Source organism: Amyelois transitella, chromosome 21, assembly GCF_032362555.1.
Source record: "Amyelois transitella isolate CPQ chromosome 21, ilAmyTran1.1, whole genome shotgun sequence".
Classification (NCBI taxonomy): Eukaryota; Metazoa; Arthropoda; class Insecta; order Lepidoptera; family Pyralidae; genus Amyelois; species Amyelois transitella.
In genome coordinates, this window is record NC_083524.1 from 7,082,093 (window position 1) to 7,187,966 (window position 105,874).

The 105,874-nt window shown below is 35.9% G+C and overlaps 7 protein-coding genes and 1 pseudogene across 9 annotated transcripts; 5 read left to right on the top strand and 3 right to left on the bottom strand.

The window, feature by feature from the left end:
* Positions 1-10,671: 10,671 nt before the first annotated feature.
* On the bottom strand, positions 10,672-18,143 carry LOC106138742 (uncharacterized). Of its 2 annotated transcripts, XM_013340011.2 has the most exons (8): positions 17,917-18,143; positions 17,710-17,821; positions 17,438-17,526; positions 17,318-17,350; positions 16,944-17,067; positions 16,044-16,811; positions 15,809-15,955; positions 10,672-14,782 (listed from the first exon to the last, which is right to left on the bottom strand). In XM_013340011.2, the coding sequence occupies exons 1-6, from the start codon at positions 17,972-17,974 to the stop codon at positions 16,664-16,666; spliced, it is 564 nt and encodes a 187-aa protein (XP_013195465.1). In that variant the 5' UTR covers positions 17,975-18,143; the 3' UTR covers positions 10,672-14,782; positions 15,809-15,955; positions 16,044-16,663. The 2 variants fall into 2 exon arrangements, with proteins under 2 accessions (XP_013195465.1, XP_060806208.1); XM_060950225.1 differs by lacking the exons at positions 10,672-14,782; positions 15,809-15,955 and having other exon boundaries at positions 16,682-16,811; positions 17,442-17,526.
* Positions 18,144-20,853: 2,710 nt separating this feature from the next.
* LOC106138752 (uncharacterized) lies at positions 20,854-61,931 on the top strand. 2 transcript variants are annotated; one of them, XM_060950336.1, is made up of 8 exons: positions 20,854-21,046; positions 22,142-22,177; positions 37,474-37,584; positions 56,559-56,723; positions 57,307-57,398; positions 58,656-58,806; positions 60,434-60,619; positions 61,672-61,931. In XM_060950336.1, the coding sequence occupies exons 1-8, from the start codon at positions 20,935-20,937 to the stop codon at positions 61,743-61,745; spliced, it is 927 nt and encodes a 308-aa protein (XP_060806319.1). In that variant the 5' UTR covers positions 20,854-20,934; the 3' UTR covers positions 61,746-61,931. The 2 variants fall into 2 exon arrangements, with proteins under 2 accessions (XP_060806319.1, XP_060806320.1); XM_060950337.1 differs by lacking the exon at positions 22,142-22,177.
* A 5,009-nt stretch (positions 61,932-66,940) lies between these two features.
* Positions 66,941-67,757, bottom strand: LOC132903107 (uncharacterized). Its single transcript, XM_060950464.1, has 2 exons — positions 67,257-67,757; positions 66,941-66,949 (listed from the first exon to the last, which is right to left on the bottom strand). Exons 1-2 carry the CDS (start codon positions 67,755-67,757, stop codon positions 66,941-66,943), a joined length of 510 nt encoding a protein of 169 aa, XP_060806447.1.
* An 8,807-nt stretch (positions 67,758-76,564) lies between these two features.
* Positions 76,565-77,350, bottom strand: LOC132903128 (tigger transposable element-derived protein 1-like). The gene has a single exon (XM_060950499.1). The coding sequence runs from the start codon at positions 77,348-77,350 to the stop codon at positions 76,565-76,567; it is 786 nt and encodes a 261-aa protein (XP_060806482.1).
* Positions 77,351-87,741: 10,391 nt separating this feature from the next.
* Positions 87,742-91,978, top strand: LOC132903129 (uncharacterized; annotated as a pseudogene).
* A 1,846-nt stretch (positions 91,979-93,824) lies between these two features.
* LOC132903130 (uncharacterized) lies at positions 93,825-94,556 on the top strand. Its single transcript, XM_060950500.1, has one exon. The coding sequence runs from the start codon at positions 93,825-93,827 to the stop codon at positions 94,554-94,556; it is 732 nt and encodes a 243-aa protein (XP_060806483.1).
* Positions 94,557-98,067: 3,511 nt separating this feature from the next.
* LOC132903054 (uncharacterized) lies at positions 98,068-105,500 on the top strand. Its single transcript, XM_060950313.1, has 2 exons — positions 98,068-98,836; positions 104,914-105,500. The coding sequence occupies exons 1-2, from the start codon at positions 98,428-98,430 to the stop codon at positions 105,309-105,311; spliced, it is 807 nt and encodes a 268-aa protein (XP_060806296.1). The 5' UTR covers positions 98,068-98,427; the 3' UTR covers positions 105,312-105,500.
* On the top strand, positions 99,298-101,079 carry LOC132903055 (uncharacterized). The gene is made up of 2 exons (XM_060950314.1): positions 99,298-99,909; positions 100,502-101,079. Exons 1-2 carry the CDS (start codon positions 99,801-99,803, stop codon positions 100,876-100,878), a joined length of 486 nt encoding a protein of 161 aa, XP_060806297.1. The 5' UTR covers positions 99,298-99,800; the 3' UTR covers positions 100,879-101,079.
* Positions 105,501-105,874: the final 374 nt, after the last annotated feature.

Here is a 105,874-nt window from a genome sequence, read left to right on the forward strand (position 1 = left end):
TTAATCTTTGACTAAGCTTTCCGTATCTTCTTCACATTTTTTATACTTAGTTCTGGCGCAGTTGCCCCTTTTAGCTAATTACTCGTCAGAAGTCTACCTACATGAATTACAAAATGCATAGGATGTTGACAATCTGGACTCTTCGATGTAATAAGAGGCGATTAAAGAAAACAGTACTTACGTCTAATGCTATAATCACGACCACCGCATATAAGAATACCAACTACTAACATCCATACCATGCTTTTCGATTTGAATTTGTTTTTTAATTAAGAAATTTTGGAATAGACTTAATATAGTTTACTTTGTGCCGTGTGATTCCCGGCACCAATACAAAAAGAATAGGACCACTCCATCTCTTTCCCATGGCTTTCGTAAAAGGCGACTAAAGGATAGGCTTACAAACTTGAGATTCTTTTTTAGGCGATGGGCTAACAACCTGTCACTATTTGAATCTCAATTCTATCATTAAGCCAAATAGCTGAACTTTGCTATTCAGACTTTTCAAGACTGTTTACTCTGTCTACCCCACAAGGGATATAGACGTGACTATATGTATGTCTGTATGTATGTATGAGTTGACTTTATGGAGAAACATCGGCTACATTTTTTCACTGACATTTCACCGGCACGAAGATTTTTCTCTCAAATTCCCATAACATCCATTGTGTCGCGCGCGATTACTGAACTGAAATTTAATCCCTTAACCCTTCGGCCGCCTTTGTCTTTCAAATTTAATTACAGCTTCACATCGTCAGTATCAGATTATTTTGTAATTAACAAGGTGCTAGTTAGACCCCGTTTGTGTTTCGGGTTAAGTCTCGATATTCTGAAATATTGCGCATCGTTAGTATAAAAGGTGGCGTAGCTATGGTAAGAGATAGTGGAACTACCAAAATTATTTAGATTTTTTTAAACCACATTTATTCAGAAAAGCATGTAGTGTGAAAACTTGGGATCCCAGATACGTATTTATCACTTTGGGGTAGGTAGTAAGGGGTAGACAGAGTCAGTTCTCATCGTTGCAACTTAGAATGCCTGGAATTTCATTTATCTTCATGCATCTAATAAGGCCACTGCTATTATCTTGTAATTCGGTTGCATAAAAGATAGTTTAAAAATAATTCCTTCGGAATATTGTGACAGCGAATTTACAATCTTCTTGATTTTTACCAAAACTTTCACCTAACTTCTTTCTTTTGTTAAAGCGAACATTTTCTGATATGTCCATTCTGTATGATAAGTATTTTTTTTAAATCAGTGGAATTCCTACGTCAAATATAAAATCATGATGAAATCTCAATATTTATGGAATTTCTTTTATTTTAAGCATTGACTATTTATAATTAAGATTTTAAGCAAGTATATTGATGTCAAAACGACATCCACCCTTGATCCTCTAAATGCCAAAATAAATTAGATACGCCACAAGGTTATTGCCACAAGGGTAAGTAAATAATTATCTTTGAGTTTAATTTGAAGCAGTTTGGAAAGAGGATTAATGATGGTTATAATTATCTGTTATTGTGAAGGAAGGCGTTTACTTTATGACTAGAACGTTGTTTGTTCGAATCCCAGCTGGAAAAAAAATAAGTAGGTATTTTGTTTAAGTAGTCTGTATGATGATAATAATTAAGGATGTCCTGGCAAAGGGTCAGGTCAAGAGTAAAACCGCCGAGCTTGCATGAAGAGAGTTATCAATGTAGATGAAGCGAAGGAATTATGAATTATATACCCCTCCGGGAAAAAGGCGTGATTTTATGTATGTAGTCAGTATAAATATATTTTTACGTTTGGGTACCACCAAGGGTATATATTTAAACAAAAGTTTACAAGTAATTTGTCTTTTTCCCTCTCTTTCTGTCTTTTCAGTTACGCTCAGAGTTAGAGTGAGAGGAAATGTAATATGTTATATCTTTGTGAATAACCCTGGTGAATGTCCGTTTGTTTTTTAGCAGCAACCCGGGGCGGGTCGCTAGTAACCACTTTTGCGAATCTTTCAACGAACGAAAACTTTTCTTAATATTTCTGTAGGTACATAACTTTCACTTAAATATATAGATGCGTATTTTATTTTTTCATTTTCTACCTGAGAATAACATGATAATCTTAAATTATTTATACATACATACATACATATGGTCACGTCTATGTCCCTTGCGGGGTAGACAGAGCCAACAGTCTTGAAAAGACTGAATGGCCACGTTCAGCTATTTGGCTTAATGATAGAATTGAGATTCAAATAGTGGCAGGTTGCTAGCCCATCGCCTTAAAAAGAATCCCAAGTTTGTAAGCCTATCCCTTAGTCGCCTTATACGACATCCATGGGAAAGAGATGGAGTGGACCTATACTTTTTTGTATTGATGCCGGGAACCACACGACACTAATATTTTTTATACCTACGTTCAAACCAACTAGAGTAACATTTTATCACACGCATAAAAAATGTAAAGATACCACGTTAAATAACTTATTCACTGCCTTCCGCCCACTGTCGCACGGACCTTAATAGATATGTGAATTGTTTATACAATTGCCGATCGTGCTGCCGTCCAATTAGGCTGTCCTGGTCTAATGATGATATATATGAGGGAGAAAGAAATATTGTTTACTTTGGCAGTCTTGAAATTCGTATCGTGGTGGTTATAAACGGGTGGTGAAGCTTTTTGATGAGTGAATCAATACAACACATCACGTCTTCCAGTACGGGATAGACAGAGCTAGTGGTCCCGAAAAGAATTGAGGGAAACGTTCAGCTGGGTTTGAGATTCGAATAGTCACTGATTGAAAGCCTATCCCCTTAAATATTCCCAAATGTTATAAGTTTAAAATGGCCCTCGCATAATAATAATAATTCTCATTTCTACATTAACTGGTTTTTACAACTTTTACCATCATTACCTCCAGACATAAACCTTTTACTATTTCACTATACAGAATAGCTTTTGTAACACCAGCCAAATTATTAAAACCGAAATTTGAAATTAAAATTAAAGAACAAAATCCTTACGAAAATACTGCAGAGATAGGTAAGTCATGAAATTATTATAACACAATGCCCATCTTAAAAGGCTATTGAAACTGGGAAAAATTCGCGTAACTGCAATAAAAAATATTTTATAGCTACTAAATCTACTAAATGGTCTAAATACATGGCTTGTACGAATTACGAATTGCTTTTTTTTCATGATTTGAAGCTAAATGGAGTGACACGTTTTATTCGAAACTAAATCTGCCATTTATCTCACTCGTTTTTAAGATAAGTCTCAGATAAAACATAGGGTATGTTTTCATTCATATTCTGCCACACATTATGATCAAAGATCCATACCATACTCACTTCTCTTGGTTGGATAAGACAGATTTTTACACGAAACTGCTTCCCTCTTCATAAAAGGTTATTTACATAGCTGGACATAGAAAGCATCTCCCAGATCAAGTAAAATTACCGTTCATCGTTTTGATAGCAAAAAAGAGACTATTGACAACAACGTTACAATTAGACAAATATATGTATATACAAAAACCAGAGACTTTGACAATTATGAAATTTTATCAAATTAGTTCAACTATTCACCCGTGAAAACGTAACAGACAAACGAACCGTAAGAAAAAGTTTTGCATTTAGAAGTATACATTTGACCTCATTAAGACACCCAAAGCTCAACCACCACCAAAACTAATATTTTCATCATATCCTCATGGTTTCACTGAAGCCGTCACATAACTCAGGACATCTCATATCGGCCGGTTAAAGCCAACGCCCTGACAAGGCCAGGGGATTTATCGCCGTAAGCCCAGTTCACAATGTGCTAGTTCCGTTTTGCATTGTACTAACTACCACTATACAAAATGACCGAGTACTCTTTTTCTCTTTAATCTGTGGCTTGCCAGCTTCAACATAGGGAAGTTGAAATTAAACTCAATATAAATATAATCACGTCTTTATCAGTAAAAAATCTTGAAAAGACTGTAAGACTACTTTCTGTGTGGCTTAATGATGAGATTCAAATAGTGACTTGTGTCGTTGGTTGCTCATCCATCGCCTACAAAAAGAATTTCAAGTTTATTGGCATTTGTCTTAGTCGTCTTTCACGACATCCGTGGGAAAGATATATGGAATGATCCAATTTTAAAGTACCGGGAATCACATGGCACATGTTGGCTTTGTCTAGCCCGCAAGGGATATGTGTAACACAATAATTAAAATGATTTTTTCTTAACGCAAATCGAGCTTGTCATAATCTAGAACCATAATGAAGAGAGCAACTATTTTAGTCCTTACAGCACTCGCCAAACAACTCGACCAATCTGACTTACGTTAGAAATATGCCTAATGGTAGGATATCCCACGCAAATTTCAAATAGCTGTTTCAATACGTGCGGCCATTTGTAACCGCCCATACAATTTTTCAAACGAATGAAAGCCATTTTCCGAAATTCAATTGTCCGAATCATGCACGGTGGTATTATTCGACGATTTTTCAACGCGATATGCTTCATCCACGGAATAACAGTTGTGGGGAGACTAATGCTCATAATCTGGGCGTTGGTACGGTGGGATACATACATATGATCACGTCTATATCCCTTGCGGGGTAGACAGAGCCAACAGTCTTGAAAAGACTGAATGGCCACGTTCAGCTATTTGGCTTTATGATAGAATTGAGATTCAAATAGTGACAGGTTGCTAGCCCATCGCCTAAAGAAGAATCCCAAGTTTGTTAGCCTATCCCTTAGTCGTCTTTTACGACATCCATGGGAAAGAGATGGAGTGGTCCTATTCTTTTTTTCTTTGGTGCCGGGAACCACACGGCATCAATTTCATATCATTCAAAACATACTTTTATTTTCGCAAACTGTACAAGAAAAATAAAACAAAAGCTCCCCCTTCCTTGGCTAATACCGGATTTACTTACAATTCCTCTTTATCATCAAACAAGTCCAAGACATGGCAGTTTTAATAAACATCATCATTTTTCTCTTTTAACCGAAACAAAAAGTTGAACATCCATCGTGCTAATGGCCAATTTATGTTAACGTCACGCCGACACCCGTCAACGAAAATCCCTTAGAAATATGGAATTTAATAAGACGCAAAAATGGGTGACAAGTCAATATTCGCGTAATCTCTTACTTAGCAACTGCTTTGAATTATATTTGCAATTTTTTGGCAACTTGACAACTCTTGTTTTAATTTAAAATTCGCCTTGGTAAAAAGCACAGAATCATCAATTCCAGCTAAGGGTGCTTTTCCACCAGAAATGAGTTATGCAGCTGGGAAGACGTGAAATCTACACATAAACTTAAAACCACGTCCAAATCCCTTGCGGGACAGACAGAGCCAACAGTCTTGAAAAGACTAAAAAGCCATATTCAGCTGTATGGCCTAGTGATGTCACTATTTGAATCTTAATTCTATCATTAAGCCAAACAGCTGAATGTGGCTTATTGGTCTTTTCGAGACTGTTGGATCTGTCTAACCCGCAAGGGATTATATTTTTGTATGCAAGTGATAATATGTACCTATCTATGTTCTTTTTTTTGTCCCGCTGAATATCACGCTGTATTTGTACGAAACCAATAAACGACCTGACAAAACTAATCATTACAACCTAAATCAACAGAATACTACTACAAAAGATGGAGAGTACAAACGTTGACCTACTTCTTTCTAATAACTGATTTTAAAATTTCGCGTTACATTATACCTACTATTTATAAATAATACAGATAAAGGCGCACGTATGTAACGCACCTTTATTTTATCTCGGACATTTCGAATCATGTTACAATGTGCCTAGGTCACCGAGCGACTGAAAACCAGCCATTGAAAATCTCTTTTTTATATTTCCGTGTTTCTTGTAGCAACTATATATATAGCAACTATGCTCTGGGTTCCGCATTCCCGTACATAACTCCGATTTTTTTAAGGTTTTTCAGTATTTAATTTTTACTTTATCCGTTCTAAAATAGGCATTATTTGAAATTGACGTCAAACTATACTTCTGTACCGTTAACAATGTGTTGAATACACAACATGCTTTACACGTCTTGAAATTGCCTACAGAATATTCTACCCTGAGACTTCACCTTCAGGCCTACCACTGGCACGTACGCCGTAACATAATCGATAAGATGCTTACACGTCGCTGACGTGTGTGTGAGTGCCGTGTGGTTCCCGGCACCAATACAAAAAAGAACAGGACCACTCCATCTCTTTCCCATGGATGTCGTAAAAGGAGACTAAGGGATAGGCTTACAAACTTGGGATTCTTTTTAGGTGATGGGTTAGCAACCTGTCACTATTTGAATCTCAATTCTATCATTAAGCCAAATAGCTGAACGTGGCCAGTCAGTCTTTTCAAGACTGTTGGCTCTGTCTACCCCGCAAGGGATATAGACGTGACCATATGTATGTATGTATGTATGTACGTCGCTGACATGACCAATATACTTAGTGATTTCAGTGAGGTTAAATCTTAGATCTGTTTCAGTTTGCTTAGTAAGCTCCGCGTGACCGTGTCTAATTGAATAAACATGCTTAAATCACATTTTTGTCCCCACCTGGATGAAGAGGGTCAGACTCGAAAAGCCACGTTCAGCTGCAGGCTTATGAAAAAGAGATTCAGATAGTCACAAGTTGCTGTGCAATTGTCCGACGAAAAAGAAAATTTTCAAGTTAAATCTACTCGGGGAAAAAGCAACAAGTAAACAATGTTTTTTCTTCGTCGTCAGACCAGTAAGTATGGAGTGATTAAACTAGTCGAACACTCTTGTCAGAGTGGTCGTGGTTGCGCAGTTGAGGTACATGGAGAGGTGTTCGGCGGGTCGTATTCTTTCTCGAGGATTGTTCTCTCAGTGATGTGCTTCCAATGTTGTTAAACCATACGTTTTGACAATTATTAAGCGATATATAGTATCCTATAATAATGAATAAAAATTTTGAATTTGTATTTGAATCCATTTCTGCCGATTACAGACGTTGCGAGTACACTTGACCATGATCATGACTCAGTAGCTTTTTTGATCAGGTCAGTCCAGCGAGTTGGTGATCAGTCGCGTGTTCACCTGGCCCTGAATAACCAGTCTCTCCATTAAGTTCTCATTTCGGAAAATAGAGATCTACAATAATAGAGAAACATTATTATTGTATCGACCAAATTTACAAGTATTTTTATAAAAACTGATATACTTAGATGATTGCGTCTGTTTGTTTTATGCTTAAAGTGTCAGCATTAGGACACGGAGCTTGTCAACAGAACTGAAACATAGATTTAGCCCCGTTGAAACCACTAAGTATATAACTCTCTAAAACAGCTCAACTTTAGTTCAGTTATAGATCACGGAAAAAAGAAGATACATTTCACAAAACCAATAGATAAATTTAAATACCTATTTAAATTCTCAACTAAGTGCAAAAATTTAAATCAGAAAAGATGAAGCGAGAAATTAAATGGGTGATCATACTAATATTGTAAAGACGAAAGTTTGTGAGTATTGTAGTTAGTGATCAAAAACTGCGATTGGATTCGAATGTAAATTTAAAAAAGTACCCTTACGCAACGTTTGCAAGCTATTGCAAGGGAACCTCACGATATTTCTGTCACCTTAAGAGCATCGGTTATCACTGAAACTAGTGTACATTACTCATAAAAAGTCATTGATATATTAAACGAGCTAAGATAGGGATTCAAACTTGTGCCTCCATATCCATACGCATAACGAAATGTAATCGGGCACCTTAATGGTTTCACCACAGACGCTCTTTTGTTTCGCTTCTAACTCCCTAACGTTTTTATGTATCTACGTATATCTGTTATCTAAAACCTGTAATTCTAAGTTCCACGTAACATGTATTGAGTTTAGTGCAGAAAGACCAAGTTGAAGATTGTGATGTTACAGAGTTTGTGAGCTTAAACTTGAAGACGTAGTGTCCCATTACCCTCCGTCTATATAGCATATCATCAATGAAATGTTTACAAATGCAATTAATAGACAAGTGGTCAATTATGATGATGGTTATGATACAAAGGTTAGGTTCTTCTGAAAAGGTTGCAGTTCAAAGGGGAATAGCTTAGTATGAAAATCAGACTTACGTCAAACTGGGTGTGGGGTGCTACCGGGAGGTGAGGATGTAACCCAGACTTTCTCCAGGAAGAAGAACAGCATTTATACCTACCACGATAGGCAACGCAGACCCCAAAGCCACCTCAGTCGGGCTCAGACCGACTCTTCAAGATTTTTAGCTCTGTCTACCCCGTAAGGGACACAGACGTGGTAATATGTATGTATAAGATTATTCTACTACTCTGTCAAGAAAGTAGCGGGAAAAGATCAATAATACACAAACTGTTTGTTATTCATCCAAATTTATTTTATCACCTTCAAAATATGCTCCTTTAGAAACGATACACTTACGCCAACGAATAATCCAATCATTAAAACATTTTTTAAACGCTGTTTCCGGAATTGAGGTCAGTTCTCGCCGCGAATTCTCTTTTATGTCTTCTACCGATTGAAAACGGGTGCCACGAAGTGGTAATTTGAGTTTAGGAAAAAGAAAAAAGTCGGCTGGAGCCATATCTGGTGAATATGGTGGTTGCTCGATGGTATTTGTTGAGTGTTTGGTTAAAAATTCGTTCACAATGATGGCCTTGTGCGAAGGTGCATTATCATGGTGCAAAATCCAAGAATTTTCTTTCCACAAATCTGGCCTTTTTCGTCGGATTTGCTCTCTTAAACGCCGCATAACACTCAAATAATATTCCTTATTTACCGTTTGACCTTCCGGCAAGAATTCCGAGTGCACAACACCGCGATAGTCAAAGAAAACAGTCAACATGACTTTGACTTTTGAACGACTTTGGCGTGGTTTTTTCGGTTTCGGTTCAGTTGGAAGGCGCCACTCCGAAGCTTGTTGACTAGTTTGCATGTCAAACTCGTAAACCCACGTCTCGTCACCAGTAACAATGCGTTTCATGAATGTTGGGTCGGAATTGACTCGTTCTAGCATGTCCTCAGCGACTCTCATGCGATTGAGTTTTTGAAAAAAATTCAGGTCTTTTGGGACTAGCCGAGCGGCAACATGTTTCATACCCAAATTATTAGTTAAAATGGTACGGATCGACTCGTGAGATACAGAAAGTTCGGTGGCTATCTCTCTCAAAGTTGAATGAGGATTTTCAGTCACTATTTCCTTCACTTTTGCGATGTTAACTTCAGTTGCAGACGTTGATGGCCTACCAGAGCGAGGCAAATCTTCCATCACATCTCGAGCGCTTTTGAACGCTTTGTACCACTCATAAGCACGAGTTTTTGATAAAGTCGATTCACCGTAAGCCTTCTGTAACATTTTCAGTGATTCCGAACACGATATTCCATTGGCAATGCAAAATTTAAGACAAACTCTTTGTTCGATGTTTTTATCCATTATGAAATTAGCAATACACACTAGATATGATATAACTAAAAATAGCACTGTATTTAATGTAAACAACAGATGCAACTCAAACTCCGCGCCAAAATGGAAAACAGTTGTGCCAATCTAACAACAACAAAAAAACAAAAATTTGAATTTGGAACCATAAATAAATAATCCATTCCCGATACTTTTCTGACTGAATGTATTTCTTATTTATTAAAATTGTACGTATAACTTAGAGTTATAAGCTATCAAGGTACTCTTTAATGAGTTTATAGAAAAAAAAAAGAAAATAATTAACTCCCCATAGATACATCGCTGAAACAAGAACATAATATCCAACATGGCGTCCAGTAGAGCCGTGAATGTTTGAGTTTCTCTATTACTGGGCGAGATTTCCAATTTCCGACGTTACTCCCGTTTTCAATCCCCAATCAAAACGCCCCAAGCAAGAACAGCCGGGTAATTAATAAAACACTCGAGAAAAGATAGTTTCTTTTTTTTTCCTAGTAATGCGTCGTAATTTTTTTTAAACCATGGAACGGACATTTCATCGTACCTACATACAGCCCAAACAAATTTAAATTATTATTTTTTATTAATAATTAGCTATATTTCAAACATCACTTAATAATTGTCATATCCTTTGTTTATAAGAGTCTTGAAATTCCACATATTGCTTCTTTATGAGTCTAGGGGCTACAAGACAGAATTACCCGTAATTCCCGTGGAAACTTATATTCAGGGGAAAAGTAGGTATTCTTATACTTTATCTATCATATCGTTATTCGCAGCGGAATCAACCTTTCTTCTTCCTGGATTTAGTCCCGGTTGCATCCTCACCACTCCGAAGAGGAGCTAGGGGTAAGCCTTTGACCAATGATCCTGGATTGGGTGTCAGGTTTATGCACGAAGCGACTCCCGTCTGACCTCCGCAACCTTTTCAGGGGAATGTGCAGGTTTCCTCACGATGTTTTCACCTTACACATACATACATATCTTCGAAAGTATCGAATCTTCGAAAATATTCATTGGTATCTTTATGCGCAACACATGTTTTAATCGGGCACCTTACCCATTCCATCACTGACACTTCAGCGGAATCAACTTTTACATACATATGGTCACGTCACGTCTATATCCCTTACGGGGTAGACTGAATGAATCAACTTTTGATGACAGATAAAGAAATAATAAAACACAGAGTCAAATATTATACTTTATTTGAATTAGAAGATTTCGTTAGTACTATAAAATATTTACTATAAATATTAATAATTCTTTCAGTCACACAATTGGCATATTGGCAGTACCCGTTCTAAGGCGATCTACACACGAACGACTGGCTAGCTTCTTCATAGACTTTAAAAAAAAAGCAATTTTAGATTAATAATTCTTTATGTATCTCCCATAAACTTTATTTCAGTTTAATTTTAGCTTTTATTACTCCGAGCTCACTTTTTATTACACCATAGGGTTTATACATTTTCGATAAATAAAAAAAATATATAAAAATGAAATAGCTAAAAGATAATGAATCTTTAAACATATCTTTGGATTTGTATATAAGTAGTAACTTAATTACTTTAGAGCATATCCCACGGATTCCTATTACATGTTTTTTTTTTATCTCCTGGGAAAAATATGTTTCCATTTCACGTACTCATCGGTTAAATTTTAGACCCATAGCAGTTTTATTGATACTATCGAGTTAAAAATCGTTCGTATTTAGAACCGCCGAACATTGGTTTAAAAATGAGCATACACAGATGTGCGCTACTCTATATTTTATTTTAAAAAAAATACTATTTTTCTAGAAGATTCTATCCATTCGTTACTAAAAACGACGACATTATTCAGCCGCATAATTTTTCTCGTTACTAATATTTTTTTTTATAAAAGTTTATACGTTTAAATTCTAAACATTTCTATTGCATAGAAAACCTGTAAAATTAAAACAAAAAAAACGAATATTTTAAAATTATTAACGCGTTTTTATATACTTTTATTATTTCTTTGTTACTTTTTATAAAGAATATAGGTACTTACGTACACCTAGTAGTACAGCAATTTAGAAATTATCTTAACTACTGCCGTAAAATTAAATTTAAAATAAATTCAATAGCAAATAATAAAAGAAGAATAGGAAAAACCTGCTTTTAAATATACTTAATACATCAAAATGGTAACCTTAAAACAAAGATCACAGCAAAAGAAATACACAAAAATACCATATGAAATTCGAAGGCGACATCAGACTATCATGTTCTAAATATCATAGATTTATAGAATTCTACCATTCCTTATAATTAAAGACTAACAATATTTCAGGCATAAATATTCTAAAACTAAGAAATATTAAATTTACGAATTGAACACTAGGTCTAAAAGTCTTATATTAATTACGAAATCGGAAATTCTGGTCCATTACATATTCTCTCTGCTACAATTGCTAGTTATTATGTACAATAGGAAGGTAGGTGTAATCTCAGATTGGCCTACATTAATTGCTAAATTGGTAACTTCTGTCTGCTTAAAAGTTGGCACATGAGATCATTTTATTCATATTGTTCTATCGTACAGATACGTATACTTGGTATTGCTTAGTATGCCAAGTGATATACATACGTACATTGTAAAAAACAAATCGTAAATTTATATATAAAATTAAACAAAGATAAATATTATTATGGTCGCTTATCTATCTGTACACAAGAATACCAAATTAATCCCTTGGTTGACGCTGTTTTTCGCTACCAGAAAAAACCTTGCACTAGGTGCAGTTATTCCTTAAGTTCCTTAAGTTGCCTTACTGCAATACGAATTAAGTTTAATATACATACTCGTAAATTGTTTTTTCATAAGTACAAAATATAAGTAACGTACTGTCAATTGCACTGCCTGTCTGATGATAATCATCCTTATTACTGTTCCCAGTAATTCAATGGATCGCTTATGAGCGAGATGAAATAATGATTTTATCTTGGTCAAGCAATACAGTAATTAGTCAAACGTACGCACCTGACGTTCCTTTATTTTATCTCGGACTTTACGCGCGCGTTTTTAATACCTGTATTTTTTATAAATAGTATAAAGCGAAAGTTTAAAATCACGTTATATCATGTATTTACTTAATTAATATTTTTCTACATCATATAAGTAATTGTTTTTAAGATGATCATTATATATATATATATATATATATATACAAGCGCATCTAATAAGGTACTATGAGATTGCTTATATTTCTGTCTAGTACGGTCAAAGGCATATTGACCTGCCCAAATTCACAGCAAATTCGCTTCTATTGCCGTGTCATAGGGTAACTTGATAAGCGGTTGACTGTACGTTGATACTCAACTTCAGATGTACGGGATGGCTTAATAAAAAGCTCAAATTTTCAAATTGAAGTTCATTAATATGATTAAATTATAAAAGAAATATGGAGCGAAAAATTCAATAAAAATTTTGTCATCCCATACATATTGAGCGTTCTGCTGATGTCACTTTTATAAAAAGTTGGAACCATAAGTTCATATAAATTAAAAAAAAAACTATCGGAAGTTTCTCCCATAAACGCCGATAAACGTAGAACACAGATTACTATGTTCATCACCACTATACTCTTTTATTATTAGCACTTTAACGTTGTATAAAAAGTAAATAAATTTGATGTATACGGTTTCCTGAAGTGTAGAATAGGAATTGTTGCAGATTTGTCCCTCAGTCGCCTTCTACAACTAGTGCCCTATTCTACACTGCCGATAACCATATAGTTAGTTATCTTTTTTCACTCTGTAATGTACGCTGCTTGCAAAAATTCTTTAAGCATATTTTAACATAATTTTTCAATGTATTGAAATCATTTATTTCGTCAACAATAACAGCATTCTAATTTTCATCAAATTGCTTTGCTAAGGCCGCCTTTTTTACATTTCTTAATTTTACCATGATAATACACATGTATATAATCACGCAGCTTTCGACGTTTATACGATAGATAGCTTTATAATGGAATTACCACTATCGCTACTAATAGTATTAAATGCGAAAATAAATCTGTCACTGAACCGATTTTGATGACATTTTGTACGAAGATGAGGGAGAACATAGGCTATTATTGCGAAAATTTCTATTTTATATATGTATATTTATTACTTACATATAATTTAAGAAATACCCATACGGATAAAGATGGGACAAGTGGATCAAATTTTCTACCAAAATTCACAGATATTATTTAAAAGCAATGATGATTAAGATGTTATAATGTAGAGATAAAATATGCCACAGTATTCTTAATTTATGAAAATCTATAAATACTTAGGAACTTTGTCGTAATACTTCTTAAAACTACACACTTAACAATAATAATTTGGGAAAAACATTACATATTTTTACAAAAAGCTTTCGATTAGAAAATAATGCCATTTCACATGGTATAAGAGTAAAGAGAGTATATAGTTTTTTATCAGTTACTTGATACTAAGGCCTAGTACTAGTGTACTGAACTAAAAATTGAAAAATACTATTTAAGTATTGTGTAGTAAAAGTCCCAACTGTAACTTTTAAAAGTAATAAATAAATAAATTAAAAAAAATTACATTTTATTAGTCTATACTATGGCTACTGCACTAAAAACCTTTTGACTAGAAATAACCCCATTTCACATGGTATAACAACAAAGTTTTTTTATTTAAGGTAATAAAGTTGAGGTCATATTAAATATATTTTGACTACAAAGCTACTAGAAAACTATTTGTGCATACATTTCTTAATTTTGGACCAGGGATATAAGATTGACCACATTTTGGATGTTTAAAGCTCACGTCGCTGGCAACACACACTGGTGGACAAAACCATATTATTGACCACACTCATATTACAAGCAAGAGTGAAAAAATACTGGTCAACATTTGAGATAAGTACTCATAAAATTATTTTACTATATACTACCATTTCCCACAAAACATGTTTTCGAGTCTTTATTGACGTCACCGAAAACAAAGAGAAGGCGAACCCCGGGCCCCAAAGCACTGCAGTTGAGTGCAACCGAAAAAAGCAGAGCTGAGAAAGATGGTTTTTGAAGTTTCATTCTTTAAATGTCTTTCAAAACTTTTTATAGTGCCATTAACCCATAATCGTAGCCAATGGCTTTTAACAGGATCAAACCGGAAATTTTACATTACCATTTCTTTACGAGCTAAAGGATTATTCCAACATCTGGCACCATTATGGTACAGTTTTCGTTGGCCAGGGGGGAGCGACAGTTGCGCTTGGGGTCTAGTTTGTCCGGATCCACTTTGATGCCACGCTTCTTCGCTGTTTCAATGATGTAACACTTCATTCTGAGGTCACTGGAATTGATTGAAAATATATTGGTAACAGATAAATTGTGTGCGCATTTAATACTTGTATTTTTTTTATATTAAAGAGAAAGGAATGAAAGTGAACGTAAGTAAAACTAAAACACTGGTTTTTGAAATGGAGAAAGAAATGACAGCATGTAATATTTTGATTGGAGGAGAAAAAGTGGAGCAAGTGAAAGAGTTTGTATATCTAGGATCAAAGTTTACATCAGATGGCAAGTATGATAGTGATATTGAAAGGAGAGTGAACGCGGGGAACATGGTGAATGGAGCTTTGCATGCCTTTATGAGCAGTCAGAAACTATCCAAAAAGGCTCGACTGGCTGTGCACAGGGGCGTGTTGGTCCCGACATTAATGTATGGGAGTGAAAGTTGGGTATGGCAAAAGAAGCATGAAAGCAGAATAAATGCAGTGGAAATGAGAGCGTTAAGGAGTATGATGGGTGTGAAATTGAGTGACAGGATAAGGAACAGCGTGATAAGGGAATGTTGTGATGTGAAAGAAGATGTAGTTACAGGAATAGAAAAGGGTATGTTAAGATGGTTCGGTCATGTGGAGAGGATGAATGAAAGCAGGTTGACTAAGCAGATATACAAGGAGAGTGTGGAGGGAAAGGTCGGAGTGGGAAGACCTAGACGAACGTATCTTGATCAAATTAAGGACGTCCTGGTAAAGGGTCAGGTCAAAAGTACCCGAAACCGCCGAGCTTGTATGAAGAGAGTTATGAATGTGGACGAAGCGAAAGAAGTATGCAGAGATCGTGGCAAGTGGAAAGAGGTAGTCTCTGCCTACCCCTCCGGGAAAGAGGCGTGATTGTATGTATGTATGTATGTATGTATTTTTTTTATAAATAGTACAAATCCAGTCGCCTAGATGTGCAAGGCTTTCTTATGTTTTAAGTTAATATTTGCTTTGGTTAACAATAAAGTGATAATTTTCTATTGGTACCGGGAACTACACCACCTATACGGCTGTAATCACTTGTCTAAAATATAAATATGTTCAATAGTTACCTGAATTTCATTGATAAACAGCACAAACAGCATATAAGAGCCATTGTGACCAGGACTCCCATAGTAGCCAAAACTAAGTCCATCAGAGTAAATTCCATCATTTACTCCGTTGAATATCGATTGTTAAAAGTTTTAAATATCTGAGACCTGAAAATTTTAATGTACAAGCGCGTTAATTAAACACAAATAAAAACAAATGAACGTCATTTTATTTTAATCAAGAAATTTCACTTACTTATTTGAGATTTTAGGATTATTTGATGGGCAGAAAATAAGAGAATCTGCGAAAGAAGATACCGTCGCAAAATTTATTCATCAATCCAATTTTATTTACAACACAAACAATCTTTCACAATTTTAATTAATGGAGAAAAATAATTTTACTGATTGACATTGACAGTGTTTACAAAGTATCAGACGCATGTCAGTCAGTGCCACAGAATAAAACTTCACTGCCAATATCTTAATGTCAAAGCCATCCTAAGAAGGAAAAGGAACGAAATGGGTTTATTCACGAACGTAAAAAGCAATATAGTCATAAATTCTCTCACTGTCCAGCTTTCAGGCTTGCCAAAGTGGTAGAAAGACAATACAATTTGCATTCAATGTTCATGAATAACAGAACAAGAATTAATTAAACAATCTGCAATTCAAAATATTGAATATAAACAAAATGAAGCTTACTACATTTATTACGTTTGTATTTAAAGATTTTTTTCTAATGTAGACCAGACTTATGCATTCCAGGACCGTAGTATGTGAAAGGTCAAACACCATGAGGAGAAAGGTAATACAAAGATACAAGGTTTTCAGCTGTCTCAATCTGTATTTCTCTCTATACATTTGTCTTATTATTTAACACACGAAAACACCAGCATCTTCTACGACAACATTACAACTTTCTGCTTCAGCTTTACGTGGAACTTTGGCCGGCTTTTGAATTTTATGATCCCTCTGCAGCTTTTTGGACAAAGCTTTCACGTCACCTTTCAAACTCCGATCTCTGTTAAAATTAAATTTACTTTAAACTACAACCGTAGAATAAAAATTTGCGACAATTTTAGAACTGTCATTTTAAATAAATATAACTTTATCTTTACAGAGGTTTGTATAAAAAATCGTAACTATAACTTACGTGTAATTTATTCGACAACAGTAAGTGCACGCAGAAATAACGCATACCAATGCACATGCTCCGAAAAGTGCAACAGCGACACTTATTCCTCTAAAAACCTTATCGGCGTATCTTCGAATGTGTGCTGAAAAAGACATGTAAGTAATAAAACTGATTCACAAATTATTCGGATTCCAAGGCAATCTTCGAGGCAAACATTCACTGCAAGATCTATCCTTCACATAAAAACATTCGGTGTCTGAATGTTCGCGATATCTAAAATATTAACTGATTGATGGATCGTCTTTTTAGAAAATGTATTTAGTGATTAATAAAATACAAGCATTATTAATAATTGTAAGTATTTTTACTAATAAATTATATTTCAAACAAACCTGCCATACTATTGTCGTTGGCGGCACTTGGGTCTACAAAAAAGAAAATAGTTTTTGTATAGATATATAATGAACAATTGCGTATAACAGCAAATGAACTTAGTAACTGCTATTTAGTACCTACGGGATCGTAAATTGTTATTTCTGCCTTCATCAAGTGTTTAACATTCAAAACGCATTGTTTAATTGTTTCATTGTAATAATAAGCTCTGAAAAAAAAATCTTTTATTAAGTATCCGCTGATGACGTACATATGTTCTTATTTTTAAATATATTTAAAAAAATATTAATGTGTAAAATCTGTGAATTACTATTTATATTAAATTCCACTTTTTTATTTAGGCTTTGATGTGGGTAAATTTGAAAGTAAAATATAATAATTTAAGTCATACTCATCACAACCGCATTTGGAACTGCAATTGACAGAAGTAGATAAACAATCTCCATCTAAACCGCATTCAGTAGTCTTTGTTTCCAAATCAACATCAAAATTCTCTGCACTGGCTATAAATAATATATAAAAAAACATAAACATCAAGTCTATACCAATGTCCATACATATTTATCTAGCGATGATAAAAATGAACAAACTTACTTACCGATAGTTAAAAAAACGTGTACGAAAATTATCAACATTATTCTATTTTCGGTAACCATTGTAGACAGTTGTCTAGTGGCCAGTGATAGTTTTCAAATAGCGCGCTTATAAAAATGAAATATTTTGATAACAACACTTTTTTTGAATGATATTAATTACGAAAAAATATAGAAAAATTAGGTTAGTAGTAAACTAACGAAATAGAACAGTTTAACGTCACATTTGCAATGTGATTGAACTAGTTTTGCTCTGCTAAAACGTTATACCGAAATAGATTGACCTCGTTGGCCACAGTCGCACAGAAGTTTGTGTTCTCAATGTTATTTCTAATCATAGAATTTAACCGTGAGAAGCCTTTTTACTAAGTGCTAAAATAGTTAAATCAGTCAAAAGTGGAACTGAAGTACCTATCTATACCTCCGAGGCATACTGAATGGCTGAGGATCCGATAATTAAGGCGAAAGAAACAGAGTATGTGCCATTTGCTTCTCCTCTGATATATATTGTAAAAGTCAAAGGCTTATGAATTGACAGGTCTTTATTAAAGTGGAGCGTCGGTGGTCGAACGGTCAAGGTACCCGGCTAAATTGCCCAACAATAAAGTGTGGTTCAAATTTTACGTCGACCATGTACCAGGGATTGTTTTCTGAGTGATGTACCTACATTTGTTTGAGTGCTAACACGGTGATGGAAAACATTCTAAGGAAAACTGCACATTCAGAATGAATGTGTTACCATGATCCAATATGTGAAAGTAAGGTTAGGAAGGAAGGTAAGGCGGAGGTCAGATGGGAGTCGTGTGACGTGACTCCTTCAGGCGCACCCCGGTCTCCTCTCTAGAAAGGAGATAATGTAACCGGTCGAGGATTTAAGTGATGTACGTATGGAAGGAGCAACCTGTCAGTAACTTTAAATATCAATTAATAATAATATGCCACTCAACTAAATAGTGCCTTCAAGTCTTGTGAATATTAGCTTTGACTACCACGTAAGGGACATACTGAACATACATACACATAATCACGTATTTTTTCATTACGGAGTAGACATAGCCGACGCTCTCAAAAAGATCGAAGGGCCACGTTCAGGATTGTAAAGGACAAAGGCTAGATACGTGTGGATTTTAACCAGTACATTACTACAATACAAGACTAATATAATTTTCATGGGTAATCGTTAACATTTTAAACAACACACATTAAGGTATAGAATAAAGCAAAGAGTACCTATGTAATCACTACCTTTGTGTAGAGTGCATATTTTCTGCAGGGACAAATATACGTCTTAACTTATCTCTCTTTAGATTTTTTAAAGATAGAGAGAGTGGGAGGAAAGATAAGACATATGTTTAATTAACGTTCATAAATATGCCATCTGATACTGATAATGATAAAAAACTTAACTAGGTACCTAACTATTGTTTATCTATTTACTGAGATAATCCAAGATTTAGTATAGCATCAATTAAAGCTGATTTAATAATTTTGAGCAGGCAATACTGTCTTCGTAAATGTCGCGCAAGATGTCATGTCAATGTCATGTGTCTTAAGGTTACGAAATTTATTTTTACTCGCTCATACTATGGCACGTCAACTCATAAAAGAGCAAGATAGATATAGCATGTTCATCACAAAGATACACCAACCAACCGCTGCGGCGCCTCGCCTCACTGCATCGTTTCGTGTCGTGCCCGCTCAACTCGAATCAACAGAAATTGAAGTCAAAAAACCAGTTTATTTACCGAACGCGTACGTGTCGCTCGCCGCTTAACATAACTTTGGTTGGCTTTTTTGTAATTTTGGTAGTGTTCTACTACAGTGAATGTGATCTTTTAAACTTCCTGTATGAATTCCTTAACTTTTTCTGGTTAATATTTATAACTTAAAAAACATTCCAATACACACTATTTCCATAAAGTGTACCGAGCCGAAATATAAATTTCGTATCGCGAGTGAACTTTTGTGCATTCACGTGAACAAAAGTATTTTCTTTCATTGTGTCAATGTGAAAAAAGAGATGTTGTTTTATTGCAATTGCACATTTCATGATATCGATTGTCTCTGTCCGTCTCAAATTGCATTGCACAGTTGAGTGATCACCGTGTGATTTCTTCAAGACGACTTTGCAAGGCGAGTGTAAAACTTAACTACGTTATACTTAACTGTTTCTTTCATGTATCTGCAGTATTTTCTTTAATTGCTACGACAACCTTTACATTGGCGATTCTAGTGAGAATTCTATTAGAATCATGTGTACTAGTTTCCAATAGGAATATTTTGAAAACAAAGTTCTTGCTTGATCAATGCAAGTGTTTTGTTTTGGCATTCCACGGCGGTTTCAACATATATCGTGTTGACCTGGGACCGGTTTTGAACGTTTAAATAACAATATAATGAACTCGTAGTCGTTTTGATTTGCAACATTAGCACAATCGCCGAAAAACAAGATATTATCGAAAGCACGCGATGATTGTGTACCTGTTCGCATTTTGTTAGGTACCTTTGGGGCGCCTAAAAAATTTTTTTTTAGTTGTTTGAATTCATAATGTATTCATCCATAAATGTTTAAACTTTAAACATCCAGGAAAAGTCATAATCGTATGCAAGCTTGAAAGCATCTTTATGTATGTTAAGCCAAAATACTCAACTCAGTCATTCATTAAACACAAAAATGTAATTTAACAAAACTGATTGGCCCACGTTTAAAGTTGAAATAGGTCTGACCGATACAAATTTTAATCAAAATTAATTTTCAAGATGAGTTACTGAACTATTCAATCTCTGAAGCTCATGTATCAGTCAGGATTCAAACAATATATTGTAGTTATGAATCTCTCGCTTCTGTAAATCTCACAGTCAACTTATACATCAAAGATATTTCTGGTTATATAATATACCTATCTCTCTTACCAATAACTGAAATCTTTTTCTACAGATGTCACAATCAAGTCTCCAAAGTGCCGTAACCCGTTCCTGATGTCGTGTAGTAGATCCCACGAAGTCGGCTGAGTCATGCAGCGATGGCTAACAATAAAGCGCTGTATTCCATAGCTGTGGTCGTCCTCGGTTTTGTGTGCTTCATAGTGGGAGCGATAGCCGTAGGCTTGCCAAACTGGGGCTACTTCTATAGTTGTAAGTATTTCAATTCAATTCAGTCCCAACTATATCGTTACTAATATTATAAAAGCGAAAATTAATTAATATTATAAAAGCGAAAATTAATTTGTTTGTTAGTTACCTTGTTATCCGCTAAACCAATCTTCTAGAAACTGCATTACTTAAAATTTTGAGAAGGATATAGGGTTATACCTTGCATCCAAGTGAAAACAATACCTACTTGGGATTTGCGAAAAATTTAGTTGTTAGTAGTCATGCATTCTATTGTAGGGGGCTCAAATTTTGCATAGGCGAAACTGGGGGTAAAAGCTAGTAACTGATAAGTTTGAATTAGGACCTTAAAATATTACTTTGTTGTATACAGTCTGAAGTATACAGTTGTATGTTTGTCTGCTATTCTGTCTATCAGAAATAACAATAATTAAAAAAAGGGGTTTATTTAAGAGATTGATGCTAAAGATTTTTCAGTCTGGGAAAGCCAGGTTGCTAGTATTAAAAAGTCAATAGCTTTATTCAAAGCTTGGGAATGGTTCAAAATAACAATTTTTTTTTGGTCTATGGTTTAATTAAGTTATATTGAAAACATGCTTGCTCAAAGTGGTTTATTTTACTAAGACTCAACATAGTCTGTACATAAAAAATAAGTTTTTTATTAACAAGTCACAAAATTAACAGTTTTTTTTTTTAAATATTTTTTTAAATAATCATAGGAATGTAGCATGGATTTTGAGTTTTGACTTATAAGTAAATGTTTAACAAAAATTAAGAATAGGGCAACATTCATAATTAAAAAAAAAAATGCTTTGAATTACCAATTTCTATCCTAAATGCCTTACCAGTTAATTCTTTAAATTGTTCTTTTTTCAGCCAGTAATTTAATTATGATTATACTGGCCATTGTTACAATGTATTTTTTTTGACACACAAGTGATACACATGACACTAGTGGAGCCATTGCCTTACCTTTTTGTTTTTTACTGGCTACAAACTATTAAAAAGTTTTTATAAGAGTGGCCAGCATTAATTTCTTTTTGTAGGCAGTTGATTCGGCCATTTGGCTTGCTTGTGCACATATTAAGTAGTGTCAATACCTTGCACAAATTCTTTCAGATAACTCTGACCTACAACTGCCGACATCCTACTTTTGTAAGTACTTTCCTAATTAAAAAGAATGCATGTAGGTACCTAATTGGTGGTGGTGACAAAATGTTCTAATTGGCAATTTTTTTTTAATTTGCATACAAAATAAACTAACAAATTGTACACTAATTTTCGTAAGTTTATTTAATATTCACTCCGTCTCCACTTACGTGAATTTCGCATCTTATTTATGTTCTTCCATAAGCTTTATTAACTATCAAATTCATAATTAGGTATCGTTTATCAATCACTCCTTGAGAATCTTGTACATACACATTTGTAAAAAAAGGAGAATTACTCCTTTTTTATGAAGTGGTTAAAGCAAGATATATAATCCATGACAGCATTGCAGAATTCATAGTCCACCTGAACGTAATTGGCTATTGTTGTCCCATAGAACCTATAATGATGCTATTGATGTTAATATTGCTGTCCTTGGAACGACAAACATGCTATGTTTTTTTTCTGTACATTATGTTGATATTTCAATAGTATATCGGAATGAATCGAAAAGCTTATATTGAGGGAAAGGTTGATTCTTGACTGAATCATATGTATAACCAAATAACAGGGATTATTCTTTTAGGAGATAGACTAGCAACCTGTTACTAGTTACATCTCTATTCCACCATTAAATAATGTACAGCTGAATGTGGTTTTAAGTGTATTCAAGATTGTTGGCTCTGTCTACCCCATAAGGAATAAGACCCCGATTATATGAATGTATTGTAATAGTAAGCAAAATTCGTTAACATCTATGAAAAAATAAAGTTGGGATGCTGTTTATCAATCGACACCAATTTTTCCAATTGCAAATATATTCATGACCATTTTAAATTTAATTTGCTCCTATTTATATCAAAATAACTCACAGTTACATCCTCTAATTAAACAATTTATAAAAAACCGGACCTTATCTCCAGCGAGAGGGCAGAACCCTAAAGTGGGGCAAACCGCGCAACAAAGTATACTGTTACCTTTGCCTTTCTAAGTCCAATATCTCAAATTTAGATCGTGTTTTTCCCGGCTAACTAAATTGTTCGAGGGATCGCTTTTGTATTAGAAAGTAAGTAATTTAATACAGTTCTTGAGTCTAAGGAATTATATAATAAAGGCTTCGGCAAACGAGAAGGCGCGGAGCATTTCCATACATACATACATATAATCACGTCTATATCCCTTGCGGGGTAGACAGAGCCAACAGTCTTATAAAGACTGATAGGTCACGTTCAGCTATTTGGCTTTAAGATAGAATTGAGATTCAAATAGTGACAGGTTGCTAGCCCATCGCCTAAAAAAGAATCCCAAGTATGTCAGCCTATCCCTTAGTCGCCTTTTACGACATCCATGGGAAAGAGATGGAGTGGTCCCATTCTTTTTTGTATTGGTGCCGGGAACCACACGGCGGAGCATTTCGAACGCGGAAAAATTTGGTGTGACGTAGTTTAAAGAGTTTCTTATATTACAACTTTCGGGGGCTAACATTAAAAATCAGTGCTCCTTCTGCCCCGCGTTATGGTGTCACAATTATCAGACGCGATGTCTGTCACATCCAGCAGTAGGTACTAACACTTCCACACCTATTACATACATACACATCATCAGCTACAGTCTTGAAAAGACCAAAGGGCCACGTTCAGTTGTATGGCTTAACGATGGAATTGAGATTCAAATAATGACAGGTTGCCAGCCCATCGCTCCAAATCCAAAGTTTATTTATTTAGCCTTTCCCTTATTCAACACAACATCCCCATGGATCTTTCCCATGAAAGATACGAGTATACAAGTGATTTTATTTTAAAGCGCTGGCAGCCACACGGCTTTTACCTATTACGACTTATAACTTATAGAATAGATTTATTTTCAAAATGGATAAGTCAACATAACTTAGGTCTCATTATATCTACTTCCGTTTCCAAAGCGCATGTGTAGAAGAAGCGGCGGGGGAAACTTCACTGCAGCATTTTCACCAATGAATGAAATACAAATATTAAGATATTGTGTTGTTCATGCCTGCGGCGCCTAGCTGTTTTCTTCTGTGGTTGCTCGAAATGAAAGAGAAGTCAGATTTACGATGCTAATAGGTATAAATTACGTAGTCCTTGGCCAATTAGCTGGCGTTAAAGTTATTAGCGCTTCTGTACCTGTGTACATTCTTATTTCTATGAAATTCCACATCTCAACCACGAGATTAATTACTGCTAGCAAGTTATCGCTTGTTGGCAGTTAAAACGAACTGACAAAGTGGTATGTTAATGACATATAAACTCGGTAAAAACATGATTTGATGATCCTTTATTTTACGTAATACATATATGTATATCCCTTGCCGGGTAGACAGAGCCCAACAGTCTTGAAAAAACTGAAAGGCCACTTCAAGGCTTCTTCAAATTCAGCTGTATTGAGATATTGCTAAACAAAGAGGCTTAAATTGTAACCTAAGCGTTTTTTTTTTTCACTAAATAATATGCACTTGATTGTTTAACTAATTACTTTTCTGTGAAAATTTCTTCTGGGGATTACGGGAATCTTTTGAAGGAAGGATTAGTTTTGAAAGAACCTCCCTGAGCATTTTTTTAAATTCAAATACAAATACCTTTTAGATTCATCAGAAATATCGTATTTATCTCACACACATACAACGTATGTACTAGCTATGTCATGAACTCGCAGTCACGTACCACTATAAAACCACGTAAAACCTTGCAATAAAAATTCTAATGTTACATTGCATTACAAGAATTTTTGCCTGCGCCCGAATCAGATGCATTTAAAAATGTGACACGCCCGCCAAACGGGTCATTGACCCGGGACCTTTGTCACAAAACTTGTGGGAGATGTGCCCGCACTCGATTACAAACTTTTTTTTAAATCACTCGAGCATTCAACTCGTTCTTTAGAATAATGCAAATTCTTTTTTTGAACCCTGTTAGACAAGTTCTTATCAATATTCTAGAAACGAAGTCTTGACTTGCAATGTTTTTTTAAAAATAAATTATGCATATTACATTTTTATGCAGAGGAAAACAGTACGTACATAATTACTTGCATGTTTAGTTACGTTACAACCAGTTAATTTGCTAATTGTATTAGTGTAATAAAAACTTCATTCATAATAAATTGTGTTTAACCAATGCGAAGTTTAATTTTAATAAAAGATTCTTCTGGTAAATTGCTTACATGTTTTAGGTTTAAAGTTAAAGGCTATCCTTTTGGACGCTCGTTACTAATTCGCGGTAAAAATATAAAATTAAGAGAAAAGCACTTGTTAGAACTATGGCTCCTTCTTCCGTCTGGAGTTAATCCCGTATATTACACACCTTACTAAAGAGAAACTGTCCGGGAACATTCAAAAGAAGAAAAAATGGGTATCTTTTTGACAGGCATGTATTATAACATCTTAGTCTTCATCGTCACTTACCATCAGATGAGATTGAATACAAATGCCTAATGCAATATTGAATAAAATAAAACCGGTAAGCATTTTATCGACTCCTGTCTGATCTCATCAAAGGTTAAAAGAAAACCAAAAACTGGAATTTTGCTGTGTCTCAAAGCAAGTATTAGAGAGAATAAGTTAGCCTTGTTATTTAATAAAACTCAATATTGAGGAAAAGACATGCATAAAAGCCAGAGACTTACATCTTTCCACTTTGCAGGGAGGGCATTCGATTCTTTATTTTTGCGTGAATGTGGTTACAAAGGTTTTTTATGACATTAATGGTACAGCACCTTAGCCTGATCAAGGCATGCAAAACTTGTTAATATATAATAGTTAACATCTAATTATCTATAAGGTTTATTCTATTCCAAGTTATTAATCCAGCACTTCAAAAAAATTATCGTAAACAACTTCTTTGTATGCATGCAAGCTCGTCGATTTGGGTACTCTTGACCTGGAAAGATCTAAAGAAATAAGAAACCATAGTTTTCGCTGTACTGTATTTATAGCATTGTACTGTACCATCTACAGTGGACTCCCACAGAACTAACGGTACACAACAAATTCATAATAAATGGTTCTTTCATTATATTTTCAATCGATTTATTATCTCGCCGCGTGACTAGGTTGCTGATGTAGACCATAATGATACTAATGATGCTATATTGATTGTAGATATGGTAGAAATAAATGTGAATGCACGCGGCCTACAAATAAAACGTTTGGATCAAACTGTCTAAAAATTACCTGTCTACGTAAGCGATATCTTATAAATTAATAAAATCTGTTTGTCTACTATATTTACCATGTGTGTAACCTCGACCTTTGCTTTTTTGAGCCTTTTTGTATCGTTAGTTTTTTCATTCACCTTTATAATTATATAAATTTTTGACGCAAGTCTTATATTATTACTTTGTTTACTCTCTTGACTCTCCTGTAACGCAATATTATAATAGTTATTACATCCGTTAAAGTATTCAACGGCCTGCTCTATTTTTAAATCGATTTAAGTTAATTTCTTTTTCCCAAAGTTTTTTATCCCAAAGTTTTCAATTAAACTAATCAAAATCGTAGTCCCGTGTGATCCGCACAACAGTACCATAACCCGTACGAAATTCCTCAACAAAATTGTAACATGGTACTCACAAAAGCGTAACTGTTTTTGAGGTTTGCCTATTCGTATCGTCCCATCAATGGTGCGGCCTGCTCATGACAATGCCGTTTTTTTTTCACTGAACAACGACCTCGCCTGAGCCGGCAGACATGCGCTAGCGATTCTGTTTAGTCGCAGAATTACTGGTACGCAACATGTCTTACAGACTGTACTGCAACTGGAGTGCCAGTCGCCGGATTATTTTGATTTGAATATGTTCGTCAAGGTTAGGTAGTCTCTGCCTACCCCTCCGGGAAAGAGGCGTGATTTTATGTATGTATGTATGTTCGTCAAGCGACTGAGACCGCTCATATATCTTACTGGCTAAACGATTACGGTTTTATATGTAGTGAACATCATCATCAATAAGTATATCTGCAACAGATGTAATGAAAGCATAGGAGTTTTTTTGTTGTCTATCGAAGCCATTATCTTAATTCTGGAGCATAATACCATGCGATTCGTCAATCTTGAGGTCATCAATGTCAAAAGTATCATGTCTGCTTACTTCTACGTCTAAAGGTTTAAAGGAATGCCTTTGTTTTGTCTTTTTTTGTTTGTATCTTCATTGTCCATGAAATCAATGCTAAATGAAGTGTCTGCTTAAGCGATTTATTAACAGTTAATTCGGTTTCGCTATTGGGTCTATTGAAGCCATCCGAGAAACTGATATTTTTACTGTTTGCCAATTAATAATCCGAACATATTCAGAAAAAGTGGAGTATTAGAGTTGACTTTTATATCGGACTGTGAAATCACTGATAATGCAATGCTTCCTTAATTAAAAAAGATCTCTAGCACAAAATAAATTCAAGGATTTACATACTATAAATATCGAGAGTATCTAGTAAAGAGAGAAGAGTCTAGTAAATCATAATTCCGCTGCTAAATAATGTCAACTCACACACCTGTAGGTACATTTTAAAAAACCCATCATTTAAAAGTAAAACCTGAAAAAAGCACTTTTAAAAAAAGGTTTTGATAGAAATCAAGACAAACCACAAACCATTGTATACAATTGAACCACTGAAATGCATTCAAAATACGGTATTTCCAGACTTTACAAATTTAAAACACTTTAACCTGAAAGGGAGGTTAAATCATTTTTGATTTGTTATCAAAATCGTGGGCTCGTGATCAAAGATAAAATGGAAGACCTACTTTCTTTGCCTCCAACATGACAGGTGTCAAGAAAACCTTCTACTTTGCTTTTACCGGCTTTAATGCCTGGTCCAAATAATAAGTAATGGTATACATATTTTTATTTCATTTGTACGCGATAAGATTAATAATGAAAATAAGCCCAGGTAGATTATATGGAAAATAAATGTTAATGTTTGTAATCTAAGCCGCTGGGCATATATACCTAAATGATTTTATTTCAAATCTGAAAATTGTTCTTTTTGAAAGAAGCCGGAGATGTAGTTATGTAGATTTCATTAGAAGTAGAAGTAAATACCTAAGAAACTCCTGGGAACTCAATTATAAAGTAAAAACCGTGGAATCAAATAACTAGTATTTCTTTGATACATACATACATACATACATATGGTCACGTCTATATCCCTCGCGGGGTAGACAGAGCCAATAGTCTTGAAAAGACTGAATGGCCACGTTCAGCTATTTGGCTTAATGATAGAATTGAGATTCAAATAGTGACAGGTTGCTAGCCCATCGCCTAAAAAGAATCCCAAGTTTGTAAGCCTATTCCTTACGAGTAACTCATTCATCCTTAAATAGGATACAACTATCCATAAATAGGTTGAACAGCCACGGTGACGCAACACATCCTTGCCTAACGCCTTTCTCAATCTTAAACCACTCAGTGTGCGCTCCGTTTATCATGATACAAGCACTCGAATCCTCATAATAAGGATTTCAGTGCTCGTATTAAGAAACTGCTCACCCCATTCATAGAAAGTGCTGACCACAATTCATTCCTCTCAACTCTGTCATAGACCTTTTCCATATCTACGAATGTGCAATAGACTTTTTGACTCTTGGCCAAAAACTTTTCGGCTATGCACCGCAAGGAAAAGACCTGATCAGTACATCCTATTCCCTTTCGAAATCCCGCTTGAGCATCCTATATTTTGTCATCCGTTTCTTTGATTACTAATTTAACATACCTGCCTTCATAGAAACAGTGCCCTACATCTAGGCTATCGCTTTAAAGGCGTTCGCTTGCAATCGTAAAAATTATCGTCACCTTTTATGACTGATTGTTCTTTCCAGTTGCACTGACTTGGCCATTGGGAATTGCATAGCCTTTTAATATTCCAACTGTCCGTCAACCGCGCAATTGTTTGGCTGAATCGTTTTTCGCTTTTACATTTGAACTGTTGCTCAATTTGTTTGGTATTTTCGTTAGGTCGTATCGAGTGTAGGTTTATTCGTTCGCTTCTATTTTCATATCATTCACAAGCGTCAGTTTTAGATTGCTTTACACTAATTTATTTTCTATTTTAAGTGCCTATAGGGTAACTACAACCGCAATTTTTATTATTAGAAGAGCGATTTGGAATTTTTTTGGCACTTAAGAAATAAAGCGGCGCTATCTTCCGTCGTGAAATTCGGCCATCCACAGATCAAAAAATGTGACCTCTGTACCTACTTATAGGTGCATATAATTACGTCTAGGTGAAATTACGTCGACGGTCATGCAGTCAATTGACTCGTGCCACGTGAGTCATTACTCGTAGTATAGTCATTAATGGTGTGCAGATGTCGAACGGAATAGCTTGACGCCTTGATTGTTGCATCATTGCTCTAACTGACGATTTGTTCCCATATTATTGATTTACTTGACTTGATAGGTTACATGACCAGTTAAATGAAGAACCTAGGTTTACCGATTGACTTTAGGTAAGTATTCCAGGAAATGTAATACCTTAGGATTAGGAGTTCTCGTCTTAAATTTAGATCTTAATCTTGTCTAACTGTTCAAAGTGTTGTGTTCATTAAATTCATTCATATGATCATCTTCTTACTTTGTTATGTACAGAACCTCATTTATTTACATAAGTAATACAAGAGATCTACGTTTACCTGTCCATTGAGATACATACATACATACATACATAAACTCACGCCTCTTTCCCGGAGGGGTAGGCAGAGACTACCATATCCATTGAGATCTTATAGCTATTTCAGAAAATGAAAATTCTGTACAGATATATATGTTTGTGTGCTTAAATTTTTACTCCTATCTGAATGTCTGTCTAAAGTAACAGTACCTCTAGCAGGATACGGATGATGTGCAACATTCTTTTTATCATATGACCAAACTATTAAAAAATGTAATTGTTCCTTGTCTTCAACTTGTTATAATCGATTGTATCTATAACTAATCGTGTCTTGCCATACACTACTCCTACACAGAATAAGCATATACCATTCGTTCCATCTTAAAACCGGTCTAATGTCGGCGAATCTTAAGCCATTGGATTGATTATATGTATCTCAACAAAAGACATTGTCTTGTCTATAATACTGGCGCCATGTTTTCTGAAGACATAATTCGCAGACGGTATAAAAGATTTTCAATAATTGCTTTAGAAATATCATCATCCAGATGAGAGGTAATTTCTCTAGATCCCGTGTGGTAACTTTACTGCTTATAAAGAGTCCAGATCTAGAATAGTCTTTAATTGATATTGATTAAGATTATTTGATTATGTTTAAGAATCTAAGCTTTATTCAAAAGTTCAGGTTTAGAGACACAAACAAAATCATAATGACACCAAGATTATGACCCAAGTTTATATTCTGATTCTGACAATTTACCGTTTATCCTTGTTGGCTCGTGTGGGTTTTCTACAGCCTTAAAAACGTCATTTGTCCGAGTTTGATAACCTTGCATGACGTCACGCGTCACCACCAGATTAAGTTAATGTATTCGAATGCTTAACTGATATCAGAGGAATTTTAAAATATGGGTGACAAGAAGGATCAGGCTTAAGCATGTCTTTTGTCGGTTTAACTATGCTATGAAATCTAATTATCTTGATACTTTGATTCTAAGGTTTATTTCATACATACATATAGTCACGTCAATATCCCTTGTGCGGTAGACAGAGACAACAGTCTTGAAAAGTAAGCTGTATCATCAGGAAGAAAAAAGGTTCTTGATTAGACAATTTTGATCTATCTTTTTTGACTTTATCAGCTTAGGAAATCAAAACACGAACTTAAATCCAAGAAAATAACAATAATGTTTATCCAACTAAGTAACTTAGTATATTCGTTATGTACATAAGTCACGAAATATGGTGATCTAAATAGATTTTACTGTCACGACACTCAAATCTTGTTATTTTCTGGGTTCTTTTATAATACTTTACAAAAAGCAGAATAGTACATTCTACGTACACATACATATAATTACGTCTTTATCCCTTACAGGAGACAAAGCCAACAGTAAGACCGAAAGGCCACGTTAAGCTGTATGGCTCAATGATGGAATTGAGATTCAAATAGTAACAAATTGCTAGACCATCGCCTAAGAGGACCCTAGGACATTCTTAACCCGTATTTTATAAACTCTTAGTAATAATTCTATGCTGGAAACTGGTTGACAAGTTGATTATGTCATAAAAACCCTAGATGTAGGGCGCACATCCGAGCGAGAGCTGTCGTTAGAAAATCAGTACATCGTGCCTTCTGCAATTAGTGGTATAATTCACGACTTAGTGCTAATTAACTTGACATGCATATGAACGTCGGGATGTTTGAAAGAGTTAGCAGCTATTATACAACCAACTTGTGAGGTATGCCCTTAAAACTCACTTAATTTCGTAAGTAGTGAAAGTTTAAAGAGTCGGGTGGTTCCAGGCACTTTAAGGACCACTCCATCCCTTTAACATGGATGTCGTAAAAAGCGAGTTAAGGATAAGCTTATGAACTTGGGATTCTTCTTTTATGCAACGAGCTAGCAAACTGACACCATTTTAATTTCAATTAAAATTTTAAGCCTACCGTTACCTACAGCTGAACCGTTACTAATACATACATATATACTTGTACATATGTATGTATAGCAACATCCTTAAAATGCATAGCCCTGAGTTCGCGCCTCGTCGAATAATTAGCCGTAACACGACTTAGACTTCACATTTCATTAGTGTACATTTCACAGTACATCCAGGAAGTGTGGGGGAAGTGGACCCTTTGTTTACTCGCGACCTTCCTATCGTGAAACCTTTGTGTTGCGATAAAAGGATGTGCAATGTACACTCGACCGCGTATAAAGTACAGGTGACGCGGTAGTAGTGGCGAAATTGCAGTGAATTTGGGTAGGTTGATATGTTGTTGACTGTACAATGTAAGTGCAGGCAATGTCGATGAGCAACCTTACAATACCGGCTCGACAATTCTTTTTGTCATCATCCCATGCTTATATCCTGGAGGGATAGGTAGAGGCAGGCTACATTCCACTTCCACGATCACTACATCCACATTAGTTGGTTTTGGGTAGGCTTGTCCACCGCTTGACCTGATCTTCAATCAGAACGCCCTCGTTTTTATTAAAATGCGTTAAAAATAAAAATACATAAAAAAATAGATGCGTCTTAAGTCACTTACATATGTATTTTTAAGTTTCAATGGTTACTAACACTATGGATGCAAATCTGAAATAAAACATTTTATTTGTTTTTATTTTATTTATTTAAAGATCAAAAAGTTAAAAGTAAAATGCCTGACTGAATACAAGCAATAAAAGGTATGTAAACTTATGGTTGATTTCATAAAATGTCTCAATAAAAACCTAATGGAAAATAAGATTAACTAGTTGATAGGATTAGTCTTATAACTATAATGCCTATAAAGTAAGCTCTCGAATTTCACTAGAAAAATTTTTTTAATCACTAACACTGTTTAATTAAATTTCGGTAAGTACATAATTAAGTGCGATGGGAATGACATACAATGAGTTACACAAAAGAAAGTTATAATTTGAGAACTTTATAACAATCATCCGTCATAATCCATTTTTTAATAGATGACTTTATAATTAAAATATTTTTTTAATTTTGCCATAAATGCACATGGTTGTAAAACCCGACACTGAGATATTGTGAGATATTTTAGTTACTTTTCATTTATTTATAAACACAAAAGGAAATTTCAATTTAATTATAAACATTTGTGGAACGTGGCAGAAACAGATTTTATACTTCCACCCTTATTTTTCGCCCTTGAGATGCAGTTTTCAATATCCAATGTGTTAATGGTTATTTCATACTATCCAAAATTTAATTCTATAATTTCATGTGCCCAGCTCCTATACATGTCAAATTCGTATGTAAAAGAAATTGTTTCAGAATGCCTACAATGACAACATGAGTTTTTAAAATCTTGATCCTCAGCAGACAGACAAGTACTTACTCGTGAATACATCCCAAATTTTTGGGAAATTCGTTCTGTATCGGTACACTGAAATCAATATGTCAAGTCGCCTTTTCCTGAAAACATTCAGAAGATTACTAGTAATATAAAAAATATTTCTAACTCAATACAGCTCCACCAAGCTAGTAACAAATTTACATATATATTTGATATGTTTGTTTAAATATCTAATAATCATGTGTGTTGAACCATTATTAACACTCCGGTTGGCGCCATCGCAGTGATCTTATGTAAACCAAGTGACCTGGTTAACGAGGTCACAGTTCCAACGCAAGGGACTGAATACTGCTCATTTGAACTAACTGCAAGTGATGGACTCTAAAGTTGAGGTGATAATTGCTAAATTACAATGAAGGGAAAATGTACCAATACGATTAACAGTAGATGGTCCGAAAGTTTAATGTTTGCTAAATAATTTGTTGTAAATAGGTACACATATAGTATATACATACTAGCGAGGTATGCAGAGCCAACAGTCTTGAAAAGACTGATAGGCCACGTTCAGCTGTTTGGCTTAATGATAGAATTGAGATTCAAATAGCGACAGGTTGTCAGCCCATCGCCTAAAATCCCATGTTTATAAGGCTATCCCTTAGTCGCCATTTACGACAGCCATGGGAAATGAATGGTGTGGAGTAGCACTATTCTTTTCCTATTGGTGCCGGGAACCACACGACACAAATAATTTGCCGTTTTTTATCATATGTGTCTCCGGAACTCGGAACGTCAAAATAAACGAATAGTGACGTAAAAACCTGCCTTGATGTCGCTAAAGATGATATACGTGCCAATTATTATCTAAATATTGAAGATACTGCAGATCGTAAAAAGTTAAAAGAGAAATGTCGATAAGGAGACAGCCTACCGGAGCGTAGCGTAGTCCAAAGGCCAACAGTTAAGGGTGTAACTAAGAACACATAAAATGAGAGATACAGATACATATATATTTTATCTACAGTCTTAAGATTGCGTACAATAACATTAGTACATTGTAAACCCTCTTTGTTGAGTAAGAGTTAGTATGAAATGTCAACCTAAACTAGACTTGAGTTGTCAACCCAAACATATATTCCTTCCACCCACTTACCTACCTACCTTACTACCCAAATATATATTATCTGGCCATTTAAAGGGAATTTTCCCAATTTGCCTTAAATGCCCGGGCATTTACCCATCTCTAACACAAACACGGTTCTATATATAAAAATTGGATTTTATAAAAAGTTGGATGTTTCTCTACTCTGTCTTACATATTTTCATATTCACTGCTATTCTTAAACGTGCGTAAGCGACATATACAAACACGCTTTATTTACATACTTTTGCCCAAATGTGTCCGTACTACTAGCGATTTCGAAGGCCACTTATCTTACTCATCGACGTAAATAATATAACTGTTTGTTCACGCCGAAGGTTTTGTAGGACACATTTTTTAAACAATATGAGTGTAGATTAGGAAACAAATGCGTTTGTTGAAATGTACTCGTACCTAATACGACATTAGTTGCTTTTATTTGCTTCGTGACCAATACGCAATGTGTGCAATGCAGTACACGTCTCGACATTTTGTTGAGACTGGTCAAGTGCTCAGGACAGTTTCGAATTAGTTTTGAGACGGGTTAACATCGATGCACGTGGTTGGTGAGGCTTATTTCTATCACAGAATTTTGAAATAATTTAGATTACCGTGATAATACCGTGTGCCGTGTGGTTCCCGGCACCAATAGAAAAAAGAATAGGACCACTCCATCTCTCTCCCATGGATGTCGTAAAAGGCGACTAAGGGGTACGCTTATAAACTTGGGATTCTTCTTTTAGGCGATGGGCTAGCAACCTTTCCCTATTTGAATCTCAATTCTATCTTAAAGCCAAATAGCTGAACGTGGCCTATCAGTCTTTAAAAGACTGTTGGCTCTGTCTACCCCGCAATGGATATAGACGTGATTATATGTATGTATGTACCGTGATAACTATACAACATATTGCACTACTAAATATGATCAAGTCGTATCGTCAGTCACCGTGATTATAAATAAATACTAGATTATTACGTCACATACTTTCTTCCGATTGCTACGATCCGTGTAGATTGAAGATTCTTTCTTTGCTTCATCAGCTCTCATCATCTTATTATCTCCATGCAAGCATCATCGGCCCAGAGCACCGAGTCATGATCATGACATGTCTTTTCGATTTGATTCTAACATTTCCATTTACACTCACTTAGAATATTTACTTAGGTGTTGTAAAATGCGAAAATCATGGTTCTAGGCTCATCTCGGATTTCTTACCAGAAATATGAGGTGCCGTGTGGTTTCCAGCACTTTAGAATAGAACCATTCCATATCATTCCCACGAATGTCGTGAAAGGTAACTAAGTGGCTTATGAACGGTATTCCTCTTGAAGGCGATGGGTTAGCAACCTGTCACTATTTGAATCTCAATTCTATTATAAAGCCATACAGCTGAACGTGGCCTTTTAGTCTTTTTAGGACTGTTGGCTCTGTCTACCGAGGGATATAGATGTATGTAAGATGAGGTGAGGACGCAAACGGGACTTACGCCAGGGCGGTGAAGATATTGATGAAAAGTGGGTAAAATAACGTAACCTAGTTCAGAACTCTCATAAAAATTGAACTGTCATCCTTCGGCCGGAATGACTGAAGTTAACAATAAATACTTAATAACCTTTGATATTTAGTCGTCCGTTCAGTTCCATATCGATTGTCGCAATCTACCATGGGCTGGACTTAAAAATTGGGGTGAATAATATTATAACTGACCTAATATCGAAAGGCTGGTGGGAAGGTAGCTCTTTGATATATTAAAAAAAAAATATGGCGAATCAATACATAAGTTGTCTTAATCAATTTAGGACATGATTTTCGGCGGTCTTATCTTTTCATGGACATCATAATATATGACACGTCTTCATATCACTGCTAGAATTTCCAGGTAAAATAACCTATACATATGCTAATTGTCGTTCCCTGTGAGAGTATTGGACTATTAAGACTAAAAGTTACAGTAAGGAAATTGAAAAGGCTGTGAAATCTCTGGCAAATATTATTATTTGTGTTGCACCATTAAAAATTTTCATATTATGAATGTAATTACCGTAATTTTTGCCCAAGAATGCAAGGATCGTAACAAGTGTGCCGTGTGGTTCCCGACACTTTAGAATTCGACTACTCCATATCTTTGCAATTGATGTCGTAGAAGGCGATTAAGGGTAAGGCTAATAAAATTAAGACGATGGACTAGCAACCTGTCTGTCTCTATTTGAATCTCAATTCCTATTCAATCTTTAAGCCTTATAGGCGCGTTCAGCTTTCACATTTTTTCAAGACTATTAGCTGCGTCTTCCCCGCAAGGGATAGAGACGTGATTACATTACATACGTATGTATTTTTTTTCGTGCAGGCTATAGTGCGCTTAATAAAATCTTGTCATCATGATACTGATATTAATTTCACATATCATTTTAACACAACACAAGAATCCATCAAATCGCTTTGTCGCTACGATTGTACTAACAGTTTGATTGCTAGGCGACACTATGCGTGCACTTGAGTTCTTGAATGTACTTTATACACAAAAAATGGCGTGCCTACATGATGTCACGTCACTTCAGAACGTTGGGTTTCGTACGGTAATGTAGGTTCCATTATCAATACAATTCGATATATAGAATTGTATGACCTTTTACATGTACTTTCGATCCATATTTTTCACGGTTTAACTATAAAATATCTTTTTAGACTGCGGAATCTGAAAATGCAAATGTGGAAAGAGAAATTTAAAAAAACGAACCCCGGGGCCCGAATCATGGTGGTACAACTGGAAACACGTAGAGATGTGTACGAGTAAAACCGCGAAAAAGGACATTATTTGCGCATATAGTAAAAAAAAATTAACTTATCCTTTTATTGTAGTCATAGGCATCTTAACTAGGGTGGATGAATCCGGGAATATGTTAGGAGAATACCTAATGATGTTAGGAGAATAATGATGATATGAGAATTGCGACGTTTATTCTTACGACTGCCAAAAAGGAGAGTTATTTGTTAAGACAGAACTGTTTGTAGAAATCACGAGCCTACATCTATGGACAGAAGTTAAATTAAATGACCATTATGATCCCCCTTAAAAAAATAAAGGTGGTTCTCAGTTTGACCTGTTTACATGTAGGTATGCATGTTTGTCCACTGAACCGATTTTGATGCGGTTTTCGGGAAAATGGTGTTTCTTTTTTTTTTACAAAAAATGTTTTCATTAACAATCTACATTTGTCAACAGTGGTGAACCCGAATTACGAGCAGGGCTACTTCGGACCATGGAACATGTGCAAGAAGATGTCTTACAACCGGGAGAAATGCGGCGCAGACGTCTCCAAGTTCAGGCCGTCGGGTGAGTAGAAAGTGGAAAGCTATTTTATAGAGGCAGGTTCATGTGAGACATTTGTAGTGGCGTGGTGACTTTTTTATTTGGCAGAACTTTAAACTAAGGTAATAATTAGTAGCAAAAAGAAAGTATTTAGTAAAAATAGAGGAATAAGAAAGGAACAGTGTTGCCAGGTGTCAGAAAAGTCCGGCTTTTTGGTTGCCTGTCCGGCTAAAATTTAAAGCTTCTGGTCCGGCTTTTTATATTGTGGATCGAAACATTAAAAACAAACCTATAGATATACCTTTTCTCGTATATTCTTATTAACTTTACTTTCTTATATCTACTATTACAGATAATCTAATGCGATAGTGTATAATCAATTATAACATATTATACTTAATGCTGCCCTTGTGAATTCACTCAAACTGCAATTGAACAAATCTGACTGGCTGACTTAGCCAAGAGGTATACGGCTAATAGTGTATAAATTATACTATGCCATTAATCTAATATGTCTTACGCATTTGATTGATGACGAGAGAACTACATCGGTTCGTGAAGTAGGTCCTAACGACCATTAACTTCCTACCGTTCATATCTGCCCACTGCCACTTCATTGAATTTCGTTTATATATTAATTAATTGCTGTATCAACAAACATTTAATCCTATAATACAGGTATATTTTTTTAATATTATGCCGTGTGGTTCCCGGCACCACTACAAAAAAGAATAGGACCAGGCCATGTCTTTCCCATGGATGTCGTAAAAGGCCACTAAGGGATAGGCTTACAAACTTGTGATTCTTTTTAGGCGATGGGCTAGCAACCTGTCACTATTTGAATCTCAAGTCTATCATTAAGCCCAAAAGCTGAACGTGGCCATTCAGTCTTTTTAAGATTGTTGGCTCTGTCTATTCCGCAAGGGATACAGACGTGACCATATGTATGTATGTAGGTAGGTATTAAACGCGCACGTAACGTGCCTTTATTTTATCTCGCACGTTTTTAAATCGTGTTACAATGATCCGTTGTGACTGATTTATTAATCTATACTAATATTATAAAGCTGAAGAGTTTGTTTGTTTGTTTGAACGCGCTAATCTCAGGAACTACAGGTTTGAATTGAAAAATTATTTTTGCGTTAAATAGACCATTTATCGAGGAAGGCTTTAGGCTATATTACATCACGCTGCAACTATTAGGAGCGAAGAAATAATGGAAAATGTGATAAAAACGGGGAAAATTATTCACTCTTGAGGGCTTGATGATGGTGATGTTTAAAATAACTATTCCACGCGGACGGAGTCGCGGGCACAGCTAGTAGTACCTATAATGTAACGCGAAAGTGTAAAATCAGTTATAGCATTCAATTCTTTGAAACATGAAATCAATAGGCCTTACCAAAACATGAAATCTTATTTAATGATTTTTCAAAGTCACGTCATCGAATCTAGTTCCTCGTATTTTTAAATCAGTGAATATAATCTGTCAATAAAGGGTACAATTGTTCAATCCATGTTATATTGGTTGATAAGACTTTGGCATAAAAGTATCGTGTTGTGTAAGACATTTTTAAAGAAAACATTATAATTTCTTGATACAAACCAGACGTTAAATATTAAGCTCAAGGGCTTTTCTTGTTTTTGATGTTCGACAGATAAACCGGACTATATGAATTTTCTTTCGTTACTCTTAGTTTCGTATATTTGATATGCTGTTAGACTTTGTGTCGTAATAAGCTTTTACCCAGAGCAGCAGCCTTTTTTTGCATAACTCCACGGGAACTGTGGCGCAGCGGTAGTGCGCTTGTCTGTGACACCGGAGGTCCCGGGTTCCAATCCCGGCCAGGGCATGATGAGAAAAGAACTTTTGCTGATTGGCCTGGGTCTCAGACGTTCATATATATAAGTTTTTATTATAAAATATATAGTATCGTTGAGTTAGTATCTCGTAACACAAGTCTTGAACTTACTTCGAGGCTAACTCAATCAGTGTAATTTGTCCATACTAGTTTTTACCGGGATGAAAAGTCAGTAGATAACGTGTGAAGAGAAAACAAACAAACAAATAAACTTACTTTCGCATTTCTACACTAATATTATAAAGAGGAAAACTTTGTTTGTTTGGTTGTAATGAATAGGCTGAAAAACCTGTGGGATTTGCGACTCTTCCACGCGTACGAAGTCGCGGGCAACAGCTAGTATTATATAAGTTGGTATTATATTTTTTTAAGTTTAGTTTAAAATTTAATTTGTTAATATTCATAACAAAATTCAAGGTTGATTCATTCAATATAATGACCCAAGTGGCATATCATCATACTTACCATGATTTGTCTCAATCATTCTAATAATTAAAATACATATATTTCATATCAATATACCACCTAGAATACTAACAATTACTAATTCTCTTTGTGTCCCTGTGAACTTTAGTAACCTTTCTGTCTGTTCACCAAAAATACATTTTATCAGCAGACAGCCCCCGTCCCCACCACATTAAGTCACCACGAAATGTTACCACTGACCTATTTACGTGGTGCCCCTCCTTAGTTTTTCTGTAGCTAAGGGAAATCGACGTAACTGTTTTAATACAAGCCTACCCTGTTTAGTATCTTGATTTTATAATATAATTCTTTATTTTCCTCCGCAATAACAATACCTTTACATGTAAAACAATAGTATGACTTCTGTTACATAATTATATTGTGGTACAGGTACTGTGTTACAGGAAATTATTTTGTATATTTTGATACATATGTAGTAATTTCACATCATTCTATGCATTCAGTCACTACTATATCTACATACATACATATAATCACGCCTATATCCCTTGCAGGGTAGACAGAGCCAACAGTCTTAAATATACTGATGGACCACGTTCAGCTGTTTGGCTTAATGATAGAATTGAGATTCAAATAGTGACAGGTTGCTTGCCTATCGCCTAAAAGAATCCCAAGTTTATAAGCCTATCCCTCAGTCGCCTTTTACGACATCAATGAGAAAGAGATGGAGTGGTCCTATTGTTTTTTTTCTAATGGTGCCGGGAACCACACGGTACTACCATTTTTATTTTAAGTAAACTTTAGAATTAGTTGAGCAAGCACGGCTTAATTTTTCAAACCAAGTTTGTTTAGGACCCCGTTATCAAATTCGTAGAACTAAGAACTGAAGTCATGATATGATATGACGTTATTTCCTGTTGTTTTGTTAATGATCTAATATTGAATAAAGTGGATTTTGCGGTTAAATTAAATCTGCTGTGTTAGAGTTGTACAAGGTGGGCATAAAAATACTTTTTTTTTGTCTAGATATGAAGCTTATCATTATTTATTAAAGATCTTCATCTTAATTTCTCTTAACTCCTACTCCTTCCAAGTGACAATCTGACATACATACATACATATGGTCACGTCTATATCCCTTGCGGGGTAGACAGAGCCAACAATCTTGAAAAGATTGATAGGCCACGTTCAGTTGTTAATTATTATTTAACTATGTATTATTTTATTTGTAATTATATTTATTTATTTATTTAAACTTCATTGGACAAAATACAAATGTATTAATGCTAGAAGCATTATCTACCAGTTAACCATTGGGTCTGACAGAGGACTTTATGTGGGGTCAAACCTAATTAAATATATTTATACCTACACAAGATATATAATAAAATAATTATAATATACATACATAAAAACTACAATAGATAAACAATATACATAAATAAATAGTAATTTAGGTGATTATATTGTTACTGTTATGTTCAACCTTTGTTTTGAATATAATTAAGTGCGTAATTGAATCATATTAATCTGTAAATTAATGAATCACTGAATTTAACGCGCCTTTTGTGCCATTTTTCATTAGCGAATACGATCTAACGTGTTATGTGGGCATTTCGCATGTCACGACATACTCTAATTTCATTTATATTAAGCCTGTTAAGGGTAAGTTCGGTGGGCCAAGCTATTTTGATGATTTAATTATTAAGATTTTTTTTTAGTAATTATTGCTATTTCTTTTCAATACAAACATGTTAGTATAATTATTTTGCGAACCACTTCACGGCTTCGCACGGGTAACATTTATACATATAATATTAACCTTAATCTTGAATTAAAGTATACATTAAAAAAAATGCATCAATATCCGTCGTGAAGTCTTAAAGATCTAAACATACATACATACATACAGAGGGACAGACGCGGGAAGCTACTTTGCTTTATACTATGTAGTGATAGTGATAATGTAGACCTTCAGCTGTATGGTGGAATTGAGATTAAAATAGTGACAGGTTGTTAGCCCATCGTCTACAAGAAGAATCCCAAGTTAAAAAAGCCTTTCCTTTAGTCTTATTATTTCTCTTCACAGCAGATAATAACCATTATAGCGCCTAGTCTCCATATCCATAATGGAATTAGTATGTCTCATTCCTAAAATGTACCAAAACCTTAATTGTTAATGTTACCGCGCCTTACCTTACTAATATGATACTATGATTTGATATACCTTCGTTACCTAAACTTATCTTTCCTTTCAACAGTGATGTCATTTGAAGCCTGTAAATTTTGTATTGAAGCTGTAATCAGCAATTTACTGTTATATTTATACATTTATTATGTTTATTCAACTTTTTGTGGCGTGCAATATTGTTATCTCGTTTCGTAACTTATGGTAAATAATAACTACATCTAGAATCCCAATTTAATATATTTATATTAAGTCAATTGATTGACTAACAAAAAATAATAAAGACCATGTTATAAATCAAATTTAATTAGATTTAGACGATTTTAGAAAACGAGTGTAGTCATTCCTTCCTCATAGCTCATGCGCAAAAGATCTAAATGTCCCCTGGTCGTAAAATGTCTCTTTCGCAGGACGTCTCTCGCAAAATGTCTCGCAAAATATAAGAATTAGTAACCAAAATAATCACTACATAGTATAAAACAAAGTCGCTATTTTAGTCTGTTTGTCTGTATGCTTAAATCTTTAAAATTACGCAACGGATTTTGATGCGGTTTTTTGTAACAGGTAGAGTGATTCAAGAGGAAGGTTTTTATGTATAATAACATTAATAATTTTGCACCCGTGCGAAGCCGGGGCGGGACGCTAGTTTATTACTATAATTAAGGAGTAATTATGGTTCCAAAATTTTTTTTATGATCAATGATTATTAGTTTTTTAGTATTGGTCGTCTGCATAACAGGAAGACCTTTAACCACGTTCCAGAAGTTGGAGACAGGATTAAGTAATTACTAATTCCATTATGATACAAGCTTAACACGTAAACTTTCCCTTAACCGGCCGGTCTCATTAAGCCCGCGTTGACCGCCACTTTCAGTACGACACAGCCAGTTGATAACTAAACGTGTTAAGTAATTACATCACTATTTACTTAAGTAAACTGTGGAATGTTGGATCCTTAATTGCCATTGGTACGTATCATTAGTTGTTATTGTTGAAAACAAGAAGCTTGAAGAAACTAGAGTTATATGTTTTTTTATCTTGCTCTGCGCCAACGCCAATCTCCTGTTTGGTTTTCTTCCACCCAAAGGTTGACTGGAAGAGATTGCATTAGCGATAAGTCCGCCTTTGTACCATCTCTATCTGTTTTGTATGTTATACTCTTATGGTGCAATAAATAGTTTTATCAATCTATATATTTGTAATCTCAGATAAACAGGTCTTCAACACCTATAAGCCTTTTTACTAATTTAGGTAATCGCTGCACCTTTTTATTTGTTTATTTATTGCAGTTTTTATGTATGTTTATTATAATTATTTATTTTGTATTTTGTGTAGGTATAAAAATATTTATTTAATTCGACCCCACTTAAAGCTCTTTGTCAGACCCAATTGTTGACTGGTAGATAATGCTTCTAGCATCAAGCCCGCCAATTGTGCTATAACATTTGTATTTAGTACAATTACGTTTAAAAAATACACAAAATAATTAGAAAATTTTCCGTTAATAGATTCAGTCTTGTTCAGTGCCCTTTTTTACGTCATCCACGTTACTGTATTTAATTTTGATAGTGGTCAAGTGTCGAATTTTATGGAACTAAATTAACATCTAGAGATTAAAACTGAAGACACTGCATATCGGACAATATGGGAATAAAAATTTATCCCCGAAGCACATTGGCGTAGGGTGCAACTGGGAACGCTTCTTAAATTAATGTTCATACATACATTAATCAAGTCTATATCCTTTGCGGGGTACGCAAGGGATATAGACGTGACGATGACCACGGTCAGCTGTTTGGCTTAATGATAGAATTGAGATTTAAATAGTGACAGGCTAGCCCATCACCTAAAAGAAGAATCCCTTAGTCACTTTTTACGACATCAATGTGAAAGAGATGGAGTGGTTCTATATTTTTCCTATTGGTGCGGGAAACCACACGGCACCGGCATAAACTAATTTTACTGTAAAAAATAAATTGTGTTCATAAGAACTTGATCTTATTAAATCTCATGCCGCTCCACTTATCCTGACATCCACTTAGACATCAGTTTCAAGATACCTTAACGCTTCTACTTAGTTCACTCGCCATATTTTTTATAATATTTAGGTTCCCTTATTATAGGAAATTAGAGGCCGCCCGTGACTTCGTCTGCATGGAAATCATATCTATCCCGCGGGAACTCCGGGTTAAAAAGTAGCCTTTATGTTATTTACTATGACTACATACCAAATTTCATCGTTATCGGTTCAGTAGCTTTTGCGTGAAAGAGTAACAAATATCCATACTGACATCCGGACATACTCACAAACTGTCGCATCACTACATAGTATAAAACAAAGTCGCTATTTTAGTCTGTTTGTCTGTATTCTTAAATCTTTAAAATTACGCAACGGATTTTGATGCGGTTTTTTGTAACAGGTAGAGTGATTCAAGAGGAAGGTTTTTATGTATAATAACATTTATAATTTTGCACCCGTGCGAAGCCGGGGCGGGTCGCTAGTTTATAATATTAGTAGGATTTATCACTTGACAAAAGTTCGGAATTGAGATACTTATTAACATTCAGATTTTTCGCCGATTCAAAATGTTGTAATTAATCATAATACTTTTACTTCATTCAACTTTCTTTACTATTAATTTTATTTCTTAAGTACAGTTGACTTGACATTCACATCCTTAATTGACAAGATGCAGGTCTCTAGGCCGCTAAGAAATTCTTGAAAGACAGGTTGCATTACCTCTGCTTAGTATCATAGTCGTTAAGCTTACGAGTATTTTGAAAAATCTAGTTCGGTTTCACTTTTTACATACATACATAATTAATTTTTTTACCCCTTGTGGGGTAGTCCGAACCGAGTAGGTAGTAGGTTGGATAGGATCACTCTATATAATCTCCCTTAAATGTAGTAAAAGGCGACTAAGAGAAAGGTTAATGAAATTTAATAATAAAGGCTTGTAGGCGATGTACTAGCAAGCTCACTATCTGAATCTCAATTCCATCGTCAAACCATCCAGCTGAACGTGGCCTTTCAGTCTTATCGAGACTTTGTCGACCCCGCAAGGGATATAGGTGTGACTACATGTATGAATACCAGGTATATCCTTAAAACGCATAGGTAGCCGGAAAAAATAACACTTAGACTGTGTATGGATAAATACGATGATTTATGTGTATATATAACGTATGTACATACATACATATAGTCACCTCTATGTTCCTTGCGGGGTAGACAGAGCCAACAGTCAACTAAGTACACTAAAGTGCCGTGTAACTACACGGCACACAAATATTTAATATTTGTTTCTGCAGGTACACAAGAGGTACCAAATCTACATATATAATTTACTTACCTACATATGCTAACTAAGTACACCCGCGGTCCTGACGTCAGGATGGCGGGTGTGCCTATTTTATTAAAAAAAAAAAAATTACATAGAAGGAGGTACACAGATTTTTGGGATAGGTACACTGAGGTACTACACATCAAGTACGTTTTTAATCCACAACAGATATTTAAATCCGTGAGGTACACCCGCGATTCTGACACACATCACTAAAAATCAAAGAATACGTGCGATTTTGAAAGTGGCCGCAACAGTGGGAAGACACTCGTTAATTACATACAATAGGCAACTACACACAGTATTGTTTTGTTCTGTGGCCATGTTCAACGCATTTACTACGTATAAATTGTATATATTATCTTTGTTTTACTTGAGATTCTAGATGCAGTCTCAGTGTTCCATTCCAGAAACATACATTACCTACTCACGATAAAATCTCATTATACCCCAAATATCCGAACTCTGCCTGTTCTGTTTTTGGGAGTCACAATTGGGCTAAAGAAAAATGTAGAATAAAATATATTAATTTTCAAAATTGGATACAAGGTATCACTTCTTGACGTCACATCACTTTAATTATAACTACTACCGCTTCCAAAGCGCATGTGTAGAAGAAGCGGCGGAACAAACTACACTGAAGCATTTTCACCGGACGTCAATTTTCAAATATAAATCTCTTAAATCTAAATCGTGGACGAATGTACATTGCCTAAATTAAAAAACATGAATAAATGTAAAACTAATGATTTCGATACGAATATTTTGTCACATCTGTTGTTTTCGTTTTGGGTTCAAATCTTGTTGCTATGCTGGTTTTAGTTGGAAACAAGGATACATGCAAAAATTTCTCATAATAAGATGCATCATTTTCTTTTCACATTAAATGCGAGGCGTGAATTAAGCAATTTTTTCTTCACACCAAAGCAACTTTAGTTTTTGAGAACCACTGCCTCCTTCTGTGTTCGTAATTGGCATTTGAATAATGTGACATCTAATACTTTGACCGATGTCCTTCAGTTCACCTCGGGTCTCGGCTCAGCCTCGGGTATATTGAATTGTCATATATGATAATTATTTTTGTCAATGTCATACAAATTATTTCTGAGATGTTTGGGATAATGATACAAAGTGCCTTTCTGGGGACGCGCATGTGGCCCGTCTATGTCGATAATGACCTCTGATTCTGTTAATATGGCGAACAACTTTTTTTTATCATTTAAAGTTGCATTTGTTAAAATTATCATTTCTATTAGAAATCCCAATTGGCAGAAGTCCGCCATTGTACATATTTTTTTAAATTCCAGGAACTGTATTGTTTCATGTTTTGTGCAATAAAGAGATTACAAACAAACAAACAAAACAACAACATATCACGATATGCGATAATTATGATTATTTATATATGTAACATATCACCTCTTTACCTTCCGTTTGGTGGTAGACATAGCCAATAATCTCGATAAGACTCAAAAGCCACGTTCAGCCGAATGGTTTAATGATGAAATTGAGATTCAAATAGTGACAGATTGCTAGCCTATAGCCAAAGTATTGCCTAGAAAAGAATCCTTATGACATACATAAATATAGTCAAGTCTACATCCTTTGCGGGGTAGACAGAGCCAGCAGTCTTGAAATACTGAAAGGCCATGTTCAGTTCTGTTAGGCTTAATGATAGAATTGAGATTCTAATATTGACAGGTTGCTAGCCCATCGCCTAAAAGAAGAATCTCAAGTTAAAGCTTATCCCTTATCATTATGACAATTCTACTAAAAAAACCCATTACTAAAAACATATCAAATATAGTGCGCCGTGTAGTTCCCGGCACCAATACAAAAAAGAATAGGACCACTCCATCTCTTTCCCATGGATGCCCTAAAAGGCGACTAAGGAATAGGCTTACAAACTTGGGATTCTTTTTTAGGCGATGGGTTAGCAACCTGTCACTATTTGAATCTCAATTCTATCATTAAGCCAAATAGCTGAACGTGGCCATTCAGTCTTTTCAAGACTGTTGGCTCTGTCTACCCCGCAAGGGATATAGACGTGACCATATGTATGTATGTATGTATATCAAATATCGTGTCCTGTATGCTACGTAACGCTATAACAATGTCATTGTGCATTACTGTAACACTTTCATTGTTCCCAAAGCATCGTCCATTATGGTTGTCAGTTGATACGGAGCGTGGAAAAATTTAAGCTGATACTGTCACAAAAATTGTGGAGGTTAAGCACCTTGACGGGGTAACGGAATGCATCAGTTATATTTAATTCGAAGTTGACTGTCAGGCTTGGTTCATATATTCCTTCAAGCCATCGCGTCGTTACTTAAATTCGTACATTAATGTAGAATTCTCAGTACCGAGTATTACAAGGAATATCACTTTCCTGAGAGGTATATGATACACATATAGTCACGTCCGTATCCCTTGCGGGGAAGACAGATCCAACAGTAGCGAGAAGTAAGCTTTGAGGCTTTATAATGGAATTGAGATTTGATACATCATACATATAATAAACTTTCCAGGTGGGATAGACATTGTTCTCAGTTGGACTCTGTGCCGCTAACTAGTGTCTGCAAAATTTCGTCAAAAATGTTCTGGAACTTAAAAAAATTGGACCCTAAGAAAAGATGAAAAATATGCCCTAAGTAACACATATTTTAAAATTCTAGTCCAAGTTGATTGCACGTTTAATTTTATTTTGTAAGCTGTGCCGTGACCCCTTTGTAAAAAAATAGTTTGTGCATTCATTTGCTTTCATAATGGCATAAAAGCGTGTTAATTACCGTGGGATTTTTTTTTGTTTTTAATTTTATGTCATGTTTTTTTTATCACTGCATGCTTATTTTATCTTTCTAAGTATTTGAATAATCGAATAATAACAATATCGAGTTTCGATCGAACGGGCAGGTGTCAAGATTAACCGATTCTACATATTAGCCGCTTTAAGTTTTCTCTATGAAGAATATCACAATCACAGATGATGACCGGGACAGCTATATATGCAACGAAACTAAAATGAGCCTGGGTATTTGACAATCAGCCAATAAATCCTGAAAATATTTTAACATCAAGATCACCAGATTGAAGTAATAATTTAAAGTGCATTCCGAAACCTGGTAAATTCGACAAACGATCTAAAAGAATAACCAAGCAAAAAATAATCCTCTTTCTGTCACAGAAGGAACCGTTTTTGGATTTCTGCAAAACAGTTTCAAGTGCAACTTCAAACGCAGGTGTACAAACATTAAAATTCTCCGCAGAATTTGTACCGCCATATAGGGAGCGCCGGCGCATCGTCACCCATTGTGTTTTAAGGTTTTACCTTGTCAACGGAAGACTACTGGAAACCTACACATAACTCGAATATGGTTGAAATGTTTTTCATTTAATAACTTCTTAATGTTATGTAATTTCTTATACTAAAATCTTGCGTAGGTGCCCAAACAGAATGTGTACTGGCATTATAGAGAGCGCTGGCGCATCGTCGGCCATTGATTACCTTGTCAAAGCAAGGCTAATGGGAGCCCAGCCTACACAATTCTATAATTTTTGTTGAGATATTATGTGAACAACCTCTCATTAACAATTTCGTTAGTATGACACTTTTTAATTTTGCGTTATTTGAATCTTCCTCAGATAACAATATTTCCAACATTCAAAACAAATCATTCCACTTCTTTTCGAGATTAACTCATACATACGGACAGAGGAGATAACTTGGACTTAATTATTCATTATCTTTGAGTTGCCAAGCCTTTTTCTTACTTTCTTCCTGTAATTCGTTTTATATCCACGGAAGACGAAGTTTCTATTCTATTCTACCAAAGCACACGGCAAACGATAATACTACATTTTATAGATCACCACTAGTTAACGTGTTTGCGGTAATGCGGTTACCCATTTTCTCCGCTGCGTCGCCCTAACCGGTTTCAATATGTATAGTTTTATCAATTCTCACCTAATGAATCCATACATATAAAACTAGTTTTTAACCCGCGCCAATTTAGCGCCACCTACACTCGCGGTTTTTCGCAAATCTTACGAGAACTATAGTTTTTGAAAGATGAAAAGTACCCTTTGTCCTTCTCCAGACTCATAATTATAAATGCGCTAAATTATAGAATATACGCGTGTAGAGACAACAAACAAAAAGTATAAAATTGGTTGGGATTATACCTGCCCGACTTCAAAAGATATTGCCAAAAAATAGATATATATCTATGAATCTACAGAAGCCGATAATGTGATAATGAGAAATTATGTCTGTGTGTTTATACTAACATAAGGCGCATTACCCCATTTGAATGCGGTTTTCTCAAGTATGTTAGTTATAACTGAGAAACTGGTAAACAAAAGCGATACAAGGGGACAGTTACGGCGAACGAATTGGCGGCTAACAGCTAGTGAGAATTATGACTTCACACTAAGATCTGTCCTCAGAAACAATTTTCCTATTGACGTAATATCTCGCCCTTGCATTGTAACTGTATCTGTATACACGCTGCCGCTGGCGTCTACCTGACTATGCAATGATTCATCTAGATTTATACGATCATGTTTTGAATTTTCCACGGAATTCCTACGATTTTCCTAATATATGTCACAATAACTGGGACTTTGATCGTTAGTCGATTTATTCTTATTCAATACTAGAGGCCGCCCGCGACTTCCTCCGCATGGAAACCCTATCAATCCCGCGGGAACTCTGGGATAAAAAGTAGCCTATGTGTTATTCTGGGTCTTCAGCTACCCACATACCAAATTTCATCGTAATCGGTTCAGTAGTTTTTGCGTGAAAGAGTAACAAACTTCCATACTGACATACTCACAAACTTTCGCATTTATAATATTAGTAGGATAGGATTTTATTAGGCATTTGTCTTTTATCTCACCTGATTTGTGTGTCGATGAAGACGAAGATGTTACATGTTTATACAAGAAATACCCATTTATTCAACTTTTGAATGTTCACGGACAGTACTTGTTTGTCAATTATTACAAATTTCATATCGTTGGTCCAATGCGTTATTGCCTCAATGTTGTCCTTCTTACTGCATTTCATCAAAATGATACATATCGAGCATACGTTCATACACCTGACGGGGTAGACAGAGACTACATCTTTCCACTTTGCCAGGATCTCTGCGTATCTATTTCGTTTTGTCCACATCTATCACACTTTTCATGCAAGCCTGACCTGACCCGACCTTTAACCAAGATGTCTCCAGTAAAATGAAAGATACCTATTTTTCTTTAGACCTTACCTTTCCAACACTCACACCTGCCTTATTTATTGACTTAGTCAAGCTGCTGAGAGTTGCTTTGAGACCGATTTATTGGCCACTTATCTATTCTTTGCTTTTGCGCGGAGCTTCGCTCCCGTTGGAATTTCCAGAAAGTATAGCCTATGTTATTCTTAAAGGTCCGTGTATCAAATTTTATCAAAATCGTTTACGAAGTTTTTGTGTTCATTCATTACAAACATACAAAAATACAAATCTTTTCTCTTTATTATTAGTTTGGATGTGGATGGATGACAAACTAACTAAGTTTATATCTTCAATCCTTTTACAAAACACGACAATTGAAACTGCATTACAAGTTCATAATGGCCATAAAATTGTGCAATTCGCATAAATATGTAATGATGATTCATAGCAGTTACTGCTAAAAGGTAAAAGTGGAGAAAAATCAATAACCCTACAAAGACACTGAACTAAGTTATTGGATTGTTTATAGACAACTAGATTTCGACCGCGGCTCTGCCTCCGTTAAAAGTCAGCCGTCGGTACAGGGGATTTGACGTGAAAGACGGACGAACAAACACACTATCACATAAAAATATTAGTGTGTACTTATTACATATATACATACATAGAGTCACGTCTATATCCCTTGCAGGGTAGACAAGGCCAAAAGTCTTTTGAAGACTTTTTGGGCTTGATGATAGAATTGAGATTGAAATAGTGACAGTAATCCATGGGAAGACAAGGATTGGTCCTATTCTTTTTTTTTAATAAATGTGCCGGAAACCACACGGCACATTTATTACATATTTTAATATATCAGTTCTTAGTTCCTGTTGTAGGCAAACGCAATTGTCCTCATTCCCATGGATATCGTATAAGGGAACTAAGGGAATAAGCGCATTTATCGACTGGAAAACGATCGCTGGCTAAGAAAAAACTGTGTGTGCAAGCTTCTTAGACTGGTATCCTGACACTATCTGAATTCTGATTCCAATTTTATAACGTAGCCATCTAATGTGGCCATAGAGTCAGTCAGAAAGTTTGAGATTTTTCTAAAGGACCACTTGGACCACATGAATGAGAGTAAGAAGAAAGAAATATAATTAATAAAAAATATATAAATTTGTTGTGTAAGTGGAGTACAAGCCTTTCCATCATGTCACCTATCTCGGGTCTGCTGGAAGAGATTTCTTTTGAAATAAGCAGAACTTTTGCAACTTTTGTTTCTTTAGCAACCAAAGCAACGCATTAAACGTTTGCATTTATAATATTAATTTGTAATTTAGATTATTCACCTATCATAAGGGATAGGCTTACAAACTTGGGATTCTGTTTTAGGCGATGAGCTAGCAACCTGTCACTATTTGAATCTCAACTCTATCATTAAGCCAAATAGCTGAACGTGACCATTCAGTCTTTTCAAGACTGTTGGCTCTGTCTACCCCTCAAGGGATATAGACGTGACCATATGTATGTATGTCACCTATCAACAGTATAAATATACAAAAGTAAAAGTATCTTTACTTTAAAGGACAAACTAATGATTACAGATTATAAACTCTCAGGCTAGGTAATGATAATAAAATCAGATTCGCTGCAACAAAGGCATGAGTCATCAGACAATACGTGCAAAAATGTAAGACCCTGTCCTATATAGTTGACGATGCATACATATTGCATTAACTATTTGACACGTATTTGTTTTATATCATTAAATTATAGTCTTACTAATGTACGGTCAGAGGGGTTAGTGCCAGAAATTCGCAATTCACGCACCCCGGGTTGCTTTCCAGAGATGTGAGGATTTGACCGGAACTAACGGACAGAAGATTATGACGTGTTAAAAGAAGTTTTAAAGCTTTAAAGTGTTTACAGATGAAAACATAAGTTGCGACGTCACTTTTCGTTTTTGGTGATTTCATTATGGTTTTTGATTTTACTACTTTTTATGGCGTATACTGACGTCCACCGAGCACCGCTCGGTCACCCAGGTACTATAAAGAATACTCCATATTTCCTTGATGGCAGAATAATGTTGATTAATATTTAATAAAGTTGATTAATATTTCCTATCATTATAGGAAATATTAATCAACTTGATAATTAACGCCACCGCGTCAAATGAGCAGAGAATGACTCTGTAAATTAAATGCACTTCTCAATGTCGCACTCGCTCTATTGTCTCGTTTTTATGTCACATGCAATGCAGTAGGAAATAGCATCTTTTAACCCGACTGCAAAAAGAGAGTAATGTTTTTCGACTTATAGATTTCCCCTCTCTCTCTCTCTCTGCCTCATATATTTTCGTATTTTCTATCGCACCCTCCACCGCAAAGCCCGTGGTCCATATCCGACGTTTGTCTTGTCCAATGTCATCGTCATAAAACATATTAGGTAGGTACCTAATATGGCTGAGTTAATATCTCATAACCTAAGTTTCAAACTAACTTTGAAGCTTACCCAATCTGTATGAATTATCCTGCTGTTGAATTTATATGTATAATTAAAAAAGAATAGGACCATTCCATCTCTTTCCCATGGATGTCGTAAAAGGCGACTAAGGGATAGGCTTACAAACTTGGGATTCTTTTTTAGGCGATGGGCTAGCAACCAAATAGCTGAACGTGGCCATTCAGTCTTTACAAGACTGTTGGCTCTGTCTACCCCGCAAAGGAAATAGACGTGACCATATGTATGTATGTAAAAAGAGTCAAAACTCAATATAGGTAACCCAACTCAATACCAAGTAGCTGTCACTGCGCATATGGTGTGAAATTCAATGCCATGGGATGTGGAATGCATGCGTCCCCTTCTACCCGTCTTTGTTGTGAAGCATTAGAGTAACATTGTTCGATGCTTTAAATAATTAAATCCACATTGTAGTCAGGTATGTTAGAATTAGAAAAAAAAAGTAGTCAGTTTAAATTGTTTTTTTTTAAATCATCAGTCTCTTTAGTTAAAATCACGCCTCCTTGCCAGCACTATTACCTACTGTTAAATGTAGCCAAACACTTATTATTTTTTTCTACTTGACACGATTCCTGCATAGTTACTGCTACAGTCTAGAATCTAAACACCTTTACTACGGGACTAATCAAACACCTTGCGTTAGCCTTTATAGCTCTCTTGTGTCATGAACAAAACTATCTGCATAAATACATATGATAACGTCTTTATCCCTTGCGGGGTAGACAGAGCCGTCAGTCCTAAAAAAAAGATCATGCTTAGCTTGATAGAATTGAGATTGAAATAGTGACAGGTTGATAGCTCCATCGTCTTTATAAGAAGAATCCCGATTCTACTCGACCGTCTCCTTAGTCGACTTTTACGACATTCATGGGAATAATATGGAATGTTCCTGTTCGAAAATGCCGGGAACCAAACGATATTATCTGCAAGTCTAATCTTTTCACTATTTTCTTTGCGTGTTAGTTGCACACTCCGCCAAAGTTTGGGAGCTGGTGTCCGCTTGCCTACTTTGAGTCTATTCAATTTATTTACTCTTAAACTTGTCACGTGTCTTCTAAATAAAGATGTCAACGGTCCGTCATAGTTATTACGAGAAAAAAAAAGTGATAGGTTTTACGAATTTAGCGCAGACCGAATGCCTCAATAGGAATCTTCTCAATAATTCTCAACGGTGTATTAGTTCGTCGACCGAATCGAAACATGATGGACATTCCGTCTAGACTAGACTTTTTATGTCTGACACTAGCTATCCGATTCGGTTTCGCACGAGAAGATTACTAGACTATTTGAATCTCAATCATAAAGCCATACAGCTGAATGTGAACTTTCAGTCTTTTCGAAACTGTTGGCGTTGTCTACCACGCAAGGGATATAGACGTGACTATATGTATGTATTAAGAAACTGATAGTTCAAATCTGATATATAACATAAACACTGTAATAATAAAAAATAAACACTGTTTCCGACAAATAAGCTTTCACATGTATATAGGATTATGCAATGCTAACTCACACTTCGTAATATTCTAATGAGTGGACAAAGCATAATGAACCACATTAGTTAACAGAAGACATGAACATGAATAACAAACTGACCTAAATTATAAATACAGGTATTATCCTCAAATTACCTGACTACAAATACTGTGAACTTTTTTAATGGCTGGAAATTTTAATATAAGGTTGACATTACTTGTTTGAAGTGTTTAAGATTCTCTTTCCAAAATGTCAAGACATTTTATTTTCTTACACTTCTATCTCTTTAACCGAGGTCAAAAAAGAGGAAGTTCTCAATTCGACCGTAATTTTTTGGTTAGGAAGGTTGTTGTGGAATTAATTACCGATTAAATAGTTGAGTTACTTGCATTCCAATGCTGTTACGCAATATATAACGCGTTAATACTTTTATCAATAACCTGAGATTGTCGCATACTTGTTGTTTGTTTTTTTTTTAATATGAATGTACATAATATAGTATAATATTCTAAATTGTTGTTCTTCTGTCATCGTATGCAGGATAATGAAGATATGTGAGTATTATGACTTGTTTCTGTTCATCGTCATCATTTCAGCTTTAGGACGTCCACTGCGGCGAAGGGCTATGTGTGTATATGGGAAAGCCCAAATGACTTACTGTTGTTTCACTGCTACGTTTCCCAGGATTATGCAACCCTTAATGTTACAGGATGCAGGTCTTTTACATTTTGACGAACACAATTTGTTTTCCTTGTGTTATATCGTATTTTGTTATGCACCTCGTTTGATGAGTCACAATTTGTGGTCAATATTACTAGTGGCTGGCATACATTCAAAGCGTTAGTCAACCTTTCGTCCTGTTATGAATACACTACTCTTTCCTTGTCAATCGTGTAGACGCTTACTTTTCATGTCATAAGTCTGAAGGTGCCAGTTTTAGTGGTCGATTTGCGAACAAATGTGTCTGAGAGAAAATTTGCGTGATTCAGTCGAAATTTTTGACCTTGACTCGTCGCTCATGTCTGTCTGGCTAGTGAAGGTGAAAAGTTTTTCAGTGAAAGTCTGTCATAATTGTTCTAAATGTGGTGAATAGTGGTCAGATTTGTGGTATTTTTTTTTTGTAAGCGCAATTCTTTGGAGCCATCATTTTATAAGGTACTAGCTTTTTTGCACAGGGTTTTATTTCCGTGGGAATTTCAAGAAAGTAGTCTGTGTTTTCCTGAAAGTTTTGTCTGTTCCATTGCCGATTTACATCAAAATCGTTATGAATCGTAACGAAAGTAGACTTTCAGTGTGCAAGTGTTTTTAAAATTTTTAAATATAGGTTTTGTAACTGATATGCGTGAAATACAAACAATGATTTGAATCAGTCACAGACCGTTAAAACTTTCGCAAATTCTCCACTCAATTTTAGAGTACCTAGTAAAATTTATTCTAAGCCTAGCTTTCATACATAAAATTTTATATTGAAACATTTGAAAAACGTATTCTTTACAAAATTCACGTACGTAATATGTTATAACTTTAATTGATTAAATTATTAACCTTTCTGTTTGTACTTTCTACATATTTCCATTATCATTTTTGCGTGTTCGCAATTTAGCCTTAGGATAGCAACCTGTCACTATTTGAATCTCAATTCTATCTTAAAGCCAAATAGCTGAACTTGGCCTATCAGTCTTTTCAAGACTGTTGACTCTGTCTACCCCGCAAGGGATATAGACGTGATTGTGTGTGTGTGTGTGAATAAAATCGCTCATCGCTCTGAGATGAGCCCCGAGGGCGCCTTTTGCCATGATCCTACTATGGGCAAGTCAGGTTTTTACATGAAACGACTCCCATCTCCATCTGGACTTGGCCTTCCAATTTCCTTTTCGTGATTGTAGATTCTGCCTACCCCTTCAAGTATAGGGCCGTGACTAAAAGTAAGTATATTTTTTTAAAATAATAACACGTAATATTTCTTCTCTTACAGAGGCAGTTCACATAGCGGGCGTTGTGGCAGCGATAGGCGTGACGATCTTAGGAGTCTTCTGCGTGCTATCCGTACTCCAACTAGCCATGATCTCGTCCAAGGAGCGAGTGGGGTTCAAATACACGCATTTAGTTATGATGAAGTTGGCGCTGGCCTTATTAGCCGGTATGTATTTAGACTCAGGCTGTAGTTACTCTTAGCGTTATTCACAGCTGTAGAAGAGATCATTCTGGGTGACTTCGGAGTGATGTTGGTTGCAGACAGCCATGATCTCGTCCAAGGAGCGATTGGGGTTCAAATACACGCATTTAGTTATGATAAAGTTGGCACTGGCCTTACTAGCCGATATGTTTTTAAACCAGCCCTCGTAATATGGCACGCGCGACACCATTTTTATCGCGCGAAACTGTTTCGAAAGAAAGAAATTAAAAATGTTTATTTGGTACATTATAATACATCAAGAAGAGAAATATTAACCTATAACAACTGTATTTATATTGTAACAAAATGGACTGAGATTTTCGCGCGATTAAAACGCGCGTCATGCTATGGGGGCAGGCAGGAATAGTAGAACTGAAGCTAGCGGTAAAAAGATTTCAGTTTACGTCATGAATAGAATAGAATACATCTTTATTTGCAAAATATTAGAATTTTTCAGCTAGTCTTTCGGTTAGTTACTATTTCAAGAGTTTTATAAATATTGATTTATAACTTTGTTAACAATAGAATTTAATTTGTCCAATTACAGCGTTGCTGTCAATAGCTGCGGCCGGTCTGTTTGCTGTTCAAGGCGATGACCGGGGATTCTACTCGACCAGGGGGGAAGCTTTCTATGTCCAGGTGTTTATTTTCATTTACTTCCTCGTGTAATACTTTTTTACCCACGTAAAATACCCTATATCCTTCTCCGTAATTCACACTATATGTACCTACGCAAAATTTCATGGAAATTCTTTGATGTCTAAAACGAATGAACAAAAAAAAAAATCAAATTTATACAATATAATATAAATACGGGACAAGTTCACGGATTGAGCATCGAAGAAAATTCGAAATTTGTATACGAGATACTAATTCAATAATTACCGATATAAATAAACATCTAAGATCAGAAAAAAATCGTTTCACATCATGCCCTGCCCGGGATTCGAACCCGGGAGCCACAGAGGCCGTCAATTTATAAAATAAGTATGGATTTAGCAATTAATAGGAATATTACTTTTTACTTGCTTTTATAATTTGAATACTAACCGATGGTCTTACGGTGAGGGAAAACGTGAGGAAAGCTGCACATTCAGGCAACTGAATGTGTAACCATGATCGATCCATATAGGTCTGGTTTACCTGCAATAGTTGCGGAGGTCAGACGGGAGTCGCTTCATATAAAAACCTGATTCACCCAATCCAGGATCCATGGTCAAAGGAATACCCCGGGCTCCTCTCCAGACTGAGGATGCAACCGGGACGTAAGCGACAAGGAAGAAGGAATATTATTTATTAACGAAAATAAAAAAATGGTGAGGAAATGGGCACGTTAGAAGGAATTCCGAAATCGGGGAAACTTCAAATCCCCTTCTTCTAATTCCTTTAAAAATAATCTTAATAAATTCTTTCTTGAGTCTTGGATTGGTTATTAATTTAGTTTACATTATATGTTTATATATGTACGTACGTATATAATTGTTTAAGTCTTAAGCATCACACCACGTATATGAACTGTTGTCCACCCTTGCCTCAATTTTGTACGCGGATCCTCTTATTGTCAGGTTAGGTGGAAGAGGTCCCACTTAAAAATTGTTTTTAATTTTACTTTACACAAGTTTAATAATAATAAAACATACATACATATAGTCACGTCTATATCCGTTACGGGGTAGACGAAGCCAATAGTCCCGAAAATACTAAATGGCCACGTTCAGCTGCTCGGCTTAAAGATGGAATTGAGATCAAAATAGTGACAGGTTGCTAGCCCATCGCCTTAAAAAAGGATCGCAATTTTATAAGCCTATCCCTTAGTCGCCTTTTCGTCGTAGTCGTATTGGTGCCGGGAATCACACGGCACAAATATATTTAATAATAAATCTATGCTAATTCCAGATAGTATGCATCGTGATCAACTCACTGTTGTTCATAATGTCGCTTTACGACGCCCTTTTCTCCCGTCGAGTCGGCGGTGACCCGACCAGCGTGGCTGACCCCCCGGACGGAGCCACCATCAACAATCCAGGGTTCAAAGAAGCTGGTCGAGGTGAGTTCATATTGTCACTTTCCATACGTTTTCTGTCGTAAAAGGCATGTAATGAGCACATTCATTAAGTGCAGCTTTCACTAGATTCCAATATACAGGGTGACTTTTAATTCAATTGCATAAATTTAACTGTTAAGTGTACTCATCTAAAGGATATTTAAAAACGTTAATAGAAAAATATCGGTTCATATTTCAGAAAGTACGAAAAAAAATAAAAGTATCAAAATCCACGATCCTAAATACGTTGTATCACCCCGGCCGGCGGAAAAGCGACGCGTAAGATTCAGAGGTCAACGACACAATTCATTTAGCTGAGCGATCTCGACAACTCTGTACTTTACTTGATCTTGATACTAGAAAAATAATTTATTTTTCAGACATTTATTTACATGTTTAGTTTTAATTTCTTTTTGTAGCGCGTGACGTAGTTTTTGAGGGTTTTTTAAATGTGGAAATGATGACGTTTAATTAAAAATAAAAATAGGCTCAAACGGCTCAGAAGCATGGGTATAGTCTGTTTAAAAGGATGCAGTTGTTTTAAATGTCACCCTGTAGGTTAGGTTTAGTTTTAGTTAATTTTAATTAGTTTGTTATTATAAGTTTGTAATTATAAATTAGTTTGTATATACTGTATAAGATTAAACATACATACATATAATCACGTCTATATCCCTTGCGGGGTAGACAGAGCCAACAGTCTTGAAAAGACTGATAGGCCACGTTCAGCTGTTTGGCTCAATGATAGAATTTAGTGAAAGGTTGCTAGCCCACCGTCTAACAGTAGAATCCCAAGTTTGTAAGCATATCCCTTAGTCTCCTTTTACGACATCCATGGAAACGAGATGGAGTGGTCCTAGACAATTAGAATAACAATAACACATAATATATTTTTTTACATAAATAGAAAACTTTCAACTAAATAGCTTATCAGATTTCGTTATTTCCACATCTTCTCACCGCTTTGGTGTGAACCGTGCCTTATTATACACTGTGTAAAGATGTCTAACCACTTCTGTTTGACGGCCTCCGTGGCGCAGCGGTAGTACGCTTGTCTGTGTCACTGAAGGTCCCGGGTTCGAATCCCGGCCAAGGCATGATGAAAAAAGAACTTTTTCTGATTGGCCTGGGCCTTGGATGTTTATCTGTATAAGTATTTATTATAAAAATATATTATGTAGTACCGTTGAGTTAGTATCTCGTAACACAAGTCTCGAACTTTACTTCGAGGCTAACTCAATCTGTGTAATTTGTCCCGTATATCTATCTATACAAATAATAAAGTAAAAATATTTTGTCTGTACATTTAGTATTTTTGACTGAAATGGATAGAGGAACACTTAGAATGAACAATAGAAAGCAAAAATATATTTTTTTTATTTCTTGTCTGTCTGTCTGTATGTATGATCACGATTATCTCCGAAAGTACTGAACCGATTTACTTCAAACTTTCACCGATTGCTTTGTTTTAACTCAGAAAAACATTTAAAGTTTGTTTCATCAAAATCGGACTACTAAAAAAAAAGTTATCATCATTTGAATGAAATCAAGGCATTGCATATAAGTTTACGCGGACGAAGTCGCGGGCAACAGCTAGTATATATATATATATATATATATTTGTTCCCAGGCATATCGATGACTGACGCTTCCGGCAAGCCGTACAGCAGCAACGGGCACGGCAGCGTGGGCTCCGTCACCACGGCCGCCACCACGCTGTCGGACGCCAGCACCATCACGCGCTCGCCGCTGCGCTCCTCGCTGAAGAAGCCGCGCCCGCCCGCCGGCCTGGGCATCCAGAACCCTGGCTATTCGGGTGGGTGACATACATACATACATATATATATTATACCGGGAACGAGACGTGATGGGGTGCGGACACCATCGCCGCCATTTAGGTGCTTTTTACTAGTTTGCATCATGCGATTCCCACGAGGATAGAATATATATACATATATATATATAGAGTAGACATTCTATCCTCGTGGGAATCGCATGCCAATCGCATGCAAGCCGTACAGCAGCAACGGGCACGGCAGCGTGGGCTCCGTCACCACGGCCGCCACCACGCTGTCGGACGCCAGCACCATCACGCGCTCGCCGCTGCGCTCCTCGCTGAAGAAGCCGCGCCGGCCTGGGCATCCAGAACCCTGGGTATTCGGGTGGGTGACATATATACATACATACATACATACATATACATATACATATATATATATATATAGGTATATAATCACGTGTATTTCCCTTGCGGGGTGGACAGGGCCAACAGTCTGGAAAAGACTGATAGACTGCGTTTAGCTGCCTGACCTTATTATAGAATTGAGATTCAAATAGTGACAGGTTGCTAGCGCATCGCCTAAAAAAAGAATCCCAAGTTTGTAAGCCTATCCCTTAGTCGCCTTTAACGAAATCCATGGGAAATATCTATTGTGAGTGGTTCTATTCTTAAGTGACTAAAACTACACGGTATGCGCGTATTTTTATTTTCTTTAGTAAAATTACATACATACGTAAAATCACGCTTTTTTCCCGGAGGGGTAGGCAGAGACTACATCTTTCCACTTGCCACGATCTGTGCATACTTCGTTCACTTCATCCACATTCATAACTCCCTTCATGCACGCTCGGCGGTTTCGGGTACTCTTGACCTGACCCTTTGCCAGGACGTCCTTAATTTAATCAAGATACGTTCGTCTAAGTCTTCCCACTCCGACCTTTCCCTCCACACTTTCCTTGTATATCTGCTTAGTCAACCTGCTTTCATTCATCCTCTCCACATGACCAATCTTAACATACCCCTTACTATTATATTTAAGAAAATTTTCATTGAGTAATTGTGGATTTATTTTTTATTTTGTATTTCAGGTCATTCACCGCCCCTAAACCGAAATGGCAGTCAGAAGAAAGTGAGAATACAAACGCACAGTACTGAAGTATGAAGTAGATTATTAGTTCCGAAAAATGATTTATTTAATGCTGGTACTCATATAAAAAAGTTTCATTTGAGCTGCGTCCACACTGGTTTTCAATTTACCTTCCAAATAGGACCAATGAACGCTAGTAAGTGCCTTCGGTGGCCAGGTGTGTACGTAGCTTAATTTTCTTGAACGAAATCATGTTTCATACAAATACCTACTGTGAATTTAAAATGAATAATTTTAATCTTGAACTATCAGGGGGTCAAATTTAAATCTCTAATTGTACAGATTATTAATAATGTAATTGTACCATAGCAAACGGATTAATTGTACGACTATGTGCTTTATATGCCTGCAATTTTATTGTGTACATAAGCATGTGACTACATTAATTTAATGTTTATAATTTTCCTATCATGTTTAAAAAGCACGTTAAAAATGTCTAAATTGGCAATTTGCTGCTTATCTAGAAAATATTCGCAAATTGCCAATTTTTTTTTTATGGTAATCAGTTGCTTTATATTGCACGTAAACATTTTCTTTACCGGGGTAGACAGAGCATTGTTTCAAACGTATAAATTAGCTTTTTATAAGCGAGTTAATTATAAACGAGAGATCTGATATAAAAATAGCCGCCTATTTAAAAAAAATCTCATATATATAAACTCGGGTTTCTTCATTTAGGCGATGGGCTAGCAACCTATCACTATCTGAATCTCAATTCCATCATTAAGCCATACAGCTAAATGTGACCTACCAGTCTTTTCGAGTTTGTAGGTTCTCTCTACCCCGCAAGACGTAATTGTATGTAGGTATCTCTGGTCTTTTTCACTTTCTGAAGAATTTTATAAAAGTCATCTTCCACAGCCTTATAACGTCCACACACACAGCGTGGGCATAAAGCATTACATATTACTCGTATGTAGGTCGAGTGCAATTTTTCTCAATCAATGTCTGCAAATTTTAATTATAAAGACCAATTTTGCATCGCTATCTGTACCGGAATCTCCTTCAAATCTTAATATTTCTTATAACAACATATCCAGAAGATAGAGTGTCTATTTCAATAAGTTTTCAACCTTTTCATTTGTGTGTGTGTGTCTACACACTCTTTACCAAATTAGGCATTTTGCGAATAATTTTCAAGACTTATTATACATTTGACGTTTTTAGCGTATGGCCGCACACTATTATGTATATTTAGTTTGAACAAAGTTCTATTATACTATACACAATGTATATAAACCAGCACAAAGTGTTGTATAAAAATAAGAATATGTTTTTTTTATTGTTATTTTATTATACCGCTTGTTGTGTATTTTTTTTTATATAATTTTATAAAATTATGATTAATTGCAATATATAAGTTAGTCCATTATTTTATAATTACAGACATGTATTGTTTTGTAAAGAATTTTATTTTTAATAATAATATATTAAATTAACTAAGCATCTTAGTGAATATTAAACTTAATAAGCCTTAACTCTGCGCTGCGGTGTACATTATATTAAAAGATGGTTTTTATTTATACAAATATCTTTACAAAACAGTACACGTAAATTAGACCTTAGGTCATCAATCAATATTAGAGTATTGTAAATACACTTTCGTGTATAAACGAAAACCCACCACACTTGTATGGTACAAGTCGTATTTTTATTAATATTTCTAAATCATTATATTTTAATGGGAACAATATTATAAGTAGATCATTCCTTTGTCAACATGAAGATTAATTTAATATGTTTTACAAGATGCATTGGCAGTTATACATATAGTCATATCTATATCCCTTACGGGGTAGGCAGAGCTGTCTATTCAAGGAAATTTATCTGTGTAATATACATTTAATAACGCCACCTTTGTCTACAATTGAATGTGGTTTTTCAGTATTTTCATGATTGTTTGCTCTGTCTACCCCGTAAGGGAAAAAGACGAAATTATAAGTATATATTTCTCACCCATGCAATTATTAAGAGATATAATGACCGTTTGAACTGTCATGCATGTCATTAAATAGTTATAAAAAATAGTGCCTTACATATACACGCCATTTTCATGAATGTGCCTTCCCCGCAGAGTTGCACCTCTACATTCTAATTTCAAAAACAAAGGTACTTTTATCTCCGTCCTTATCTTACTTATACAGTCAGTAAAGAACGGCCATATTAAAATCCGGTACTTTTTTATCAGAAGTCATCTATAAAAAACCTTTATTCATAAAACCGTTGCAGTCGATCTTATTTATAGAGCATTAGGTATTTCGCTCCGTCCAATGTCTGGTCTTAAGGTTAGGTTTATCTACTTAAATTATATGAATAAATGTATAAGATTTAAATTGAATGGGTTTATTTAAAAAACATTAATATAAGTATAATATCAAGACTGTTACTTGAGGACCTTTTGAAGCTAAAATTGTCACATATTTATAATAAATAAAATCTCAACAATAACAAATATGTATATTTATTCTAAGATATAAAAAATGATAGCAAATCTCATTGTTGATTTATTGTATTCCAGAAAATTCTCACAATATTTACCTGTGCTAAAATTACTTTTAGAAAATTCTTAATAAAATCTCTTTTTTACATCTATTTTTGTGGCAAAAGCTAACTAGCTATTTGAAAAATAAAACTGGCAATGTTCTTTTTATTACAATAAAATATAATATTAAATATATACATCTTAACAAAAAATATAATATCAAATTTTTTACCATTTTGATTAATTTGAATAATTTTTATATTATAATTTTTGAGTATTTGTTAACCGTATTTGGCAGTATCTAGAATGTAGAATGTTACAAAAATATTTACGCACTACATTCCTTTTATTATATAAAATGTCTGAATTTTTTATACTGTTTTCAAAGTCTAGTGTTTGTTCTAAGTGTTCCCAATGTTTATTAATTTTACTGTTAATTTTAGAAAAAGCTCCGTCCGATATTTGCGGTTTGTTTTATAGCAATAAGCTAAGATACAATAAAGACAATTTTCGACAAAGTGCTTTTTATTTTAATATGCTTCCACGCTTGTCTGGTAGCTTAGACATAAGCCAGTTTCCCCATATTAAAAGAGCCTTTGTTTTGTCTCAAACTGAAGGTGTTCGTTATATAAGGTAGCAGAATAAATTAACCCATTTTCTATGTAACATTAACAATTTGTAAAATACTGTAGGCGGACGTAATGCTAATAGTACTAATAGTCTACCGTTGGGTTAAGCAGAGAACTTTTAAGTGGGTGATAATAAATAAGGGGATTAATAAATAAGGGGATTAATAAAACGAGCGAATAAAAAAAAAGTTTGCGACTGATGATGACATACAGTAAAATCTCTTTATTCGCGGGGTATATGTTCCATAAATATGCCGCGAATACAGAAACCGTGAATACAGAATGGTAATTTATATGGGTTTATAGGGGGGTTTATACGTTCCTAGATTCCAAAATAAAAAACAAATATATAAGAAAATCAATTTTATTGATGTTACTGAACATTTTGATTAATCATTATCCTCAGGCTTAGGCAATGGTTTGAAGAATTTTGTTATTTTCTCTTGCTTGGCAGTTTTTAATAGCTCCGACAATTCAGACTGATACTCAGCAGTCGCATTAGCAATTTTCCTCTTAAAAATAGAATACAATAGAATAGATTTATTTTCAAAATTGGATACAAGGTATCACTTATTGACGTCACATAACTTAAATCTAATTATAACTACTACCGCTTCCAAAGCGCATGTGTAGAAGAAGCGGCGGAACAAACTACACTGCAGCATTTTCATAGGACGTCAATTTACAAATATAGATCTCTTAAATCTAAATCGTGGACGAATGCACATTGTCTACATTCTCAAAATTAAGACTTCGTTCCATAGATGGATCAATCTTCACAAAGAAATCGCGAAGCTTATTTGCCATTCTTAAACCTTCACTAAGATTTTTCAGAGTAAATGTCACATTTTCAGTGCTTGCACAGCTGTGAATTTAACATTTCCTCCAAGTCGGTTTCAGTCAAATCTTCATCTTGCGATTAAAGCAATTCCTGGATGTCACTTGATTCTATCTGTTCGAACCCATCTCGTCCTATTCCATTTGCAATTTCGGCTATGTTTGCAGTCAAAGTTTGAACTTGCACGGATTCTTCGTCATTTTCCACAATCAGAGCAGGCCATAGTTTTTTCCAGCATGACTTCAATGTGTGTGGTTTCAGTTCTTCCAATGATTCTTTTATGTTTACGATGCATTTTGCTATGTCAAATTTCTTCCAGCATTCCATAACATTCATATCAGGATTACACTCCATATCGACGGGTGCAAAGTAAAAAGTGTCAACTACAAAATTCACGATTTTCGGTTTTTATCATTATCGTTTTAATTAAAAAATTCTCTACAATGTGACATTTTTCTTTTTTCTCAAATCACTTTATTTCAATTTATTTTCGTACGTACAAAAAGCCAACTACACATTTTTTTCAAATAGTACGTAGTGAACGCGACCAAGTTACAAACCTATATATATATTATACGTTGGCCGCATTGACGCGGAGCGCGGGACTTCCCGCGCGCAAACACAAAACGTTATCAGTCAGTTGACACGTACTTCGCCGGCTAGCGCACATTTTTAGGTTAAGTGAGGGTTTTTGTTGGATATCAGTGATATTTCGAGGTTTTCATTGTAGTCCTCATTTGAGTTCATTGTTATAATCCTTAAAATGAATAAAGAACGACGCAAGCTGTTGGTAAAATTAGGAAAAACAAGAAAACAAATTGCTATCACAGACACAAACGAGCTATTAAACCTAACCTACAAAATATAATTGTGAAACTGTGGCTGGTATGTATTCTAATTTATTATTTTTATTTATTTATTTATTTATTACACAATAATCATAATGAAACTTAAAAACAATATTCCGCAAAACTGTTTTCACAGTTTGACTGCGGTCAGTCTCATTTAAGCTACATACTTCTATAGAATTTGAGAAGAGTTTTTTTAATTGATGCGTTGGTCCCACATACAGATCTAATGTCTGCGGGCAAACTGTTCAATAAGTAGGGCAAGCGTTTTTTTAATGTTCTATCGCCATAGTAATTACTTACTCTGGGTACCTCCAGCTTGCCCGCAGTCACAGACCTAGTACTGTGACCATGACTAGTGACATTTAGCTTCTGATTGTTATGATTATTCAATATTATAAGATATTTATGCTTTACACTAGCTGGAAGAATCTTACATATTTTAAAAAGTAGATAATAATCTTTTTTAACTTTATTTTTAGTTTTACTATTGACCAGAAACTTTAGAAATCTAATTTGAATTTTTTCTATTTTATCTAAATTGGTTTTAAATGTAAATCCATAACAATCAAGAGCATAGCTAATTATAGGTTCTACTAGTGATAAATATAAACATTTTAAGATATTCCTAGGAACTTTGAAACTTAAGTGATAAAATTTACTTAACAATATTCTTAATTTACTGCATATGTAATTGACATGTTGTGTCCAGGAAAAACGATCGTCTACAATAACTCCAAGGTAGGTTATATAATTTACACGTTCTATGGGTTCACAAGTACAGTATATATTTTTATTATGAATACAGGAATAAGAATGAGCTGTTATAGGCAATGCTGATGGTTGTTTGGAAAGATCAATATAGGGAGAGTGTATTATCATATATTTAGTTTTAGAGGTATTCAATAGAATTCCGTTGTCGTGCGACCACTCAACGACCGCGTCCACATCACATTGTACCAAAAATAGGAGTTCCGCCAGGTCAGCGCCGGCGAGCAGCATGCAGAGGTCATCCGCGAACATGTGCGCTGTGCAGTGCTGCAGTGCACCACTCAGGCTGTTAACGTGCATTAGGTAGCTCACGGGACCACACCCCGAGCCCTGCGGTACCCCGCAGCGTACCGCCGTCATCGCGCTGAGCGCATCTCTAACCCTGACACGATATGAGCGCCCGGTTAGATAGTCGCGGAACCAGTCGTTAAGTGGCTTGTCGACTCCACATTCGCTCATAGCTTTCAAAAGGGTATCTGTATCTAGGGTGTCGAACGCTTTTTTATAATCAAAAAATACTGCAACAACAATTTTTTTATCTGCTAAATGTGAATTGATTTCATCTGTAAAAATGGACAATAATGAGCTAGTACTTTTACCCTTCTGAAAGCCATGTTGACAGTCATTTAAAATATTATTTTGTGATAAATAAGATCCGAGTTGAGTTGTTATGCTCTTTTCAATTATTTTGTCTATACTAGATAAAATAGCTATAAGTCTGTAATTTATGTAGTCTTTACGATCTCCTTTTTTATGAATTGGTCTTACTATTGCCTCCTTTAATTTATCTGGGAATTTATGATATTTTACAGATAAGTTAATTAGTCTAGCTATAACGGCACTTACTCTTTCGGATATTAACTTCAGGTCACACATGCGTACGAGATCGCTTCCAGCTGATTTTTTCGCATCCATTTTATCTATAATACCTTTAACTATTTTTGCATCAACTGGTTGCCATCTCATACACCTGTCCGACTTATATACATAACTTGTTCGATTTAGCCATTTATATTTACAGTCATGTTTAATTGAGTCTATCTCTTTAGAAAAAGTTCTTGCAAACTCATTACATATATATTCAGTACCACCTTGGATCCTCATACTATTAACTATATTTGTATCTAAAGATTTTTTACTCTTCCCTAGCATACTATTTATTTTTTCCCAAATTTTCCTAATATTCTTGTTACAATCTATAATACACTGTTTATCATAATTATTCCTGGATTTAGCTATCGCCTTATGACATTTATTTCTATATTTGGTATAAATTAGTCTATTTATCATATTATTTGGTTCTTTGCTCCATATTTTAAACAGTCTATCTCTTTCTAATATCATCTTTTTAAATTTTTCTGTCACCCAGTTTTTATTTCTCATACTATTATTAATCACTATGTTTTTATAACATTGACTATATATGGTAGTAAAAATTTCGCATAAAGCAGTGTACAATTTTATAGGGCAGTCAATTGTTAACAGGTGTTGAAAATCAGTAGCTAAAAGTTTTTCCCTGACTAGGCGGTTATCTAACACGCGGCGCGCAGCAGTGGAGGGACCCGCGGCGGCCAGCCCGCCTGCGTTATCTTTGCATTTTATCAATACAGTCACATAATAGTGATCCGATATTTTATGTTCAATTACCGCTGAACAAATTGCAGCTGAACTATGTCTAGCATATATATGATCCAAGCATGATTCTACTACTTTACCATTAAGTATTTCCTTTCTTGTTATATCATGAATACATTTAGTAAAACCATATTCTGTCATTAAATTTTCGTAGGTAATCACATTGTTATCTTGACTGTTCAACAAATTTATATTTATATCTCCACATAATATTACTTTGGAATTAGTTGGTAGACTATTTAATAAAATATTAAGTTCTGATAAGAATTGTACAGTTTTATCTTTTTTATTAACTTTTGGAGGTCTGTCAATAGAAATAATATGTAACTGCTCACCTGCAATATTCAGCGTTATGTAAACACATTCTGCCGCGCTCATCGCCAGCGCAGGCGTTGCCGAGCTATCTACCTCCTGCTGGACTAATCCCGCGCGAGAATACACTAGAACTCCTCCACCGCTTCGCCCCGAACGTGTATAGTAACTTAAATTAAAGCCATCTATTTTATAAAAGGATAATAAACTATAATTTATATTAGATTCTGTTAGTACTATTATATCAATTTTATGTAAATGTCCATGCAGTGAGACGAGTAATTCGTCAAAATGTTTTTTAATTGAACGTATGTTTACATGTAATAAACAAATATCACAATCACTATTAAATCTAGAAGAGTCATAGAAGTCACTTATGTTGCTTACACGAACATAGTTTACTGAATTGTCGACATGGTCTATGTCACTTAAAGGTGTGAATTTTAATAATAAGGATAAACACGATAATCACTGCATTAAATACCTATTCACTTTGCTAATTCACGAATATCGCTGTCCGATTTCACCCACAAAGCCTTATCGCCCTCTGACTTCTTGACAAGAACTTTACCATTGGTGACCCAGATGTATTTATATAATCCTCGAAGTTCCTTTTTTACATTCCATAATAAGGCTCTAGTCGGTTTGGTCAAGTCTTCATTGACATAAATTCTGCTTCTCAAGGCCCCACCCACGATGTTATAACTCGTCTCTTCCAGTAATTTACGTCTCTGGGACAACCATTGATCACGCGTTCCCGTGCCTATAGTTTTAAACTTCACAATTATAGGCGCGGGCTTGTATCCCGGTTTAGGAGTATACGTGCGGGTCATTGACTCGATGTCCTCGCAGCTGACGTCCATTTTGCGCGCGACCAAGGCCACAATGTCCTTGAGATTTTCGCCCGGTAATTGCTCAATACCAACTATTTCAATATTGTTTTTGCGAGTTGTTTGTTCAATATTTTGTAATTTTTGCTCCAATGCCAAGTTGCACTTTTCAAGATAGGTGCACTTATTATTCGTATTGATCATCATCTTCTCAAGCTTGTTTATTTTCTCCTTAGACACTTCGTGCTCCGCAAGCAGCGTATCGTATTTGTCAGAAAGGACGCTAATACTGTGAATGATGGTGTTCATTTGTTTTTCTAATGAAGGTAGAACAATAAGTGTTTTTTGGATGTCTTTTAACGTTTTACGTACTGTTTTTTCATCTTCCCCTTCTGTTTCATCATCCGTATCATTCTCCTCGCAGTTATAGCAACAAGTTCTGTTCCTTCCTGCCTTGATATCTGCCGCCAATCCCTTAACACAGCTCTTATGAAAAAGTCCTTGACAGGGCCTGGCATACGAAATGCGAACCCTTCTTGGATAGCACTTTCTTGCACTTTTGACACTCCATATTTATATTAAAAATACTATATTACAATTTTATACAAATTATGTACTATACCGCAGCCGTCGCGTGCGCAATTTGAATAATCGATGCGTGTGTTCGGCGCGGCGCACTCACCGAGACTGATATATTGATTAACTGATTATACTTTTTGAAGTTCTCTTTCTCTTATTTTTGTCTCTGAATGAATAACAATGTATGTGATTTCGTTTTTACTTACGTTCCGGCGCATAAACGAACATCTGCCATTTAACTCTTTCTACTTCGCTGTTATAGTAGATGTTACGATTTACTCCGTAATTATTTTTATACAAATATATTATTTTTAGGGTTCCCTACCTCAAAAAAAGAAACTCTTATAGGATAATTTGGTTGTTTGTTCGTTTGTCCCTCTGTCAAGTCTGTGTTGAGATATCAAGTAGTAATTTATTAAAATCATATAAGTACTCGTAGTTAGGTTTACAATCAATTGACGCTACTAAAAAAATACTTCTAAATTAAAAAAAAAATTATAGGGCCTTGCATAAAACGCAAATTTCAACACTCTCAAAGAAATCAAATTCATAGGCCGTTGACTTAGAAATATCAAATTCAAAAAGTTACATTGTTATATTTTTACTGCAAAATAGTTAAGTAAATCATAAATATATAGCCTTATAAGGCATCGAAACCTCTAATTGAAACTACTAGTTTATACGGAATCAGGAGGCAGAGTCAGGTTATTTTTATAATTTTTTTGTATGTAGGTTTGTTGTTCTTATTTACAGAAAATTCAATTTTAAATTTTCAAGAGGAATATAACGAAAGTTTACCAAATATAAGTACTGGATTTTTCGATAAACATCAACCATTGGAAGATGAAGTAATGACTAGACTTATGGACGATCTTGGCGTATCAGTTTTGAATAAAACTATACCTCAAACAGATCGAATCGAACCGACGACGCCGTGTACCTCTCCTCCTATATTGACGCCTTCTAATTCCCAATCTACACAAATTCATGCTAATCATATTGAAGATGATATCACTGAAAAAATGTCAATCACACCAATTCCGTCAGAGTACAATTCATTTACTTCCAGCCCATCACATGATTTATTAGAACCAAATCAAACAGGTCAATCAGTGAATTTCGACATTGATTCAATTGAGTCAGTTGTCACTTGTCAGTCTCCTATAATAACTACAGTCTTGCCAGAAGGTTCCTTTTGAAACCTTTAAGGTGATTTTTTAAATGCATTGGTTACTTTTAGGTTACACTAATGAAAAGGTTACTTTTAGGTGATTTTTCTGGATTTGTAGAATTTTTTTTAATAAAAGCAACGTGAAACGAAACGCTCGTTTTAGAATTTTTCATGTTGGTAAGCTTCGTTAGCATTGGAACAACACGTTGTACTTTTCCTCTTTCACACTTACACCACTTCTATCTCGCTCACTCGCTTTCGCTTGACCAGACGGATTAGATCGGATCTTCGGTCAGATTCATTCATTCGTTGTTGTTTGTTTGCCGGCCGCCCCGCGCCGCCATTTAAATTTGTTGTCATCGAAAGATAACCTAAAGTTTGTATTTTGTGATTTGATTGATAATTAATAATTACAATAAGACATAATTTCCTACTGGACATTTACTGAAAGCTTGGTAAGTGTATCTACGATTGCAGTGCATGTTTTGTGTACCTACTGTGTGCTTCACTTTGTATTTTTTCTATAATTATACTTTTTTATAGTTATGGGCTAATAAATTAACGATGAATTTTAATCAGACCAATTAAGTAGGTAGGTACCTATTACACACCATGAATGCTTTGTTTTTTTAAACTTGGTTTTAGTTAGACAATAAAATAGTAAGTAGGTACAAGTCAGTTATTAATATACGTAAAAGAAGTTACTGAGATTAAACCACTGAGCGGATTAAACCTTTAATAGCGGTCAGTGAATTAAACCAAAAGGCTTCATGTTTTCACAGATTAGTGATAAATGTAATCTACGATACATCTACATGTTTTTTAAAATTTGTAAATTGTTGTAAAATGCACAATCCCGCCAAAAATTATGACATTAGTTTTTTATTTTTTTTAATTATATTGGCAACTGACATTAGGTATTATAGTAGTGTTACCTCATCTAAAGTTTTATCCACAAAATGTGGATGAATTTTTGTCTTATACACCCATCGACCCAGTTACTTAACAAAATGTGTATATGTATGTAATGTACTGAGTAAAAATTATGGCGTTACATTATACGCATAACACTATGTTTGATTTTAATTTTCTTGAGTGATAATTTCTGAGAAAATACCAATATTTCAATTAATTCTAATTCTGTACCAATGATGATAAAAACAAAAAGTTATACTTAAACCTTAATGTTGACAATATCTTTCTTTGTTCGTTCTTTAACGTTCTTCTTGTCTCTTAAAGAGAAAAACGCTTCCAAGTCGAATTTGAGGTTCATCGCAAACGTGAATACGTTGACAGAAATTATTTACACGTATTGCATCAGGTATCTTACTTTCATACTAATAACGTGGTTAATTTATTCATTTTATTTGTTTGATTTCTTTTCATGACTTTGGTGTTGGTCTTGGCATGGTTTTAACTTAATCTACTAAAAATATACACTCAGTCTAAGCTAAGCAAATGGACAAATTCTTCATTTCTTCTAAGTCGTCGACTTCAAGGGAAGAGGAGAGGAGAGATATTAACAATGATTGCGATAGTAGTAGTAGGGAACTGCAGGCAAAATGGACCCTGCAGGCAAAACGGACCGGTTTTATAACTTTGAAACTACTAGCGCCATCTATTCGTTTGTAGCGTTACTAAATAGCTGTCGCCTTTCTCGCTCTCGGTCAGTGCTGGTGAACCTACCATGCGTGTGGACGGAATTTTTTCGCGGTAGGTATGTTTTTTGTTGTTTTGATGTAAAAAGTGTAATTTTTGACTAGCCTGCACTTTTGTTCTATTGTTTATAGCCGATATTACGCATAATAGTAGTGATTAACATATTATTGAGCTTAATAAAGTGTCACCAGAATCAAAAATGGCCCAACTTATAACCTCAAATTTTTCATTGTTTTTAATGTTCCCCAAAGGCAAAACGGTCCGGGCAAAACGGGCCACCGGTCCAATTTGCCCTCAAATTAAGTTATAAATTTGAACTATGTTTAGCGTTTTTTTGTTTCAGATGGTTTATAAATATATTCGGAAAACTAACCGTCAGTCATGGGGCCAAGAAAATATGAAAAACGCCTTACAAAAGGTCAAAAATAAAGAAATGGGTTTAAGGAAAGCTGCTGAAACTTACGGTGTGCCGAAAACAACGCTAAAGCGACGATTAAATGCGCTTGTGGAAACGAATAATCTTGACCAAGCCGTCACTAAAAAACTGGGACGTTTCGAGCAGGTTTTCAATAAAGAACAAGAGCGAGAATTGACAGATTATTTGAAAGATATGGAGTGTCGTTTCTATGGCCTTACTTCGAAAGATCTAAGAAAACTAGCCTATGACTTGGTGGAAAGAAATAATTTGTCTCACAATTTCGATCACGACACCAAATCGGCCGGCAGGTACTGGCTTGAAAACTTTTTAAAGCGAAATCCAGATCTTAGCTTTCGAAAACCTGAAGCCACTTCCGCAGCTAGAGCGGCAGGATTTAACCCCGTTGCTGTCAATAATTTCTTTGATTTGCTGACTGATTTGATTATTAAATATAAATTAACACCGGACAAAATTTTTAACGTGGATGAGACCGGCATGACGACTGTGCCCAAAAGTTTGCCGCGTATTGTTGGTACCAAAGGTAAGAAACAAGTAGGATTGCTGACATCTGCAGAACGAGGGCAGTTGGTAACAGTCGTATTTTGCATGGGAGCAGACGGATCTTACATGCCACCGCTGTTTATTTTTCCGCGAAAAAGAATGAAGGAAGAATTGATGAGGAATGCCCCACGGGGTTCTTTGGCTATGTGTCACGAAAGTGGATGGATACAAAAGGACATATTCACTGCATGGTTCAAGAAATTTATTCAATATTCGAGAGCATCACCAGAAAATCCTGTTTTGCTATTACTTGATGGGCATGCTAGTCATGTCAAAAACTTAGATGTGATTGATTTAGGGCGTGAACACGGTGTTCATATCTTGTCATTTCCGCCTCACTGCACGCACCGTCTGCAACTCTTGGACGTGGGATTTATGAAGCCTCTGTCTACCTACTACACAGAAGCCGCTAATAACTGGCTCAAAATGAATGGAGGGAAAGTTATAACCCAGTTTCAAATTGCAGAGCTTGTTAATCAATCATTTCAAAAAACAGCCACACTTACAACAGCCTACAATTCATATGAAAACACAGGCATCTGGCCACTCAATCGCAATCGTTTCACTGAAGCTGATTTTCTAGCGGCATCAACCACTGATATTGCGCTAAATGACAGCGATACGGATGATGAAACTCTGGTAATTAACCGAAACTACCTCCAGCCACCTATTCCAAGTGTGGTCTCTCATGCTTCTACATCAAATCTGCAAGACACAGTTAATGACGAGTCCCAGCCATCAACTTCCAGAGCTGTTCAGTCTTCTCCAGTCAATTGTCAGCCACGAGACCAGCTATCTGTAACAAATCTTCAAGAAGAGATAAGCATCGAGACTCAGTCATTATTAAATTCAGTAGCTGCTCAGCCTTCTGCGACAATTTCTCTTGTAAATGGCCAACCATCTACTTCATCTCTGTCATCTAGTATCAGGGTGCAGGAACCGAGTAATAATTCTCTACAGTCAGGCCAGGATCTAACCAAAAACCAGCTCCAGCCAATAAAATTCCAAGAAACCGCCAAAAATCCACAAGACGTTCAGACTTCTGTTGTTAACCAGGACTTTCAATCACCAGAGCCTCAACCAATAAATTCACGAGCTGATCAGAATGCTTCTCCATCTTTACTGACTATTGATAATACTCAATCAACATCACCAGGTTTGACATCAACTCCAGCATTCAATTCTTTGGAAACTGAAAATTTGGGCACCCCTGGATCTTCTAAAACAAACCCAACAAATAATCGTTTTTTTATCAGCCCAAAAATTATAATGCCTTTCCCCAAAACAACTGCAACCAAAAGAAAAAGTGTTTGGCGTGGAAAAACAGCTGTTATAACCTCATTACCATATCGGAAGGAACTCGAGGTGACACCAAATATAAACAAAAAAAAGAATCTTAACCTAGAAACTAAACAGAAAACTAAGAAAGCCAATAAGACAAAGAAAATAAAAGAAAAGAAGAAAGCCAGAAACAGGAAGGACTCGACGACTGATGAAGAAGATGATACACAATGTTTTTACTGTTCTCATTTCATTAATTTTTATTTATTAATTTCATTAATGAAGGCTGGGTGCAATGCCAGATTTGTCACCAATGGGCACATTGTAGTTGTGCAGGCATAGAGGATGATGATGCGGACACCATATTTATATGCGAAAATTGTTCACCGGGCTAAACTACGAGCATATCGCATAGGTCCATTTTGCCCTCGCACGTGGTCCATTCTGCCCGCTTATGTGGGCAAAACGGACCAAAGAGAAGATTTGGGAAATCGTCCATTATCTTTAAACGATGTGATTTAATTAAAGTCTGATTATCAAAATATGTAGACTGATTAGTGGTAAGCTTGTTCTCATAAAAGTTTCTAAAATAAACCTATAATTTGTTGATTTAAATGAGTTTTTCCTTAAGTGTTCCGTTTTGCCTGCAGTTCCCCTACGATGCGTGAGGAACCTCTGCCAAAGAAACAAAAACAACACCGCGACTTTAATGAAAAGTGGCTACAACATATATTAAATTTAAAAATTGGATTTCTAAGAGAGAGCAAGAATGTGGCATGATTACCGCTTATTGCAAAGTGTGCAATTGTACTGTTAATAATCATAAACCAGCACTAGTCAAGCACATGAATACGACGAACCTCCAAACACGACGGCTTTGCAAAGCCGTCGTGTTTGGAGGTAAAAATGTCACTTTTATATTTGGATGCATAGCTTCAAGTTCGCGAGGATGACCTGGTGCATTGTCCAAAACTAGAAGTGCCTTAAAGTCTAAATTCTTATTTTTCAAGTAAATTTCAACTTCCTTAACAAAACAATTCCGAAACCAGTCACAAAATACAGCGCTTGTTACCCACGCTTTCTTATTAGCACGCCAAAACACTGGCAGGTTGTCCTTGTTTTGATTTTTTAAAGCACGTGGATTTAGCGATCTGTAAAGCATCAGTGGCTTAATGACACAATCTCCAGATGCATTAGAACATAGCAGCTGTGTAACTCTATCCTTTGCTGCCTTAAATCCAGGAGCAGACTTTTCGCTTTTAGAAATGAATGTTTTGTTCGGCATTTTCTTCCAAAACAGTGCAGTTTCGTCTGCATTAAATACTTGCTCAGGTTTGTATCCTCCATCAGCTACTAGGTTCGCAAAGTCTTCTGGATACCGTTCTGCTGCAGCAGTATCTGCTGATGCAGCTTCTCCTACAATTTTAATGTTATGCAATGATTGTCTTACTTTAAATTTATTGAACCAACATTCACCACTACCACTACCATCAGGTTCTTTAAAATGAGCGTAAAGACGCTTTGCCTTCTCCCGGATCAATGGACAACTCAGGGGAACCCTTTTTTGGTTGCGGTCTTCTATCCATAATGACAACGCCACTTCCATTTTTTCTATTGCTGGATCACGAACAATTTTCGCCGACAATGAAGTTGAAGCTACAGATATTCTTGGGGTAGACGGGATGATTTGGGTAGGAAAAAAACTGTTTTTACAATGCAACAGGAAAATGAATTAGTGAAGCATACGAGGGTGGTTTGAAAAGTTCTCGGCCTAACCTAGATTTGAGGGTAGAAAAAAAATAAGAATATACTCATTCGATAGATTGATTCTTTATATACACTTGTGTTAAATTTCATTGTGATAGGTTGTGTGATTATTTTTTTACGATTTTTTGTTTGAGCTAATCTGACTCTCTACTGGAAAAATGGAAAAAACCGAAGTAAGAGCCGTGATTAAATATTTTGTCAAAAAAATATGACACCTAGCCAAATTAAGGAAGACATGGATAACACTTTAGGTGAATCTGCGCCTTCGTATTCGACGATAAAAAAGTGGGTAGCTTTATTTAAACAAGGCAGAGAAAGCGTCGAAGATGACCCTAGGAGCGGAATGCTTTCAACGTCCACCACGCCAGAAATGATCGATAAAATCCATAAATGGTTTTAGACGACCGCAGATTAAAAGTGCGAGAGATAAGTGACACTATAGGGATCTCAACCGAGCGGGTATTTAATATTTTAACCAATGAACTTGGAATGAAAAAGGTTTCGGCAAAATGGGTGCCGCGTTTGCTGACCGCCGAACAAACACTCAACAGAGTTGAAATTTCAAGTGAGATTCTGGCCTTGTTTAGGTCAAATACCGCCGATATTTTGAGAAGATTTGTTACCACCGATGAAACTGGGATACATCATTATATTCCTGAAACAAAAGAACAATCAAAACAGTGGAAACATAGAGGTTCTCCGCCTCCAAAGAAGACCAAGGCGATAAAGTCTGCAGGAAAAGTTCTGGCATCCGTGTTCTGGGATTACAGGGGAATAATTTTTATTGACTACCTTCCGAAAGGACAAACTATTACAGGCCCATACTATGCTAACCTGTTGGATAAATTAGCAGAAAAAATCCGTGAAAAACGCCCGGGATTGGCGAAAAAAAAATCCTTTTTCATCAGGATAATGCACCAGTGCACAAGTCAGTTGTTGCAACGGCTAAACTCCATGAACTGCGTTTTGTAGTATTGAACCATCACCATTATTCACCGGATTTAGCACCATCAGACTATTATCTGTTCCCTAATTTGAAAAATCACCTGGCTGGAAAGAAATTTTCCACAAATGAAGAGGTCATAGCTGAGGCGGAACGTTTTTTCGACGAGTTGGAAGAATCGGCCTATAAGAGTGGCATAGAAGCGCTAGAATATAGATTAAATAAGTGTATTGAGACAAGAGGGGATTATGTAGAAAAATAAAAATATTTTTTTGTTTATTTATCTTTGTTTTCTTAGACGGGCCGAGAATTTTTCAAACCACCCTCGTATCAAAGATATGGAGATGAGGATGTATGGACTGACACGTCAAGCTGTTTTATCGTTGGCCTATCAACTAGCTACCAAAAACAATATTCCTCACCCTTTTCGCCAAGAAATGGCTGGGTGCAATTGGCTTATGGGATTTCGTCGGCGACATCCAGACATAACACTTCGTGCTCCAGAATCCACATCAACCTCGAGCGGCCCGTGCATTTAATAAACCTGTAGTAGAAAAATTTTACTCAGTATTAAAAGAAGTGCTTACATCAAAAAAAATTCCATCTAATCGGATCTACAACGTAGATGAGACGGGAATTTCTACAGTACCAACAAAAAACACCAAAGTTTTTGCAGAAACTGGACGCAAACAGGTAGCAAGAGTTACTGCAGCTGAAAGAGGAGAGACCACAACAGGTGTAATTTGTATGTCTGCTGCAAGTAATTTCATTCCACCGATGTTTTTTTTTCGACGTGTGCGTATGAAGAACGAACTCATGGATGGTGCTCCTCCAGGGTCTATAGCAGCATGCAATACATCAGGCTGGATGAAATTAGAAATTTTTACCAAGTGGTTTGATCATTTCTTACATCACACCAAACCTTCGGCAGAAGATCCCGTGCTATTAATTCTAGATGGTCATCTGTCGCATACAAAAAATTTAGATGTCATTTTAAAAGCACGAGAAAACCACTTTACTATTGTCTGTTTACCACCACATTGTACACACAAGCTACAACCTTTAGAGGTGAGTGTTATGTATCCTTTGAGTGTGTACCATAATCAGGCCTTAGAAAAATGGTTGGATAATCATAATGGTAGGGTAGTGACACAATTTCAAATAGCTAGGATTTTTGGAGAGGCTTATTTAAAAGCAGCTGTACCATTGAATGCCATTAATGGCTTCGCCAAAACGGGCATCTGCCCTTTTAATCCGGATGTGTTCTGTGAGGCCGATTTCGTGGCTGCTGAAACAACGGATATGGAATTCGATGAAAATTGTAGTGTATCGAATCCATCTATACATCATAATTCATCTCCGAGACCAGAGACCCCTATTGCTGGCCTAAGCACAGAACGACTGCCACTAACTGAGATCTCTCCCGTACAAATCATGGAACCTCCACGGAATAAAACACCATCCCCATCACCAACACCAATGGGTATTGAGCACTCCTCACTTCGCACTTCTTTGTCACCTGTGCCATCTACGAGCCACGAAATCAACCGTAGCGTATCCCCTTCAATTCTCGATTTGTGCATTTTTCAGTGCCCCCTGCCCAAATTCAACCCTTGCCAAAGATGGTAGGCAAAAGAAGTCATTTAAAAAGAAAACCAATGAAGACTTCAATTTAAACAAGCACGCCATATAAAGTTTATTTAGAAGAAGAAATAGCAAAAAAGTCTGATAAGGAAAATAAAAAGAGTCAAACAACATCTAATGTAAATAAAACTGGTAAGAAACTGAAAGGGAAAGGAAAAGGAATAGGTAAGAGGATGTCAAATAGAACAAAGAAGAGATCTTATGTTTCCAATCTTGAATCATCTGAAGAAGAAGATGATGCAGAATGTCTATATTGCACATAAATATTTTCAAAAGATAATAAGGGCGAAGGGTGGATACAGTGCTGCGTATGTAGAAAATGGGGCTATGAGGTATGTGCAGGAATTGATGATGATGATGCAGACGAGTTTATTTGCGATTTATGCAAAGAATTACCAGAAAAGAAACGTTTAGGCAGTTGTCCCACCAGCAACAATGAACGAGTAGCGAGTAAAGCTAGAATATAGAACGAGTTGGCGAGCCGCGGGGAGCGAGAGTGTAGTTCCGATAGTTCTGTAGCTCGGCTATAAACGAGTGTGCGAGTGAGGCAAGCGATTACTCGCATCACTCGCTCGCGGCGGCCAAGCGTACAGTCCTGCACTAACCTGCACATGCGATACACGTGTTTCTTACGAAAAAAGTTTCCCAGAAAATGGATGAGATTTTTATTGAATGTGTCCGAAATTATCCATGTCTTTGGGACACAAAACTGCCTTCATATAAACAATTAGATGTGAAAGACGCAGCTTGGAAAGAAATTTTAAAGAAAACAAACATAGAGAGTGGTAAGTTTTTTATTTAAATTCTATCTTACACAACACACATACTTACATCAATAGGTACAGTCCGACAAGGATCTTTTGGCGCGTGGTGGAAATAACGACTCCATTTTGTAAAATACAAGCAAAATGGCACCATTGTGATGGATTTCAATGCGTACAGCACCCTCCTGTCAATATCACCCAAGCGCCAAAAGATCCTTGTCCGACTGTATTCATTTTGCTGAGTTTATTCTAGGTTATGTCTTATTCGATCAAAATCTAATACATTTTGCACACGATTATTTTGCCACGAAACAGTTCCAATGGAATTAAAATATTCCATGAAATATTCTCTCACGATAAAGCCGACTTCAACATCAGCTGAGTTTTGTTCCGATACCTCGAAGTAATTTCTTGGCAGTGAACTAACTGACTCTGACTGTGAAGGGCCCATTTCGATTTTATTATGTAATACATAATTATGTAGAACGCACGCAGCCTTCACAATTTTGAAAAAAATTATAAGAGAGCTCTATCTTATCTCCGTCAAAAAGTAGGATCTATACGAAACATGCAAGAAGTCCAACCTGCTGCTCAAACCGTATGCGAACCTGAGCCCTCAACATTTACAGCTTCATCCATTTGGAACGATTTCGATCGGGAAATTGCAAGTCTCAAACCACAGGATACAATTGCAGCTGGAATTGTAGTACTGGACAAATATTTACAAGAGCCCATCATAAATAGAACGGAAAATCCTTTGGTTTGGTGGCACGCCAGAAAACCAGTATATCCCCTATTATATGGCTATGTAATAAAAAGACTAAATATTGTAGCCACATCAGTGCCCTGCGAGAGACTTTTTTCAAAAGCGGGCCTGACTTTAACTAATAGGAGAAGGCGCCTTAAAGCTAATAAAGTGTCACAATTGCTTTTTTTAGAGAGCAATTATAAATAAATAAATAAGAAAATGTAAATACAAAATATGTTGTAAAAAATGTATATAGAAAATTATTGTACATAAAATCAGTTGATTTATAAATACGCCAACCAAAATAGTAATCACACACTTCATTAATTTCGTAATATTCTTAGATACTTATGTAACTATTCAATGTTATTTAAAGTAACAATTGACTCCAAACACTCATTTGTAGATTGTAAAATAATTTACTTTTGGTTGTTAGTCCTAAGCCTGCCAAGTATGAAGGTAAATCAATTGATGTGAAGTACATTACATAGGTGCTATGGCTATGGTAATATTATGTCGTGTCAAGTCATGTGTGTTATCTATTCAAAACATATGGAAATACGACGACGACTGTCGTCGTCGTCGTCGTAGTTCCATATCCAGTTCGTGGGTAAGTAACGCGCCCTGCATTGAAAATTTTAGCGGAACTAGATAGTTCCGCGAACATGATAACGGAACTAGTTCCACAGTTCCGATGAACCGTTCCAGGTTCAATCCGATCCTGAACATGATTGGCACATGTCTAGTGAATACGAACTCGCAACGTTTTCCGCGCCCGCCCCCGCCCCCGCGCCCGCACCCGCCCCCGCGCCCGCGCGGAGCTACGTGAACAAGCACTTTTCCTACAGTATTACTATACTCTTCTGCGTACAGTCTACACCTTTAACAACGTGTTTAATTATTTATTTTGGGTAATTACTTCGTTTCCATGGATAATTCTATTAAAATTGTGTCACCCAGTAAAGCCCGTAAACGGCCTAATATAAAAACTCGCCGTAAGAAAGAGGAAAGAGCGAGAATTCGGAAAGTTTGTAATACCTATGCAAGCGTTATTTGAAATCTTCAGACAGCGCTAGTGATGTGGCCAGCCATTATAGACTCAATTACCTACAGTTACTATTTGTGTTATTCTACTGTTACAGAATAATTTAGATGTGATGAAATATGTAAGAAGTATTGTTTCACATACGACCTCTCCGATCTTTTAGTAGGTATACAGGACTATCTGTAAATTTTAAAATATAAGTGATTTCTGGAGTTGGTCGCCTGGATATGTTTCACTCGTTTGATTTACGCTTTATGTACGAGTATTATGTTGTGTGAAATATCTGATAATATAAATTTATTTATAATTTACTAACAAAGTCTTAATATTGGCAAAATTAAATAATCGCACTGTAGTTTTTTGTCTTAACAGTGTGTTTTACTTTCGTTAGCATTATGTTGGGGATGGCTTTGCCTGGTTGCATTTTGCGTATTTTTTTATAACATGCACGTGTGTTTGGGTTGGTTGAGCGGCAAATATCTAATGCATTGATTTATTTTTAGATATTGAACGGATCAACCGCCAAAAAATGACATGCGGACATAACTCTAAAGCTTATCAATGTAGACAGCTAAATTCAAATGATGTACTTTTTTAATAGAGTATTTTATGCAACGAATAATAAAATTAAAAAGGATAATTTTATTCTAAAGCATTTCATAACTACAGATATAAAAAGAAGACGTCCAAAGACTGGAAACAAACCAGGAAGGTTAATTGCCCTTAAATACTTCATTCGGAAGAAAAAAGACAAAGCAAACCTGTTTGCAAAAAAGTTGCCTTTGTTCGCTTCAAGATGTCTCATCATTTGGTGGCCATTCTTTGAGTCACTACGGTTTTCCGGAACCACAGGAAACCTCTGACCATCCACAAGGGAGTCGCGAATATTCACCAGAGACAAGTTATGACGCTGTTGCAATGGCTGAGATCGTAAATAATGGTATTGAGATGATTTCCGATGAGCAAAAGTCTGTGTTTGACAACGTATTGAGAAGTGTTAACGAAGAGCAGGGTGAAACATTTTTCCTTAACGCGCCCGGTGGTACAGGCAAAACATTTTTGACTCGCTTATTACTGGCTGAGGTCAGAAGGCAAAGAAAGATAGCGTTAGCTGTTGCGTCTTCGGGGATAGCTGCCACCTTATTACCTGGAGGGAAAACAGCGCACACTATGTTCAAGATCCCTTTGGACCTGGATATAAATGAGACTCCAGTTTGTGCAGTGTCGCGGAACAGCGACAAAGCAAAAATACTAGCAGAATGTAGCCTAATCGTTTGGGACAAAATATGCACCATGGCTTATAAAAAAAGCAGTGGAAGCAGTCGACCGTACGCTTAAAGATATCCGGCGAAACAATCACATTATGGGAGGTACCACTGTATTATTTTGTGGTGATTTCCACACACACTTTTTCCAGAATGTAGCCTAATCGTTTGGGACAAAATATGCACCATGGCTTATAAAAAAAGCAGTGGAAGCAGTCGACCGTACGCTTAAAGATATCCGGCGAAACAATCACATTATGGGAGGTACCACTGTATTATTTTGTGGTGATTTCCACACACTTTTTCCAGACTCTACCCGTCATAAGCCGAGGTACTAGAGCTGATGAAGTAAGCGCATGTCTCAAACGTTCCATACTCTGCCCTCAGGTTAGGAAATTAAGTCTAACACGTAATATGGGAGAATATGGGTGGTAATCCTCGAGCGCAAGAATTCTCAGATGTGCTATTAAAAATCGGTAATGGTACGATGCCTGAATCGAACGGATTGGTGACTCTGCCAGAGAACCTCTGTCAAGTAGTTACTTCGGTGGAGGAACTTATTCATTTCGTTTATGCAGACCTATCTCAAATAATTCATCACGAGGATTCTTAGATATGCGAGCGAGCAATCCTAACACCTAAAAATTAGCAAGCAGCTGCTATTAATTTAAGTATTTTGAAAAAATTGATGGGAACGAGGTGGTATACCAATCTATAAATACAGTTTTAGATAGTACCGATGCTACAACTTATCCGGTAGAGTTCTTTTATTCACTTTCGGCATCTGGACTGCCCGCGCATACAATTGCACTAAAAGTAGGCATTCCAATTATGTCGCTACGCAACTAAACCCCGCCGAAACTTTGTAATGGGGAAAAAATGGTGTCGCTTCATAACAATATTATAGAAGCTAAAATTCTTACGGTTGTGCAGCTGGTGAAATTATTTTTATACCGCACATTCCCCTCATTCCCAACAACTTTCCATTTCAATTTAAGCGTGTATAGTTTCCAGTGGCTATATGTTTCGCGATGACAATTAACAAATCGCAAGGTCAAACGCTTGGAGCAGCCGGAGTCGACCTCAGGACGAATTCTTTCTCACACGGACAGCTCTACGTCGCTTGCTCGCGGGTCTCCAAAAAGCAATACAGCAAATGTTTTATACGAAGAGATACTTTAACTTTCCATTATTATAATTCCCTTTTTTTGCCTTTAGAATTTATTCGTTTTATAACAGCTGCGCCTCCGGGACTTTGTTTTTGTAGGAAAAATAAACTATGTTCTATTCCAAGCATTATTCTTCCCGTGTACGTAAGTTTCATCAAAATCCATCCAGTAGAATTTGCGTGATTGAATAGCATCCTCAAACACGCACTTTCTATTCCAAGCATTATTCTTCCCGTGTACGTAAGTTTCATCAAAATCCATCCAGTAGAATTTGCGTGATTGAATAGCATCCTCAAACACGCACTTACGTAGGTACATCTATTTTTCTTGCATAATATTAGTTTATGTCAATGCAAGGCTCTTTATCTAAGCAATCTTTTTATGGAAGCGAAATTAACGCAGGCGAAGCCGCGGGCAAAAGCTAGTATTGAATAAGATAATGTTTTCTACAGAGTTATTTATTTTTATTTCAGGTGTTGCTTAAACAATCAATAAACGCGATCAATCGTTTGAAAATGATTGTCCAGAGAATCTGCCAATTGTAGTTCCGATTAATGTAGTAAAATTGACTGATGTTCGCAAATTGCTGGAAACTCACTTTGCACAAGATTGGGCTTCGTTGCCGCAGTTAAACTATTATAAAAAAGTGCTTAACAGTGATAGGGCGACCAATGCTCAAAGAAGAGATTGCAGAAGATAACTCAGAAGAAGTATTAAGTTTTGTTTAAAATAATTTATTTTGTTACTCACTCTTTTGGACGTTTAATTAACTATTGTTGGCATTATAAAATAAAAACTGCCTTAAAAATCAAAGTGTGTATATTATTATCACTGTTTTCTGAATATCTTCTAAAAGGGTAGAGTGGGTTTATCCGACTTTGAAGTTAAGCGACACAATTAAGTATTTTTTGACACTTAAACTTTTAATTTATAGTCGCTCGCTTAAATAATACCCAATAAATAATGTATAATAAACATACAAGTGCTTTGTTTCTTTTATAACTATGTACTATTTTCTTGTTACTGTGTAAATTTCTATGCAATAAAGATATTACAAACAAACAAACTTACTATTGGTAATATAAATACTATAAAGCTATAAAGATATCCTGAGCACGATTTCGAGGCTGCCACCCACGACCAAAAGAAGGGTGAACAAAAGATGGCGCAGATGGTCATCGCTCGTCTGGAAAAGCAAGACGTAGAGCAATACAATCCGCCAGAGACGAACCCAAGGAGCGTCTCATCACCGCCTACGAAGAATCGGACAGCCGGCAGTTCCAGAAGCTTCTGTCCGAAATGGAACTAGGCGACCCACCTGCTACGACGTATGCGCGATCTCACTCGAGACAGAATTCCCGACTCCACACTACGACATGTGGACCAACCATCTACCGGCACATATTCGCTCTGTGTTCGCCGTAAGCGAATCATTCAGCACAAAAACCGCATTAGAGGAGCTTGCCCTACTTGCCGACAAGATAGAGCAACAAAGCAACATAGGGAAATTTCCGCCGTCAACATTACCAAGTCGTCGCAGTCACAATTATCATCATAGGCCTAGTCGTCATCGCAACCGGCGGATACGCAATTTCTCATCAACGAAATAAGAAAACTTTCCGTCGAAATCGCAGAACTAAACTCAAGACCGCCATACAATAACAATTACCGAAGAAATCGATCCCAGTCCCGGCACCGCAACTATTCTCGTCCCAACTCACGAGACAATTCGCCATCGCCGCATTGTTTCTAGCACCGACGTTTTGGAGCACAAGCGAGAAAATGTACATCGCCCTGTTCCATCATCACGAAAAACTAGAAAAAAGAAACCGGAAAACTAGACCGAACGCCGGAACCCGGCGTTCTACCATGTACATTTCGGCTATACTAAGCGGCTCGTAAGTTAGACTAAAAACCAGTCTAACTAAGCCGCTACCCTACAAGTTGTATGCCGCCAACAACACCGTCATATCAACATACGGCGAAAAAACACTCGAACTCGATCTCAACCTACGTCGTCCATACAAGTGGAAATTTATCGTCGCAGACGTATCAAAGCCGATCCTGGGAGCCGATTTTCTCAAACCATCAACTCATCGTCGATCATCAAAAAAAAAGACTTATCGACAACGTCACGAGTCTAAAGGTCAACGCCCCTGTTCGAGCAATATCATCAATATCTACCTACAATACGCAGTATATACTCGAATAATTCGTATCACGCGATACTCGCCGATTATCCCGGAATTACTCGTCTCACCGCCTTTAATATCAACAATAGCAAGATCAACGTTCAACATTACGTCGAAACCGAAGGTCAACCTGTTCACTGCCGAGCTCGTCCCATACCACCTCATCGCTACGAGAAAGTCAAACCAGAGTTCCAAAACATGATTGAACAATAAATAAATAAATAAATATATACGGGACAAATTACACAGATTGAGTTAGCCTCGAAGTAAGTTCGAGACTTGTGTGACGAGATACTAACTCAACGATACTATATTTTACAATAGATACTTATATAGATAAACATCCAAGACCCAGGCCAATCAGAAAAAGTTCTTTTCTCATCATGCCCTGGCCGGGATTCGAACCCGGGACCTCCGGTGTCACAGACAAGCGTACTACCGCTGCGCCACAGAGGCCGCAATGACTTTGTCGACCCAGCAAGAGCCCATGGTCATCACCACTTCACGTCGTGCCCGAGATGAACGGAGACGTCAGTCTGTGGTGATTATCGCTGTCTCAACGCGATCACCAAATCCGACCGCTACCTACAAGGCCTCAAGGTTATCGCTACCTTTTCAAGGTTAGATATTTATGGGTTTTGCATGTTTCTAGATCTGCGAGATAATCTTACGGAGTGATGATTGAGAACTACAAAATACTTAAATTATCCAAGCACTGATCACTTGTTAAGGGCTTGTAGTTTGTTTTACAAACATATGACGTCGTGCGATCTGAATTGACGTAAACTGCTGTTATCGCGGCAATTTAAAATTAATAACGTTTTCAACGTTTTAAAATACTCCAAAAGATTTATTTAATTAAAATAACAATGCGACAATGATAACAATGCGATCTGTCTGACTTGTCTGACCCATTACAAATAATTATTATAAATTGTGTTGTACCTAGTGTTCAAAATTAAATTGTTTTTGATGTCATGTTACTAAAAGAAAATATATTTAAAAATATCTTGAAGAGTTATATCCTGAACACTTACTTACAATCTTGATAAATTTCAAAATAAACCGAAGAAAATAAGGAACACACAGGCACACATTTATTTTGTAAAAAACAAAATAAATGTGTGCCTGTGTGTTCCTGACCTGACACAAGAAGCCGTACTTTCAGCCGCTTTCACACTTCCATGGTAGTGCAGGGCTCTCGGCTAGAATTTCTGAGTGGTTTGCGGTGCCCTTTTTTCAATTCTATAAAGACGTGCGCTATGGATTCAAATTAGAAGAATGTGACAATTATGCCAATTATGACTTTCCATTTTATTTATTTTTATTACCTATGATATTTGTGTTTATTAATATTTAATTTCGTATATCTTTATTTTATGTTGCCCAACGGAAGTGTGGTCATAAATAACACGGACCCAGGACCATCATCGGAAAATAGAATTCAATGCAGTAAGTGTTCCCAACCTCGTTTTTTTAATGGGCAAAGGGGTTTGAAAATACATTTGGCTAAGGCGCATAAAAACCTGCCTCTTTATACCCCCCATACGCAAACTGAACCTACATCAACTTTAGCACCTTCACCACAACAAGACTAACCATTTCATCAGTACATTTCTGGCTTGAAAAATTCTAAACCTGTTGTTAAACGAATCCCCAAAAGCACCCGAATATCAGTAGCTGAAAATTTGTCACAATGCATCAAAAATACCATAACCCAAAAAGCTTGGGAATGCTTACTTACATTCTCATATAGAATTCTACATGTTGAAATAAAAAAATCATCTCGTAAAAAATCATTATCTTCAAATCAAAAAAATATAATTGTTCTCATGAATCAATTAATTTGCTGATCACACAACCTTGCCAGCACTACAATTTAAAAAATAATGAATAATTTTCTCAATATGTAGAATCCAAAATAGGTGATGCTGACATCAAAGGAGCAGCACAAATTCTATTTTCAGATGATGCTGTCGCACCCACTACGCCGGAGTCTCTCTCTGCTTTGCGAGATAAGCATCCGCTTTCCGAAAATCTGAACCTCCCAGATAAACCTTATGACAGCCACACCCCTCTGTCAACTTCTCCAGAGGAGGTTTACCAGGCGGTGATGTCTTTCAGAAGTGCCTCGGCCGGTGGTCTCGACGGTTTGTCGCCTCAGCATCTTAAAGACTTGATGCGGCACCGTCGGTAGTGAGCTTCTGAAGGATCTTACTAACTTGGTTAACCTGATGCTGGTCGGAGAAGTGACAACTTCCATAATGGAAGTTGTATATCTGTAATGGAAGTTCCATTTGTAGGGACTCAATAGTGTACCGTTCCCAGAATGCAAGCTGGCATATCGACGATGAAGTAGGTATCAATAACTCCTATCTCAATTTTTTCGTTTTTTTTTATTTCACTAATCGGTGCATTTTTTAATTCTCTATCTCCTAAAAAAACATACGAATTTTGACTTTAAAACAACGATAATAAGGATCATATGAAAATAATACTAAGTTAGTTTCAAATCATGCTGGCAATACCTACTATCTGTACTGAAGAAATACCTCCTATCTCATATTGCGTGACTTATGCTGTGAATAGCTACTATCTCCTTGAGGCGCGCGCGAAGCTATTCGATGTTTAGGTAATAAAATATCAGGGAGGGGGGTGTGGCCCGCGCGGGAGTTTGTCCCGCGCGCGTGCCTTCCCCCGCTCCCCGGGTGCACTGTGACCTTCCGTCATTTTGAATTACCACGTTACACTTGTTGCGTCGATTTATTGATTACGTGCATAAATAATAACAATTATAGTGAAAAATTGCTTTATTTTACTTGATTATTCCTGGATATCACTCTAAATGGTAAGTACTATGGAACTAGTGTAATAAAATATGAAATTAGTATGTTTTCAAACAAAAAGTTGAATAATTAGGTATATTGAATAAGATAGGAGATATTGCTTTTGATTAAAATTTATTTTGTGGAAAGTGAGATAGAAGTTTTTGTTGCTCGCTAATAGATAATTTATTCTGTTAATTTTTAGCTAAAATGCCACATCCGGGTAGCTCGAGATGGAAAAAAATTGTACATGATATTAATAAAAATCAGACAGCAACGGCGACTACCACCAAAAAGCCTCAACCAACGCTGGATAACGAATGTGTTATGAACGATTCTCCTGGCAGTCTTTGCACCGCCAAGGAGAAGGATCGCAGGCAATCATCAGAAATCGAAGAGGTGTCAGACCAGGTCCCCTTGGCATCTGTTGTAGCTAATGAAACGCATACAGAGGTTGTTGGTTTAGTTTAGTTTAGATGAGAGTACCAAAATATATAAAATTATTCGCTCTCCTTTACTATCCCATCTAACAGTAGATACCCAAAATGATTTCAGCGTACTCAAAAAGAGTTTTTCTCTTCCTAATCTAAATGACGAACGATATAATTTTGTAGATAGTTCTTTCCATGCATTTCATAGAATTTCTGTGGATGACAATCAGGATTTTATACCTAAAAGTACAAATAAGGAGATTTTTGCCGATATATCCTACGGTAACGTGAATGAGGGCAGAAAACGAAAACATGCAGCTGAACCAAGCTCTTGGAAAAGAAACAAAGCTCCACAACTCCGTATGCGTAGTGATGAATACTTGGGATATAGGAAACCTAAAGGAGAAAAAATGCAACAAGACACAGTTAGATCTGCCAGGGAATTACAGGAAACTTGTAAATCTAAGTACTGTGAAAAGAGTAAGTTCCGGGGATGTAACCGTTTCACTGAAGAAATGCGCAAGCAGTTACATTCTCACTTTTGGAAGAATATGTCGTGGGATCAGAGAAAAATTTATGTCAATGAACTGGTAAAAAGCTCGGAAACAACCCAAAAGACAACGGAAGTATCAGCAGCTGGTGATGATGATGACTCGAGGCGGCAATGTACACTGTCGTACTTTCTGCCTATCAAAGACCATGGAAATGTTCAGGTATGTAGAACGATGTTCCTAAACACATTGTCTCTTGGAAGTTTTACTGTGCAGTCGTGGGTATGGAAGTCAGTTTGTGGTATTACCTGATAGACAAACCTTGAATGAATCACGCCAAAGGGCCATAAAACCCAGAGACGAAAGAAAAGTTCATTCTGCGAATATCTTTCTTAACAATCTTCCGAAACTGCCATCGCATTACGCAAAGAAGGACACCACAAAGTTGTTTATAGAACCTACTTATCACACACTTACAGAATTGTTCAATGATTACAAAAACTATTGCACATTGAATGAAGAACCGCAAGTGTGCAGGTTCACATGTGAAAAGATGTTTCATGAAAAAAATCTGTCACTTTATACCCTTAAGAAAGACATGTGCGATGTTTGCTCGAGCCACAAAGCTGGTAATCTAAGTGAAGCCGATTTTCAAATCCACACTAGCAAAAAGAACAGAGCAAGATCTGAAAAAGAGGAGGACAAGAAAAAATCTGCCAATGGACCTGATTCTGACGTTAGATTTAGAGGCCGTGAAGATGTGTCCTTATCTCACTGCCAGTGCTTTGTATTTTAAAACAAAGCTGGTGTGTCACAATTACACCGTTTATAATTTGACCGCGCACCATTGCACTTGCTACTGGTTTGATGAAACCGCTGCAGATTTAACAGCGAGCACCTTTACTTCTTTCCTCCTTGATCATTTGGAAAGACATTGCTTAACACCGGAAAAGAAGCCAATAGTTATCTTTTCAGACGGTTGTACTTACCAAAACCGTAATGTTGTCCTTTCCAATGCGCTGTTACTGTTTTCTCAAAAGAAACAAATAACTATAACACAAAAGTATTTAAAACCCGGGCACACTCAAATGGAGTGTGATTCTGTACACAGTGCAATTGAAAGGAAACTGAAAAACAGAGAGATACACCTCTCGAGTGACTACGTTTCAATCACGAAAGAAGCTCAGACGCCACCTTATGATGTAAAACACGTTAATTTTGATTTGTCAAAAATTATGCTGATCCTGACACTTGGGTGTACAAAAGCATTCGTCCAGGACGTAAAGCAGGTGATCCTCAAGTGGTCGACATAAGAGCAATTCAGTACAATCCAGATTTAACATTATTGGTCAAGTTAGACTTTGATGACGATTGGATGCAGCTTCCACAAAGGCCCAGACCACTTAGAAAAGTAAGTTATTCGCAGCTTAATGCTAGTTCTTTACCGATCAAAGGCACAAAATTGAACCATCTACAACAGCTAAAAAATGTTCTGCCAAGAGACTGCCACCATTTTTACGACACTTTGCCATATTTACAATAAGTTAGAGTTAAAATATTTATATTATTATCTTTGTCCTTTGGAACAGATATTACTTTGTTTTTGGTATAGTTTATCTATTGTTATTAACTTGCAAAGTATAAATTTTTCATGCGAATATGCTAAATGTTTTTAGGAAGGTGGTATTGCCAATTGTTTATTATATTTTTGATAGTTTTGTCATGTGACTTTTTCATTACTTTACTGCTGACAGCTGCCTACCAAGGCAAATATTTTGTATGTTTGATGTTTATGAGTCGCTGTATAAATGATTAGAATAACTAAAAGATGTTTAACTTGTTATTTTGAAATAAAACTACTTTTGTATATAGAAAGCTTTTTGTAATTCCTCCTATCAAAATCATTAATTCATACATACATACAATCACGTCTATATCCCTCGCGGGGCAGACAGAGCCTACAGTCTTGTAAAGACTGATAGGCCACGTTCAGCTATTTGGCTTTAAGATTGAGATTAAAATAGTGACAGGTTGCTAGCCCATCGCCTAAAAGAAGAATCCCAAGTTTATAAGCCTACCCCTTAGTCGGCTTTTACGACATCCATGGGAAAGAGATGGAGTGGTCCTATTCTTTTTTATATTGGTGCCGGAAACCACACGGCACATTTTGAGCACATTAATTCATCCTAAATAGAATCAATACCTCCTATGTCTGATTATCTTCCTAATTAGATATCCTATTCCTAATTCACTATTAGTAATATAATTGCCTCCAAAATAAGCTTCTTTTTGCATTTAAAAAATCTTATAATTGTAAACAAAATAAAAATTATTATGTTTTTTTCGCTTCCTGTAAAGATGCCTATTTTGAGATAGGAGTTATTGATACTTCATCGTCGATATGTAACCGCATGGCGAGCGTCGCCTGTGGAACTTTCCTTAGTCGAATTGTCCGCGCCTCCCGTGCAGAGCGATTCACTGAATATGTTGCGTCGTCGTAATATAATTTGCGTTTATTTATTACGTGAATATATAATATCTATTGCTGTATTGACTGTATCTATTGTGTGTGTGGAATAAACTTATTTGTGATTGAACTAACCGGTTTTTAGTGGACACACACTAGTGACTTTCTTTCACCTCATACATACATTCTCTATATATGGTGACCCTAAAAAGTGTGAACCGCGTGGACTTACTAGTGCGTGTTTTTGGTAACAGTGGACTTTATTTTTCCTGACAATGGCGGGACATTTACGTGTTCTGTTGTGTAAAAATAATTCCAATTGTGTGACAATGCAAGCAGGACAGTCCGCGGTACCAGTGAAACCCGACGGGTCGAAAAAACCCGATCCAACCCCTTCTGCAAGTGCTATTATGGGAGAGATGGCGCAAGTTTCTATTAATAGTAGAATTCCAGAGTTCTGGAAAGACCATCCAAGAGTGTGGTTTATCAGACTTGAGGCGGTTTTGGCTTCCCAGAAATTATCAGATGCGACCAGGTACGATATTGTGGTCGCGAAACTGGAGAAATATGTTATTACTCAGGTTTCTGATTTACTGGTCAAGCCTCCGGAAACAGAGAAGTTTGCTGCTCAAAAGGAGAGACTTTTAGAAATTTATGAAGAGTCGGAAGAGCGCCAAATAAAAAAACTAATCAGTGATATAGAATTGGGGGACCAAAAACCGTCCCAATTACTGAGACGGATGAAGGACTTGCCAGGGCAAAAGATACCGGATGATACATTGAGAATTTTTTGGCAAGGACATTTACCAGCATCTGTGCGTGGCATTCTAGCAGTCACTGAATCCAAAGATCTAAATATTTTAGCTTCAGTGGTGGATAAAATTATGGAGAGCCACGGTAGTGAAAATTGCGCGTCGGAAGTAAGAGCTTCAACGAGTTCGTGCAGCACGGACGTTATTTTAGGCGAGATTGCCAAGTTAAATCTGAAAATCCAGAATATGGAGAGATCCCGGAACAGGCAGCCTGGAAATAATGCTCCTCTCTTAGAATCTAGTAACTAAGTGATTGATCTCACAAGTGAGACCTCACTATGTGAAATAAGAAAACAACCTACAACTATTCGGTTTAGTCACAACAAATGCAGAAAACTGAGAAAATTAAATAAAATTATTAAAAAAAATAAAAATCAAATGAATATTAACAAGAAAAAGTCTCATATAATAAAATCTGGGATCAAAATGTATACAAATATGTGTACTTGTTTAGATTTAACCGAGTGTAAATTGCTGGAAAGTCAGGAGTTATACAGTGTCGACACCGAGACCTTAAAGGAACAAATCTCCAAACTTGAGGAAAATGTATCCAATCTTTTGGAAAAAAATACTGAATCTCTCGGACAAATCTCCGATCATGTCATGGCTACTGAAATATTAATTAAAGATGCGAATTACATTGAGGAAATGATTAAATCCGCAGGAGACTTATGTACCTGTGGAATATTTAATGAGTCAAGCAAAAGTAGTACTGTAGTTCCCTCTCCATGTCTTGGGGACTTGTCTAATAGAGTGCTGGAGAGTGTCGGTGTTGATACCTGTAGCCCCCAGAACACTGTTATTTTTTCAGACAGCATAGGACGCAACATGGGTAAACTATTTAGTGAAAATTTAACAAACAAAATAAATTATTGTCTACCCAATTCGAACTTCTCACAAATTATTAAGAGTATAAAAAACACACAATTGAGCAACACATCCACAATTGTTATAATGGTTGGAAATAGTTTAAATATTAGTAAAGAAGACCTTATTCAGGGTCTAGGTACACTGAATAATTTAAATGTATGTAAAATTATTTTTTGTGCTTTTCCTTATATAATTTGCCAGACGCCAAATAGAAATCAATTTATTCATATAATTTACTGGTTTACAATCAACAACTTACTGTTAAATGCAAATAAGACCCAATGCATTAAGTTTACACTTCCCAATGTGCGGCAGGCAAATGTAGATATTAGTATAAGTAATAAAAGATTAGATTTTGTTGATAGTACTACTTTCTTAGGAATAACATTAGATTCAAATTTGAAATGGAATGCTCACATTTTAAAACTTTCTAAAAGGCTTAATTCTGCAGCCTATGCTATTCGTCGTATTAGGCATTTGACAGATGTGGCAACTGCTAAGTTAGTATATTTTAGTTATTTTCATAGTTTAATGTCTTATGGTCTACTGCTTTGGGGAGCAGCAGCAGACATACAAACTATTTTCATTCTACAAAAAAGGGCAATTCGAGCTATCTACGGCTTAAAACAAAGAGATTCACTTAGAGTTTTTTTCAAAACCCTTAATATTTTTACATTGCCCTCACAATACATTTTCGATAACATTATGCATGTTAGGAAAAACTTACGACGCTTTCAAAAAAGTAGGTGAATGTACTAGTAGATCACTGCGGAACAATTACAAGTTGTCGATCCCAGCGCATCGGCTGGCTAAGGTAGGGAAATCATTTCTGATTAATTGTATAAGATTTTATAATAAATTACCAAAAAGTGTTCTTGAAATGAATGATAGAAAATTCAAAAAGTACATTAAAGATGAGCTTTGTAGGAAAGCTTATTACAGCACGGAGGATTATATTAATGATAAACATGTGTGGCCCGAGCTTGACATAATAGCCTCTTAAATGCTTGTGCATTTTTGACATGGTGTTGACATAATTTGTACAGTTGTGTACATATTTTATTTTATCTTTATTTATTTGACGAAATATTCGTATTGAAATAACTAGTTCTACATTCATTCATGTTTTTTAATGTAGACAATGTGTATTCGTCCATGATTTAGATTTAAGAGATCTATATTTGTACATTGACGTCCGATGAAAATGCTGCAGTGTAGTTTGTTCCGCCGCTTCTTCTACACATGCGCTTTGGAAGCGGTAGTAGTTATAATTAGATTTAAGTGTTGTGACGTCAATAAGTGATACCTTGTATCCAATTTTGAAAATAAATCTATTCTATTCTAATGGGAGAGGACGTCGTCGATTCAGTCGCTCGCAGTCGCGAGGTAGGACAACCCAGAGCAAAAGGTCAAACCCAAATTGGCTATGTTTTTACCATTTTCTATACCAAGATAAGGCTACCAGGTGTATCGAACCTTGCAACTGGAAGGAGTCTGCTGCGGAAAACTAGAGGGAGTGCAGTCAGCGGCGGATGATTGTACCACGAGCGAGCTCAACCGCTTCATCGTAAGAGACCGGAAATCGGGTATGAGATTTTTAATTGATTCTGGTGCTAATATTAGTGTTCTCCCGGCGAAAATTGTTGTGCGTACCAAAAAGTGTGCGGATATCAAATATAGGTTATATGCGGTTAACGGGACGAAAATTAAATGTTATGGAACTAAAACTTTGGTGTTAGATTTAAATATATATGGACATTCGTAGTAGCTGATGTTAGGCAGCCTAAGCCTATATTAGGTAATGATATTTTGTCACATTGCAAATTGTTGGTTGATTTAAGTAACCGTAGATTAATAGATAATGTAACGACTCATAGAGTTGTTGAATCAATTGTAAATTGGAACGAATCATCGTTAAACACCATAGACAATAATCATCCCATCTATGATATCATCTCACAGTTTCCCGATATTACGCGACCGATGTGTGGAATAACCTTATTTGTGATTGAACTTACCGGTTTTTAGTGGACACACCCTAGTGACTTACTTTCACCTCATACATACATTCTCTATACATTACAGATATATTGCAACTTTAGAATTATAGAGACCTAATCCAATATTTTGAGATTTTGACTTTCCGTCATAGAATGACTTAAAACGACCATACCTACCAACTTTTATTAAAACAAAGGCCTATTTGCGCGTGAGAGGAGCTACGCGTACCCCAAACAAAAAAAAGTTTATCACAAGTTTGTACTGTTACACTGTAACTTGTTTTGAAAATATTTATATGAGTAATAGCACTCATAAATTTTTAATAAAAGGACACACCTAAAACGAAAGGGGATAACGTCCACAGACTTATAGAAAAGGAAATTTAAAAAAAAAAGTCTGGATCTATATACACACCGTACCAATATGTGACATTATTTAAAAGTGCCAGAAAAAATGGTTAACCATTTACTGTATTTGAGCTGACACATGACTTCTATATTGATATTAAAAAAATACAAGAGCAGTGGGGGTACAATTATAAAGACGACGAACACAAAAATAATGTTTTAGTGGAACGACATCAAGGTTCAGAAATTTTGTAAGATGGAGCTATTAATATAAAAGTTCTTAGACCCAAAATGAGTTCATAATGGTCAATTTAAGAAATAAATGAAAAAAAAATGGCTAATGCAGAAGATATAATACTTACCAAAGCATTTTCTCAAAGATTAGATTTAAGTGAGAATAAAAAGAAAGACTTATCTACGTGATCTCATTAATAACAATTTTATTCCTAGTTATTACGCAGATTTTTATAAAACTATAATTTAATTAGTACTAGATTTTGTTATTACTTATTATAATATGTTATTAAAATAATTATGTGATCACAGAGAACTGAATAGAATAAAAAATTTCAAGTATTTTTCTACAGTATTATGTACAATTTAATTTAATCAGTAGAAAACAATACGATTCTCTCTATAATTAGATTTTAAAATAAATAACTGAAAATATTATTGTGATTGATATACTGTGTCATGCGACTGAATCTCGAATGTGTTTGATTTCATAAATTCCTATATGAAACATGGTGTCAGGTGAAAACAATATAAAAAAGATCCTTAGTGTTGTATTTAGTGTAAAACACAAAAAGAAAATAATATAATATTAGTAATAAAATATCTATATGTACTTCATAGTTGGGGCAGCTTGAGGTCGGCTAAGGGGTGCTAAGAAATAAAAGATAATGGAAGACAACAAAATGGAAAAAATAATGATAGGATCCATAAAGCCGCCTGTGGGATATACAATAATTGATGGAGACTCATGGAAAAAGTATAAGCAGATATTCAACCTATATTTAGTAGCAACAGGGTTGGAAAAAGAAGAGGATGAAAGAAAAATTGCAGTTTTCCTATCATGTGCAGGAGACGAGATGCTGGATGTATACAATGGATTAGGAGTGATAAAGAGTTGGAAGGCATTAGAGGAAAATCTGAACAATCACTTTGGTACCAAAAATAACACAGTGGCCAATAGTTACAATTTTTTTAATTTAAGGCAAGAGGAAGTAGAAAATGTAGATCGTTTTATTACAAGGCTTAGGAATGCAGCTAATAACTGTGATTTTAAAGAAGCAAAGAGATTGATAAGAGGTATGTTAACAATAGGAGTAAAAGACGTTAGTCTCAAGGAAAGATTATTATGAGAAACACATAAGAAAAAAACTGACAGAGCAAGCCTGAAGGGCTTGCTCTGTCAGTTTTTTTCACCCCCTCACAGCGCCTCAGTCCCGAGCGCAGCTCTCATAGGCAGTCCACCTTAGAAGCTCTTGCAGAGCGGTTGCCTCCATAACGTTATAAATCGTGTAAATCTATCCAGTAAATAAAACAAGTTGTTCATGTACATCCATTCAGTGAATAAAGCTAAGTTTCCTTAAATAATATTTTTTTTTAAGACTTTCAACGCTGCCCGCGTAACATTTGGTGGCAAAGCCGTGGGATCCGACATCCTAAATCAGGCTCGCTCGTGAACTCACCCCCGGATCCCGTAAAATCCTAAATAAATCCAAAATAAAATAGATAATCCAGTGCAGTGAATGTAAAGTGTTCATAACATTTGTGACTGTGTCTAGTAAAAGGGACCACTTTGACGATTCTAGTTTCCGAGTTATATGCATTTTTACAAAATTTGCCGAAAATATGTAAAATGGATTTTTGTTACTAATCGGTTATTAATACCTTAAATATCATTTTGTGTAAAATAATACCTGTATAATTACAATATTTCAATATCCTAATAGGTCACGAAGTTTAGTACCAAGGGTACCACTTTAAGGTAATATTTTACAGGCGAAATATTTTGATTTATTTCGATCGCTGTTATGCAGGGAAGTGAAATAATAAGTTGAGGGTAGGATAAGGGGGGCGGGGGGCGAAGATTGGGCGGTAAGCGTGGCGCGGCGCGCGCGTCGCTCACTCAGTTAGCTGGCCGGCGCGTACTCGTACGCACATGTTAGTTGAGCATTGCCACGCGCCGTAAAACATCGTGATTTTTATCTATGCGAGCTGCGAATATACATTGTGTTTAAGTACCAAGTTTATAACGTCACATTTCATCATGGAAGACGATACTCAAATTTTGTTTACTGAATATGATGGCGATCAGCAGCAAACACTACAAACAACAGCTTCACATTCAGCACAGACATCGACGACGAAACCAAAAGGTAAGTTAAATCATTTCATTTCATAAAAATAGGTGATTATACCAAGGCAGGTATACCAAGAGACAGTAATAATAATACTCCATCTGTTTAGGTAGGTATTTAACATACTTTAAACAAAAAATTATCACAATCAATACATAGTAGGTATAAATTGGAGTCGCCCTCCACGTCTGTCTGTCTCTCTGTGTCATTATAGTAAAATATTAGCGTCGCAATGGTTTATGCGCGGTGAACTTAAATGCGCAGAGTAAAATACTTATTAGTTTTTTACGTTGCTGACAAACTGAACGGTAATAAGTTTATCTATTTATTATTTAATAGCCCGATATTTCGATGATATAATCGTTTATAGGTACTGTTTTAGGCATATTAAACACGTTGTTAAGTAGGTAGGGTATATAGATTTATTTTTGGTGCGCCTATTCAAAACCTACTCGAGCGGCTCGCGCGCTTTGAAGGTCACGTGGTGGCACTAGCGGCGTCGTTGTCAAAGCTTTTATGATTTGGCGCGGGAGTGCCAGTGTAGGAAAACTCCTTCCAGCGTGCTTAGCAATCCTATTTTAAGTAAAAAATAGTTTTTTTTTTGTTACAGCACAACATAAAGGCACTCAAACACGGGAAACTGAAATAAGGTTTTCCAGTACGTGCTCAAAAAATGAGATTGTTTATTCCACTCGGGACTTACCCCAAATAAATAACTATCCCGGTCAGTGCATTTCAGATCCTCGAAACGAAGATGTAGCCAGAATAATTTTATATGAGTTGGAGCGTTTGCCTGAAAAACACCGCATTAGTGCTTTTGCCATAATTTTCAATGATATAAAAAAAATTCACGATGAAGTGTCTTCTCAGCCTGTTGTTACTGATAGCAATACTCGTGTAAACGCTGAAGAGGCAAGGAAACGTGACTTACAACAAAGAGTTTTAAGAAACATGGCGAGAGTGTTTGGCGATGAGGAGTTAAAGTAACTTTTGTGTAGGTATGTCACGTCTCACGCTCAAGTAATAGTTACTTAATAAATTTTGTAGTCTCATATCAATAGTGTTTCACCAATTTTTTTTTTGTTATAGATGGAGCTTCTCATGGAAAATTGGAGTGTGATTACGGTCAATGCACAGACATAGATTTAAGAAATTTTGAACAGGAGTATTTAAAATTCATAAAAAAAAATTCTGATGAAGAAAATCATGAGCCTCCTATCGATGATAGATGCGAAATAACTGGCGTTGAATTAGTTGTACCAGAAGACCCATCTCGTAATTTTTTTTCTGATACTGACGATTTTCTCAACCAATTGGAAAACCATGAAGAACAACGGATATTTATCGACGGTTGCGGCTGTGCTATGTCATGCCAAGAAAAATTTCCCCGTGAAGCTGTGCTACAGTCCAGATTAGAATCACAGGAAATGAATACCAAATGCGACCTAGGCCATAATCATTTAAATTTGTTTACTATGGGTGCTCTTAATGCTCTAACTCGTCAAGGGTCCAATACTCTTAAAACAAACAAAAACAAAACAAAGGTAAGGAAAGCAGCTCATACAACTTTTTTTTTTCAAGGCATAGCTGTTTGTAAGAACTTTTTTCAGTTTGTTTATGCATTAGGGGAAAAAAGATACAAAAATATTAAGAGCAAAGTACTTAAAGGAAATTTAGCAACAGTGTCCTCTCCTCATAATTTCACGTTGATAAGAACCAATAATGCCCAGCAAACAATTGATGCTGTATTATTCAAAAAATCTTTCTCAGAACAAAATTCATTAGTCTTGCCAGGCCGCGTTCCAAGTTTTCATAATCCTGACTTACATATTTTACCCAGTTCAATGAATAAACGATACGTGTATGATAAGTACCAAGAAGCGAGCAAATTGTCCGAAAGAGATGCTGTGAGTTTAAGAACTTGGTACAGATTATGGCAAACCTATGCTCCAAATATTGTCATTCAAAAGCCTCGAACGGACCTGTGTACAAAATGCCAAGAAAATATTACAGCTTTAGGTAAAATGCAAGGCTTAGATGAAAATGAAAAGCGCGGATTGATTGAAAAATCGTCCCAACATTTAGATTTAGTTCAAACTGAACGTGCCTATTACAAACAATTGATTGACACGTCAGCAGATGTATTCGGAAACCGGAAACTAGGGCAAAACCAGCCATGCTCATCGCCAGGAAAAATGCATTACTCGTTTGATTTTGCGCAACAGGTACATTTGCCTCATAGCTCACAGCAAGTTGGACCTCTTTACTTTTTGGCGGGATATAAAATCGGTTTGTTTGGCATAGCCGCGGAGCCACTAAAACAATTTGTGTTATATATCATCCCAGAAGCTTGCAATACTGGAAAAGGTTCGAATACCGTAATCTCACTCCTAGACCACTTTTTCAATAATTTTGGGCTGGGTGAAACAGACGTCATTTGTCATGCTGATAATTGTAGCGGTCAAAATAAAAATAACTTCATGATGCAGTACGCATTATGGCGTACACTAACGGGGAAACATAAATCATTTCAACTTTCTTTTTTGCCCGTTGGACATACCAAATTCGCGCCGGATTTATACTTCGGACTATTTAAAAAAAAGTTCCGTCTTTCCAATTCAAACACAGCCAGAGATGTGTTGGAGTGCGCCGTTTCAGCTTGCCATAATTCAGACACAGTTACGGCAGTTCTTGTCGGTAATGAAACTGGTGATATAATGAATGTGCATTCATACAATTGGGCCGATTTCTTTAAAAAGAAATCTCCGCAAAGCGTGACACAGCTGCTCTCTTACAACCATTTCAAAGCGTCTATTGATGATCCTGGAGTCCTGCATTGCACCAAAAAGTTTGATGATCAAGATGTTAAAAACGTCGCAGTTTTTAATTCCACTTGTGATTTCACACAAAATGCTAGTCCGACTGTAATACCTCCTTACAAGGCTATCGTTTGAGCGACAACAGTATTTGTTCCAAAAAATTCGTGTCTATGTTTCCCCTGAGGCTCAAAATGTCTTGTGTCCAGAACCTATAAAAATCGTTGCAATAAGTGCTATAGAAGATCCGTTACTTGACGTCGAAATGCCGCTCATAGATACTGAATCAGCCACCCCGTCGACGTCGGCGCTCACAGTAGTGGAAAGCCAAAAACGAAAAACACCCAAATGCGGCTACTGTGGTGAAATGGGCCACAGAAATCAAAAAAGGAGTAATGTATATTTTTGTAAAAAAAGAGAACTTGATGAGCGCCTTGAATCCAGTTAACTGTATTTACCAAGTAAAAAAATGTGATTTATTTTGATTATAGTAAGTACTTTAATTTGACAAGTTGTTGTGTGTGATTTTTTTATTTTTGTAAACAAGTAAAGTTTAGTGACAAAGTGGTACCTGACTTAGTATATTAATTATTTTTTCCTTAGAAATGTATAAAATGTAGAAGAAACTTACTTTAATGTTGAAAAATATTTACTTTACTATTTAACATAGTGACAACACGTTATATTTTATTATAAAAACATGTTAAATAGTAGTTATTTTACTTGTGACACTAAACTTTACTAAGCCCCCCAAGTGGTACCCTAATTATTCTTCCATAGTAAAATGATCGTCAAACCACTAAACTTAAAACACGATAATTTCTCTAAATATTGCATTAAGTATCGTTAATTATGTTTGGATCTCTGTGCTAAAGTATATTTTGGCTAATTTTGTGATATAACTTAAAAAATATATATTATTTAGTTGATTTTTGTTTATGAGACTGATTAGAACTGATTTATAGAAATGTTAGTATTTTCGATTAAAAACATAGAAAATACTGGTCTTTTTTTATTTTTTCCCTTCTATTATTGCCTAAAATATATTACCATAATTAATAATTCATTGTTTAAAAGGTATTTTCTTAAGATTATGAGTAATTAAGATACTTGATTTTTTTCCTACTCCTGCAAGTTCTTCCTTGACTACCTTCCAAATCATTATAGTTATTGAGACCATTGATGCCTGAATTTAATCTTTGATAATACTAGATTAGCTTGATACCAATCATTCCATAACTTCCTAGTAGAAGTGTATTTTTCACGAGCATAAACTTTAAAATCAATTTTCTCGACTCGTACATTTTGCCTACTGCATGTTTAAAAATGTATAAAAAAATAATTATTGCACCTAGGAAAACGATTCTTTTTTTACTGAATAGCTAATTTTACCTAGTTTTAGGAGATATTAATAACTCCATACCGGTAAAGTGGTCCCTTTTCCCAGACACAGTCACATTTTATTGCTTGTTACTTTAGGGTTCTGTTAGACTTAATTTTTTGCGAACCAAAAGAATTATTGTAGCATAATCATCATCTTATAATGCCAAAAGTGCCTAAGGTTGAGGAAGGCGAGCTATCCCTTAAAATCCCTGATCTAACAGCTAGTGATACGGAAGAAAAATCAAAATCCGGCCCCAGCTCTCCTCTTATCACAAGAAGGACCACAGCCGCTCTCGCGATGTCTACTTTAGAATTAAATGTTATTTTTAAATTTATTAAATCATACGATGGTAGTTGGGAGACCCTTAATTACTAGTTAATTGCGATAATGCTTTAAACTTAGCTACCAAAACTCAGAAACCCATTTTATTTAAATTCATTTTAAGTCAGTCAAATGGCAAAGCCGAAGTAGCATGTTTTATAAAAGAATTTCTATCCTGGGAACAACTAAGAGAATTCTTAAAAACACAGTTCAGTGAGCGTAAACATTACTCACATCTTTTAACCGACCTTCAAGAAAATACGAGTAAACAAGGTCCTCAAGAAACAGTTAATGTTTATGCTCTGAGAACGGAAACATATCTCTCTCAATTAGGTACTTATCGAAATATCACTTTCTACTTCTAAATCCAAAGAATTCCCTGGCCGCACCGCAGCCATGGAAGACCTGGCACTTCATCACTTCATAATGGGGCTCCATCACCATATATCCAACATCAATGAACAAAAAAATGGACATTAAAAGTTTTGATTCACTTTTTAGATCTCTCAATCGTTAATTCTTGGAGGCTTTACAAGAACGATTGTGTCGCAAATAAATTTCCCAGAAAAGACACAATGCCACTTCTTGACTTCCGCATGGATGTTGCTAACAGTTTATCATCTTTACCCGATCGTAGACCAAGAGAAGATTGCGACGAAGATATAACTGCTCGAGTACCTCGTCGGGATTATAAAATATATAGGCCATCATTAGCACCCACGGAATCAAAAAGATATGATGGCTATGAACATTACCCTATTAGTGATGATATAAAAGCGCCGAGATCTTGCAGATTAGAAGACTGTAACAGTCGATCTAAAATAAAATGCGAGAAATGTGATGTTTATTTGTGTTTGTCTCGTAACAAAAATTGTTTTAAGACTTATCATAAGAAGTAGACTGATTTTCTCTGTCTCTAATTTTTTTGAAAGCTTATTTGTCGGTTGCATCGTCAACCAAGAAATTTCGGAGCCCTGGGCCCGGTTTCTACTTATTAATAAGGCTGATTAATGTTACTAAATATAGTTCCTAAAAAAATTGCCGAAACTGTAACGGTTGATCTCTTTAAAATTTATGTTATAAGAATAAATACTTGGTATAGTACAAATTATTACTAAAAAGAAGTTGTTTTTTATATTTTTTTACTATAAATAAAGAGTATATCTCAGAAACTTGTTTTATTTTCATAATTCCTGAAGCTCACGATCGTGAGGGTCTGATTGTGGGAGACCAGCACCAACAGGATTTTTTTCATTATTTTTCCTATCTGTTATGAATGCTAACAAAACGAATATACCACATTTTAACAGTATTTAAAAGAATTTCATCTCTCGGGTGTAAAGGTTTATAAACAAGAAGGAGGTAAATACAGCTTTGTGCCATTTTATAGATACAAGCCATTTTTCATACTGTCACTGCAAATCAAAAATCGCGAATCTTGCCTGTGCATCAAATGTTACAA

What these genes read in the sequence shown, in the direction of transcription:
- LOC106138742 (XM_013340011.2), bottom strand. Translation starts at nt 17,974, where the DNA reads ATGGTTACCGAAAATAGAATAATGTTGATAATTTTCGTACACGTTTTT. An exon ending in ACACGTTTTTTTAACTATCG is followed by an intron (nt 17,822 to 17,916) that starts GTAAGTAAGTTT and finishes TATTATTTATAG; the next exon opens with CCAGTGCAGAGAATTTTGAT. An exon ending in TGTTGTCGAATAAATTACAC is followed by an intron (nt 16,812 to 16,943) that starts GTAAGTTATAGT and finishes TAATTTTAACAG; the next exon opens with AGATCGGAGTTTGAAAGGTG.
- LOC106138752 (XM_060950336.1), top strand. Translation starts at nt 20,935, where the DNA reads ATGGCTAACAATAAAGCGCTGTATTCCATAGCTGTGGTCGTCCTCGGT. An exon ending in CTGGGGCTACTTCTATAGTT is followed by an intron (nt 21,047 to 22,141) that starts GTAAGTATTTCA and finishes AAATTCTTTCAG; the next exon opens with ATAACTCTGACCTACAACTG. An exon ending in GTTCAAAGAAGCTGGTCGAG is followed by an intron (nt 58,807 to 60,433) that starts GTGAGTTCATAT and finishes ATTTGTTCCCAG; the next exon opens with GCATATCGATGACTGACGCT.
- LOC132903107 (XM_060950464.1), bottom strand. Translation starts at nt 67,757, where the DNA reads ATGAGCGAATGTGGAGTCGACAAGCCACTTAACGACTGGTTCCGCGAC.
- LOC132903128 (XM_060950499.1), bottom strand. Translation starts at nt 77,350, where the DNA reads ATGGAAGTGGCGTTGTCATTATGGATAGAAGACCGCAACCAAAAAAGG.
- LOC132903130 (XM_060950500.1), top strand. Translation starts at nt 93,825, where the DNA reads ATGCAAGCAGGACAGTCCGCGGTACCAGTGAAACCCGACGGGTCGAAA.
- LOC132903054 (XM_060950313.1), top strand. Translation starts at nt 98,428, where the DNA reads ATGGAAGACAACAAAATGGAAAAAATAATGATAGGATCCATAAAGCCG. An exon ending in AGCAAAGAGATTGATAAGAG is followed by an intron (nt 98,837 to 104,913) that starts GTATGTTAACAA and finishes TTCACTTTTTAG; the next exon opens with ATCTCTCAATCGTTAATTCT.
- LOC132903055 (XM_060950314.1), top strand. Translation starts at nt 99,801, where the DNA reads ATGGAAGACGATACTCAAATTTTGTTTACTGAATATGATGGCGATCAG. An exon ending in ATCGACGACGAAACCAAAAG is followed by an intron (nt 99,910 to 100,501) that starts GTAAGTTAAATC and finishes TTTTTGTTACAG; the next exon opens with CACAACATAAAGGCACTCAA.